Source organism: Eutrigla gurnardus, assembly GCF_963514095.1.
Source record: "Eutrigla gurnardus genome assembly, chromosome: 13".
NCBI lineage: Eukaryota > Metazoa > Chordata > Actinopteri > Perciformes > Triglidae > Eutrigla > Eutrigla gurnardus.
The window spans coordinates 27,046,202-27,185,259 of NC_139936.1; the positions used below are offsets into that span (position 1 = coordinate 27,046,202).

At 43.2% G+C, this 139,058-nt stretch overlaps 4 protein-coding genes and 1 long non-coding RNA gene across 6 annotated transcripts; 3 read left to right on the forward strand and 2 right to left on the reverse strand.

Moving 5' to 3' along the window:
- Positions 1-24,388: 24,388 nt before the first annotated feature.
- htr7c (5-hydroxytryptamine (serotonin) receptor 7c) lies at positions 24,389-95,008 on the reverse strand. The gene is made up of 2 exons (XM_084024156.1): positions 94,395-95,008; positions 24,389-25,520 (listed from the first exon to the last, which is right to left on the reverse strand). The coding sequence occupies exons 1-2, from the start codon at positions 94,862-94,864 to the stop codon at positions 24,782-24,784; spliced, it is 1,209 nt and encodes a 402-aa protein (XP_083880282.1). The 5' UTR covers positions 94,865-95,008; the 3' UTR covers positions 24,389-24,781.
- LOC311022689 lies at positions 33,271-35,214 on the forward strand. The gene is made up of 3 exons (XR_014598137.1): positions 33,271-33,381; positions 34,314-34,406; positions 34,529-35,214. It is a non-coding gene; the product is annotated as an uncharacterized lncRNA (long non-coding RNA).
- Positions 69,972-71,515, forward strand: LOC311022680 (uncharacterized protein). Of its 2 annotated transcripts, XM_084024168.1 has the most exons (4): positions 69,972-70,555; positions 70,817-70,903; positions 70,940-70,972; positions 71,191-71,515. In XM_084024168.1, exons 1-4 carry the CDS (start codon positions 70,183-70,185, stop codon positions 71,448-71,450), a joined length of 753 nt encoding a protein of 250 aa, XP_083880294.1. In that variant the 5' UTR covers positions 69,972-70,182; the 3' UTR covers positions 71,451-71,515. The 2 variants fall into 2 exon arrangements, with proteins under 2 accessions (XP_083880294.1, XP_083880293.1); XM_084024167.1 differs by having other exon boundaries at positions 70,817-70,972.
- LOC311022670 (uncharacterized protein) lies at positions 71,727-73,420 on the reverse strand. Its single transcript, XM_084024154.1, has 2 exons — positions 73,031-73,420; positions 71,727-72,920 (listed from the first exon to the last, which is right to left on the reverse strand). The coding sequence occupies exons 1-2, from the start codon at positions 73,229-73,231 to the stop codon at positions 71,832-71,834; spliced, it is 1,290 nt and encodes a 429-aa protein (XP_083880280.1). The 5' UTR covers positions 73,232-73,420; the 3' UTR covers positions 71,727-71,831.
- A 31,544-nt stretch (positions 95,009-126,552) lies between the features above and the next one.
- Positions 126,553-129,254, forward strand: LOC311023739 (piwi-like protein 2; the record flags this gene model as incomplete). Its single annotated transcript, XM_084025727.1, has 3 exons — positions 126,553-126,933; positions 129,044-129,145; positions 129,249-129,254. 3 exons carry the CDS (start codon positions 126,553-126,555, stop codon positions 129,252-129,254), a joined length of 489 nt encoding a protein of 162 aa, XP_083881853.1.
- Positions 129,255-139,058: the final 9,804 nt, after the last annotated feature.

The following is a 139,058-nucleotide window of genomic DNA, read 5'->3' on the forward strand; positions in this document are numbered from 1 at the left end:
ATAATACACAAAAACATTTTACATAACTTTTCGTACATTTCCATACGAAAATTCATGAGAATACGTTGCAATGAACATGAAATATGGATATTCTTTTGGGTAGTGTCCATGGGCATTTTTTTTTTTTGCCAGGAGTTGTCCTTTACTCTCCCTGCCCTAAATATGTGTGCATATAGTGTCTTCTGTGCCATTTGTGAATTAAACTTTCTCTTTCACTACAGTTCCTCCGTGTCTCCCGTTTGGGCAAACACATCAACTCATGGCCGAGCGTAAATTAGGCTTTCCGATTGGCTGTAAAAGCCGCTACGGGAGCCAATACGAGCGTCCGATGCATAAACGTAACTCTATAACTCTAACGCATGTTTCTAGCGCAAACCATTACGGAGTTATGATGCTCTCAAGACAACATGATCTTTTGTAGCGTATACGCTACAATGGGTCTCAGAGGATAATGTGCTGGTGCACCTAAATGAAAAAGTTAGGCGCACCAGTGCGGCCAATGTAAAAATAGTCTGGAACCCTGCACAGCCAAGCCTAAAGGCAGATGTGCGGTTGCATTTCAGATTCAAAAACTATAAGGACAGAGAAGAGCTGGACAAAAGCAAAGTCATATGTAAGCTGTGCAAAATGGAGGTGAAACATTGTGGAAATATCACAAATCTACAAAACCATCAAGACATCATCCAGATACGCAATCTGCAAAAACGTCTGAATAAACAAACCCAACTGGAGAAGGCATTTGGGTTGAAGTTATGTCATGTCATCTCATCGTCCACCGCTTATCCGGTGTCAGGTCGCGGGGGCAGCAGCTTTAACAGGGGACCCCAAACGTCCCTTTCCCGGGCCACATCGGCCAGCTCTGACTGGGGGATCCCGAGGCATTCCCAGGCCAGTGAGGTGATATAATCTCTCCATCTGGTCCTAGGTCTTCCCCGTGGCCTCCTCCCAGTTGGTCGCACCTGAAACACCTCCCTAGGGAGGCGCCCACTGGGCATCCTTACCAGATGCCCGAACAACCTCAGCTGTCTTCTTTCAACGCAAAGGAGCAGTGGCTCTACTCCTAGTCCCTCACGGACGACTGAGCTTCTCACCCTATCTCTAAGGGAGATGCCAGCCACCCTCCTGAGGAAACTCATTTAGTCCGCTTGTACTCGCTATCTAGTTCTTTCGGTCATGACCCATCCCTCATGACCATAGGTGAGAGTAGGAACGAAGATTGACCGGTAGATCAATAGCTTTGCCTTCCGGCTCAGCTCTCTTTTCATCACAACAGTGCAGTACAGCGAATGCAATTCTCCGGCCAATCTCACGTTCCATTGTCCCCTCACTCGCGAACAAGACCCCGAGGTACTCAACTCCTTCACTTGGGGTAAGGACTCTTTCCCTACCCGGAGCAGGCAATCCACCTGAGGTAGACTCCTTACCCCGTTCCCACGGTTGTAGTAGTATGCTTGCTTCTGCTTGGCTGCTGAGCTGGGTTTAAGTTAGCATTTATAAAAAGTTCATGTTACTGCTTTGGGGTCTATTCTTAATGTAAACATTAATATTTTTAAAAATGAAGGTAAGAGGGTTTCTTGTACTTACAGCATTAGTTCTCTGAGAATCTATTTCATATCCAAGCAAAATTGATATTGTAACTGAAATATCCCTAACCGAATCGATATTGAATCAAATCAGAGATTAAATCGAACCTGGACCTTGTGAATCGTAACTGAATCGATTCGGGAAATCAGTGGCGATACCCAGACAGATACTCAACAGACTGCTGTCCTCTTTCTTAAAAGATGGAGGAAAGCCATTCAAGGTAGTTGAGCAGGTAATAAGTAGTCGACCTATCTTGGTGACAGCGTGTGAGACGTATACCAGGCAATACCTCCTATCCTATAAAGTGAAGCCAATGCTGAAATGCCTTCTCTCTGCTTGCCATCGGTGGTGCCTTCTCTGGTTGCAAAACGAAGTCTGGTTGCATGGAAGTCATAGAAGCAGGGTAGGGCATGGCTACCTTTTGATTGACAGGTTACCAATTCAATCAGACTGAAGCTTGGTTTCTTTTACAGAAATCGCATGTGTTTCTCTCTGCGTGTGCGTAAATTGCTTGTGTCGTCAACTTTTCTACCGTTAGTTGACTATGGAGATGTGTTGTACATGTGTGCTTCGTCCAAAAGCCTAGCAGCTTTGGACACTGTATATCACAGTGCATTGAGGTTTTTCACTGGTTGTGGTTGCCTCACACATCACTGTCAGCTCTATTTAAAGTCCGGGTGGCCATCTCTGAGCACCCGAAGAGAAACTCACTGGCTGCTAATGGTCTACAAGGCTCTTCTCGGTATGGTTCCGTCGTATTTATGTTCACTCCTCCGTAGAGTAGAAAATCGGTACACCTTAAGGTCCAGTGATATTTACTGTTTGACAACTCCACGAGTGCGGACTGAACTAGGGAAAAAAGCATTTAGTTTCGCCGCCCCATCAACATGGAACAATTTCAGGCTGATCTGAAAATGTCTGAACTTGTATCTTTTGATGTTTTCCGTCACTTCCTAAAGGGCCGACAACACAAATCAATTGAGCGATGCCTCTGCTGACTATTCTTGCACTATTCTTGTTTTAACCTCTATTGTACTATGGCCCTATTTATTATAATGTAATACTGTAATGTATTTTATTTTATGGAAATGTTGACGACGTGTGCTGCTGTCCTCTTGGCCAGGTCGCCCTTGAAAATGAGATCTCGATCTCAACGGGTCTTTTTGCCTGGTTAAATAAAGGCTTAATAATTAGCTACTAAGATGACTTTAACAATTAGCTGTAAAATTAACTTTGTGTTTTGGAAGATATGGTATGTGCCAGATGCAGTGAGGTTGCTGCTTGCTTGTGTTTGTCAGATCCACCCGTTGCTCCTTGTTAAAGGTAGATGCAACCTTATGGTGTGAGAGAGTTGACACAGCACTCAGAGGACACGGAGGTTCGGTAGAGAAGAGGGATACTTTTTATTTTCTCCCAAAAAAGGCCAAAATGGCAATTCATTCAAAAAAAAAGGTAACATTTCAAACAACAAAACGAAAAAATGACACGATAGTCAAAAAAACAACAACAAATACTTAAGCTTCGTCACTTGTGTTTGAGATTCCCATGTGCTGAGAACCGAGCCTGGACAGTCACCTGTTTTCCACCAGCCCTCTTGTCTCCTTGAACACCTGGGGTGCAGTCGAATAGTCTTTTTTGCTTAGGAAGGTTCCTAACTGAAGAAGTGACCCGGAAGTAAACAAGTGGCCGCCATTATAAGAGCTGTTCGAATTCTCTAAATGCATAGGAAAGGAGCTCCAATGCTTCCTTTCAGAGCTCCTTTAGCATAGGATGCAACGGACCTTCCTATGCAACGGACCTTCCGTAATGAAAACAAACGATATCTGCATTTACATATTTAACAATGACTTTCAAGCAGACATATAGTAATTGGAATAGTGATAATAAATGTGTGTGGAGAGTGATAATAATTGAATGTTTTTTTTTTATTTATTTCAATCATGTTACAAATGTTTGACAAAAACGAAACTAAAACCACAAATGAAAAGTAAATAAAACAACGGTCAAACAGAAAGGAGGAGCTGCTGGACCTGAAGCCGGTCAGTGAACCAGCTGTTTATAAAACCAACATGTGGAGAAGTGGACGATGCGCTTTTTGTAGTCCATTATTGTAGTTTCTCCAGCGCAGACGCACGTCAATCGCCGGTGCCGATCATCAGCTGTCAATCATCAGCGGCCGCGTTATAATGACGTAGCTTAGTGAAAGTCCGGTCGGATTCTCTGAGCACCGCGGTGACTATTCCTAAGTCCTTTTGCGTTCTCCTATCGCCTTTCCTTAACCCCGTGACGTTTTCCCCAGAGGTCAAGGAATAGGAGTTAGGACCTTATTTTTTGACTATTCGACTTCACCCCTGGCCTTAAATAGGCCCTGCACTGATTACCCTAATTGGTAGAAACCAAACTGCCAGTTTGACAGGGGTGCTTCAGCACAACTAAATGAGGCAGTGAAATTACCCTTATGTATATTTATATATATTTATTTGTAAAGACTTGTAATCAGCCTAAAACTCATGGACAAATCAGATTTTATTTAATGCTAAACAATGACAGAGTCAAATCAAACCCAGCAGCCTAAACAATATTTACTTTTGCTCTTACTTTTACTCTATTTCAAACGTTCGGATCTCTATGAAAATAACAATACATGCGAAATGAAAACAAAGTGTAGCGTGGTTATTTGTTACATATGAAATGGAAAAGGAAATGTATTATTGACGATCGCCCCGGCAGTGTTGATATTTATCTGGTGCACACGCTCTAAACAGCTGCAGGAGTAACAGGTGAAATATGACTTGAACCGGTTAACGTAGAGGATGGTAACAGACTATAAACAGAGGAAAACTAAAAAATACAGCAACATAAACATAAACACACAGTCTTTTAATGAAGGCAGTGCATTGCTGCCGAGCCGGGCTGCTCGTCCCGTCACACTCCTCCACAGTCCGATATGCTTGCTTCCTTCATTGTTTGCAAAATTTACAAGATGACGACGGCCAAAATACAAGATGGCGAAGGCCAAAATGCCGAACTCGAGGCTTCAAAACTGTAGTCCACAAGCCAATGGGTGACGTCACTATGACTACGTCCACATCTCATATCCATATGTCTATGGTCTGGACAAAATGATGAACAACTCTTGTCCAATACATTGGTGGTATTTTACGTAAATGTTTGGTATTGGTATTTTTGTGGATTACAATTTTATTTTAGTCAAGTAATGTGCATGCATTATATTTTAAAGCAAAATGTCCAATGTTTTGAGCCGGGTGGCTCCATTAAGTGGGAGTTCTACTGTAACAATCTGGAAAATCTATCAGAAGGAGTTTGTTAGAGGTCTGTCTGAAAAAAATGGGTTTACAAGATGCTATGCACTCCACATTTCCTGACTGCTATTTTTAAAACACACGATATATACTTCTTTAAAGTTTGAATAAGTCCGATTTTATATCATTCAAGGGAAATATGGAAAACCAGAAGTGTGACAGTTACTTCCAACCTTGATTTACATTGGTTACAGTGTCTTTCATTCATGCACAATGAAAACAAGTAGTGACTTAAGTGCAACAATGATATACTAAACATATTATGTGAATATGGAGACAATTTGAGAACATATGAGTGGTGTTCTACTACTACTCTCACACATACACACACACACACACACACACACACATACACATTCACATACACACACTATTAAAGATCTGTATCACAGTTGCAGTGCATTACAATGAACACACTCATCCCATACTCTGTGTGTAGGAGGGCTGTGATTCTTGGCAGTCTGCATTGGGAACATGTGAAAATACAAGACAATGAGACAGCTCAAGTAAAACCCAACATACAGTTAAATCAATAAACGTGAGCAGGCAGGCAGAGATCTTCACTTTGAAGTGTAATGGGGCGGGTAGCCTCATGTACGGTCCCTTTGATGCTTGCACCCTTAAAAAGCATGCATTTACCTTCTAGCAGTATGACAGAAACTAATTACAGAAAGCTGCCTCCAGAAAATAAAATGAGGTGAAACAAACTATTTTGGCTGTCACTTTGACACTTTTCAAGTAACTTCAAAGCCCATCCACGCAGGAAGTGGCACAGACTAATAGCAGAGACTTGTGCTGTGATTGGCCCCTGGTGGTGGCTGTGGGAGGGAGTTGATATTTCAGGACACACCACGTTAATCGGATTAACACATAATTTACATGTTTCCTGGGGTATTTATAGCTTCCATTTGTTTAGAAAGTAGGGAACAATGCTAAATTCACGGTCCAGTTACATTTGAGGATATACCTGATGGTATGGCACATGTGTGCCCTTACAAATCTGATTTACATCGTTATGTGCTTAAAATGAATTGAAGCTGACATAATAAAGTGAAGTCAAGGTAAATATTTATTGCAGCTGTGGTTAAATGAATGTCTGCTTTCATGTTAAATTTAAAAGCTAGGAGAATATTAGATTTATTACAGATTATGTAAATGTATTTATAAGCATCTGATGTCACATGGGATGCAAGAGGAGATCATTGGCTGCATAGTTGACTCTGTAAGAGGCTAAATTACATTTTGAGTCTACAGGAAGTAACGATGATGACATCAAAATAAAATGTAAACTCAAACACCAGGTGAAACCTAGTAGTGAAACCGTGTGTGGTAAATGTCCTTATTTGCATATCACATGACATGGTTAAGCTACATTTCAGTAAATTCTAACAAATACACTCACAAGACTAAAACTTTGTACTTGTGTTGTCTTCTTTACATTCAAATATAGGTGGTAATGAACTCTTTCGTGGCGTTTATTACTTACATGCCCACAATATCAACATGTGTGAACATCCTCAGGTCTCCTAGTTAGCTCGCACTCCCATGCTTGTAACATCTCTCATGACGCATTCAAGGTAACCTACCACTGTAGGAATTTACATATATTACATCTCCCCCTTAAAGTGATGGTTCGGAGTAAAATGCACCCTAGGTAATTTCCATCATGACTTCCAGCCAGGGCTGCACGGTGGTGTAGTGGGTAGCACTCTCGCCTCACAGCAAGAAGGTCCCGGGTTCGATTCCCGGGTTGGCCCCGGGTTCCTTCTGTGTGGAGTTTGCATGTTCTCCCCGTGTAAGCGTGGGTTCTCTCCGGGTTCTCTGGCTTCCTCCCACAGTCCAAAGACATGCAGGATGGGGATAGGTTAATTGATGACTCTAAATTGCCCGTAGGTGTGAATGTGAGTGTGAATGGTTGTTTGTCTCTACATGTCGGCCCTGTGACAGACTGGCGTTCTGTCCAGGGTGTACCCTGCCTTCGCCCAATGACAGCTGGGATCGGCTCCAGCCCCCCCGCGACCCTGAATACAGGATAAGCGGTAGACAATGGATGGATGGATGGACTTCCAGCCAAATACCCCCTCAGAAGAATTTTCAGCGATGGTCAACATTGGTCAAGATAGGGCTATCAGCCGAATGGCTTAGTACTAGCGCGAATGGTACATTATATATATATCTCGTAAATTACCCCACTAATAATGCATGGAATGTTATCGAACTTCTGCAGTAGTACACATAGGGTCTGTACTCACAAAACAAGGCATTTGAAAGTTTGTAAGTATACCAGGAGTTTATTTAAAAGAACACTTGCCTGATAGCTTCTATCCTCGCTGCTAACGCTACCGCTGCACGGAAGTGAGTTTCACGCTTGACGTGAGTTTCACGTGAGAGTATTGTAGATATAAACATGTTTAGAAGGAATGATGACACCTGGAAATTGTATGTCTCATAAATGTATGTGTCTCATAAATGCATGTTTTTCATAATCATGCATGTTTTTCATAATCATGTATGTTTTTCATAATCATGTAGGGTGTTCCTAATCATGTATGTTTTATAATCATGTAATGTGTTTGATATTAATCTATCCTAACATCCTCAGAAAGCGGCAGAGCAAGAGAAGGTCACAGTTAGTAAAGGAAATGCATGAGACACTCAGTGTAGAGCATGAACTCAGCCGAATGGAACGTACACCCTCCATGAACTATCCATCCATCCATCCATTTTCTTCCGCTTTATCCGGGACCGGGTCGCGGGGGCAGCTGCCTGAGCAGGGACGCCCAGACTTCCCTCTCCCCGGACACTTCCCCCAGCTCCTCCGGGAGGACCCCAAGGCGTTCCCAGGCCAGCCGGGTGACATAGTCACTCCAGCGTGTCCTGGGTCTTCCTCTGGGTCTCCTCCCGGTGGGGCATGCCTGGAACACCTCCCGAGGGAGGCGTCCAGGGGGCATCCGATACAGATGCCCGAGCCACCTCAACTGGCTCCTCTCGATGTGGAGGAGCAGCGCCTCTACTCCGAGCTCCTCCCGTGTGACGGAGCTCCTCACCCTATCTCTAAGGGAGCGCCCCGCCACCCTGCAGAGGAAGCTAATTTCGGCCGCTTGTATCCGGGATCTTATTCTTTCGGTCATGACCCAAAGTTCATGACCATAGGTGAGGGTAGGAACGTAGATTGACCGGTAAATTGAGAGCTTCGCCTTTCGGCTCAGCTCTCTCTTTACCACGACGGACCGTTACAACGACCGCATTACTGCAGCCGCTGCACCGATCCGCCTGTCAATCTCACGTTCCATCCTTCCCTCACTCGTGAACAAGACCCCAAGATACTTAAACTCCTCCACTTGAGGCAGGAACTCCCCCCCGACCTGGAGGGAGCAAGCCACCTCCATGAACTAACTTAACGATAATAAAGGGAGTTCATGAACTTATACACTCCCCATGAACGTATTTTAGAGGAACAAAAACAGAAGAAGTTCACACACACACAGGTAGTCAGCAATTATAAGTTCGAGAGACAGCCAGACAGAGGAAGACAATGATGTATGTTAGACGAGCATAAGTGTTTTCTTTGCAGGACAGGAAAAGGGGGTCAGCAAGGGAGCAGAGACCCCAGCTCTCGGGATGGCGCCGGCGTCCACCGTCCATCACCTCAAGGACAGAGAGGAGGACTCCCCAGAGGGGGGAGGCAAGGAGAACTGCCCGCAGGAGAAGCGCAATTAAAACATACACATTTGCATGCATAAGCATGACACATAAGCCCTGCCTTTGTAACAAGTGTATATATTCTGGAGCAGATAGAATAGAGACCAGAACTTCTCGCCTCTGGTACAGAGCACTGTGTTGCACACAGCAGCTCTTAGCTAGAGAAGAGACTTTCTCCATACGTCTGTATCATCTGATGTCCATCTGCAAATAAATGCCTGCAGTAATGGCGCACTAAAGAACCAACGACTCCGCTGTCTTCGTGATCCTCCTGCAGAATCTGAACAACGCAATATAGACTCTGTGAGGTCCTTCTGATTGACTAACTTGTGAACAAAATTCCTACAGAGAGACTTGGTGACCCCGACGTGATTCTGATAAAGGAGGACAGATCAAAGGAGCAGCGGAGGTTGGACCGGTGACCACGCGGAGTCACCTGGGTGCCTCCCGACACGTCTGACAGTCTCCACCGGGTACCCACTATCTAAAAGGTAAGCAGTCACCTATTCTTTGTAAAAAAGTAAAGACTGTGATTCGGCCATAGATTCTAAATTTGGTGGAGAAAGTCGGCATGTTGTCTAGAGGCTAGGTTTAATTCGATTAAGCAGATGGACGGAGGATTTTTTTAGAAAAGGTCGACCGCCGATCCGGGATCGGTAAAACTCTCTAGATAAAGGCTCTGGGAGCCATGGGAGGAGTTTCTGGATCATAAGTCCAGAAAGGTCCTCGGCGCATTAACGGTGCTCATTAAGACGTTCTGGGAACGCAGAAAGGCCGGAGGCTAGAAAGACCCTCGAATATACATTGGACATAAGCAAAAGCGCCACAGGGGGATAGCCCCTAGGTGAGCCTAGAAAGCCACCTATAAGCTCTGGGAGCTAAAGGTTCTGGGAACCAGGTTCTGGGAACCAATAAAGGCTCAGGGAGCCAGGCTCAGGGAGCCAAGAGAGTAAAAGAGAGTAATAGGGAATAATATTGTGATCACTGTGTAATATTGTAATATATTGTATGGGACTGTTGTGTGGGAGGTTTCGAAGGTAACAGAGAACGCAGACAGATAAAGTGTTAGAAGGTTTCTGTGATGGTGGATACACCCAGTCTGTAGCCGCTGACAGTGAAACACTGCCAGTAGAAGCTTGTTGCAGACATCACAGAAAAGCCTTGAGTTTAAACTCACCACTGGTCTTCTCCTACCTGGGGGTACATAAATAACAGGGCTGTGACGCTTGGTGTTTGATCAGTAAAACTAGTGGCTTATGTTTTCACACCGCTCTATCAAGGTAGAGTAGAAGGTTGTGTGAAGAGATAGCCATTAGGGACACGATCCACTGATCAGGCTATAAGTGTGTGTAAATAAATAAAGGAAAACTGTGAATAGTACATTACAGCGAATAACCATGGCGGGTCCAGGGTTTGGTTGGGAAGAATATTGGAAGAAAGTAGTTGAACAGACTCTGTCTGGACAACCAGGTCATAAAAAGAAAAAGGAGAACTATGAGGAGAGACTAGAGGATGTGAAAACTCACCTGACCTTATGCAAGGGATGGGGCGAGGAGGAGCCAGAAAACATGGTAATAATGATTCAGGAAGAGGAGGTCAAGGTGCAGAAAGCAGCCAGGGAATATCAGAACAAGAATCTAAACAAGTTATGGCATCAAAGGAGGGAACAGAGAAAGGAGGGAGAACGGTTAGAGGAGTTTAGAGCAGACCTACATGCTGTAGGCATGGCAGCGGAGATAGTGCAGAGACAAAGAAAAGAGAGGAAAGAAGAGAAAAAGACAGACTTTCCCCCACCGTACATTGGCCCACCCCCATCAATCTCCTCAGCCCCGGCAGTAAGCCAACTGTACCCAGAGCTGCCGCCACCAGCTCCACCGACCCGACTAACTTGTGAACAAAATTCCTACAGTATGAAAAAGTTTTGCTGAATTTTTATAAATGCTTGTATTATCAGGTCAATGTGAGGGCATCGGCTGGGTAAACATGGAAGTGGTGTCTACGCTGCAGTAGTGTAAGCAACAGAGGATAGAAGCTATCAGGCAAGTGTTCATTTAAATAAACTCCTGGTGTACTTACAAACTTTCAAATGCCTCGTTTTGTGAGTACAGATACTGCAGAAGTTTGGTAACATTCCATGCATTATTAGTGGGGTAATTTACCAGATATACATAATGTACCGTTCGCGCTAGTACTAAGCCATTCGGCTGATAACCCTATCTTGACCAATATTGACCATCGCTAAAAATGCTTCTGAGGGGGTATTTGGAAATTACCTAGGGTGCTAATAATAATAATAATAACTTGGACTTATATAGCGCCTTTCATAGTACTCAAGGTCGCTTCACAAAAAGTGTGTGTGTGTGTGTGTGTGGGGGGGGGGGGGGGGGGGTTAGGGATCAAAGGACTTAGCGCAAAGAAATGTTTTGAGGTGCTTTTTGAACATGGGCAGGGATGGGGCAGAGCGCATGTGGAGTGGGAGACTATTCCAGTTTGTAGGGGCATGGGCAGAGAAAGCCCTGTCCCCAAATGTTCGTAACCTTGTGCGGGGTATTGCCAGCAGGTCCTTGTCAGAGGACCGCAGGGAGCGTGACTGAGTGTAGGGGTGCTACTCCGAACCATCGCTTTAAAAACATATGCATTCCTGAAATTGCAGTCCTTATTAGAACATGAACACAACATAGAAATAGGAAATACTTTATTTTCTAACTCTTGCAGTTTACTTCCTTTACTTCCATAAAATGTTCTGTCTCATACCACTGTAACATAACCCTTTAGAACTTTGTTCTTTTATTTCCAACATTATCTTACTATTAACATTTTATATAACAAATAACAAATAAAAAATACTTGTTGATCCGTGTCAACCAGATAAGATCAATGAGTGGAGCTGGTCTCACCGACAGTAACCGGTGTTGACAATTGTTTCTTGTTGTCCAGTTTCATGAGAACGCTGTCTCCTTGATTCAGCTGAGGTAGACTCCTTACCCCGTTCCCACGGTTGTAGTAGTATGCTTGCTTCTGCTTGGCTGCAGCATCTGACTGTCTAATTTTATCCTTGTTGGGACAATTTGGATCGAGGTTCTTGGACAGAGTTGGTAAAGTCGTCCTGATCTTGCGACCCATCAGCAACTCAGCTGGGCTGACCCCGGTGGAGGATGAAGGTGTGGCGCTGTAGACCTTCAGAGCCAGGAGAGGGTCATCCTGTCTAAGGATCCCATTTGTACCTGTACAGCCCTCTCTGCCTGTCCATTACTCTGGGGAGAATGTGGGCTAGATGTTACATGCATGAAATCATATTTTTCAATGAACTGTCTGAATTCCTCTGACACTAGTTGAGGTCCGTTATCGCTTACTAGCACCTCTGGAATTCCATACCTTGCAAATGTGGCTTTTAGCTTTCCTATGACCTGGCCACTGGTTATCATAGGTAAGTGTAGGATCTCTAGAGACCTACAATAGTAATCTGACACTACCAGGTAGAACTGTTTCTTGTACCTTCTGCCATGGTCTGGAAGGCAGCCCTGTTGGTTTTAATGGAAGAACCATTTGTGTGTTTCTATTCTCCCTGCAGAACTTGCACTGCGTTACTTTAGTAACTATGTCCTGAGAGAGAGCTGGGGGTCTGTGACTGTGCAGTTTCTGATTTCTTGCATCCTTTGTGATGAAGCAGGGATGTGGCTCAGGACTGAGTCTGTGTGCAGCCACGTCGTCACTAAGCCTCTTGTCCTCCATCCACTGTCCAGGACACCTGGAAAGAGCGTCAGTTACTGCTAATGTCTTTCCTGTTGCATACTCAGCTTCTGCGTTAAAGCGCATATGTCTCATCAACAGTCTCTGGCAACTTATGGGGTCTTTACCGTTAATTGAGGGTACTAGGGGTTTGTGGTTGGTGATCAGTTTAAAACTGTCCAAACAGATATTTCTCGAAGTGTTCACATGCCCAAACACTGGCTAAGCATTCTTTTTCAATTTGAGCATTCTTTTTTCAATTTGAGCAGATCTGGTCCTCTGCGTCCTTGAGTCTCCAGGAGCAGTAGACCACAGGTTTCCAGTCCCCACCATGCTGTTGTAGCACCACTGTGAGCCTGTTAGCATCATAGAAGGAGAGTAAAGGTGCTGATGCTAAGGCTGTCTTCAGTTTCTGAAAGGCTGTCTGCTGTGAGGGTCCCCACAACCATTCCACTTTCGTCTTAAGCAGCTCATAGAGTGGTTGTTTCCCAGAAACGGCTTGAGCTCCGTCATGTTTTGGGGTTGCTGGAACTCGTTGATCCCCGCCACTTTCTCTGGGTCAGGTTTTACACCATCTTCATTGAAGACATGTCCCAGTAAGTGGATCTGTCGCTGTCTGAACTTACATTTGTCTTTATTTAATATGAGGCTGACTGCTTCAGTGCGTTCCTCTATGGTGGGTAGCACATACTTTTCTCTCTTCACTGCACGGTTTAGTGCAGTCTGCGCAGTAGCGGACCTCTTTTCTGTTGGGCTTTAAACTGGAACCATAGCTGCACACCACTCTGTAGGCAGTGTCACTTTCTCAATGATGCCCTCCTTTTCTAGTCTGTACAGCTCCTTCTGTACTAGAGGCATAAGTGGTAGCGGTACATGACTAGCAGCATGCACTACATATGGCTGTGCATCTTCTCTGAGAATGATTTTAACAGGTTCAGTCTTTAGCAGGCCGCTGGTTCCGAATACAGTGCTGACATGCTCCACTCTTGTCACTAAACCCATTTTAACTGCTTCTGGTCTACTAAGCAAACTGCTGCTATTTCCTTTTAATCATTATTTTGTTTAGCTAGAGCACCATTCAAGCCTTTTTATCACTTTTTCAAACAGTGTGGAAACGGGCAGAGAGAGGGAGATGACATGTGGGAAATACGTCCCGGGCGGGAGTCGGACCCGGGACCACCACATCCAGGATGTTAAGCCTCTGTACATGGGGCGGCTGCCCTAACCACTGCGCCACCGACCGCCACCTCTGCTATTTTCTTTAATCACATACACTGGAAACTTGTTTTCTTGCCTTTGTTACGGCCCTTGTCAGTTGAGTGTTTTTATTTTATTTTTTTTGCCTGCTCTTCTGTTTGTTTCCGTTTGTTTTCTGTGTGAGTGTTTTGTTCCCTCAGAGTGAGTGTTCTGTTGTGTGGTGGATCTTTTCTTCCTTCTTTTTGTTAGGTGCCTATTGGCTGGTGAAGCGGGCCAGTGGCGACAGCTGATTGGCTGGGAAGTCAGCATCTACCAGTTTAAATCCAACACCACCAGAGCCTCGGGAGAAACGGTCCTCCGACTAACAAAACCATTGATATCGTTAAGAGTGTGTGAAGCCTTAGAGCTGTGCCCGTTTTGTCTTTTGTCTTAATGTTACGTGTAAAACTGTGTTTAGTAGGGGTGAGTTGTCACTTTTCTTTTGCTGCACATTTTCTCCTGTTTTTGTTTTACTATAGGGAGTCAGTGGTAGCATTTGTATTTTGATTTGTTAGGTGATCCTGGCAGTCAGCGTCTTTTGTTTGGGAAATAGGATTTTTTGTTTGTTGTTTTGGATATCTCACCCTGAAGTATGTAAGTTCTTGTTTTTGGTATAAATAAATTTGTATTTATACTTTAAGCCTTCTTGGAGTCGGGGAGTGTTTTCATCCTTATGTTATGTCCTTATAATTCCCCTAGACAGGGGCATAACATAAATTGGGGGCTCGTCCAGTCTTTGCATTGTACTTTTTGTGTGGGCACTTGCGTTCCAAATTGATTTGTTTGCTCATCCTTTGTTTGACAGATTTTTGTGGCAGCATAAACTGAAGGTATGTCTTTTGATATGGATGCTTTTGCACTTGAACCTACTCTAGACAAATTGGATCGGTGCACAAAAGCTGACTTGCTTTTGATAGCAAATTTCTTTAACATCTCTATACCATTAAATGTTAGGAAAGCGGAGGTCAAGGCCTTGTTGACGGAGACGCTGGTGGTAGGGGGTATTATCTCACAGGAAAAGCCTCAGCGAGGGAGTGCGGCTGAGGGAAGTAGAAGCGGAGGCTCCTACGGCCCCGAAGGTTTTCAGTGACGGGGCGGCGTTAGAAGCGGAGGTTTCTGCTACCACCCGGCGTATAGCACGGACCCAATCGTGCTGATACAGGCTGGGTTTGAGACGGAGGATCTCAAGTTGGCTCTCCGCCTAAGGGAGGTGGAGCTGGAGACAAAGAACAAAGAGGTCCAACTCATGCATTTGCGCATCAGAGCCATGGAGCTCCAGAGAGCTCCAGAACCGTCAGCCCCAGTGAGTATGCGCCCTCCCACTGCCTCCGTTGCTTTATATGCTTTATTAGATCTGAACCAGCCTATACAAGCCTATACTTGAACTCACCCCCTGGTCCAACAAAGGGTGACTCTGCAGGACTCTGTGAAGGCCTTGGAAGCCTGTGGAAAGTCTTTTCATTTATGACTGCCACCTCTGCCCACGTATCTATTTTGAATGTTAAGGATGTCTTTCCAATGGCCAGTGTAACCATCTATTCATCCGAGCTAACTGCCTCACTGAACTCGCCGATAAACTGATACTGTCCCTCACTCTCAGTGAGTTCATTCAGTGTTTTGGTACGACACACACGAGCCCAGTGTCCTTTCTTGTTGCACTTTTTACATGTGCTATTAAAAGCTGGACATTTCTTTCTGTCATAGTGCTGTGTGCCACACCTACCACATATCTGGACGTCTTTTAGGCTCTTTTAGTAGGTAGAGGAGGGCCATCAGGCTTTTGACATGCTTACTGAGATAATATATCAACTGAGAAGTAGGCTAATTTTCTCATAAGCTGTGTCCCATTCTGCGAGCCTGACTTCGGAGTACGTGTCCTTCACGGTCTACATCAGCCGGGTCCTTTGAAGACTGCAAAGGTCGAACATAGCGAAAATAAGACAGTCTGGTCTACCAAGGATTTTCTGTTTGTTTCACCTTTGCGGCTCCCATCACCTAGCAACCGGCTGTGGTTGACAAGAAAGAGCATAGAAGAGGTAACTGTTGTTATATGATTTAAATGCAGCAAGAGATCATATTTTAAACTTTTTATTTAGTATTATGATTGAGGATATGCTTCACTGTGATTGTATTTTGTCGCATCTCCCACTGCTGATCCGCTGGCAGTTGTCACATTGATTAAAATCCAGTGGTCACCAGCGTGCTTCTTATGATAGGTTGAGCCGTGAAGGACCCATCAGTTCTATCCTCTGAATCAGGGTAAAGAAGGCTGCATTTGAAGGAGTCTTTTAAATGGGACAGCTGTGACACATTCAGTCTTCAAATGCAGCCTCTGAAGGATGCACTTGCTGGATTGGGACACAACTACAGAATTCCATGTAATCAGCCCTTTTTTTTTGCAACCAGAGGAGTCGCCCCCTAAGGGCCTTAGGAGAGAATTAAAGTTTAAGGTACTTAACTTAACTTTGCTGCCTGATTGCTGCCTGATAAAGACATATTGTTACTCTACTCTAGAAGCAGTAGAGATTAGTGAAATGAATAGGAGTTATTTTGGTAAGTATTGATTTATTACAGCTGCAGGAACCATCAAACAAAGGCACTTTCCTCATCAGTGTTTACATATGGGGGTGTATGGAACACATTGCAAGACAGTAACATTTGCAAGACAGTTTCTCCATGCATAATCAGAGCTTCCCCACTTAATTACTGGGGCAGATTAAAATAGCAAAGTGAGAGTGAATGTTCCCCCGTCAGCCTCCACAGCCTGTCAAAGCTGGCAACTGAGCCTGTGGGCAGCATATGCAGAAGACTCATCTGCTACTATCCTTTCCCCCTTTGATGAATATACTACATCACACGTAAACATTTTGCCCTTTGCTCCATTCACTGATAGGGATGACACACATTGGATGCCAGTGGAGGAGACAAGCCAAGCTGACAGAGGCACAGCGGTGCTCATTTCCCAAAAGTAACGTCTGTTGACGTGGCTGTTGGGAGACTGGACGTTTTAGGAGATGGGTCCACAGGGACCTCGTCGCTATTTCATGTGCTAAAACAAAATGTCACATGTTGTCCAAGGCCATGTTCATGCTCTTTACTTCAGGGAATTTCAAACATGTGTATGCCCCAAGTAGACACACATTAGGCCACAAAGTCCCGTTTAAATTGATTTTGTCCCTGGGACACTGATATGGGTTTTTGTTAGTGAAGAATTAGTGCTGAATTTTGTAACAGTATTCAGTGGACTTGGAGAGATACTCATGATGACAATGGAAATTATAATCAGAAAAGTCCTTTTGGGAACAGTCCCACCAAATCGTTATAGACCGCAATATGCAGTAATTGGCCAAATGTAGCACCAACACAAATAAGCAAATGATTTTTGGATGTCATTACAGAATATTAAAACGGCTTTGAAAATGTCAACTAATATCAGCAATATATTGAGTCCCGGTCTGCACAGTGGTGTGTGGTGGTAGCACTGTCGCCTCACAGCAAGAGGGTCCCGGGTTCGATTCCCGGGTCGGCCCGGGTTCCTTCTGTGTGGAGTTTGCATGTTCTCCCCGTGAAAGCATGGGTTCTCTCCGGGTTCTCCAGCTTCCTCCCACAGTCCAAAGACATGCAGGATGGGGATAGGTTCATTGATGACTCTAAATTGCCTGTAGGTGTAAATGTGAGTGTGTCTGTCCCTATATGTTAGCCCTGTGATGGACTGGTGTCCTGTCCAGGGTGTACCCTGCCTTCGCCGGTCTGAGAACATTGGCAATAGTGTCTAAGTCTATGGCATTTAACCATACATTTAACATGTTGGACCTTTATCCTAACATTCAGCCTGACATCCAGGCCACCACGGTTTCAAAAAGAGTTCAAATGAGAGAGGGGAGTGAAAGTGCCTCGTGGTCCAGATTCAAATTTTAGATAGAAACACTGTTATTTAGCCCAACTGCCCGATGAATAAACACCCATAATATGACAAATTGGCCCATATAAAATTAACCAACAATAACCATCAACAGCCATCACCCTAAGGACCTTAGCAATGCGTTGTCACACGTTGTAAAGTGTGTGATGCAACCCAATTTCAAAATCGGTTAGGATTTTATAATCCTGTAGTTTGAGCCCAGCACTAAACTGTAAATTAATCATTTGAATTATGGAAATTAACTTTGTTAACAGTTTCACACCAGAAACCAGATGGAGCTCGATGTTGTAAGGTGGCTGCTCAGGGTGCAAAAAAAATCCATTATGGCGAGGGCCAAAATGCCAATCTCGAGGCTTCAAAGTCCACAAACCAAGACACCTTACTGCTTACTCCAACCTATTCCTTACTGGTTTGAGTAAACTACACGCCTTCTGATGATGACACATCACACAAATCAGACTCCACCTTGTCCATGTGTCTCTACAGGCCAACTTCAGTCATATAAGCTAGGGGAAATAGTAGAAGGCTGTCACCCAGACTCTGAATAAAATATTTACTCCAAGCAGATAGAGAATAAAGGCATCTTTTTGAGTCATCATCCCCATACAAGTCTCAAAGGCCCTTGCAGCAGGATGGTGGCCTTGGTGCTAATTCTTATTTCGAAGGCATCTTGCAGTCCTTAAGGTTTGTCTTTATTTCTCATGATAGACCTATCAGTCTCGTCAGGATAATAATGAGTTTTGTCGACAAACAGTGTTCATCAGGCTTTTTATGAGGATATGCTCTGTGGGGCTAGAGGAGACATTTGTGGATTGTCTCCTGTTTGAAAAAGAAAAAAGATCTTCTCTTTCTTAGTCTAAGACCACGTCTAATGTACATCATCTTAGGTTACCAATGTAGACAGTGAGATTTTAACCAAGTGTTTCTTTATTTACAAAGTGATGAAATGCGTTTCCGCTTCCCAGCTTGTGTTTCTAAAGGTAATGACAAAGCTGTTGAATACACTCTTAGAAATAAGGGTTCCAATAGGGTTCTTTCACAAGGGCTGAGGTTCTACCTGGAACCATTTGCTTCTGAAAAACCCTTTCCCGAAGAAAGGGTTTTTCAAGGGTTCTTGGTAACACTAATGGTTCCAGTAAGAACCATTTTGATCGAGAGAACCCTTTAAAACCCCTTTCCTGAATAAAAGGTTTTAAAAGGGTTCTTGGTAAGGCTAAGGGTTCCAGTAAGAACTACTTTGATCCAGAGAACCGTTTTTGTAAGAAAGAGTTCTTCAGGGATTGTTGAAAGCATGGGTATAAGATCCTGTGTCACCAGGGACATACTTCCTGATAACACTTACCAATTATGGTGCAAAATACAATTCCTTGTGACTACTGATTCAAATACTTTTCATATCCATTTTTTGTTTATTTGTTCTTCTCCAGATCCTGTTGATCAAACTGCAACATAATTGCCCATCTTGGGATTTGAACACCTGCCACCCAGTCTAAAGTCACTGGCAGTAGTGACTGAGCTAACCTGCTAGCTGGGTGGAGTCATCAGGTCCACCATACTAGTCTACCTTACATATTCTGATCAGACATACAAATAATGGCAGTCCTGAAACTGAAATGTTCTGTTACCAATTTATTTTCACAACCATTAATTATAAGAAAGCAAGACCTTCATCAGCCAATCTTGTTGACCCGGGCAAAGATTAGCTGTGACTGGGATATTAACCCCCACCCTCCAAATCTAAAGTCTGTACCATTACCCACTGAGCTATTCAGCAGAATGTGTAGATCAGGGCCTCCTCTGACTCGCCACACTCACTCACACAGCCAGGTTGACACTTCCTTCATGTCAGTGGTCAGACAGAGGGAGCTGAGGGGTATTCCACCAAACTCGCTAATTAAAGCGGCGCTTACCTGGTTAAGCTTGGTTAGAACTAACGCCAACTTCCACTTGCGGCTAAACCCATTCCATTAACGCATTTCAGCCGCGCCTTGTTGAGGCTTATTCAAGCCAGGTTAACGTTGTTGTGTGTTACGCCGTTCATGGGATATGAAGCCAGACCAGAACCGTGAATGTCGAATCATCGAGAAAATGGCAGAAAAGACCAGAGCAAAAATTATTGATGGAACAGTACGAGGAGTACAAACTCATCATAACCAAAAAAGGGAATACTGTAGTGATAAATAAAAATTGCGAGGCTGCTTGGGCAAGAATTACCGAGCGATTAAATACGGAAGTACCGTTAAGAGTAACATGTTCTAATATAACACTGACTACGAATTCTCCAACGTGAGGATAGTGTAGAGATAGGCCTAGTAAATTCATTGACCAATTCATTTATCTCAACAATTCAATGAACACATTCAATGAACTTATTAATGAACTCACCTGAAAGGAATTTATGTGGCTGGAAATTGCATGCAGCAATGCCTTTGTCATTGGGATCTATAACATGCTATTAATAATAACATCTTCATGCCTATCATGTTTTTGCAAGTTATATTTGGGTTCTGGGGAAATTGTGTGACATATTTATCATAGTTAAGGTAAAATGTTGGTCTAATTCTCTGATCTAAAGACAATTATACAGGCAAAAAAAACAACAAAAACACACATGAGATGTCCTCGACGGGATGTGAACCTTCGATACCCACGTCCGAGGGCCGGTGCATCACCACTCACCCAACTGGGGGATGTAGATAATAATATGGCCAGTCGGTCTTAAACAAAATAAACGATTTATTCATATTTTTTTAATTGCAAGCATGTATTTTTAGACACTTGATGAAAATATAGTCTGTTTGTACTTCATATATGTCATTTTGGTAATTTTTGGTCTTTCACGTGACGAAATCACGAGGACTAGGCTTGGCGGAACCTTCTGCTGGTACAGTTGTTTCCGACAGACGGACTTCTCTGAAACCCCCACTAAAGTAAGCCTGATGGTTAGCCTGCCCCGGAGCAGGCTAGTTTGGTCGGATAAATTCCCATGGTTACTTAGCGGAGAGTGCCTCAAGTCACGTTGATGGAACGCAACTCTCGCTAAAGGTAGCGGGGCTTATCGAAATTAGCCCGGCTTTGCGCTTAGCGAGTTTGATGGAATACCCCTCTGATCATGTGTCTGTTTAGCTCTGTCTGTACAAACTGTGACTTCTGCTTTTAGGTCACAGGTTCAATTCCCATGTTGACAGATATCATACCTTGCTGATTGCACATCCAGACAATTAGCTCAGTTGGCTAGGAGCTGGTTCTTGGTGCCAGACGATGTGGGTTCAAGCCCCAGCAAGGGTGATAATGGTAATACATCAAAATACCTTGTAGTCTTTGTGTAACAAATGTACAAAATTTTAGAGTCATGGTAGATGATGTTTGACAAAAACATATCAGAATTTTAATCCCAAAAACAGTTTTTTTTTTTTTTTTTTGTGTTTTCAAATCTGCCTGCGCGACAGTGAATGGCTTACTCAATTTGTGAAGCCACAGTTGAGTTGCCATTTGCCAATTAGCTCAGTGTGATAGACAATGGTCTTTGGTTCCAGAAATTGTGGATTTCAGCCTCAACTGGTGCAAAATGTGCAACATTACAATGTCAACTGTCTTGCCTTCCTATTCTCCTGTTTGTTGCTCAGAATTGCCTAAAATTGCCAAAAATAGTCCGGGCCCGACCCTTTGCTGCGCAGCAGCTATAATTGTGTTTATTTTTTAAAGTTTAGTTACACTACTCCCTTCTTCAGGAGGAAATTGACACACAGCAAAGAAGCAGCCAGGGGAATTGAACCCTGGGTCCCTACAGCAAGGATATAACCCCTCTTTCTGGGGCATCTAAGTGAGCTATACTACTCACTGGACAAAGGGTTTTTGAAAGTTTGTTACAAGTCACGTGATCTAGAGATACAGTTTGAAGTTGTGAGTTCAAGGCCTGGTTGATGAAGAGTGACCATGTTAATGCCTACTGAGATGATGTGTGGATTAGTGACAGACAATTAAACACTTATTTTACAGACAATTTTACTCATGTATTTGTCTGTATACTTTTTCATGATCGGCCTCATCCCATGGCGGCTGTACCCTGCTTACTGGCTAAGTCAAGTTGTGAAGCTGCACAAAAGTTCAGTGATAAAGAAAGGTCTTTGATGTCAGAGGCCAAGCCTTAACTGATGAAAAAATCATATTGTAACACTGACTTTGGGGCTACTGAATCAGGGTTTGTTGATGCCGGGAATTGAACCTTGATCTCCCAGGGGAAAAGGCAAGGTTTGGTGTGTTGGGCCTGTGAGCTGGCACAATGGCTGCTGTCATGTGTGAGTTAAGAGCTGGTTGCCCCATGGATTGCACCATATAGTCTGGTCTTCCCCCTCTACAAACCAGGTGTGACATACCAGAAGTGATTACTGCGAACAGAACAGAACAAAGAAGAACAGAAGATAGAGAACAGAAGAAACTTCAGAGAATCAAGGTGAGCTAAATATAATATCTTATTTCAGCATGCTTGACCCTAGCTGAGGACTTTTATGGTGAAAGGTGGACTAAGCATTTGTTTCTTGTTATGTTTTGTTCGTTTGTTTGTTTTCTTTTAGAAATGACTTACACAGCTTGGACGAAAGCCGAAGTGTGCCATTGGCTTGAAAAAGAGGGTTTTGCTGAGATTTCCATTATTGTTACAATATGTAACATTTTGAGTACTTGTAACATAACACTGAAAAGTATTTTAACATTATTTAAATCAATGTGAAAACGTTGTGGGGTTCCCTCACTTTCTCATGATTCTGTTCCACTGTCACGATAACTACATACAGTATGTACTCTTATTTTATTGTTTGTAGATAGCTTACAATAAGGCACGGTAAATGCACCTTGGATTGATGGAACTAAAACTCTTTTTTGTCTCCCCTTTCTGCCATGTCACCGTTGCTGGAGATTACACAAATCCACAACTGAGGACAGCATGATGTGTCTGGCCTGTCATGTTGCTGATTCCACTGGACCTATGCTGACTTTTGACCTGTTCTCCCCTGGGACCTACACAGCCTGTTCTGTTGGACTATCTTTAAATAAATGTTTTTCTCATTAAAATGTTTTGAATATTTGTTCAATGTCAACATGATAAATGACCACAATATAATATGAACTAAACTGATCTGTAGAATACAATATGGTTCTTTATAGAACCCTCAGAGGACAAGACAGTTATTTGAGAAAACCTTTGAAAATGGATGTTTTTAGATCCCCCTGTGTGAGGTCTAGAGGAAACCCTTGAAACATGAAAGGGTTCTTGGTGGAACTCCTTTTGTAGGTTCTAGATGAAACCCTTGAAAAACAAAAGGGTTCTTAGTGGAATTCCTTGTGTGGGTTCTAGATGAAACCCTTGAAATATGAAAGGGTTCTTAGTGGAACTCCTTGTGTGGGTTCTAGATAAAACCCTTGAAAAACAAAAAGGTTCTTAGTGGAACTCCCTGTGTAGGTTCTAGACATAACCCTTGAAAAACAAAAGGGTTCTCAGTGGAACTCCCTTTGTGGGTTCTAGATAAAACCCTTGAAAAATGAAAGGGTTCTTAGTGGAACTCCCTGTGTGGGTTCTAGACGTAACCCTTGAAAAATGAAAGGGTTCTTAGTGGAACTCCCTGTGCAGGTTCTAGATGAAACCCTTGAAATATGAAAGGGTTCTTAGTGGAACTCCCTGCGTGGGTTCTTTGTAGAACCTCTAATGAGGGGTTCTGGGTGGAACTCCCTGTTTGGGTTCAAGATGAAACCCTTGGAAAATGAAAGGGTTCTTGGTGGAACCCCCAGTATGGGTTCTTTGTAGAACCTCTTATGGGGGGTTCTGGGTTGAACCTTACACACACAGTTCGAGGTATAACCCTTTATGTGGGGTTCTTGGTAGAACCTTCCAAAAGGGTTCCAGCTGGAACCTTTATAAAAGGTTCTACCTGGAGCCAAAAAGGGTTCTCCTATGAGGACAAGCCGAAGAACTTATATGGTTCTACTTAGCACTATTATTTCTAAGAGCGTAGAGCAATGATGGTGCAGTTGTTGACAGATTGATCTTAAACAATCTAAAAGAGCAGTTCATAACAAAATGATGCAAGACAGCAGTATATCTGTTTGGAGGAAATGTACAGAATTCTCAAAAAATTGAGGTAGAAAAAGCACACATTGCTCAACTGATGACATTTGACACAGGTTCATTGTCACTAAAGAGTTCAAATGAGTGAGAGAGTGAGAGTGACCAGTGGTCCAGATTCCAATTTTAGATTGAAACACTGTTGACAACCAGTGAAGCAGGGGAGTCTCAAAAAACATTTTTTAAAGTGAAACTACAACAGGTTTAGTCAGCTGTATAAAACCAAATCAGAATGAAACCGCTGAGGCAAATGAAGACCAGTGAAAAAAGTCCACAGTATCATGATTCCTGACACATAAGTTGCACAGTATTGTGTTCATTTTGAATTAAAGTATGTGACGTTTGGGTGAAACATGGAAAAACAGCTGCCAAACTGTCTTTTACTAGTCCAAATCTCTTATAATGGATGTATACAGTGGCAGGTAAGACATCTGTTTCATGCAGAGACTAAACAAACTGCTTTATTTTTATAGCAACAAACCATGACATTTTTTCAATAGAAAATATTCCCTTTGTGTTGCATTTCAACACCATTTCCCGGTCCACCTCCATGTCACCACCATATTTTAAACATTTGTGAAACATTTAGTGCTCCTTTTAAATTTAGTGAGAGGACCAAATTGAAAAGTATAACTGGAGATGAAGTGAAATAAATCATATTTAATCCTGGCTCAAAGCACAATAAACCGTAAAGTATCCACTGTGTTTGAAATTAAGATATTTAGATGAAGCTGTTCAGAAGACACTGTGCCACAAAACATGATTTTCCTTATCAAACATCAATTTTGTCAATATACCGAAATCTGTTTGCTGTCTGTCCGCTATGACAGCCCAAGAATGATTGATTGTGTTTCCTTTTTTCACTAAATTATCCTTCCACGAATCCGAAGCCAGGACGGAATTGTGGCATATGCACTAAAGTAGCGTCGACTTGAATAGCCCTGTGATATTCTTTCCCAAAATAGAATGGTGGAGTCACACATACAATGAATGATCGTGCTTTCTCGCTGACAGACTGGGAGTCACTGACGGTGGCTCTCTGTAAGGCGGTCTTTGTCTTATCTCCGGGCCTGCTGTGTAGTCTCCACGTCGCCCTGTAAGCAGCACCTAGCACAGGGCCACAAACCCCACTTTGAGGGTACATGTGTTGTGTTTAAGTACCTTGCTTTAAACCTTGAGTGCCTCATGCACGCCCACAGCGGACAGTCGGCGATTGATGTTGCGATAACGGCAGCGGAGAAGGTCACGATACGTGGAGCGCAGGTCTCGGTTGAAGAAGGCATATATAAAGGGGTTCATTAAGGAGTTGGCGTAGCCTAACCAGAGCAGCGTGCGCTCCAACCAGATAGGAACACAACTACACTCCACTCCACAGATAAAGGGCCTGGCAGTGGACAGGATGAAGAACGGCAGCCAACACACAGCAAAGACCCCCACGATCACTCCCAGTGTTGTCGCTGCTTTCTGCTCCCTCTTGAAGATGGAGATGTTTCTGCGTTCGCGGTTCAGCAGGCGGGACAAGGCCACGCACTCCTCTGCCACACCGGGCGGCTTGAGGCCCTGCATCCGCAGCGCCTCATTAGTCACTGTATCAAGGCGCTCACGGCGCGAAATGTCAGTGAAGCGATGCTTGGCGCCACTCTTGCGAGCTGCCCTGAAGATCTTGTAGTACATGACCAGCATGACCAGCATTGGAATGTAGAAGGCTACAGCCGTGGAATAGATAGTATAGCCAAAATCTTGGCTAATGAGGCACACGCCGGCTGTGTGGACGTTTTTGGCCCAACCACAGAAAGGTGGCAGGGTAATGGATGCTGACACCAGCCACACTCCCAGGATCATCTTTGCCATCAGCTGACCGTTCTGTCGTGCTGGGTAGGTGAGGGGCCGTGTTATCCCCAGATATCTGTGAGGAAAGAGGACAAAAGAAGCATCAGTACTATCCTCCAAACATATTCTCAACATGTGAGCAGTTGAAGCTACCTTTCCTCTTAAGCCATTTGTCCAGTAAAGCTTTCTCAAAAACAAGGATAATTACTCACTTATCACATGTAATGTACCCAGACACTGCTAAAGCCCAGCAAGCTGCTGCCTGTCTTCATTGTGATGAAAGTACATATCCACTCATTTTAGAGATAGACATTTCAATGAGTTCTGTCACTGCCTGGAGGACCATTAGCTGTTTTTTTTGGCTTTGGAGGAGCTTAGCGTGTAGAGAGGGTGCTATCCATCAGAGGGCAGCTCATGGTTTTCAGATCGCAGCTGGAGGTGTCAGGAAAATAAAAGTTTGATGTGAAAGGCTTGATTTGTAAAAATGGGATAACAGCCACCATTCTCACAAAATGACTGATTAAACTTCATTAAATCCATTGCGGTGAGTTTTAAAACGTTTTCTGGGATTTTTGTGATGAATGCTGATTCTGATATTATGGAGTAAACAATTACAATACAATTACAATGCTGATATTCATCATTTGTATATACAGTATACATATTATTATTCTTCCATTCCTATCTGGACCAAATGTATAATTTGACAGGAACTTGAGGCATGCCACCTACATACCACTCATATTAGACTTTCAGTGTTGCCATGACAACAAGTGAAACGTCCATCATTCATCTGAGAAAGGCATCATTATTTTGTTGCCCGTGGCAGCTGGGGCTGAAGAGTGGTGGCATAGAGACACAAGAATTGTAAGCCATGCCAATGTCTCATTTCAGTCCAAACTAAACCCACAATGTTTAATTGCTGTAAATTAAATTTGGTATTGCATTTAAGTGACGTCACACTTCAGAAGCCTTGAGAGTAACTTTGTGGTTCCAATTTCAATAATTCTAAACAATATTGCAGAGTGCTTCTTACAGATCCCTTGGCTCAGGTTAGTTGTGCTCACTGAATATTACATAACAGCTAGGGCCCTAGTTTCGTGGCGCAGCGCAGGGCGGCGCAGGGTGGCGGAGCCGGCGCAATGCAAGTTTCGACCCGCGCAGCCTTGCGCACCGTCAGTTTGGCAGTTTGGTGGATCGCCTGCGCCAAGATGGGTGTGGCGGCGCAGCAGGGGGAGGCGTCACAGATTCAGCTTGGCGTAGCGGAAGTTTCGTGGCAAAAAGCCTCGCCGAGACTGCGCTGAAAGCTCGCCAGCTCCAACCTGGTCTACTTTCGGCGCAAGGCGCAAGGCGTAAATAAAGTCCATTCATTCAATGCGAATCACAGCTGGCGGAGTGGAAGTTTAGCTGACGGTGCGCAGTGCGTACATGTCACCGAGACCTCACAGGCAGGTTTCCACAGTTCCAGGCACATTTAAATGCAATAAATAATCACAACAAACACTATTTAATGCAACTAATTGAATCAACACGTGAATTTATATCTATATAGATTGTCCCGTCACATCTGACGTCAGATCAAAGGCGGATGGCACGCGTAACAGAAACTCAGCCTCTCGGACCAAAACATCTCCCTCTCTCTCTCCTGTTTTTTATAATATGGGCATTGTTATTATTATGATACGCGCGCACAGCGCGTGATGCGCGTGGTGGGAGCGGCGGCGAGAGGAGAGGAGCTCATTTGATTGGTGAAGATCTGAATCGGCTGTATTAATCCCAGTCCACGCCTGTCTCCTCCTCGTCTCCCACTCACGCCTTCTTCTCCTCCCTCTTTCCCACTTGTGCCGGTGGGCGAGACGGGAGGTGTGCCTGCGCCAGCCTGTGCCAGCCTGCGCAAGCCTGCGCGGTGCATGAAACTTGCAAAGTCCAGGCGGACACACCCCGTCGGCGCAGCGCAGGTGCGCTGAAAGCTGACTGCGCCTGGTCTACGAAACTAGGGCCCCTAGTGTTTATTCAACCCCCAATCCCTTTATCATTTCATTTCATTTTACGTTTATTTGATAGGGACAGATACAAGTCATGTGGATTGTGCAACAATCCAACAGAAAGCATCATAGCATTTATAGCCTTGGCTAATTTCCAATGCCCGTCCCTAGAGGGGCCTTTAAAATAACTTAAAAAGAACATGTTTAAGAAAAACATCCTATCAATTTGTCCGTCTCTCCAATCAACCATCCATCCATCTGTACATAAGCAATAGCATCCTATCCATTCATCCCTCCAGTCAGTCAGCCAGCCATCCATCCATCCATCCATATGCATGCATACATACATAGTCATCGTCGTCGTCCCCCCCCCCCCCCACACACACACACACACACACATCCATACATGCATGCATGCATACATTCATACATCCATAAATGATCCCCCCCCTCACACACATACACATACACACACACACACACACACACACACATACATGTAAACAGGGCCAACAGGGAACTATCATGCGCCACAAGCCAAGAGGGGACCCCTGTTTCTGGTCATTTTGAAGATACAAACATAGAATAGTATAGCTTATTTTAATGTCTTTTACCATAATATTACTTCAAATGTGTTCTTTTAATTTTTTTAAAGAAAAGACTAACAGTGGACTTGAATCCTTCAGCGACGTCTACCTATCACAAAGGGGACTTCCATAGCCTGCATTGGAGCCGTTAGCACCCACTCTTTCACCTATTGTTAGTTTGTTTACTGCGACGTCCACCTATCACAGAGGGGACTTCCATAGCCTGCATTGGAGCCGTTAGCACCCACTCTTTCACCTATTGTTAGTTTGTTTACTAAAGAGAATTTCATTGTTTCTTTCTGAAGTTGATCATTAACTTTGATGTTATCAACATTTAAACATTTCTCTGGAAAATAGAGAATACTTTTTACCTGTAAATCAGAAGTAATTTGCTAATTAGTATAAGCAACTTCATTTCTGAAAGTTACATTTTAGAGAGAAATTAAACCATGACACTACTTATAAGGGAATGGAAATTAATCTACTAAATAATGCTATATTGCTTTAAACCTGATTTGTCATTCTGTTTCAATAACAAAATGTTAATGCTTAGCTCTAGTGGATGGCCTAGCCATTTACCAGACCTTCTCTGTATTAAAATGAGGAGCCAAGCACAATGAAAAGAAGTAAAAAACTACATCCAATAAAGGATAAACACAATCAGGATAAAGTCAAGAGGAAAAGAATATAGTTTCATTTTTAATTAATTGCTTAGAATAGATCTATTATAAACATCCCCAGAAATCCCCTATTAGGGAGTATTTTATGGCACAAGTTCCCATTTGGATAGCATGGAGCGACACTCACACTCCAACATGGACTGTCTCAAACTCAACTGAATTGTCTCTTCAAATATAGTTTTCTTTTAAAACAATACTTTAAGCTCAACTTTAGTGGATTTCCCAGCTTAAAGCTTCAGTATTTTTGAAAGTGAAGGACTACAGGGAAGAGCATTGATTGATCTTGTTTTTACTCATCTATCACTGTGTATTAGTGTTGTTTCTGTCAGTCTTACCAGTACAAGTGGGGACCTCCTAATAAAATGTTACTTGTGTTTACATGCTCTAGGCTTTACAATGCCGACAAAATCTTGAATTGCAGGAATCTCTGCAAGAGAAATATCTATCCTATTAAGATGAGGCACAGATCACATAGTTGTCTTAGTTTAAATAGTTAGGCACTACATTCTCAGAATTGAGTTACCTGCAGCCTGACTTAGAACCAAAATAATCTTTTAAAGTTTATTAATCTTTTAAATGACCTTTAAATAGGGCCTTTTTGGCTTTCACTTAATCATTGAAAAAATAATGCAACACTTGAAGTGTGCTTACCACTTTAAACAAAGTCTCCGTTCCAGTCTGAATTATTAGACATAGATCAGATATCACCAGTCCTGGTTTTTTTTAATTGTAGGTTGTATTGAATGTATCAATAAATAATGCATGAGCTCTTATAAAGGAAAACACATTTTATTTTTGGTGGTCTTGTGGCAACGTTACAGGACATGGTCTTGAAGAACTTCACAATGTCACCTAAAAATATATTATTTCCCTTCGGGGTCAAATAAACATTGTCTCTAAAAAATAGCCCAGGCTCATCCAGTAGGCACCAAATACTCCTATGAAACTACTGTGAAGAACACATAATACAGAATCCTGAGCTGATATCAGGACAGTGATTGGTTCCCTTGGTCAGGACTACGATGCAAATGTTCACTTTTGGTTACAGGGGATAATGGAATGTGTCTCAGTCACTTATGATGTCATTGTATGAAAGACATTTGATCATAGCACTGTTGTTCTTACGGTATACAGCTACTACTTTACTAAGACGAGGACCTAACACTTGTTTCTATTTTTTCGCTCTTACTTTATCGGAAATGATATGTTGTGGTTTCTTCCTTTTGACAAATGTACTTATTTTAAGTCGCTTTGGACAAAAGCATCTGCTAAATGCCCTAAATTTAAATGTAAATACTACATGTGAATAAATGGCCAGACAACCATTGTTCCCTTCATAGACATTTAAATGTAACACATTTAACACCACTTGGCCTTCATTCAGATTCCAATGAGAGCTATGTGGCAATGGCAGACGGATGAAGCCAATGTTCAAATGTAGAAAATCTTGTCACATGATTGGTAGATGTGTCAGCAGACATTTGCATCCCAAACCTCGGGAACCAATCACTGTCCATGTAGCTGCTCGGATTCTGTATATATTCTGGGCTTTTTTCACAAATCAGCCTTTGGTAACTTTTGTGTTGAAGCCTGCAGTATTTTTGTAAGACGACTAAATATTCTTCCTTCTCTTCGAACATTCATCTATTTTTGCCTTCTACCAGCTTCATCGCCAAAGTGATAGGTAAGTTCAACATTTACATTTACATATACCCCTTGTATGGCTGAATCAGTTGAGTCTGTTACTATCAATATGCTTTAGAGTAGATGCAGTAGAGTAAAAGGTTGCTTTTTCCACTAGTCAAAGTCTCCATTTTGCATTTGGGTTAAATGTAATAATATAATAATAACATTGTGTTGAAACTTATTTGAAATGCATGAGACCTTGCAAAATCCTAGAGCTGTACTTCAAATACTTTTTCAGTAATGCATTTGTGAGGTTTAGGCCTCAGACCAAAATTAAGCATTTAGTGACATTTTGTTTCTATGATGGAATCCTTGTGGGTTTTGTCTCGTTTGCTCATTGTTCATTTCCCTCAGATGCTTGTCATTGGTGAAGACAGTGCATCATGTATAATATGATCTTAATTACTCCACAGAAAAATTACATCCTGAAAAGGAAGCCTTCATTCCTGCTGGCAAAGATAAAGCCATATACACAGGAGAAGAACTTGTGTATGACAATGAAGACCCTAACTGTCCATGGCGACATGTATGTATATATCTATTTCTATATTTTTTTTTTTTGACACAAACACACACACACACAAACACAATTTCATCATTTAACTAAGATATAAGGACTCTCATCCATACCAATATTGTGGATATCTGATTTGATTAGAAACTGGTTTAAATTCTTTTGAAGCTCATTGTTTTAAACTGAAACGTCGTGTTGCCATTACATTGTGCAGTAAAAAATATTGAGAAAGTAGGAGAAAAATTGTAAGGTATCTTAAAGCTATGGTCTACGATTTGAAAGGTTTGAAAAAAGCACCCCCCCCCCCCCCCCCACACACACACATACACACATCCCTCCCCTCTGTGCTCCTTAACCCCCCCGAGTTCATATCGTTCTCTCCTCGCAGCCTCCCACCTTCCTCTTATTTTACGAAAATAGTTCACCGAAATGTGTTTCTGAAAACATTTTAGGCGAGAAATAAGCTATGCAGTTCCTGAATCTGTCTTTATTTTAGATCGACAACGGTCAGTTTAAAACATTTTCAAGAGCTTGAGGGCGGCGGCCCGTCTCTCGAAACTCGCCACACCGCGATGGCATGCATGGCTTCTTACATAGACAATAAATGGGAACATTCCCTCCGGGTAAAGGATGAACTCAGGCAGGAAATTGTTTAGTTCCCGGTGTGTCCAGGACTTCCACAACATGAACAAAGCAATAATAGTGTTTATTACGGCCACGAATGATGAAACATTATCGGTGTAAATGCAGCGATTGCCGGTAAGATTTCTCTTTCACCCCGACTGCAGTACGTCCATGATCCCAAACTGTTTGCCACAATCCTGATCCAATAGTAAATTGACAAATCTTTCAAACCGTAGACCAGAGCTTTAATTGTCTGTCACTGATGTGAGCAATAACAGAGAGAAAATGGATTATAGAAATTGTGATGGGAATTTTTTTATTTAGTGGTTTATTTTAGGTTTATTAGAAGTTTGAATAGTTATAACCCTAACCCTTACAATATTCCATGTGTCATGAGGTTATCTGTCGCTACTGCTAGCCTGTTTTGGACTCCTTATTTATAAATTACTCAGAGCTCTGTTAGGAGTGGTATTATTTCTCACCAGGAAATCATAAACTGATTTCCACCACAGAAATGACAGTCTACACTCATATAGTTGTGATATCACTAACATAACCAACCTTCTTCTTCAATTCGACACTCTGTAGTCATTTCTAGATATATTTTGTATTGTTTCACCCTCACATTGCCATAATCTTATTGGGTTTTCTGCCCTTTCAAGGAATCTTGATGGAAGACTTCATTGGAAAATCTTGACTCCATGGCATGATGAAAATTGATAAAGTCCTTTTCAACACTGAAATGAAGATTGCAAATGGACGCAATGCTGCTGAAACATTCCCAGGACTCCTGCACAACTGCCCTGTGGCAGTGAAACGAGTTCCCAAACATATGTCCAAAAAAGAATTGGAGATGGCTTATTTTCTGTGTTCAAAAAATGTACTAGTGGAACATTTGTTGCCAACCCATTTCTGTGTTAGAAGATGCTTACTTTGCCTATTTTGTCTCCCCTCTCTGTAAATTCAGCCTGAGTGAACTGGTTGAAAACGAGAATCTTCCAGAGAGACAAAACCTTACCAAGCAGCGACGACAAGAAATCTGCCAGGAGTTATTGCTGGGACTTGGGGAGCTTCACTTTTTTGCACTTTTGAATTTTGAAACCTGAAGCCTAAAAAACATTTTGTTTTGTAAAAGTTTAAAGATGGAATAACCGGTATTATGCATTTTGATTATGTTTGGTTGTGATTTTGTAGATGGCCTTTAATGGGCATATGAATAAGGAGTATTTTTGCTTTTCTACAGACGTCAACAACAAACTGTATATCACAGACTGTGGAGCAAGCAGAATAAAGGATCTTGCACAGACCACTTGCTACAGTTACGAGGATGTTGGAGGCCCACAATACACGTACAAGAAGGAATCTGATATCCAAGTGAGTTGAGCTTGAAAATGTTAATTTAAACGTTATTCATGATGCCATTTCGAACCATGACCACTGAGTTTGGATTTCTCAAATGTAATAATGTAAAATATACCATATCAAGTTGTCCTGCATAGTCAGAAGAACTCATTATTTATTTTTATTTTTATTATTATTGTTCCTTATTTTTTACAGTTTGACTAGGTAAATGCAAATAGTTCAATGCAAAGAGCAGTTTTGGTGACTGTTAGATGACCTTTTTTCAATTTCTTCCAATACATTTTAGGTAGCGGGGTGCTTGGTGCATTACATCCTGACTGATGATCCCGATCAAACCAGAACACCCTACTCCAGTGATCCCCTTGGGCTGTCTCACAATGTCCAAACAGGCAACTTCACTCAGAAAAATGGATGAACCTAAAGGATATTATTACCAGAATGCTGAAAAGTTCATTTGAAGAATGTCCAACCATTGAGGAATGCCTTCAGATTTTCACATGTAAGTGCCACCCTAAATATTCTCTATTTTTTATTTGAAGTTCATTCCATGCCAACTCACTCAGAATTCAGAACCCCTCTTCGTTCATGTCATGAAGGGGTGGGGCTGGGATGCAGTGTCTGCTGCGGGGGTTGGTGTGGAGCTGTGGGACCTGTGTTAGTCTTGTCCTGGACTTGTTGCTCAAAGGAGCAGCACGGGGGTTGGGGAAGGTAGAGTCGTTTGCACATCGTTCATTTCAATGAGCTACCCCTCCAGTTACCATGGCGATCTACCCCGGTAAGAAGTGAACCAGCGTTGTAGGACAGAAAACCCAGAGTTAATGCTGAAGTTACCTCGCTAAGCCCAAATCCTGCTTCCTAGGACAGGCCTCCGGTGTCTCCAGTTTGTATTCAATGTACATAATCATATAGAATACACATATAATAATCACAAAACTGCTCATATTTAGCGTAGTGGGCCAAATCTCAAAAATTCATGACTTAAAAAGTATTTGGATTCCAGCTATAGTATTTTACGAGGTCCAATGAATTTAAGATACATTTTTACATACATTTTTCAAGAAATTCCATGACATGAACTGGGAGGGCCAAGGTGAGCTGGTATGGCATGACCCCATGTGTGTGTATGATTCTGTGCATTGGAAAAATGTTTTCCTTAGAACACTACGGTGGAAACAATGAACTGTTTTAATATATTTACAGGTTTCACACAACAGTCAGTACAGTGGAACCACAACCAACTCTGGCAGTGTGAATATAAATGAAGGAAGTTAATGTTTCTGTGAGTGAATTGGTGATTAGTGTTTACATAACCGGAGGTGGCAAAAAATGCATTTGGTAAATGTGTTTGAAGAAAGGTAGTGCCGTAAAAATGTATTCTTTTACTATTTTGAAAAAATGTTTGTTTATTTCAGAGCACTTTGTTTATTTCAGGTTACCCTGACCCTGGAAATGTCAGATGAAGAGGAACAGGAACAACCAGCAGAAGCAGAAACATCTTCCGACGACACCGAAGAGGAATTATCTGTGCGTGAAATAGTAATTAGGAAGACAATTGCAAAACCAATTCCTGAAAAGTAGACGAATGTATGAAAATAGTGTGGCTATTAAATTTTAATACTATTATTTTTTGCAAATTGTTTCTTCAGAAAGGGAAGTAATCCAAGGAAGACCACCTTCAAAAACCCCAACGCCAATGGACATTCAAGTGAAAACTTCGTCAAACAGTCGACATCAGCGGATCTATGACAAGAAAAATTACAAGACATCTGAAAAAGAAGCATCAGGTTAAACCTGAAGTGGCAAAGGCACTTGCACACAGGCAAGTTTCAGCCATGCACAATCATCTTTTGAGCAAAATTAGGAACCTTGGAAACTACAACCATAACTGATCAGTCGTGAAATCTGGGAAAGGACAAATTGTACCTTAAAGGCAAGCAACCTGTCAATCAACAGCAACAGACTACCTGCCTTGCAAGTTTTGCTTCGCTATGTACGTCACAACAGACCTCAGGAGACATTGAAAGTGGTGCAAACTACAAGTTAAAGAGGACAGCCATTTCCATTGTTAGGAGTACAGCAAAAGCAAGAGATATACTCTCAGTTTAAGAGTGTGTGTGGATTTAAAAGCACTTTAAATAAACTTTGGCTTAACACAGCTCTGTATTGTTTTTATGTTTTTTATTTGTAGTTATAACCTGAAAATTGTATAATACACTGAAAAAAATATATCGTATTTGCACACAAATGATTTAGTCAAATCAATGCTGCAATATCAATTAACACTCACTTGCCAGTATCAAGTAAATTTTACTTACCATAAAACATAACAGTTGTAAAGACATTAAGTAGCATTTACTTAATTACATTGAAGTTTTAAGTTATAGTTATTTAAAATTAATTTAAAATGAAGTAAAATCTACTTGTTTTTCATAGACAGGAACATAATTGTCCTCAAAATTTTAAATATATTTTATATATATATAGTATTTGCTGTTATGAAGTAGATTTAAATTATTTTCTTGTGCTTCACATTTTAATTTACTTGGTTGCATTCCGTTACATTACTCACTAAAATTAGGTAATCATTGCCAGTTTTCTTTTGATAAATGTTACCAAATTAATTTAACCAATACTCTATGCATTTAATATATATTTATCACATACCACACAACTAAATAATAATGCAATTAAACTGTTTATTTTTCATTTAAAACAGTTCAACAAACAAGAACCGTCAAAGTAAATCCACTACTGTGGATTGAATTGCCCAATACAGTATACATTATATTACAGTATTTTAAAAATCTTCAATGCAGTGAGGATTGTGCTTCCTTATTTATGTGAAGCAAAAGTTGAACATATATTCAACTGTAGTCATAATCTTTAAAAACACAATTAACAGTTTCGTGCTTTTTCAGATGAGTCTCGAGGTGTTCAAAATATTGCTTCTGTGTTAAAACTCCATGAATTACATACAAGACACAAAAATGAAACTATCTGCCATGCCTGTGTATGATTTCTAGACAAATGTGCATGAATGCCCCCCAACTTTTAAATAAACAAGGACAATCTGAGTACAAGCAGGGTAGTGACCAGCCTTGACCAGTGTGTAGATCCTTCAACCTATAATGTTTTATGAGCTCTAAACGTTTTGATGACCTAAAATTGCATCTTTTGCATGACCACCTCATATCATAAGAGGCCTACTTATCCCTGATGGATATCTCCTCCACCCTAGACCTCAACTCCAACTGTCTACAAAGTCCACTGGCTCCTCCAAAGGGCACCCTGAAAGTGAAGAGACACAATTTGCCGTATTAAAACAATGGTCTAAAATATTCAGCCACAATTTTAATATTTCGTTATGATGGATGAATAAGGGACAATAACAAAACAATATTATATCATTATTATTTTCTACTTGCCTGAATGATGAGAATAATTTTCTGTTCTGATTTGCTTCCTGTTGATAGATAGAAAAATATTTTAATAAGACTTAATAAGAAACAAACTGTATCATGATCAAACGTAAATGAACATTTTGTTTGTCTATGCTAAATCAAGCAATTAATACATAACATTTCAACAGATTTATTTGCGAGTAGAACTTGTAATGAACAATCGATTCTTTTATTGAATTACAAAAACATGAATGCTGAGTAAAATTGGTATCGAAAGTATCGGTCCGTACATCATAAGCTTGCTGTGGGCTTCACACCACACGGCACAGCCGTGCTACTAGCCGTGCTAACTAGCTTCTTGTCAAAATTTGCAAGCTGGGGCTCTCAAAGACCTCTGGCGCTTCTGTCAGTAAACGTGTTTTAAAAACCTATTCTCGGGCGTTTCTCCCAAAAATTCATCAGTAGCCGTTTTTAGACAGAGGCCGGCGAAATCTATCTCCCCCTCATTCTCAATGCACAATATTAATTCACTAACGTAATGTTACTTCAGTCAGTGTCACTGCCAAAAGTTTTACAGACAACAAAACCATGTTCTACTATGTTGATGTCAGTTGATTAACATTATACAGTTACGCTGGTGTTTTTTTTATATCCTAACTTTAGTTATTTTTATTAGGGGAAAAACTGCAGCCCTCCCACTTACAGGCCAGCACGGACCAATGTGACGTTATGCTAACTTTAAATTAACTTATGAACAGTAATATATCTTGCGTCAAACTATCAAAATACATGCAGACTTATATATTATCACAAATTTAAAACAGAACAGTAATAACTTACCTGCGAAATGACTGTTGTACTGTTACACCTTGCTCTGTGATCCTGTAACGCCCGGAGCAGAGCCAGTCCTGTTGTACTGTGCGCATGCGTCGTGCATCAATTCAAAACGCTACACTTTCAGAGTAAAGTTTAAATAGTATGAGGAAACCGAAGTAAAACTTACTCTTCCCCCATAATTCATGTATTGCATTAATAAAATGTTTAATTTTACTTAAGAAACTCTAGTTCTCACTGAATCTTTAAAATACGGTAGAAATTATGACAGTTACTCTAATAGAGTTTACTGCACCAAAAAGTCAAATTTTTCAGTGTACGAACATTGTTGGGCACTGAAAACACTGTAGAAATATACAGAAAAACAGACAGCCACAGGATAAGTGTCATTCAATACCATCCAACAGGGGACTTGTGTCATTTTGTACAGGCAAAGAGGGGACTAATACAACTCTATACAGTGGACCAACTTAACTGTTTTATAGCATTTCAGACAAAAGGCAACATATAAAGGCCTATTAGACAGTTTCAGTGTGAACCCTGATGCAGTATTGTTATGTGCATTCACATTTCTCAATCCCATTGTTATGATACCGCTCGGCTTGACCACCCTCAAATATACCTTCTGCATTTGCCAAACAAAAACATAACTTAATGTGACAGTATTTTTGTTATAACAATTTTGTATAACCACATGATTTTAGTGTTTTAATGACTTTAGTATTTCCACTGATGACCTAAACAGGGCCTAAAGCTATTCTGCAGAACAGCTAACCGTTATCAGGGGCCCTGTGCACATGATGTCTTGTATTACATGTTTTCAATGATGCATTATCTCCTGTGCCTTTAAAAGACTCAAGTCACAACAATGATTTGAGCACTTCCTCTGTAGCATCCTCACACGTTGTTGCATTGTAACTGCTCCTCTTGTACAAGATTAAAGAAAGACGTCGACTTTACTTATGTCTCCGATCTCCTCCTTGGGTGAATTTATTCGTTTACGGAAAAATTATTTTAACAATTTTGTATTGAGGTATTCAAATTAATAATTTTAATTTTATCCCAGTTGTTTTTCTTCCTCTAAATGACTTGATACTCTCCTGCCTTTCCGGTGGTTATTTATTTTAATAGTGTTTTTGCTTGAAACTTAAGACATCCACAAAAGGAGAACCACATTCTTCTTCGATAAGCTTAATAACAAACCTATTTAGCTTTTTAAAAAAAATCCTTCTCATAAATGTTATTGATGTTACTGTTTTCTTGTACCAAAAAAAGAAAACAAAATGATCTGCAGATAGCCACAGGATAAGTGTCATTCAATACCATCCAACAGGGGACTTGTGTCATTTTGTACAGGCAAAGAGGGGACTAATACAACTCTATACAGTGGACCAACTTAACTGTTTTATAGCATTTCAGACAAAAGGCGACATATAAAGGCATATTAGACAGTTTCAGTGTGAACCCTGATGCAGTATTGTTATGTGCATTCACATTTCTCAATCCCATTGTTATGATACCGCTCGGCTTAACCACCCTCAAATATACCTTCTGCATTTGCCAAAAAAAAACATATAACTTAATGTGACAGTATTTTGTATTCAAGTATTCAAATTAATAATTTGAATTTTATCCCAGTTGTTTTTCTTCCTCTAAATGACTTGATACTCTCCTGCCTTTCCAGTGGCTATTTATTTTAATAGTGTTTTTGCTTGAAATTTAAGACATCCACGAAAGCTGAACCTCATTCTTCTTCGATAAGCTTAATAACAAACCTATTCAGCTTCTTTTTTTAAAAAAAAAAAGCCTTCTCATGAATGTTATTGATGTTACTGTTTTCTTGTACCAAAAAAGAAAACAAAATGATCTGCTGATTTATTTTTTGTGATTTTATTTAATTTAATTATTATTTTATTTTTTTAATTATGAAAATCAATATTATTGTTCTACTCTGTGGGTACCCTTTTATTTTGATACAGTGTAGAGCTGGAATCATGTAAGCTTAGCTTTCTCTATTTTGTAGTATCTTTTAAGAGACTGGCTTCTCCAGTCCCCCTGCAGTCTGAACGACCCTCTGACGATGCAGGCCATTCGTATTCATGAGTGTTGAATACGACGTGTGTGAGTTAATCCTTAGAATTCCTGCTCCGGTCTGCCAGGAGACTGTTAATTATTATTTTAAACACTCACACACCTCCAGGTCCACTCTTCGCAAAAATGAAAAAAATTTGCCAGCAGGCTTTAGGCATGATTTTAGCAAGATTCAAGGCAAGTCCAACAGGGGACTTGAAAAATGTCCCCTGTTGCATTTCAAGTCCCCTGTTAGTGTGAGTGTTACGATCCATAGGTCCACTGTTAGATAGTTACACTAGAGCACACACACACACACACACACACACACACACACACACACACACACACATAAATAATCCCCCCCCCACACACACACACACAGACACACAATCACTCATAAAATACCCACTTTAACCATCACTCTGTCTGCTTTACAACCCTCACGTTAGATGTGCTTAAGCTCTACAGGAGGGCCAAACACATCCAAGCGGGCAATGTCAAATACAAGGCAGATCCTGAGATGGGTACACTACGTGCTGTGGGAATTCTTAGGAATACATAATAGAAACCCAGTAATGCAACACTCCTCTAAATGCATGATCCCATATTGAGGCAGGGAGGCAGTCCTATGACTCATCTTCAGAAGGCAGAGCTGTTTTCAGATGCACCCTCATGGGAATGGGATACAACATCCTCTCACCATCCTTTCGAGACACAAACAACTGGTTCAGACAGCACGCATTTCCACACTTCCTCACACAGCGCCCTCCTTGTATCTCTGTCGGTTGGTTCGTTTTAACACTCCAGTAACAGCATACTGCATACAGGAACGAATCATGCAAAATGTGGTTTATACAGCTGATAAAGACAACACTAAAATGTACCCAGTAAAAACATTAACATCAGGAGAGACTTCATCCAGAGTAAACAGTAAATGTATGTCATGCACAATAAAGCAAAAATGTTTTGGGAAAGTAGAGCCCATCTTGCACTGTAAACCTGGATGTTCAGAGTAATTAAATACATTAAGTAGTGTATACTCAAAGTTGTAGAAAAACTTCTTCGAACTTAATTATGTTAAGTTGGTGTAACCAACCTAACATAATTGTTCTTCCTATTGAGTAATATTAACTAATAAGTTTTGAGTAAATGGAACTATTTTGTGTATAAGTAAGCATCATTTAAAAGTAAAACCATATAATAATTAAATAATTACACAAAAATCATGCCTTTCTAACTTAAAGTCCTGTTATTTCTATTGTTTCAAACAGGGATGATTTAAAAATGAACTTAATGTATACAGTATAGGCTTAAATACGATAAAAGTTTTCCACCAAAGTAAAATCAAAGTAAAATCGATCATAGGTCTGAAATTAGACATTGGTGGAAGACCAATTATATTTATTTTATGTCTTTTTATTGTCATCAGTTTAATGTAGCCTCTATATTTTTTATTTTTACTTAAAGCTATGGTCTATGATTTGGAATAAAAAAAAATCAATTCAGTCTATCAGCCGTAGCCATTGCTCCAGAAGGCTCCTATTGGCTTGTACCCTCCATCCAATCCCCTCGTCTCCCCTGCTCCTCGTCATCCCGCCTCGTCCCCTCCCACTCCCGCTTGTCGAATCGTGGAACACTGAGGGGAGGGGTTTGGTTGAGGGGGCGGGATGCTTTTTCAAATCTGACTCAGAGGCTCAACTGATTTTCAGAATGTAGACCATAGCTTTAAGTGTTGAGCAGCTGCAGGGATCATTTTTTATTCAGAGTTAATCTCTGATTCACCCTCCGAATGCGCATAATACACTGGTTCCTTACCGTTTAAAAAAAAAACGACAACAGAAGAACAGTTTGAGCGCGCTTGCGGGTGGTGGGAAACAAGTAAGCAACAGAAGGTGAAAGTGAAAGTTTGACCTACGTGACAGCAGTCATCACCGCTGGACTTACTGTACATTTTGAATGTCAATATTTATTCACATGTGTTGGTCTCAAAGAGCGTAGACCTTCTCCAAGCCCCCGCCATTCACTGGCTTATTACAGGAGTCTTGTAGGGCATTGGAAACTTAGTGACGTAATGTCCGATATAGCAGCTAGGTTAGCTGCTAAAGGGCTAGCCACTAACGTAGCAACATATGGACTCACTGAAGAATTTGACGACGGATGAATCTAGCAATCACACGCTCATTCCCTGCTGAAAGGTGGTGTTAGAAAATGTGTCGTTAGTAGCAGCACTAACAGACACCTCGTATGCGATAGATTTTTGTTGATGGAAACTTTCAATAGTGCACCGCTAAGGTCCAATAGCATATTAAAGAGCATGAACAGGCATAATAGGGCCTCTATAAGCTCAAACGTGGTTCCTACACTGCAAGTCCGCATAAAATCTGTATGAGCACCGAAACACAAGGATTGCTGTTAACAGAACACGAGTCAACTGCCTGCTACTTCTGCTGCACCGGTTTAAAAACAAATTATCCTGCTTGCTTGAGGAGGCAAGCTGCTTTTCATGACAAAGAAAATAAATTACACTTCAGAGGACCATATAACATTAACTGCGTATGCACAATAACTAATGATTTCAGATAACAGATACAGTATGTTAGAGGGAAAACCCTTATCAGTAAGGCTTTAGTTGTAGAAATGACATTACTGTTGATTAACCATGCAGTAAAGTTCAAGCGCTGCAGCTTTTCTTTACAGTAATGTTAATTTTGCTTGATAGCTTTAGTAGCTTGGCACTTTGGGGATCAAATGAAAAGATTATTAACAGGGAACATTTATAAATGGAAGTATTTATGATTATATTGTATGTATGATTATGACTCTTTGAATGCTTTTAATTGTTCAGTTTCAGATCAGTTTATGCCTTGCATCTCTCTGTTCCAGTTTCGAGAAGTTAAAGTGATGGTTGAGAGTAAAATGCACCCTAGGTCATTTCCACCATGACATCCAGCCAAATACCCCCTCAGAAGCATTTTAGCGATGGTCAACATTGGTCAAGATAGGGCTATCAGCCGAATAGCTTAGTACTGGCGCGATGGTACAGTGTGTATATCTCGTAAATTACCCCACTAATAATGCATGGAATGTTACCAAACTTCTGCAGTAGTACACATAGGGTCTGTACTCACAAAACGAGGCATTTGAAAGTTTGTAAGTACACCAGGAGTTTATTTAAAAGAACACTTGCCTGATAGCTTCTATCCTCGGCTGCTAACGCTACCGCTGCGCCGACGCCACTTCCGTGTTTACCCAGCTGTTTCCATGATGCGAGTTTCACGCGAGAGTATGAAAAAGTTTCGCTGAATTTTTTTAAATGCTTGTATTATCAGATCAACAAGTGTTGACAAGTGTTGACCTGATAATACAAGCATTTATAAAAATGTGTCGTTTACCATCGCTAAAAATGCTTCTGAGGGGGTATTTGGCTGGATGTCATGGTGGAAATGACCTAGGGTGTATTTTACTCTGAACCATCACTCAAGACAGAGTTAAGGAAGATAACTGATGATGTGATAAAGATACCATGTAATCCAATGAATGTGAATTCTTATATCAACCCCCCATGCACACGCTCTCTCTCTGTCTGTCTGCATGTCTGTCTCTCTCTCTCTCTCTCACACACACACACACACAGACACACTTTCGCTCTCTTCTTTTTTTTTAAACAATGTTTTACCGGTAACCGCAAATCATACACACTCCCACATACACATATCGTTTATTCTACTTGCCTGTTTGATCGAAATAAAACGTTTTGCCGTATGCAATTCAATAATTCATGAATGTGTTCTGTTCATAAATACCATCTTCCTAATTGATATTTAACCTTTGGCACTGCACAGATCATATTTTACTTAACGTATTTGCTTGCAAAAAGGAAAGATGATTGGTCTAAAAATGAGTCAAAAATTTCATTCAAGATTTTTCTTAAAAACATGTTAAAAAATGATGTTTACGTATGCTATTTTCCATCTATAGATGTTTTAGAAAACAAATTATTTTGAGCAAAATATTTAAAGCTGTGATTTTAAAGCAGTGTTAGTTGAGCTAGATCATGTTTTGGTAAGCTAATAGTAGTTACCTTGTTATTCAGATACTACAGGCTGCAGCACAGCCACTATTCCAGAATCAGCCCTCTTCCATGCCTCTACAATGATTGCATTTGTACATTTCAGACATTTAATGCATGAGTACCCATTTGTCAAGATATAATACAGCACAACCTAGCAGTTGTACAGAACAGAGTCAGGGGCCTGTGTAGAAGACTGACAGCCAAGAAGACTGAGAATAACCTCATTAGAAAGACGATGGAGACCACATTTCCCCTACGCCGAGTAGAGTTGGGCGGTATCCAAATTTTGATACCGTCAAACCTCCTCCGTATTTTACCCCGGTATACGGCATTACCGTGACTAATTAAAAATTATGACGTAAGGCTCAGACGACGTCACCAAACTCATTGTTTAGCTTCTCTGCCCGAGCCCGTGCCCGACCCGACCCCGAAATTTCCCACCACTTCCCTCGGGCTGGATCGGCCAGGCCTTTAAACAAGCATTTGTGTTCGTTCGTTCTTTTTTTTTTTTTTTTCTATCATTGCATTTATGCCTAGCCTCCTCCCCTAATCTGAGGAGAAGGCTAGGCATAAACATTAATTATTGGTTATATGTTTAGCAGAGTAGGTCTACGTAAGAAATGTGTACAAAGTTACACAAAGTAAAAAAAAAAAGACGCTACACATAGTGCGCGCGCATCATTCATAATGGTTCCGCTCTGTGCAGCTAAATCAAAGAATAAAGGAGTTATGCTAAAGTGCAACATGGAACTTGGAGACATAAAGGATGAATTAAAAACAGGACAATTAACGTTGAGCAAGTCATCAGGAAAGTCCGAGGTACAGGATCATTTCAAGTGGCTAGTGGGAGAAGGCGATAACATACGTGTCGGCTTTGTCCAGTCATATCCAAATCGCGGCACTAACGTAGCCTATAAAATAATTTGTATATTTTTGTGACTGAGTAGCGGTGCAGCCGCACCCCCACTTCCCACGGATATGCACATACAACAGCCTCATGCATGAAAAATAATTGTTGGGTTGAAATTGGGCTCGGGCTCTTAATTACAGTTAATGTGTCGGGTCGGTCCGGGTTCGGACAGTACGCGCACAGGCTCGGGTAGGGTCGGGCTTGATGTTCTGGGCCCGAACTAAGCTCTACTTCTCATTAGGTCGGAACCAGAAATACTGCCAAACTGCAGAAGTCGTGTTCTTCTTTGAGACCAGGTCACTCGGTGCGCGACTCGCCATCTCTCTCTCTCTCTCGCTCTCGCTCTCGCTCTCTCTCGCCATCTCTCGCTCTCTCGCCATCTCTCGCCATCTCTCGCTCTCTCTCTCTCTCTCTCTCTCCTATATAAGTGCATTGCATTTTTTTAATGACGGTATTGAAACTGATACCGTTGCTATTTTTAAGACCCGTGGTATACCGTATTACCGTATTACCGCCCAAGCCTAACGCCGAGAGACCATAGTGATGTCCTGCCCAGCAGTGAACGAGCTCATGGACCTCCGGCCTGCTCTCAAAATAGAGACTGAGATAATATGGATTAGCTTTCTCTTTTAAAGTGAAAATTGTGATTCTTACCCATTTGGCCACTATTTTCTGCTTTATAAATGTGTGCTAGATTCTTCAAATTGAACTGTTTTTCTAAGTGTTGTTGCTGTATTCTCCTTCTACTGTTATTTCAATGTAGTTGTATGCAGAGTTCCAGCGGATTACGAATCAGACCCTGCCCAACAGTTTATTTGTGAATATATGTTCTGATTGGATTGTTTAAAATCAGCTTTGTTCAGTAACATTTTTAGAATTAACAATTCTGTTTATCTGAATAGGAAATGCATGACATCCACACCATGCGCACTACTGTTCTCCACGCCCTTCCTGTGTATCTGCGCGAGGACGTTTCTGGATTATTCAGAACCTGCACAGTGAGTCTCCTTAAGTCACTAACAGATTATACTGTGTACTATGTAAATGTGGCTGATTCATGTGTGCAGAACATGGATCTTGTGTTTTTCACCTCTGGCAATGAGGTATTGGATTTCAATGGGACTTGGTTAAAGAAAGCCATTTTGGGCCATTTTTGTTGTTTTAAATTATATGTCATCTGTTCTGCTCCATGTGTCAGTTTGTGATGAGTATCTCTTTTTCATTCATTCAGGACGAGTCTGATGAGCCAGAGCTTGACGGTGTTGCAGTGGGCCTTCTTACTGTCATCAGTGACTGTGACACAAGTCCAGTTCACTACCACCCTGTGAGAATCTCTGTCGCCATTGAAAGTGATGCCATGGTCAGCCTCCCCAGATTGGCGATGCCTTCCTGGTAATCTTTGGACTGATCTATGCACTACAGTGGTAAACTGTCACCCAGGTTGCAGACCCTCAAGAATGACTTGATGATGTAGAAACACATCTGAGAGAAGGCTGCAGGGTCAAGCATTATAAAAGGCTTGTTAATATCTCCTTTTGTCTAAATCAGTGATTTTCAACCAGTGTGCCGCGGCACACTAGTGTGCCGCAGGAGATCGTCAGGTGTGCCGTGGGAAATTTTCTAATATCACTTAACGGTTAACCCATTTACTCCTAAAGCGCCTGCTGAAAACGCCTGCTAAAATCCTATGATATTCTAGGAAAAAGAACCTCATGGCCTGAGGGTTTTCAGAGAAAATAGTAAGAATTGTCCAAAATGCTGCGCGACGCAGCATCCCGCGCGAAAAATTAACCATTAGGCGAATTCGACTTGATGTAGCCGCCTGCAGCGCGCTACCTAACGTGATGTATTGTGGGTTGAAAGCGATGCATGATGGCTACAATTGTGTCCGACTTAGCAGCCGACTGCAAAGACGTCACAGGGTCGCGACCATATCACGTGACCCAAAACATCGCGGGAACAAGTTTTTAAGAGCCGCTTCTTGCGGCGCTTGGCAGCGCGGTGAAGGTTGGCTGCAACCGGCTTGTCCACACCTCCGCTACAGCGGAATGGTTCTCATTGGTTAAAAGTTCAATGACGTGTGTTCAGGTCCGCACTCGGCGGCCACCTTGTGGTGAAATGATAGTTTTTATTTTGGTCGCTTTGATCTCATTGCTTGATCTTAAGTTCCGTGCATTGTGTTGTGAGTCGGCCTATTATATGTGAGGTCTGGTTAATACAAACATAGACTGATAATACAAATATACTGGGAAAAAAGAATGCCTTCCACATGTTGCCTTGCGTGCGTATGTGTGTATGTAATATATATATATATATATATATATATATATATTTATTTATTTATTTATATATATATATTTATATATTACACACACACACAACACATCCTCTTTGGTTTGCTGCTGTGTTCTATCGCTTGAGCACCATAGTCACGTTGACTTTGTTGTCCGACTTGACGGCGTTTGGCTGCCGTCTCTTTTAGAGCCAGCCCCCTCAGACACCTGCAGCTCTCGTCGGCGTGATAAGTCAAGTCAAGTCAAGCCAAGACCATCCTGAACAAGCCTATTGTCGGGTGTCTGTGGTGTAATAAAGAGTCGCAGATAATGTAATACTCTTCTAAGTTCAGTGGGTGGCAGCAGAGGGCTTTAAATGCCTGTAAAGACAATAGTTAGTGCGGCGCGACACCTGACAGTGACAGTTTGGGATCAAAGCAAGACGAGCAAGTGACAGTGACGAAGAAAAAAAAAGTGATGGAGAAGTTTTTGAGAAGGGAAAATGCAAATGCCGAACAGGGCCCTGGACAAAATTCTGACCCAGATGAAGGCCCAAGTATGAGTGGTCGACAAAAGAAAAAAGACAAGACGGTGAGCTCGAGGCAATACAGCGAAAGCTATCTTTCATTTGGATTTACTTTCACCGGGGATGCAACGGCACAGAGTCCGCTGTGCTTGGTGTGTGGTGAGAAGCTATCCAATAGCGCCATGGTGCCAAGCAAGCTTAAACGCCATCTCCAAACGAAACACCCTTCCGTTCAAAACAAGCCGATGGACTATTTTGTACGCTTACGTACAAACAATGAGAAACAGGCAACTCTTTTGAGAAAAACCACAAAGGTAAACGAGAGAGCCCTCAAAGCTAGCTACCTTGTTGCTGAACTCGTAGCTAAAACCAAAAAGTCCCACACTGTGGCAGAAACATTAATACTGCCAGCTTGTAAAGCCATTGTGAATGAGATGCTCGGCCCTGACGCGGCCAAAGAGATAGCTAAAGTGCCTCTCTCAGATAACACAATTGCGAGACGTATTGATGACATGTCTGCGGACATCGAAACTGTTGTTTTGGAAAAGATGCGCATCAGTAAGAAATTTGCCTTGCAACTTGATGAGTCGTGTGTGTCTTTCTACCACCGTGAAGCCCTCGTTGCAAAGACCTTACCAGCAGATCTAGCTCCTGTGTTGGATGATGTTGTGCGCATAGTGAACTTTGTGAAGACGCGACCTTTGAAATCTCGCTTATTTGCGTCTTTGTGTGAGGAAATGGGGGCGGAACATAAAGTCTTATTGCTCCACACGGAGGTCCGGTGGCTGTCGCGCGGCAAAGTGCTGGCCCGTGTGTATGAGCTGCGAGAGGAACTGAAAGTGTTTCTGACAGACGAGAGGTCCGATTTCTCAAAGCTGCTTTCAAGTGATGAGTGGTGTGCAAAGCTGGCATACCTGGCTGATATATTTCATCATCTGAATGAACTGAACACACGGATGCAAGGCCGAAATGAAAACCTGCTTACAAGCACTGATAAAATGAACGGATTCCGTTTAAAGGTGCAGCTCTGGCAACAACATGTGCAGCGTGGCAACCTTGAGATGTTCCCACTCACCGAGAAACTGCATGATGGCAACACTACTGCAATGTGCGAGGTGATTGGCAAACATTTGAAAACTCTGGAGGAGAAGTTGTCATTTTATTTCTCTTCAGCCTTCACAGAATGCCTTGACTGGGTTAGGGACCCATACAGCTCAGCATCCGTTGCTGGAAAGGACATGACTTTAAAGGAGCAAGAGGAACTCATTGAACTGAAACAAGATCGCGGTTTAAAGCTAAACTTTGCTGATCTTCCTTTGGACAGTTTTTGGTTGTCTGTTGCCAAGGAGTTCCCCCTTCTGGCCAACAAAGCTATTTTGACATTGCTCCCGTTTTCAACCACATATCTGTGTGAGCTGAGCTTCTCAAGCTTGACTGCGATAAAAACTAAAAACAGAGAGAGATTGAGAGCTGTTGAGGAAGAGCTTCGTGTGTGTCTTTCTACCATTCCTGCCAGGATATCCATTTTGTGTTCATCGAAACAGGCCCAGGTTTCACACTAAGTGAGAAGTATGGCAGAAGTGCGGCTCCGGAACATGGCGCCACGCCGCGGGGGGGATTCTGGGAATTGGGGTTGTCAGTTGACAAAAGGGGTTTTGTTAAGTTATTCTGTTGTTAGGGCTAAGTGGGGTTAATGGGTTCGGGATGTTATATGGTTGTGTGTGTGTTCTATTAACATGTTCATTTTCATTGTTGTTGACACCGTCACTGAGAGTGACGTGTCCGTTGGTCAGGTGTGCCGTGTTTCTGTCATGTGGTATGTGCGTTAAATAAAGGCAGCTCTCGTTGTCGTGCGGTGTATGGGGCACGAGAGTTGCGTCACTGCGTAATCTGGGCTCCCGTCTCGTCCGTCCCGTACTGCTCGCCAGGCCCACAATAAATTTAAAAACTATATTATTAACTATATGTATTATATGTACTGTGTTAGAGTGTCATTTTGTCTCATTTTGGTTGGTGGTGTGCCCCAGGATTTTGTAAAAAAGTGTGCAGCGGCTCAAAAAAGGTTGTAAATCACTGGTCTAAATAATGCCTCAAAGAGTTACTGCACTTCTCTGCAGGTGTTCAGCCAATAGGCCCAAACTACACTATATGATTTTGCATTTTGCATGAATATAATGCAAAAGCAATATTTGGAAGGCTAGAATCAGAGAATTTGTAGTATATTTGTAGTATATTTGATTTTAATTGCTCTATTTATTTTAATTATAAATGTTTATTATTTATTTTTCTATTTCATTTTAACATTGCAGTGTGCTAAAAGGTAGCGGGCAGGCAAATACTGTTCAATAGCAGATGTTCATGACACTTAGTTAAACTCAATTTAATTGAGTCAATCAAATGTTAAGTGTTGAATCACGTTTTAAGTAACCAAACTCAACATATTTGATATGTACTGTGTACGTGTGTACTTCAAACAATGACAACACAAACTAATAAACTTTGAGTTTGGTTAACATAAAATGGTGTGGTTGTGTACTTTATTTAGAGTTCTGTGAACTTATTCCAGTGGTTTGAAAACTGAATACTTTAAGTAATTATAACTGAAAATAATGAGTTGTCTGCAGCGAGTTTGGCATGAATTGGAGTTTTTCAGGAATTGGAGTTTGTCAGGAATTGGATCAACGTTGTAGGAGGAGTTCGTTTAAATACGAACCCTACAATTGGCCAAAAACAGCAAAAATGGCCCAAAATGGCTGATTTCCTGTAGCGCCCCCGAGTGGTCGATTTGATTAAAACTTTCATGATATATTCCAGGGAGATATGTCAACATCCTTCAAGTTGTTAATTAAAAAACACGTGAGTAGACTGGGAAAACCCTCAACAGTCAAGTGCACAGAGTAATAGACTCCTGTGTAGAAGCTTCTTGATCGGGTCCACACTCGGGCGCTGTACCATTCACCCTCTCTGAATAACACGTGTGATAGTGTTTAAAATGTTGCAGAAACTTGTGGATAAGTGAAGGGAGTGTAAATCCGGCTCATAAGGGGTTGGTCCTACTTGAAACAGTACTAAGATGGTAGAAGAAAGTTCCAAAAGGAAGGGATTAGAAAAGTTTGTAGACTAGACGAGGGAAATGCAGGAAAAGGGGGATGTTTTGGCAGATGGCCAATATTTTCCCAATTAAATTCTCCATACAATCACTGCCCTCTGTGCTACTGATACATCAGGGCATCAAGGCCAGTGAAGACCTTGGGCCCTAGTTTCGTGGCGCAGCGCAGGGTGGCGCAGGGTGGCGGAGCCGGCGCAATGCAAGTTTCGACCCACGCACAGCGCGTGATGCGCATGGTGGGAGCGGCGGCGCTCCTTCTGTCATCGGGTTGTCAAGTGACGGAACTTGCACTGAACCTCCCCTAACGCAGTAAAGGTGAGGAGTAGGGTTGGGCATCGAGATCCGGTTCCAAATAGGAACCAGTTCCTAACCTCCGGTTCCGGAACCGTTAAGAAGCTGTTGGAATTGCGATCCTTTTTTTCCGGTTCTTAAACGTCCGCACTAGTTTGTTTGTTTTACTCCGCTCGCACTAGTTTGTTTGTATTACTCCGCCCTGCGTGCGGAGACTCCGCGATAGAACGATCAGTAACGAGTAGTCTAACGCGCTACTATTGCCAAACCAGTAGTCAGATTAAAGTTACTTATCCAAATACACGGTGCGTTACTATTTTTGTCAGTAAAAAAAAAGATCTGCTTTCTTCGTGCGTCTCGGGGGTGACGTATGTTAGCCGACACCTTCACGGACGGTCGCGTGTAGTCGCTATACCGGCAGAAACGTAAACAATGGAGGGGGAGAGATACGCATTTTCCAGCTGGAAATACAAGCATTATTTTGCAGCGTGTGAATAAACAAGACGAGTTCTCGATTTCACGGAGCTCCTGCTAACTCAGTCTGTGCTGAGATGCGAGCGGAGTCTCTATTGAGTGTTTAGTGGAGAAATGTCTTGCTGCTTGCTGGCCCCGCCCCCTCCCTTTATCATCACGCCGCTCATACTTTAGGGGTGCAGTCGAATAGTCAAAAAATAAGGTCCTAACTCCTATTCCTAACTCCTATTCCTTGACCTCTGGGGAAAACGTCACAGGGTTAAGGAAAGGCGATAGGAGAACTCAAAAGGATTTAGGAAAAGTCGACCGCGGTGCTCAGAGAATCCGACCGGACTTTCACTAAACTACGTCATTAAAACGCGGCCGCTGATGATCGGCGCCGGCGATTGACGTGCGTCTGCGCTGGATAAACTACAATAATGGACTACAAAAAACGCGTCGTCCACTTCTCCCCATGTTGGTTTTATCAACAGCTGGTTCACTGACCGGCTTCAGGTCCAGCAGCTCCTCCTTTCTGTTTGACCGGTTGCTTTATTTACATTTCATTTGTGGTTTTAGTTTCGTTTTTGTCAAGTTTGTAACATGATTGAAATAAATAAAAATAAATACCATTAAATTATTATCACTGTCCACACACATTTATCAACACTATTCCAATTACTCTATGTCTGCATGAAAGTCATTGTTAAATATGTAAATAGGCATATCGTTTGTTTTCATGAACGGCCGAGGTGTGCGGCACTTTAAATGTTGCTCTCGCAAAGAATTGTGGGTAGGCGTGATCTCCTTTCCTTTGGCATAGGAAGGTCCGTTGCATCCTATGCTAAAGGAGCTCTGAAAGGAAGCATTGGAGCTCCTTTCCTTTGCATTTAGAGAATTCGAACAGCTCTTATCATGGCGGCCGCTTGTTTACTTCCGGGTCACTTCTTCAGTTAGGAACCTTCCTAAGCAAAAAAGACTATTCGACTGCACCCTAGGACTGTGCTCATCCTTGGTTTCATAAAACCAATCCTTGCTGCTCTAATGCCGGTTCAATATTCATAAAATGTTCATTCATGATGTTACTGCCAATATGCAAACAATTATTTAAGTTAAGTGAAGTCAAGAGTACTACTTTTCAAAGTAACTGTGGCAACACTGGACCTGTTGACCTGCACCTCAAAGAATCGGAATCGAGAATCGTTTAGAACAGGAATCGAAACAGAGGATCGGAATCGGAATCGGTAAAATCCAAATGATGCCCAACCCTAGTGAGGAGAGGAGCTCATTTGATTGGTGAAGATCTGAATTGGCTGTATTAATCCCAGTCCACGCCTCGTCTCCTCCTCGTCTCCCACTCACGCCTTCTTCTCCTCCCTCTTTCCCACTTGCGCGGGTGGGAGTGACGGGAGGTGTGCCTGCGCGAGCCTGCGCGGTGCACGAAACTTGCAAAGTCCAGGCGGACACACTCCGTCGGTGTGGCGCAGGTGCGCTGAGAGCTGACTGCGCCTGGTCTACAAAACTAGGGCCAGAAAAGTGTTAATATTGTATTCTAGTCCTGCTCAATGTGTTAGTGTCAATGAGATGACTTCGGTGATATGACACTATAAATAAAAGTGAATTGAATTAAATTTAAGTGAAATTAGACAATATAGAAACAAGAATATAGACAAGTGCACATAGTACATGACATGTATCACTGGAGAAGGAAAGGTTTTGTGACCTCATCTGGCACCTATTAAACATTTGAACCAACTATTCAACCTTTACTGCATTATTAGAGCCACAACAAGTAGCCACAGTCAAGTGCAGAGGACATCAAAAAGGAGATGGCAGAACAGAAAGAGGAAATAACAGAGCAGAACTGGCAGCAAAAGCAATAGCAGGATACACTGTAAATAGACAAATGACACAATAAGCAGTAAGTGATAAACCAAGAAGCCCACAGTAGAGGCCACTGTGTGAGCTCAAAAGTAACAGCTCTCATTTCTCAGCATTGTTGGCAACCCCACCTTAAAGACATCACTAAAATGTTGTGCAGTCATATGAAATCTGTAATCAGTTTAATCTAAAGGTTTCACTCAAGGCAGGACTAGGACGTCTTCCAGTTCATTCCATCCAGCATCTCAGGGACTATAGAAAGGGTTAATCTTACTATCAAAGAAGGCTAAAGATTGGCTAAAGTCTGCGTAGACACAAAACTAACTTAGATCGAAGCCCTCCCTATAGTGCTATTTAACCTGAGATCCACTCCAAATGTGACAATGAATGTCAGCCCACCTGAGATTTTGACTGGAAGAAAAATGCCCCGTCCATTTACTACTGCACCAACAGACCTGTATTATTACAGTTTGAAGATCTGAGTGAGTATGTTAAACAACTGAATAACACTGTGATAAGCATCTCTCAACAGGTCACGGAAATACTCATAGAACAGGACCACGACACATCTCCTGTTGAGGTGGGGAGCTGGGTCCTAAGGAAAGTCAACAAGCTCAATCGGTCCATTCCCAGGTGAAGGGACCATACAAAGTAGCAGAGGCTCCATCACATTGTGTGAAGTTTGGTTGTCTGATGACTGTGCTATGTTTTCCCAAGATTGTGTACATTCCTAACAACACAGCCCCAGATGGCTCCATAACTCGAGCCCTCTCTGGCCTCAAAACTATGTCAGAAGAGTCATCAGAACACTCAGGTATAGACAATCTGTTATCTGATTGGCTAAACAGAGCCTTTGGTAAGTGGAAAACATTAATTATGTCTGTATTAATTTCACTAGTTGTTGCAGTGACTGTGTTAACCTTATGTGGATGTTGCTGCATACCATGTATCAGGCACCTCTGTCTAAAGTGTACGGCCATTAATGATAAATTCCCCACACCACCTCCTTATCAATTATCACAGCATGCAGGTGAAACTGTCCCACTGACTGCTCTGAGCCAGGAGAGGATGGGTCTGAAGCTTACAAGGATGCCGACGACGACTGCTGTTTGTACTCCTGAATAGCCGTAGACACACAGATTTTGATAAAGTTACCACATACACACATATAGCATTACATACACGTAGAGGCGTGAGACTCATAGTTTTTCTCTTATGATTATTGTGCTCATAGCAGACATGTTATCACTAGAGTTATAGAAGGTTGTATTCTCCTGGGAAAGAGGTTCTGTTCCTGGTGCCATGATGGCTACTCCTGATATGAATTGTTTAGCTTATGTTTTTAATATTACGATTACGATATACGCTTTGTTTACTATTTCCACATGCATGTGCAATGAATAATTGCTTGCTGCAAGTAACTGCAACGAAGAACAGCTTACACATACTGGCATACATATAAGATGCTCAACGCAATGAAGACATGCTTACATACCGACTATACGATTATGAAATGTTTATTTGTGTTGTTAGAATAGAATCTAATAGAGATCCTGTGGGAGCTTTGCCATTCTGAGCCCAGCGCTGCCATACTTTACCTGTGACCTGAATAAATACAGTATATCTGTGAACTGAAGAGTTCTCCGGTTTGTTCTTGAGCTTCCAACAAAAGAACCTGAGGTTAATAATATAAAATAAATATATCAAAAAAAGATTAATCTAATTTAAGTTGTTTGAGAGTTTTAATACTTTTTTTAGAGTTCATCAATTTGAGAGATTTGAGATCATTCCAGACCAGAATTGACTAAATGAACATCATGCTGGATTGAATAAGACTTGAAACTAGAGATTGAGATGATCAATCTCATGTTTACTGAAATACTATATAATGCACTCCAGCATTGGCTTCACTTTTCAGAACTGAGGTTACTGATTTGGAGTATTGTTTCTATCCACCAGATGAATGTAAGTCCAATATTCACTCTCTTCTAGGTCAGTTTTGCCTTCTTCTAACTCCTGGGGTAAATAGCCGGCTTTTCAGCTGCTCAGTGCTATTATTGTTCACTAGCGAGTTGCTAACCTATCTACCTGCTGTGTGGAGTAGTGTCCGGGGGGGTTAGAGCTATTTAGCTGAACACAATGCTAATGAAAGCTGTCAGAGTGAATCACAACAGTAAAGTTACAGGCCATAACACTATACACTGAAACAACACGCTCAGCAGGGCTGAATGGAACGACAGAATGAATTATCGGTCACAACATATGTTCTTCTTTATTTTTCTTTATTATTATTAAATGATGTCTTCCAGGTCAGAAAGTTTGGCCCTTAAATCCTATATATATATATATATTCAAAGGCAGCAATCCGCATTCAACAGGGAGTATTCACAAGAGCATTCACTTAGTTTCCAGATGTTTCATCACCACAAGCGACTCTCAAATGGAAATATTTAATATAGCAGCTTTAAGGAACAGAATTTACATCATACCTGCAACATGCAACTAATTAGAGTCAAAAGCAAAAATTCTCATCAGGTCCCAGAAAACACCCAGCACAGCTCAGTAACAGTGACCAATTCAGGGAGTTAAGAGTGTGTTTCCTTTTTCGGGAGGATTTAGGACATATCCACTGTCGCAGCAGTCCTCTGGGATTACCCTGCCACTGACAAACAGTGAAAGCTAATGGAGAATTCCATTACTTCCGCTAGACTACCAGAGCACAGTAAAGTGAATTATTTTCTCCACTGAAAAGCTGCAAGCGGGCCTGTTGTGCAATAGTCATCTCCAGGAGCAACTCTCAAAGCTTGTATGTCTGAGAGGGGATACACAGTAAAATACCAAACTGGTGGCCCATGTTGGGCAGCATGTCGTTTTGTTACAGTCTAACTGCGAGTGAAGTGGGCACATAGATGTAGGCATTGACTGAAATCAATTAATCTTTGTTGAAGAATTCAGCAGTCAGTCATGTGTGTTCACTGCATTCGTGCTTGTTTGTTTTACTGTTTTGTTTCATTCATAAAATGAATAAAATTGGCATGAAAGTACCCAACATTAATCCACTATGTATTCAGTGCAAACTGAACTGAAACTGTTGCTGCAAAAATATTTGGAAGCTTGTTTTCTTATTGATTTCTGGCGTACAGTGTCCTAATTATACCAGCTTGGACAACCCTGAACCAATATTTTTCCTCTTTGGGTAAAAAATTAAACATCATTTACTTCAACAAAAGTATCATTGCAGAGTATTTATTCTGAGCTGCCCAAGACTGACGAGGATCAAGTGTGTCCAGAGAGAGTTGTGTGATTTCTCCAACATCAGAAAACAACCTCAGTCCTCCAAGAATGCTTCAGCGCTGCTGTTCTATTTAAGAAAGCTCCATAAGACGGACATTGAAACACACTGCACAATATGAGCAGAGCTGTACTCACAACAGGGAGGCATCTGTTTCATACTTTACACATGCTCCCTTTTTAGATCAAACCAGCGTGCACCTGTTTAGGTCAGGTTGTGTTTTGTTCTCTGACTCTAAGGTTGACGTTGAACGAAGAGTCAAATAGCAGCCATAGTGGGGTTTTAAATCTCATTTAGACGCTTACATAAACAGACATACTTCATCCCAGACGTTTGTTACCTCCAGTCACAGGTCACACTGGTGCTAACTGACCGTGTACAATTGTCGCCACTTCTTTTAGCTGACATGTAGAAGAATATGCTTGGGATGCTACCAGGATGAAAGAAATGTTTCACCAGAACACACACACACACACACACACACCAGTCTATCGCAGGGCCGACATGTGGAGACAGACAACCATTCACACAGGACATTTAGGGCCCTAGTTTTGTGGTGCAGCGCAGGGCGGCGCAGGGTGGCGGAGCCGGCATAATGCAAGTTTCGACCCGCGCAGCCTTGCGCACGGTCAGTTTGGCAGTTTGGTGGATCGCCTGCGCCAAGATGGGTGTGGCGGCGCAGCAGGGGGAGGCGTCATAGATTCAGCTTGGCGTAGCGGAAGTTTCGTGGCAAAAAGCCTCACCGAGACTTTGCCGAAAGCCCGCCAGCTCCAACCTAGTCTACTCTTGGCGTAAGGCGCAAGGCGCAAATAAAGTCCATTCATTCAAGGCGAATTACAGCTGGTGGAGTGGAAGTTTGGCTGACGGCACGCAGTGCGCACACGTCACCAAGACCTCACAGGCAGGTTTCCACAGTTCCAGGCACATTTAAATGCAATAAATAATCACAACAAACACTATTTAATGCAACTAATTGAATCAACACGTGAATTTATATCTATATAGATTGTCCCGTCACATCTGACGTCAGATCAAAGGCGGATGGCACGTGTAACGGAAACTCAGCCTCTCGGACCAAAACATCTCCCTCTCTCTCTCCTGTTTTTTATAATATCGGCATTGTTATTATTATGAGTATACGCACGCACAGCGCGTGATGCGCGTGGTGGGAGCGGCGGCGATGCTTCTGTCATCGGGTTGTCAAGTTACGAAACTTGCACTGAACCTCCCCTAACGCATTTAAGGTGGGGGGAGGGGCTCATTTGATTGGTGAAGATCTGAATCGGCTGTATTAATCCCAGTCCACGCCTCGTCTCCTCCTCGTCTCCCACTAACGCCTTCTTCTCCTCCCTCTATCCCACTTGCGCGGGTGGGAGTGACGGGAGGCGTGCCTGCGCTAGCCTGCGCGGTGCACGAAACTTGCAAAGTCCAGGCGAACACACCCCGTCGGCGTGGCGCACGTGCGCTGCGCGCTGACTACGCCTAGTCTACGAAACTAGGGCCCTTAGGGTCATCAATGACAGAACATGCAAACTCCACACAGAACCAGGAATCAAACCCTGGACCCTCTCGCTGTGAGGCAACAGTGCCACCCACTAAACCACCATGCAGCCCCAGTCAGAGTTGACTATGATATTAAACATAAAGGTCATGCACTTCACCCAAATTACAAAAACATATTCTCCCATTTATCTTTATGTTCCCACTTACCCTAAATATGTAGCCACTGAGATAGCTACTGATCACCTAATTACACTTTCATCATTCAATTAGTGTGAGGGCGATAGGGAGCCATGCTGTGTTGGCCATCTTTCATTTCTGTTTTTTGTAGAAACAGTCGAGGCAGGAGAACTGAAACGTCTCCATGGCTAATGAACACAAACGACACATTGTGCAGACGTCCATGTCCTCTCAGGATATGTAATGATTTGTACTCATATCCCTTTATATCTGGCCAGATTAAAGTTTTACTTGATTATATTCCCATCAATCAACACATCTTCAGGTGAATATGATGGGAAATGTTCCTTCAGGTCCAATGTGTAATGTTGTAAAGTTTTAAGTTTAGAGAAGTGTTTATAGTGCTACTGTTTGCATTCCCTCTGATGTTGGTTCAAAAAATGTACTACGGGAATCTACTACAATTTTTGTTTTGCTTTGTTGTCATGTTTTCCATAGAGCAAATGGGCTAAAACTGCATTTGCATCATTCCGTTATGCAACAAATACATGTGTGAATAATAAAGTAATAATTCAACTACAGATAGTTTTGTCTAAGCTCCATGGCAGTTATCTTTTATAATAATAATAATGGTCCAAAATGATCAGTCTAATTATTTTATTCAAATGATCCATCCACTATCTCCAAGTGTCTTTGTTACATGCCAATGCTCTTGGCCTGTGAGCCTTGAATGTATTTCTGTGGAGGGGACAAGGGAGGGGGTAAGTTTGGGTATCCATACGTTTTGCAACAGCCATCATGGGCAAATAAAAGTCTGTTTGCATGGAAGTCTATGAGAAAATGGTCCTACTTCTCTCTTGATGTATTATCTCATTAAACATTGTAAACATGAGTTTATGGTCTCAATCTCTTGTTTCAAGTCTTCTTCAATCCAGCATGATGTTCATTTAGTACATGATGGTCCATTTAGAGTCCACCAGACCAGAAAACAGGGGATGCTTTAGGGCGGGGCTACCTTGTGATTGACAGCTTGCTACCACGGCTCACAGCCTCACAACTAGTACAATACTAGTTAACTACTAATGATGACTTTAACACATTAAAGTGTAAGACCGGCGAAAATGGACCCCATAGTCTTTTTCGCCATGAAAAAACATAAAATAAGCCATCCAGACATTTTTTTCAGTGATCACCCATGTATCGAGAAAGCCTCGAAAGACGCTCACAGCCCCATAGCGCTAACACTGATTAGATTGGGGCGATGTGCCTAACGCATCCACAACGGCATATTTTAACCACTAATATTGCTCAAAATAGTACCAAACCTCTTCAGTAGCATGATAAGGGTCCTTACACATAAAACCAACACCAACAACGTAGTTAGCGAACCCGGAGTTTATTAAAAAGGACTGTTTTGAAAGACTTACTCACTGCCCAACTTCCAGGTACTCTCGTAGTATAGTCCGTACAAGTCGATTATCGAATGCAATGCAACAGGAGATGATTTGTTCCAGCAAAAACGTTGTGGTTTCATTTCCTTTCATTTCCGTGTCAACACTCGATAGACATCATCACAAACAGCCAAGTAATGCATTTTCCATGGAATTATAAATGCCAAGACTTTCCTCATTGAACTGACCTCCAGTGCATTCGGTAATCGACTCGTATGGACTACCTGTCAACATGGACCTACTGGTAAGGCACAGACTTGTAAACTAGTCTTTTTTAATAAAGTGGTTAGAATATGCCGTTGTGGAAGCGTTAGGCGCATCGCCCCAATCTAATCAGTGTTAGCGCTATGGGGCTGTTAGCGTCTTTCGAGGCTTTCTCGATACATGGGTGATCCCTGAAAAAAAATGTCTGGATGGCTTATTTTATGTTTTTTCATGGCGAAAAAGACTATGGGGTCCATTTTCGCCGGTCTTACACTTTAAAGGTGTATTCTACAATTTGAAAGGTTTGAAATGCCCCCCCACCCCCCCACACACAGACACACACACACCCCTCCCCTCTGTGCTCCTCCGAGCTCTATCGTTCTCCCCTCGCAGCCCCCCCACCTCCCTCTTAATTTACGAAAATAGTTCAGCGAAATGTGTTTCTGAAAACATTTTAGGCGAGAAATAAGCTATGCAGTTGCTGAATCTGTCTTTATTTTAGATCGACAATGCTCAATTTGAAAGATTTTCGAGAGTTTGCGGGTGGCGGCGCCGTCTCTGGAAACTCGCCACTCCGCGACGGCATTTACACGGCTTCTAACATAGACAATGAATGGGAACTTCCCCTCCGCTATGAACTCAGGCAGGACACCGTTTAGTTTCCCGATGTGTCCGGAACTTCCACAACATGTACAAAGCAGTAATAGGGTTTATTACGGCCAAGAATGATGAAACATTATCGGTGTAAATGCAGCGGGTGCCGGTCAGATTTCTCTCTCACCCCGACTGCAGTACGTCCCCGATCCCGGCGATCGCTCGCCACAATCCCCCCCTCCCCCTGCTCCATACCTGAACTGCTCAGGGTAACAAGCGTCTTGTCAGCTCGTAGTTTCAAACGCGGAAGTGAGTCGGGACGAGTCGTGAGCAGGAGCAGGAGAGTGAGCGAGGATTGGATCGGAACATTTAGCCAATAGTAGCCATGCGGACCGGATGGCTATATTGGCTAAAGTTTGGCTCAAGTGAAAAATCGTAGACTCCATCTTTAAGTTGACCTTGAATTATGAAGCTAACTTTGTTAGCACCTTCACACCAGAATCCAGATGGATCCTGGTGCCGCTCTGCTTGTGTTCATCAGATCCACCCGTCACTCCTCCGCAGTCCAAATATCTCAAACTCAACTCAAACTTTATTTATAGAGCACATTTTAAACGACCAATGGTCGACCAAAGTGCTGTACAGTTCAGTAAAACAGTACAATACAATACAATACAATGAGAATAAAAAAATAAATAAAATACATGAAATACAGTAGACGGGTGTCATGCTCAGTCTGAATTAAAAGCCATGGAAATATGGTCACTTCCTTCACTGGTTGCAAAGATTCCAATATGGCAAACACAAACTCGAAGCCTACGTCCATTTATTATATACAGTCTGTGCTTCCACCACAAACTGGACTACAAAACCATTGATAGGATGTGTGAATGTGACACTACCTTTTGATTCAACATGTCAGCAAAGTTTCGTTCAAGGGATAGTTTGACATTATGGAAATGCGCTGAATCTCTGTCTTGAAACCTTGTTCGTGCCTGTACATTAAATATGAAGCTGTATCAAGCAGCCATTTAGCTTCACTCCTTGTGACAACATTTGTCCCTTAATGTTCATTAAATACATTACAGGTTTAATTTCATATTACATTATATTAGGTTTTCCATGTGTTCTTTAATTTACCCTTGCTATTAGTATCAATGCTGCACTTACTATCCCGGGTTTGTTTGTGTTAACATTGTTAAAGGTTACATCAAAGCACTTTGGTAAATTAAAGCACACACAGCCATTTGGAGTTTCAGTTATTTTTATTATGTTGCAGGTTTCAACAGTCTTGAATTGTTTTTCCTTTGTCCATTTACAATTGTTAGTTCTTTTGTTCAAACCGGCCATGCAGGAAAGAGGGAGGGGCCGACCCAGCATTTCCTGCTTTTATGGACTTGGTGATGTCATTGCTGACATCAACGGGCCAAACCAAGGTGAGGGTTTTTACTTTGAAAGAATATGTTTCTTTTGTTTGTTTCTTGCATGTCGAAAGTAAGGGATGATTAGAACTGACCGTTAAGACAGCCATTTAGGTATTTGAATGCGCCTGTTAGTTCCAGGGAGGAAAGTGGATTTCTTTTGAGGTAGGTTACTGTGTAGTTCAACCTTCTTGTACTTTGGTTCGGACTGAATCGGGCTAGGATGAATTGAGGACCCAATATAAGGCAGAGGAATTTGGGCTCCGGCGGAGGAGGGAGGCCGTGCTGCCAGTGACACGTGCCTTTTGTTAATTTTCTATTTTTATTTGCTATAGTTCTTTTTCTGAGTTATTTTCCTTATAGTTTAGTTCTGAATGTTGAGTTACACGTGTAATGGAGGGCACTGTTAATAAAGTTACACCTTTGGGTAGTGATGGTGAGATGAAGCCTCATGAGGCATTGAACCACTTGAGCCAATTGGTTCGAAAAAGGGTTCATTTCTCCAAGCTTCATGGACACACGAAACCACCTACTGGCCAAGTGTATAATCACAGGCAGCTGTATCTGAACCACATCATGTGTGATGCATTTAATTTTTGTCTGTTATGTCTGTTGGGAATGACTATGAATTACAAAAAATGTATGACCAAATAATTTCTATACATAAATTATCACATGTGTATATTCGGGTTTTTTTATGTATTCTGTGTTTGTAAATTTTCCCCAAATGGTAATATCATCACTCTTCTAAATCTCTCTCTCTCTCCCTAAACTCTCCAAACTATCTCCAAACTATATAAACGCTATCCAAACTCTAGTATCCAAACTCTCCAAACTATCCAAACTCTATCCAAACTCTCAACTGACCGCAACTCTCCTTCAAAAACCCACATTTTGAATGGAGCCTGAGGGGTTTATATAGCTTTAAAACCTCGCAGCAAAATCTGAACCACTTCCCGAAGCAATCACATGGTACAGCCGGGCAGCAAGGCTTCGGACGTCATCATTTTTGGCTCCTCCCCTAAATGAAGCAAGCCTCGATACGCGCTTCGCGGAAACTTCATTACTCGACACACGCTTTGAAGCCTCGGCACATCTCGTAACATCACTACCTTTGGGAACTCTAAATTTCTGCTGAGTCTGCCTACCTATCACCTTCCTTGGACATTCAAGTCAGACTATTCTACAATCCTCTTTGGACTCCCTTTCCTGCTGCTCTGTCAACATCATCTGGCCCTGATCTTTCATGGGGGTTTTTCCACTTCTGCATTCTGATAACGGCAGCCTCAAAATGTCTACTTCACAAGCATTCACACATATCACAGCTCTATTTTCTTTAGTGCACAGCACATCACTACAAGAAGGTTTTGATTAAAGATGGGGGTTATGCTGTAAAATGTTTGATTTGACAACTAAGACAGAGGCTTTGGTTTCATCATGAATAATTTAAGCAAAATTTTAAGCTAAAACCAATCCCCTTTTTAATTTTATGTTTAAGTCACTACAGAGGTCTTCTGTACTAAATCAAGACCATGACCTCCCATATGTCTTACTGTTTCCCTGGAGAAAAATAAATATACTAAGTATATTACATTTTGTTATAGTATAATTACATTGAGTGTACTTTGTTACTCATTCATTCTTTATTAAACTTATTTTATTTAGTAAAACAAATATTGTACGAAATGTATTTTAAATTAATTAAAATTGCACAAAAGCGTCTTTAGTTAACTTTCATGTGCTGAAATTTCAATTACACACACACACACACACACACACACACACACAGTGAATCAAATTAAAGTTTGTGAAGAGTAAATTAAAAATGTACTCCCTCAAGCAAAAAACCTTTAATAGATTCTTGTAGGGGTTCTTGTTTTTAATCTTCTGGAGAAGTATTATGACGGTTATAAATGAACCATTATGTAAGCAAAATCATGAGGTTGAAACCAAATTAAAGTTTGCATAGAGAGATGAAAAGATGCTTCTTTTTTATGACGAGCACGGTTGGGAAGATCATCAGTCAACAAAAGTGCATTCAAAAAGGTCAAAGGTCAAAGTGCAAAACAAGGGGTAGCTATGAAAATGTAGTGTCTTTGGAATAACACCTTTTAGGTTTCAGTTTGCTCCTCTCTCTCCTCTATTTTTTTCTCATAAAAGTATTACTTGTATTATGATTTCACAATTTTACAACATTAATCTCAGAAACTCTTAGTTTTTTCTCAGAATATAACCCCCTCCTCAACACAATTTTTTACAGTATATATATATATATATATATAGGGATGCACGATATTGGATTTTTTGCATATATCCGATATGCCGATATTTTACAACCCATTTGGCCGATAACCGATATCGATACCGATACAAACTCGTAACGGATGATGGTTCTTTAAATGGACAATTAAAGTGCAGTCGGCAAGTCTGGCAGATTGAGTCACATTTTGAATGTTTACAACACTCACGCGCCTCCCCTCTACCACCAGCTCCTCCGCTCCCTCCCATCGAGTGGTCGTCAGTGCGCGTGCACCAGATTCTGTGAATGCACCCGTGTCTTCTCATCAATAATCGGCATGGAGTACACTAATACAATTCCTTAAACTACAAAAATCCCTCTTCCATGTTGTAAAATCGGAATGTCACGTTCAAGTGCTCTGTGTATTGGAAAAAAAATGGCGTCAGGTTATGTAATAACACTAGCAGACTAAAGTCCATTCGTTATGGCACCACAGCTAGCTCCACACCACAGCTAGCTCCGCACCACAGCTAGCTCCGCACCACAGCTCTCGCGGAGTTTAGCGGCACCACCGGCAGCCAGCCTCCACCCGGCCCAGGCCCCACCGGCAGCCAGCCTCCACCTGGCCCCACCGGCAGCCAGCCTCCACCTGGCCAAGGCTCTACCGGCAGCCAGCCACCACCAGGCCCTACCGGCAGCCAGCCACCACCAGGCCCTACCAGCAGCCAGCCGCCACCCGGCCCAGGCCCCACAAACTATGCCCAGTCAAGGAGATGATCTCACAACAGCAAATAAAAAAATCACTGACCTGAAGAAAGACATCAAAAGGCTCTCCGATGAACTGCGCAGCAAAGAGACAATGTTGTCCAGTTTCATGGATCTAGCCGCTGATCAGGCCCAGCATCTTGCCTACCTGAGCGCAGCCATCCATGACACCGCTGTTTGGGACCCGTCCACCTGCCCTCGGCCGTCTTCCTGCTCAACTCCAAACCGCTTTTCCTCGTGGTCGGAAGTGGTGGTCCGAGGACGAAGGAAGAACTCAGACGGGACTGCCTCACCGCCTCGCCTGTCGAACCACTACGCGGCTCTGTCGGTCGACACTCCTCCATCCCGGACTACCACCGCCTCCCGCCGCAGGATCCTTCAGGAGGCCGTGCTCAGACGCTCCGGAGGTCTTCCTCGCCCCGAACCAGGGAGCTCCTCTCCCAAACCCGGGGCCGACGGCGTGGCACGGCGTCCTCGCTCGGCCGTCCGGCCCCGCGGTGCGGACTCTGGCCGCGCTCTCTCCGGCCGAGAAAACCAGCGGCTGTCATCCCCCACACCACTCTTCTCTCCAACTACAGTAATAATTGGAGACTCCATAACACGGAAAACACGTTTCTTCAACGCCATCACTCACTGCCTACCGGGAGCTACAGTCCAAGTCCTCCTGAACAAACTCCCGGGGCTGCTACGCTCACTTCCGTCCTCTGTTCGGCGAATTATAGTCCACGTGGGGACGTGCGAAACAGCCCGCCAGCAGTCAGAACTGACCAAAATTGATTTTAACGTTCTTTTTAATTTTTTAAGTTCCTGTGGATTTTCTGTTTTTATCTCCAGTCCAATCCCTTCACTGGGAAAGGGGATAGGACATTTTAGCAGAATCCTCAGTTTTCACACCTGGCTCCAGCTCACCTCCACAGCTTTCAACTTTGGTTTTATTGACAATTTTAATCTGTTCTGGGACCGTCCTTCCCTCTTCCAACCGGACGGTATTCACCCCAACTTGCTAGGTAGTCACCTGCTAACAGCTAACATACAGCACACCGTTCAGGTTCAACCACACACTCCACTTGTCACCGCCATTATTTACCGCCCTCCCAAACCAAATCCCACCTTTCTCTCAGACTTCACAGATTTTCTCACCGAGCTCTGCGCCATCTCACCCTCTGTCCTCCTCCTCGGAGATTTTAATCTTCACATCAATGACACCAACTGCAAACCTGCCACTGAATTCCTGGAACTGTTACACTGCTTCAACTTCGCACAGCATATCAACTGCCCCACCCACTCCCATGGTCACATCCTCGATCTGGTCTGCTCCACTGGACTCACACTAAACCATCTCTCCAGCATCAACCTCCACATCTCCGACCATCTCGCCATCATCATCGACCTCAACATCCCCATCCCTATCCCAAAAGATAAACGCAAAATCTCATTCAGAAATATCAAGTCCATCAACCCCTCAGCCCTCTCAGCCTCTCTCACCGGTGCAATATCCATCTCTCCCCCCCCCCGTCTGACGATCCCAACAACCTTGTGGACTACTACAACAACACTCTCTCCTCCTGTCTCAATCTACTGGCTCCCACTAAAACCAAAACAGTCACCTTCACCCACTCAGCTCCCTGGTACACCCCTGAACTCCATCAAATGAAATCCCGCAAACGACAACTAGAAAGACTCTACAATAAAACCGGCCTAACAGTTCACCTCCACGCTTACACAGACTTTCTCCATATATACAAAACTGCTCTCAACACAGCCCGGTCCACTTACCACTCACACCTCATACACTCCGGCTCCAACAACCCCAAGACTCTTTTTTCCACGATCAACAAACTTCTCAACCCCCCCCGATAACATCTCTACAGCTTTCACAGTGGAAACATGTAACTCCTTTCTGTCATTTTTCCAAAATAAAATCAACAACATCTACAGCAACCTGACCACCTCCCCCGGCTCCCTCAACCCCACCACTGGATCCCACCCCTTCACAGTTCTCCCTGCTGTCTCCCATGGACCTACCTCAACTCACCAACGGCATGAAAACCTCCACCTGCACCCTAGATCCCATCCCATCAGCTCTCATCAAAACCTGTCTTCCATCCGTCACCCCACTCCTCGTCAAAATCATAAATTCCTCCCTCATCTCTGGCTCTGTCCCCACTCCACTCAAACTTGCTGCTGTCACCCCCATCCTCAAGAAACCAGGTCTCAGCCCCGACATCATGTCCAACTTCCGGCCCATCTCCAATCTTCCCTTACTGTCAAAAATTCTGGAGCGTGTCGTCGCTGCTCAACTCAAAACCCACCTCTCCTCTAATCACCTGTATGAACCATTTCAATCTGGATTCCGCCCACAACACAGCACCGAAACAGCCCTCCTAAAAGTCACCAACGACCTCCTCCTCTCCCTGACTCCGGCCACTTCACCATCCTCATCATGCTTGACCTCACTGCAGCCTTCGACACCATCAACCACTCCATTCTCCTCTCCCGTCTGGAAAACTACTACATCACTGGCACTGCACTCTCCTGGCTCCGCTCCTACCTCACCAACAGACAGCAATTCATCAGCATTAATAACTGCACTTCCTCCATTGTTCCTCTGTCCCAAGGCGTCCCCCAAGGTTCGGTGCTTGGTCCTCTTCTCTTCATCCTCTACATCCTCCCCCTCGGCAACATTATTCGCAAACATGGTCTCCACTTCCACTGCTACGCTGACGACGTCCAGATCTACATCTCCACCAAATCCATCACCACAGCCACCTGCTCCACTCTGACCACCTGCCTCACGGAATTAAAAACCTGGATGCAAAACAACTTCCTTCAACTCAACTATGACAAAACAGACATGATAATCATCGGCCCCAAATCCCTCATCAAAAACATCCACAACTTCACTCTCTCCGTCGACAACTCCACTCTGTCCCCGTCCCTACACATGCGCAACCTTGGAATCATTTTCGACAGCAACCTCACATTTCAACAACACATCAATCACACCACCAGGACTGCCTTTTTTCACCTCAAGAACATTGCCCGTCTCCGCCCATCACTCACCTTCTCTGCTGCTGAAACTTTGATTCATGCATTCATCACATCCAGAATAGACTACTGCAATAGCATCCTCTACGGTTCACCTGCCAAAATCCTCGACAAACTGCAATACATACAAAACTCTGCTGCCCGCCTCCTCACCCACACCCGCTCCCGTGACCACATCACCCCTGTTCTGCAAAATCTCCACTGGCTCCCTGTTCCCCAACGCATTGAATACAAAGTACTCCTCCTCACCCACAAAGCCCTCAACCAGGCCCCTTCCTACCTCACCGACCTGCTCCACCACCACTCTCCCCCCCGTAACCTTCGCTCCTCCGACACAAACCTCCTCTCCCCACCTGTCAGGACCAAGCACCGTACCTGGGGCGACAAAGCCTTCTCAATTGCTGCCCCCTCCCTCTGGAACTCACTACCCCCACACATCCGAACCTGCACCGACCAGACCACCTTCAAATCACTCATCAAAACCCACCTCTTCAGAATTGCCTTCAACCCCCCTTAATCCACTACTTCATCTGTATTGCATCACAAACTTGTTTTTAAATGTACCTGCTTTTAAACCGTTTTATAACTTTATATTACTTGTTTTTAACCATTTTGAGAACCTTTGAAAAGCGCTATACAAAATAAATGTATTATTATTATTTATTATTTACATGTTTTCACAGGTTTTACAGCACACAGCGTCACAGTTTTACTGATATCTGATAATACATTTTAACGTCAATATCGGCCGATACCGATACCTTGCTGATAATATCGTGCATCCCTAATATATATATATATATTGTGGCACCTCCGGGGTTACGAGAAGGCGCTACGTGACCAATTTCAGGGAAAAGAGGGCTGTCCACACCAAATTCACAATTAATGTTCTTTATTAAATCCAGTGACAGGGATGCTGTCGGTGCCGCGGAGTGCGGGGCTGACTTGAGGGGGCTGCGGCTGAGGCGGCGTCGTTGGGCGAGAGCGGGGTTCGGTACATGGGGACGGGCAGTCATACGGTCCGGGGCTCGGCGGGAGAGGCGGCGGTCAGGCAGGCGGGGGTCAAAGCAGAGGCGGGTAGTCAGACGGTCCAGGGGTCGATCAGAGCGCGGGGTTCTCCTACGGAAACGGGTCATACACAGGGCTTTTAGTTGTCTCTCTCTCTCTCTCTCAATCATCTCCTTACTCTCCACCCGGACGTGTTCTCCGCCGTCTCCTTTTATCCCCTCCTGTCATCTGGCGCTGATTTCCTCCCAGCCGTGTTCCTCCACGCCGGTGATGCTGATGGGCAATCGGAACTCCATACATGGTCCGCTGTCCGTTCACTGCGCTGTGCCTTGGAGGGATAGAGTGTGGTGGCAACAGCGCCGTGGCTGTCACACGGCGGTACATACACGTTATTTATTATGCACCCAGGTTCCCTCCTCCTTACCTCTGTCCCGCGGGCGCCACATACCCCCCCCCCCCTCAGCTCCGACCATGTGGGAGGGGCGATCCAGCCGCTCAGGGCGTCCCGCCGGGACAGGGCATCCGCGTTTCCATGGGCTGAGCCGGACCTGTGGGTGACATTGAACGAGTACGGCTGGAGAGCCAGGAACCATCGGGTTACTCGGGCATTGGTGTCCTTGTGTCGGGCCATCCACACCAATGGAGCATGATCGGTCACCAGGGTGAACTGTCTTCCCAGGAGATAATACCTCAACTTCTCCACGGCCCACTTGATCGCCAGACATTCCCGTTCCACGGTCGAATAATTCTTCTCGCTGGGCGTCAGCTTACGGCTGATGTATGTGATGGGATGTTCCTCACCTTCTTGTACTTGGGCCAGGACGGCACCCACCCCGGTTTCTGACACGTCGGTTTGGACCAGTAGGGGTAGGGAGAAGTCAGGGGTCACCAGCACGGGATCGGAGCAGAGGGCGTCCTTCAGTCCCTGAAACGCCTTCTCTGCCTCCTTGGTCCACTGTATCCGGTCTGGCTGTTGCTTTTTCGTATACTCCGTGAGGGGTCCTGCGAGAGAGGAGAAGTGAGGGACGAAGCGGCGGTAATAACTGGCTAGGCCCAGGAATGTTCTCACCTGGCGCTTGCTCTGGGGGCGGGGCCACTCGCGGATCGCCTCGACCTTCCCCACCTGGGGTTTCACACAGCCCCTGCCGATGACGAAGCCGAGGTAATTGGCTTCTTGTAGGCCGAGGCGACATTTCTTGGCGTTGGCGGTGAGCCCCGCCTCCCGCAGCGCCTGGAGTACCGCACTCAGTTGCTCCAGATGGGTTCCCCACTCCTCCCCATGGATCACGATGTCGTCCAGGTACGCCGCCACGTATTCCCGGTGTGGCCGGAGTACCTGGTCCATCAGGCGCTGGAATGTGGCGGGGGCCCCGTGTAATCCGAACGGCAGTCGGAGGTACTGGAACAGCCCGTCGGGGGTTGCGAAGGCGGTCTTTTCGCGGGCTTCGGGGGAGAGAGGCACCTGCCAGTACCCCTTATGGGGCTTTTCCATAGTCACGGCATGGCACGGCACTACACGGCACGGCACGCTTTTTTTGCATTTCCACTAGGGTTGGGCTTAGGATTAGGGTACTTTTTTTGTAACGCCTCGGCCCTGGTTCCAAGCGGGCCGAAGCGCCACTAAAACGTGACGTCAGCCGACTGCCTTACACGGATTGGCCAACGAGTGTCCACTGGAAGCGTCATAAGTGCGACGTCCGACCAGACTGTAAACACAACTCAACCCCGGCATTTTTAAAACCGGCTGCTCTGCGACAACACTTAACTCGAGAAAAATGGAATCACAGAGAAAGTCAACGCCATGGTCGGTCGACGAGGTCCACACGTTCCTCTCTTTAGTGGCCGAAGAAAGGATTCAAAGGGAGCTCGACGGCACAACACGAAATGAAAAAGTGTTCAAGGAGATCGCCCAGCTGTTGGCCGCACACGGGTACCACCGTACGCTTCAGCAATGTAGGGACAAGTTAAAAAAGCTCAAAAGCGATTACCGGGCCATAAAGGACCACAACGGCCGAAGTGGGGCCAATCGAAAGGCCTGGAGGTGGTATGGCGAAATGGACGCCATTTATGGACGTAGGCCATCAAACAATGGACGGGAGGGTGGTCTGGACTCGGCCGCGTCGTTGTTACAGACAATGATCGAGGATGGTAAGTGTTTTGTGACTTTTGTCTGTAGTAATCGTGAAAATAACTGGTTACGTAACCCGTTGGTGCACAGCTCAATGAAATGTATTTACTCGTGTAAAAGTTTGGTTGTTGTCTGTTAACAAGCTAGCTACTTTTAGCTATCGATAGCAAGCTAAGCTAAAACTTCCGTCCTGTGCTAGTGTGCTGTATCTTGCTCTTTCACGTGTTGCCATTCTGTTTTGTGCTTGTACTTAAGTCGTCGTGTGTATATTTTTGTTTTAGAATCCCTTCCCACAAGTGAGGAGATTTCCGACGACCCCCCACGTTCCCCTTCCTCTACCCCAGCACCACCAGCAGCAGCTTCGACGCCAGTTGAAGCTTCGACGTCAGCAGATTCTGGTCCTTCGACGTCGAGCAACACACAGCTTGTGGTCACAGGTAAGAGGCAGGGCAGACATAATACATAATATACGCTGGTCTGAAATGTAATAATACACTCTTACGAGACCGTTTGGTTTCATTTGTACAACCGACAGTGTCTTTTGATGTCTACATCATGTGCCTTTTTAGCCCTAAATGTATGTCCCCAGAAATATTTTTACAAGCTTGCTTTGGTTAATTACCCACTATTAATACTTTTCTTTATTGTTGTACAGGAAGGAGAAGAAGGGGCCTCTTCCAGCAGGATCAGGTAGCTGTGCTGAGGGAGATGCTGGCTCAGGATTTATCGCAGCAGGAGCAGAACCGGGCTCAGCGAGATACCCACATTCAGTTGCTCCTTGCTGACGCCCGAGATGCCAGACAGTTGGAAGCCACAATGAGGAGGGAGGAGAGTGCACAGACGGCTGCATTCAACCAGGCATTCCTTGGTCTCCTGGGCCAGCTCGTCCAAGCAATGAGTGACCGGTGTACATAAAACATTCCCCTCACCTGGACCTGGTCTCAAGAGACATTTGTACTTTGGACTTTGTAAATAGTTGGTTTTGCACTCTACTTTTGTTTTGAATAAATGTGTGATTGTATCAAGACTTTCTGTTTCATTCATTTGTCTCTACACATACAGAAAAGGGGTTAAAAAGCAAAAGTTAAGATTTCCTACCATATACTTTTACTTCTATTTACATTACATACATTATATTTGTCAGTAAATCCTTATAACCTTGGTAAATTTATGAACAAAAGTGGAGACATATTTGCAAAATACAAAAAGGTTTTATTTTTGGTCAAAACACACTATAAATGTATAGTGCACATCTCCCATTCTGTACATCAGTACACACAAGGGCAAAATAAATGTTTAGGCACTTGACAAAAAGTGACGCATCAGACCCTCCCTAACATCTCTGCCCTCCTCCTCTGCACCCTGTGCCACTGCTACCACAGGCTCAACTGCTGTTGCTGCAGGTGTGTCCCATTCTGTCACATAGGTCTCTCCATGATTTTCGCACAGATTGTGCAGAGCACAGCAAGTCTGCACCATTGACTTCACAAGTTCAGTGTCCGAGTCGTTCCTTTTCAGAAGGCATCGCCATCTTCCTTTGAGCCTGCCGAAAGCATTTTCAACAACCACTCGTGCTCTGCTGAATTTTCTATTAAATACTTGCTGTTCGTCTGTCAGTCGCCCGGTGTCCTGAAAAGGTTTTAGGAGCCAGTTCTGCAGGGGGTAAGCGGAGTCCCCTAGGAGGTAATAGCCAGCAGTCACCCCACCAATGTTTCTTGTGTGAGCTGGGAAGTGGTTTCCCCGGCTGGCTAACTCCCACAGTGAAGAGAGTCTCAGGACCCTGGCATCATGTAGGCTCCCTGGCAATCCAGCAAACACGTTCCAGAACAGCCCCTTTCCATCAACCACACCTTGGAGAATGATGGAGTGCCACCCTTTACGGTTAAAATAGTCACAATGATATTCCTGTGGTGCTATGATAGGGATGTGTGATCCATCGATGGCACCAACACAGTGTGGGACCCCCCATCTGTTCTCGTTGTAGGCAGCTATCTCTCTGAATTTCTCCTCATTAGGAAAACGGATCTGCTCTGGGACCAACACCGTCTGTGCTGCAACACAAAACTCCTGCACACACCGGCACACTGTTGTTATGCTGACTCCAAAAAGGTGTCCAATGCTTCTATACTCAGAGCCAGTAGCAAGCTTCCAGAGTGCGATAGCCACTCTCTTCTTCAGGGGCACACATTCACGGAAGCTGGTGTCTTGCCGCTCCATAATCGGGCGCAGTTTGTTGCACAGGAAATCCAACGTTTCTTCGGACATTCGGAAATTCTGCACCCACTGCGCGTTGGTGAAGCCAGGGACAACTATATCCCACCACTCGGAGGCTCGGTTAAATGCCCAGACCGACGGCTTGCGGCGGCGACGCAAGTCGACAACCATCTGAAACACACACATACAGCATACACATTTTAATGCTTTATAGTGATAGCCAGCAGCCATTATTGTGCACGACGACTGCTACCAAGCTAGCGATAGCAACATTAACTTACCCCCAAACGTCGTCTTTTTGCAGCTTGTATTCTCTCGTCCTCGGCTTCATACTCCTGTATGGCTTCCAAAACCTTTCTGTACTGTTTAATTGTATTTTGTCTCGCCGCCTGGATTCTTCTCTGGCTCTCTTTTTTAGCTCTGTGTGTGACAACAAGCCACAGAGCGAGCAGCAAATACACGATCGCCTCGGTGTCCTCCATTGTTGGTGATGGTGTTGTTTTCTTCCCGGTTTTGTGCGTGCATAGCGCGTCGCGCGTAAATGACGTCACGGCAGTTTCGCAGCCGTGGTATGACGACCCCACCCACGTCGAGGAGATACTATGGAGGTACTAGTTGTAATGGAAACACACCCAAAATCGGCCGTGCCGTGCTGTGCCGTGTAGTGCCGTGCCGTGACTGTGTAATGGAAAAACACCATTAGTCAGGTCGAGGGTGGAGATGTACCGGGCCTTTCCCAGGCGTTCGATCAGCTCATCTACCCGCGGCATGGGGTAGGCATCGAACTGTGATATGGCGTTGAGGTGCCGGAAGTCATTGCAGAACCGTAACGACCCATCGGGTTTGGGGACTAGGACGATGGGGCTACACCACTCACTCCGGGACTCTTCTATAATGCCAGCTTGTAGCATTTTCTGGACCTCTTCTCGAATGGCCTGTCTCCTGGCCTCGGGGACACGGTAGGGTCTTAGTTTTACCTTCCTGCCGGGGGTTGTGTGGATGGGGTGTTGGATGAGGGTGGTGTAGCCCGCCTCGGTGGAAAAAACCCGGTGGTGCCTCTGCACCAGCTCCCGGAGGTCCTGGGTCTGTCGGGGCGTGAGCTGCTCTCCCATGGGCACTGCCTCCAGCACTGTCTTGTGCGGCTTCTGTGGGGGAGAGAGAAACAGACACGCCTCGCGGGCCACCCATTTTTTCAGGAGGTTTACGTGATATATCTTGGTGGGGTGTCGTCTACCTGGCTGCCGTACCCTGTAGTTGACTTCGCCCGTCCTCTCGATCACCTCATATGGCCCCTGCCACCGCGCCAGGAACTTGCATTCCACCGTGGGAATCAACACTAGGACTTTATCCCCCACCTGGAACTCGCGGGGTTGTGCTCCCCGGTTGTAGACCCGTGACTGTGCCGTTTGGGCCTCGGCCATGTGCTCTCTCACGAGCGGCCACAGTGTCGTCATTCGCTTACGGAGGTCCTCCACATGCTCAATCATGGTTCGGTGGGGAGAGGGTAGCTGTTCCCACGCCTCCTTGGCCAGGTCCAGCAGGCCTCGGGGTCTCCGTCCATAGAGTAGTTCAAACGGGGAGAAACCAGTGGATGCCTGGGGAACTTCACGAATTGAAAACATTAGGAAAGGCAGTAGCTGATCCCAGTTTCTCCCGTCCAGTTCCATTACTTTCTTCAGCATTTTCTTTAGGGTCTGATTAAACCTTTCCACTAAGCCGTCAGTCTGTGGGTGGTATACGGATGTGCGTAACTGTTTAATGCGTAGCAGTTTGCACATCTCGCGCATCAGTCCAGACATAAAGGGGGTACCTTGATCGGTCAGGATCTCCTCAGGGATGCCGACCCGGGTGAACATCAGAACCAGCTCCTTGGCGATGCCCTTGGTAGCCATGGTGCGGAGAGGAATGGCCTCTGGGTAGCGGGTGGCGTAGTCCAACACGACGAGGATGTATTGGTACCCACTACTGCTCTTTGGGAGGGGTCCGACCAGGTCCATCCCTATTCGGCTGAAGGGGGTGGTTAGAATTGGGAGGGGAATTAAGGGGGCTCTTACGTGCGGCCAAGGCGCCACCATCTGGCAGTCGGGGCACTGTCGGCAGTGGTCCTCCACCTCCCTCTTCACCCCAACCCAGTAGAACCGGCCGACCACTCGTTCGAGGGTCTTTTCTGCCCCCAGGTGGGCGCCGAGGAGGTGGCTGTGGGCCATCTGTAGGACAGACGGGACAAAAGGGCGGGGCACTAGCAGCTGCTCGACCTGCTCCCCGTCCTTCATTATTACACGGTACAACAGCTTTCCTTTTATGGCAAAGAATGGGTGTGAGAGTGGCCTTACCCCTTGCACTGGGTGGCCATCCACCACGGCGACCTGGCTCAGCGCGCTGGCGAGGTTGCGGTCCTCTAGTTGGGCAGTCCCGAACCGGAGCGTCGGAGCCCAGGGGAAACAGTTCGAGGAGGTCCTCCTCCTCGTCGGCTGGGGAGAGGGGGCGTCGCCCCGGAGGCGCCGCTCGGATCGCCTCCTCTGCTCGCTCGGCTGCAGCGCTAGCAGCGCCCTCGGAGGGGGGCTCGGTGGAGTCCTCGGGGCCGACCTCATTTAGTCCACATAGCGGGTTATCACGGGGCACTCTTCTGGGAGGGGGCGGCTTCCTGGCTCCGTCGCGTTTTGCCAGAGAGCGCCAGAGGGGGTGAAACAGGGCCGCGTCCCGGCCAATGAGTACCTCTACTGGCAGGTCCGGGACGAGGCCCACTGCGCCCTGGAATGTGCCCTGCGTCGTCTGCACCTCGACGTGGGCGGTGGGGCAGCGGCGGGTCTCGCCGTGAATGCAGGTCACGGCCACCGTGTCTGGAAGCAGCGGGCCGGGGGCGAACTCGGGGCGGACTAGCGTCACCGCGCTCCCCGAGTCTAGGAGGGCCGAGGCGTCGCGTCCGTGGGGGTCACGGGGTTGGGTCCGTCTGCTTGGCCCCAGCAGGCGGAGAGGAGGCCACAGGGTTTCCGGGGGTTCGGATCGGAGGAAGCCAAGGGCATCGAGACATCCTGGCGAAGGGGACACCCCCAGGATAGGTGTCCCAGGCCACCGCAGGTGAAACACCTCCTCAGGTCAGCCGCTGGCGCCGGGCGCTCCATGGGGGTGTGGGGAGGAGGTTTCACTGGCTCAGAGCTCCGCGGACGTCCTGGGACCTCCACCTTTGTCGGACGGCTGGCGCGCAGTACCGCTTGTGCCGCGAGTTGTACCTCAACGAGCGCCACCACCTGTTCTGCGCTCTGGGGGGTTGCTCTGGCACGAGAGCCGCTTCGCCTCGTAGGGCAGGGCACGGAGGTATCGGTCCATGATCGCCCTCTCCACCGGACCTGGGACAGCAGGCTCGCTGGTCAGCCACCGATCTATTCGGCTCCCCTGGTCCCGCTCGAGGAGCCTTCGAGTCAGCGCGCCGGTCTGCTCCAGCTGCGCCCGCTGTAGCTCCAGCAGCTGTGCGCAGAGACCGGCGTAATCAGGATCGGGATTCATGGTGATCACTTGGTGTGGCTTTCCCCTGATATTGGTCAGATCCTCAGCTGTGCCCGCATCCTCCACCAGTGTGGCGCCTCCGGGGTTACGAGAAGGCGCTACGTGACCAATTTCAGGGAAAAGAGGGCTGTCCACACCAACTTCACAATTAATGTTCTTTATTAAATCCGGTGACAGGGATGCTGTCGGTGCCGCGGAGTGCGGGGCTGGCTTGAGGGGGCTGCGGCTGAGGCGGCGTCGTTGGGCGAGAGCGGGGTTCGGTACACGGGGACGGGCAGTCATACGGTCCGGGGCTCGACGGGAGAGGCGGCGGTCAGGCAGGCGGGGGTCAAAGCAGAGGCGGGTAGTCAGACGGTCCAGGGGTCGATCAGGGCGCGGGGTTCTCCTACGGAAACGGGTCATACACAGGGCTTTTAGTTGTCTCTCTCTCTCTCTCTCTCTCTCTCTCTCTCAATCATCTCCTTACTCTCCACCCGGACGTGTTCTCCGCCGTCTCCTTTTATCCCCTCCTGTCATCTGGCGCTGATTTCCTCCCAGCCGTGTTCCTCCACGCCGGTGATGCTGATGGGCAATCGGAACTCCATACATGGTCCGCCGTCCGTTCACTGCGCTGTGCCTTGGAGGGATAGAGTGTGGTGGCAACAGCGCCGTGGCTGTCACATGCCACGGCGGTACATACACGTTATTTATTATGCACCCAGGTTCCCTCCTCCTTACCTCTGTCCCGCGGGCGCCACAATATATAATATATACAGTATACAGGGCATGAAATTGGCACCCACCCACACGCCAAATCCGGGTGACTTTTGTGATTGGCGGGTGAAACTGTCAATCTACCTGCCACATTGGCGGGTAGCCAATAAGACAACACAACACTGAGCAAGTGTTGTGTTGTTGACCAATCAGGTAGCCAATGTGTGTTGTTAAGCACCCGACCCCCCACCTCCCCTCAGCTGGCGAGTTTGACAGTGCGTGCGCGTATAGCCCCGTTCACATACGCCGCTACTCGCCCCTTGCTTTCTCGCTGAATTCTACTCGCTGGCAAAAAAACATTCACTGCCACCAGCGGTTAGTTTCAAGCTGCAACTCTGTGGAACTCTCTGTTGCCGTCAACTGTCAATCATCTCTATTCTACATTCTGATTGGTACTCGCTTGGTACTCGCTTCACTCGCATCGCAGAAAGTTATTTTCTCTCCGTCCCCGCCCACATCGCATCGCCTGTCCTGGCCACATTCCGCTAGAACACATTCACATTCATTGACAGCTGTCGCTCAGAGATGGGCGAGTAGCGACGTATGTGAACGAGGTTTTAGTCAAACACAAAACACCAAGGAAGGCTGAGGAATAGTCACCCACTTATATTATTATTAATAATAATAAGAATAAGAATAATAATAAGAATAATAGTCATGATAAACTAACAGTATAGGCTCAGCACTGTGTTTTAGTCATTTTTGTTTTCATCTTTTCTTGCTTAAACTCCTCGACACCATTTAATATGTCAACATTTGTATCAGTACCAGCAGTTTGTAAGAAATTGGTCAGTAATTGATATGTCATCTTTTGGTTCTCAGAATTCACTAAATTGATGCATTACAATGAAATTATTCAAAATGTTCTCCCGGACCCCCCTAGAGGATCACAAGCCCCCCCACCATAGTTTCCAAAAATCCAGTGGGAAACACCGCAAACCCATTTGTAATCAGGACAAAAAACTTAAAGTTAGAGGCAAAAAAAAAACACTTGCACACACTTTAATGTGTATAAAATATTATTTATTTATTTAATTTTTACCTACAGTGGCCCTTTTATTTATTATTATCATTATTATTTTCTGAGACTTCCTCGTCATATCCTTTACTTTCATATAGATTTAGATTGTTGCCTGCTTGTTATGCATTTAGCCATATTTTGCTCCCTGTCATTTTTTAATGGACTTCATTATTGTGACAGCCATGGTGAACAGATCTGTGATGCAGTTACAAAACCTCTATGGACCTCTTTTTCTACCAGGAAAATGATATTTGTTCATGTGCATGCATGCCACTGCCTCAGCCGGATTTGTTCAGCAGGAATCTTTAATTTGCATGTAATGTGTGCAGTGCTATTATGAAGTGCTATTATTGCCCATCAAAATGTACATTTACTGAGGTCAGCATCCCTCTGCCCCAACTCTGCAAACTCATTTAGACAGATCCCAAAATGCTCACTCAAATATTAATGAGTGTGCTAACTCTCTCTCCATTAATATGCAATGACTGAGGTCTGTGGAAGGTGAATAATTATTTGCCAGCAAATCCATCTTCCTCTCCTTTTCCTGTCATGATGATGTGAGGACGATGAATGTGAAGAGACCCTCCATCTTCTTCACTCGCGCTCTCAAAGGACACCACAACAATTAAATAAGCTTAGAGGAGGTCTCAGATATGGGGAGAAATGTATTTCTTCACTTCCTCCCATTTTACTTCTGACCTTTCAGATACAAATGTTGAACAGTTTTAGTTACCAAGGATACCACAAGCAGCTCCTTTTTGAGTCAACTCACTTTCTTCCAATGTGGCATCAAGCCAGCAGTTAGAGCAGCTGAAGTAGCTGTACGGCCAATTATATTTTATCATTTTATGGCCCTGCAAATGGAAAAGGAGAGTGAGGAGTTGTATTCGACATGTTCCTGAGTCACTAGTCCCTAGAATTCTTCCTGTGTAGGATCCATTATGTAGTTCAGATACACTACAAGTTAAGGTTTAAATAAAAAGTGCATAAATGAAGTTTTTATGAAAAGGCAAAACCTGTACAATTCATGGATAGTACATAAAGTTACAATATATATAAATTCACATCCAATCCATAAATCAAAATGTTTGTCATTATTTCTGATTGCAGCATATTAAAAAAAAGAAAAAAGAAAGAAACTTATTTGAATGGTTGATATTCAAAGAGTTCACTCTTTTATAAAGGACTTTAGATTGCCTGGTTTTTAAGTGCTGCTATACACAAAAACCTGCCTTACTTTGCCTAAGGTCCTACGGATTTAAATTTAAAGGGCAAGTTGACTCTTCACTATTTAAATAGTCATCTAATTTTTAAGATTATTTTTTCGGCTAGAGCGCCATTCAAGCCTTTTATTATTTTATGCAGACAGTGTGGAAACAGGGAGAGAGAGAGGGAAAAAATATGCGGGAAACTGATCACGGGCCGGGAGTCGCATCCGGGTCCACCGCGTCGAGGACGTTGAGCCTCTGTACATGGGGCGGCTGCCCTAACCACTGCACCACCGGCCGCCCCATATTCATTTAACCAAAGATGCAAATGTGTATAGGCATGAAAAAATAAATACTGATCATTGTTGATGTATGGTATATTACACATAATGAGAGAGCTGTCTAATCTTCTTATTAATTTGATCTCCTGTATGCATTGAGTCTTCAGGAAAAGGTCGGTTGCGTTTTCATAAGTGGCAGATACACAACCTATTAATCAAAGTCATATTTTTTTTAGATAAAATGAACATGAAAAACTATAAGCTTAAGTGGAAAATGGAGGGCTGCACGATGGTGTAGTGGGTAGCACTGTCGCCTCACAGCGAGAGGGTCCTGGGTTTGATTCCCGGGTCGGGTTCCTTCTGTGTGGAGTTTGCATGTTCTCCCCGTGTATGAGTGGGTTCTCTCCGGGTTCTCCGTCTTCCTCCCACAGTCCAAAGACATGCAGGATGGGGATAGGTTCATTGATGACTCTAAATTGCCCGTAGGTGTGAATGTGAGCGTGAATGGTTGTCTGTCTCTACATGTTGGCCCTGTGATAGACTGGTTACCTGTCTGTGTCTACATGTCAGCCCTGTGATAGACTGGTTACCTGTCTGTGTCTACATGTCAGCCCTGTGATAGTCTGGTTACCTGTCTGTCTCTACATGTCAGCCCTGTGATAGACTGGTTACCTGTCTGTCTCTACATGTCGGCCCTGTGATAGACTGGTTACCTGTCTGTCTCTACATGTCAGCCCTGTGATAGACTGGTTACCTGTCTGTCTCTACATGTCAGCCTTATGATAGACTGGTTACCTGTCCAGGTGTACCCTGCCTTCGCCCAATGTCAGCTGGGATCGGCTCCAGCCCCCCCGCGACCCTGAATACAGGATAAGCGGTAGACGATGGATGGATGGATGGATGGAATATGGCGGTTTTATTGCTTACATCAGTAATACTGACATTAATGTTTTTCAGGAGAAAAGTAAATTGAATATAATTGGATTCTGGACCAGATGACATGCAACAGAACCACAGACTGTATATAAGAAGTGGAGGTAGTCATTTGGACTGTGGAGGAGCGACAGGTGGATCTGACAAATGCAAGCAGCAACTTTACTGGATCTATCTGGATTCTGGTGTTAACAAAGTTATCCTCATAATGCTAACTGCTTTGGAACGAAGTGACCTGTCAATCAGTGTGGCGCGTCTTCAAGCATCCCCTGCTTTCTCGTCCGTTGGACTCTAAATGGACCATATTGTACTAAATGAACATCACGCTGGATTGAAGAAGACTTGAAACTAGAGATTGAGACCATAAACTCATGTTTACAATGTTTACTGGGATAATACATCAAGAGAGAAGTAGGACCATTTTCTCATAGACTTCCATGTAATCCGACTTATTTTTCAATCAGAGGAGTCGCCCCCCATTGGCCCGAATATAGAATGCAAGAAGAAGGCACTATAATATACAATATATATATTTGGCTTCACTTTTCAGAACAGAAGGTTGCCGCCTGCTCGGAACATAACATGCTGGTGGACGGGCGATCTATGTGCCAACATGAGCACGGTGTGCGCTAAGTAGCCACATCCATGGCTGATGACAGGAATATTCATTACATGAGCAATTTTACTGCTGTTTATCTCACCTATGAGCAGTGAGAAAAAACACCTAACTCAAACTTATTAAGTCTCATGTTACTGGAACAGCACATTAGATGTTCAATATCACATTTGCACATTTCCAGGATTCATCTTCACCCAGGCTCATTTGACAGATCGACAAACAAAATACCACTATGGATGAGCAAGCACAGCTGTGACAACAAGGTAATAATACTGATAATACTGATCCAGTGTCATAAAGGTTTGTTTTGTCGAAGCACATAATGATGGGTTGGAAATGATGGTTTGAAATGCTAAACAGAGCAATGAGCTTAATATGAGCAAAATAAATCAAGGTTTATAATTCTTAAGAGCTACAGCAGGAACGGTTTAATCTGCTGTGAACTAAATGTAGCTATAGACTAGTGTCTTAAAATCACAAACACATTCATCTGAGAGACTGTTCACCATATTTTGGTGCAATTAAATAAATACTTAAATCAACTCTTTCTACATACTGGTCTGGTATGTACATTTACAGTTATCAGTTGAGCTCAAGAAAAGCGGTTCTCTTTAAGATATGTCTCAAATTTACACAAAGTTTTGGATGTTGTGGCATAGAGCATAATAAATATAGTATACTCTCCTGTCTCCCTGGGGCTACTCCTCTGTACATCCTCACAGACAGTCACACCCACACAATCCGCCAACACTTCTGACCGAGCAAGCTAATATTTTTAGCCATTCTGCCTGCTGGGCTCCACCACTTTGGGCCGGACCCCAATATCTCAACACCTGCTGGATGGATTGCTGTAACATTTTGTACAGGCAGTCATGGTGCCCAGATGATGAATCCTTACTGATGCTCGGCTGATTTTTTAACAGGTTCTCATGTGACACTTTGTCAGACCCATCGGCGTCACTTTCTTACCATGGACTGTATAGAAGCAATGGACGTAATCATTATGACGTCACCCTTTGGTTTGTGGACTGTGGTTTTGAACCTTCGAGTTCGCCATCTTCGAATATTAACCTATGAACAGAAGTGACCATAGGAAAACAATAGTCATCTAGCGATGCATCTCAGGGTGATCGGCTGAACTGGGGCCCTTTTTGCTGTGCAGGTGACAGCACACCACCATGCAGCCCCCATTAGGACCATCCATCCATCCATTATCAATCATCCAATCCTATTCAGGGTCACGGGGGGGCTTGGATAATGAATTCAGAATTAATTGACAACTACATTAGTTTGATATACAGCAGTGAACATATGTGACCAGCCACGGCAAAACCAGGAACAAATCGGCCTCGGGGCATTTTGAGTTATTTGATTCTGAAAGTGTAGTTTCTAAGCTTTCCAATGATGTCTAACACATGGAAATCCGATCATATTTGACGAAGTCGTGGCCATTTGAATGTGTGTTTCTCTGAAAACCGTTCACTGAGAAAACTGGCCTGAAAGATTTGCAAGTCACCTCACCTCACCTGGTGAGAAAGGAAACACAATGGTGCTCATTTGCATCTCATTCAGGTAAGCCCTCCCCCCTACAGATGTCACTCAGTGATATTTGGTATCTGTTAGCCTGCAGGCACCGTCTAAGTAGCTAGTGCTAATGATTTAGCAACTAGCCTATTGTCCTCAGGTAGGCTAGTTTCTAAACTATTAGCATCACAGTCAATTCTAGCAATGCCATTGCCAACAGGCTCCTTTGCACCTTACTGTTAAATCAGATGCCCACATTACGATTCAAAAACCTCACGTTACAGCTTAGTTTCGATGTGCATATAATTTTAAAACGACAGCACTGAGCTAGCTTAGCTAGCCAAGCAAAGTAGTTAACTTGGATGTTAACGGAAACTCACCCCATAAGAAACTGAAAAGTATTCCTGAAAAGTATTCCTGCAGACTTCGTTTGCTCCGATGTAATAAGAGGTCCGGGCGGACTTTATTTTCATCTGCGGCTTTTTGGTGGATGTAGTCATCTCCGACGTAACTACTGTATGTCCGTTTGCTCTCTTTCGGCAGCTAAAGAATCCATCCGTATGCTGTACATAAACTCTCGAGAAAGTTTGTCGCTACATGAATGTCTTCCAAGGAGAGAGTTGTCCTTTCTTCTTCCGTAGCATTTGCAGTCAAAGTTACGGATTTCCTCCATTTCGCTGTCTTTATCCTGTTGAAATGTAACCGTAGATATAGCGTCTGATATCTTCCGTAACCAGTCTATCATTTATGTATTTATTATTATGGATGATGATTATCGGGGTGGGCTCCAAGGGGGTGTAATGATTAGCACTGTCGCCTCACAGCAAGAGTTCAATTCCTGGCATAGGTTCCTTCTGTGCAGAATTTGCATGTCTTCCCCATTTGAGCGTGGGTTCTCTTCTGCTTCCTCCCACAGTCCAAAGACTTGTTTGTCTCTACATGTCGGCCCTGTGATAGACTGGTTACCTGTCTGTCTCTACATGTCAGCCCTGTGATAGACTGGTTACCTGTCTGTCTCTACATGTCGGCCCTGTGATAGACTGGCTACCTGTATGTCTCTACATGTCAGCCCTGTGATAGACTGGTTACCTGTCTGTCTCTACATGTCAGCCCTGTGATAGACTGGTTACCTGTCTGTCTCTACATGTCGGCCCTGTGATAGACTGGTTACCTGTCTGTCTCTACATGTCAGCCCTGTGATAGACTGGTTACCTGTCTGTCTCTACATGTCGGCCCTGGGATAGACTGGCGATCAGTCCAGGTCCTAGATCAGTTTCTTTGTGTTATTGTTTGACTTTGGTTAGTTCCATAGAATGTATATTAGACATGGAATTAGTCAACATGACGTCACACATTGGTTTGTGTTTGAATACAGCTTTGTAGCCTCAAGTTTGACATTTTGGCTGTCGCCACGTTGGATTTTGGCTGTTGGCTGTATCTTGAAAATTTTGCAAGCATAGAACAAGTGACCATATTTGGACTGTGGAGGAGCAGCAGGTGGATCAGATTAACACAAGCAGCAGAGCAGCACCCTGAGCAGCAACCTTACTGGATCTGGATTCCATCTGACTTCTGGTGTGAAGCTGTTGATGAAGTTAGCTTCAGAATTCAAGGTCAACTTTGCACTTTAAACTTTGCGTGGTAGAGTGGTAGCGACAGTCGCGGCACTGTGGTAGCAACCTGCCAATCACAAGATAGCCATGCCCTAATGCGTAGCCTGCTTTGTGGTCTATTTGAAACCCATAATTGACTAAATTAACATCATGCAATCAGACTTCTTTTTGCAATCAGAGGAGTCTTGAAAAAGCTACATTCCCAAGGTCACCTACACCCCACATGCACCACATGGTACTACTGGTTTAACCAGTTAACATGCTAACATTGGAATTATCATGAAATGCTTGGATGAAATTTGTACCTTCGAACCATTTGAACCTTGACCTGCGTGTGGCACTCAAGGGAAAATCAAGGGTTCACCAAAGTCAGTAGGATTCATCCTTATGGTCTATGTTACAAAATGTGTATGCATAAATGTCCAGCCAAAGTGCTGAAAATTAGCTGATGGCTTAAATGGTGATTGGCTGTCCTGCTGTTCCTGGAAAGCTGGGGATAGCCAACTTTCATACGTCAGCAGGACTATTGGTAGGTTGCCATTTCCTGTGCAATGAAAAAATGATGGATTAGAAAGCAGTCTCCAGATAGAGACCTTAGTTTTATTTTGCTATTCCCAGCTCGACACCCTATTTACCCAGCGATCTCTGGGGAAAGGAACAAGAAAGGGCAAAGGGCGCGCATGGGGTCGAGTGGTTAGAGCGCATGACATGTACCCATGTACGCGTATACGCAGCCGACCCCGGTTCCAATCCCGTCCGGAGGTCCTTTGCAGCATGTCATATCCCCTTCTCTCTCCCAGGTATCCTGTCTTTCCACTGCTAAATAAAAGGTGTCTATGGCAGAAGAAATCTTTGAACAAGAAAGGGAAAGTGCTGAGTGACTTTAGTACGGCATAAATCAAGTTTTGTGTTTGGCATAACAAAGGTGGCGTCCATTATTCATCAAGATAGAACAAAGGGCTAACAAGCATTTATCAAGCAGTGTGATAATGAGATTCCTGTTGATGGAGCAAAGAGGCTGCACACCATATTGTGGATTGCAGATATGTTTTGAACATTAAGTATATTGCTGCTGTTGCACAACTATACCACTCAAGTTGTGGTATGAAGATCATCCAAGACATGAAGTGAATCTTTATACGGTCCATCAATTCGGACATGAATGCGCCTGTACACAATTACTGAGAAATTAAAGGGATGGTTTGGAGGATTTGAAGTGTTGTTTTATACATATCAATAGTGAGTATATTACCTACAAGAGATGATGGTCGGCATGCCCCCAGCTTGGAGAAGCAGACAGGAGTTACCAAAGTGAGACAAAGTACTGCTGTAGATGGGGCGGCAGCTAGCTCAATTTAACCTAACCGAAAAGAAAGACCCACCTAAAAATGCTTTAGGGCGGGGCTACCTTGTGATTGACAAGTCACCACTCACTACTCGCTACTCTTACTGCCACACTAGCAATGCAGTTAGCTGCTGAGATGACTTTAACACTTAGTTTTAAAGTTTACCTTAAATTATGGAAGCTAACTTTGTAAACAGTTTCACACCATCCCCTGCTTTCTTGTTTATTTGAATTTGGACCATAATGTATTAAAGAAGACTTGGAACATATGAAACCATAAACTCATGTTTACAATGTTTACTTCAATGATAAATCAAGAGAGAAGTAGGCTGATTTTCTCATAGACATTCATGCAATCTGACTTATTTTTGCAACCCGTGGAGTCGCCCCCTCTTGGCCAGAAGAGAGAATGCAAATTTCTGATACTTCAGCATGGCTTCACATTGCAGAACGGGAGGTTGCTGCCTGAGTAGAAGTCAAACAGATAGTCAAACAGGACCCAGGCAGAGCTGCGGTTGATAGAACAAGCAGCACTTATCAATGATTAACTTGTCAAATGCCATCTCCCAGCATTTCTAGTTAATGCTGGTCTGACATGTCTTGTGGTGGATTATAAGTTTAAATATTGTTTCCTCTTTAAACATGAGAGTGGTTTGTCTTCTTTGTGTGAAACAGCTGTAGTGTTTCAAACATTAAATGTGTCGCTAAACCCTCTCAAATGTACTCTCTGTATGCTGGTTGTGATCTCAAGATTAAAGAATTCATTCAATTAATTTAGTATGTCTGTAAAGATTCTCAGTCATCCGAGTCATGGTCATCTTTGAAAGCTTGATCTTAGGCAATGAGGCTTGCTCTAGGTTTTGGAAGACTTTTCTCCTCTCATCCAAGAGGCTTCTTCAGTTCGGAGTGACTAGTGAGTTTAGGGGTTTAACTTCTTTTAGTACCTAAACACATTTTCTATCTTTGATGTGATCGCACTGGCCTAGTAGGAGATGTCCAATCCTCCACACTTCAGTGAGGTGGCCCGACGAGTGGGAAGTGAGTAGTGCCTGAGATGAGTGGAGCTCCAGCGTCATATCACATTACCTGAGGATGCGTCAGCGAGGTCAAGTCATCTGTGTCTGCTGCTGCTGGTGGATGTTCCCCAGTTGCACAAACCAAGCGCTGCCTCTCCCAGGACGAACTGAAGCGCAGACCTCACAAAAATACTGTCAGACATGGAGGGCGGGTCAGTGCGTTAGCTGTGTGTGAACTCGGCTCATCATTTACACACTAGTTGGCAGAAAGCATGTGAAGGCTGTGGCTAATCCTTCTGCCGTCTAAAGGCCCCAGCTAGCGTGATTTCCTCCCTCAAATCTCCTGCAGAAGCTTACAGGTGTGATCACTCCCACACTGTATTTTCTTCAGCCTGAACTTGGTGGATTACTGCTGTTATGTGATGTATTTTCTTGACCTACATCCCATCCATCTTCCACGAGTTCACTGATAGTTGAGCCTAGCCTGGGCTGTGGTCGAAAAGTCTTTTTCCCAGAGGAAGGTTCCAAACTGAGTGAAATGACCTGGAAGTATCAGCCAGCTGTTGGAATCCTCTAAATGCTAAGGAAAGGTGCTTCAATGCCTCATGTATTATCTCCTTTAGCAAATTAAACACTGGATCTTCCTTTACCAAAGGAAAGGAGAGAACGCTGCCCCACAATTCCTTTCGGCAGCAACATTTATATATATATATATATAAATAATGAACAGGTAAAAACAGCTTAATATATTGAAGAGTGTTGGTCTGTGTGTTGAAGTGTGACAGCAGCAGGGAGGAGGAGCTGCTGTAACTCTGACTGAAGGAGCTCTTTATAGTGCAGTTTGGCATGTTTATGTCACAGCCGTTGCTGTGACGTGGGCGTTGTGGTGGTAAAAACAATGGGAACTAGTTGAAACGTGATATCTTCGGAACTAAAAAAGGTTTTGTTGGGCCGTAGGATGTCCAAAATAAAGATAATGTTCATTTGTATAAAACACTGTCGTCAAAGAAGCCCATTGTAGCAAAACGCAGCTGTTAAACGAACTAAAAGGACTGATGACATCATATCGTCGCATCCACAATGGTATCTTTCATTTCATACAGAGAGTGAACTAAACTACAAACCAGAGACTGTGGTCCAAACAACAAGGTTGCTGCCGTATTTATGCAGACGATGTTATTATTTATGGAGCAGCTACAATGTTAGCATAGCCTAGCTCTGATTGATCTGAACACAATTCAGAAATCAAGCATTTTAAAAGTTGTTTGCTTATCGCAGACACACTTCACGAACCATGACTTTGGACTAATCATCGTCATTATGTCATTACTCCTGCATCATTTGTATCCGTTTTTTGGAATAAAATCACAACAAAGTTTTGGGCGCATATGTAGTAAACCAGGCAAGTGTATCCTGCTATTCACAGTGAATACAGCTTCCACCGAGCACCTCTGATGTTATGAACTCAGACAGGACGATGTTTGATTAGCCGGTGTGGGAACACAACTGATCCTGCAGCCAAACAAGCGCGAGTGATGTGACGCTTGTAAACGCCATAAGGGTCGATAGAACCAGCAACACGGGCCGAAGTAGAACATGAGCTTTTTGTAGTCCATCTTCAGATCATTGTAGTTTTGCCATGGCAGAACCACCAATCATCAGCTGTCAATCATCCGTGGTAGAATCATAATTACGTCGTTTTCCCTTTAGGTTGAGGGAAAGTATTTAGGAAAAGACATTAAGGTCATTTTTGGACTTTTGGAATGCAGCCAAGGCTGTATTTGATTTGCAAATGTAACTCTCTCGCAATAGCAAGCTCCTTCATTGCTTTAGCACTGTCTTTTCTTAGACATCTGACAAACCACAGAAAAAGACTACCCTCTCTTTCCCTTATTGTGAATAAATTATTCATATTTGACTTTTGAATTATTGAACATACAACACATTACTCTCAGTGAAGGTAAAAAAATGACTAGCCAGAACAGATCCTATTTTTTGGAGGAGTTGGGCACAAAAGTCTTTTACAGAATTGCATGCTGGGATATCTGGTTAAAGCGCAGAACCACTCATACATAACTTCTCTTTTATTCACTTCCTAACACTCAGACAGGACGCTGTGACGGGTCAATGCTGTGGTGTGTTAGGTTCAATTTGCAGTGTTGGATCTCCACTTAAAGAGGATGGAGGTGCTGAATGGCTACTCATCCATAAGCTTGGCTCTCACAGCCAGGAATCACATTTGCACATACAGTGAAAAATCAATACTACTGAAGAGCATCTGCAGTTATTTTGCCATGAACCAGGCCACAGGACGGTGACCTTTCTCTAAGTCGGTCAATAGCTCACTGTTTATGGGCGAGAAAGTAAAGTAAAGTGTTCTTTGTTGGAAGGTATCACTATAATCATAATACATATTAAGTATGATTTATGAAGTGTATATATGGTATGTATGTATTTAGGTGTATTATGTAGTTAGGATATCTGTGTAGTTACAAACTGAAGAGTAGTTAAAGGAGTCATAACCTGGTTTTATACGTATCCAGCCCCCCTTGGATCGCTTTGGATCAATTCGTAAAACTTATTAGAAAAAAAAAAAAAAAATTTAATCAAACATTGAGCTTGTTCTGACCCTTTTTCGTACCGCGATTTTATCACGCGAGATTACGCGCGAGGTTTTGACTGGTCCGGATGTGCATTGTATAATATGTAATGAGGCGCGCGTTGATTCGCCGCAGGAAGGACAGAGCCGGGGGGGCTTGCCTGCATGCAGACTCCAAAACATAAACAGCCCCCTGTCATGGCGCACACACTAAATGACGAACCTTACGGAATTCAGGCATTTATGTACGAACCAGAGTCGGAACCCGAACCGGAGAGTGAAGAGCCAGAGACGGTTGAAGAGACACGTTTACAGCAGGACGTCAGGTAGCGGACGGGGGGGGGGGTTGGGTGGTGAAAGAGGGGTGGGCTTATGCAAGTAGCCTCCACGGTGACGTCACCGTAGGCGCAGAATCAAAATCTCGTGCTTTAGGAATGCACACCCTTGTGTGCTATTCCTGTTCGGAAAAAACGGCGCCACTTTCAAACTCCAGCCTTTCAGGCAAGTTTCAACTGAGGTCAAACACAGATATGCATGTTTTAACAAGAGAAATTGCGATTTCCTGGTGATGACTCCTTTAAATAGGGGTGGGAAATTAAAAAAGTATTGTACTTCTTCCCACTCCTTTTTCGAACAATGTGCGGTATTTTGTTATGTCTTAGCTCTTTATTTTATTTTACTTTATTAATTTCCCTCTTTCTTTCTTTTGTATGTACAAATAGTTACATACATTTTTTTTTCTATACATGTTCGAAAATAAAATTCATTCATTCATTCATTCATTCATTCAAGTAAGGCTGGGTGCAAAGACGAAAGCAACAATAGAAATTTGTCAAACAATAGAAGTCTATCTTTGGGTGCAATAGGATCTTTCTTTGACTTTTGATGAATGTGATGAAGATATAGTTTCATTTGCTAACTAGATCAAAACATTTACAGCATGTTCCTCTCTGGTTATTTAATACATTCACTTGAGTTGGGAATGTTAGAACATTAAACCTGCGTAACCACAGTGAGAAAATAGTTTGCATGTTTGCTGTGAAAGGAAATACGTCTTTTGACTGCTCTCACCCATTTAGTAGGACTACACAGAATGTATCTGAGTCATTTCTTGAAATATTTAAAATATAATTTAAAGCTCTGGGTACGATTTGAAAGATTTGTCAATTGAGCCAAATTGATCCAATAGTGGCCATCCGGTCTGCATGGCTACTACTGTATACATTTTCCGATCCAATCCTCGCTCACTCTCCTGCTCCTGCTCACGTCTTGTCCCGACCCACTTCGGCATTTGAAACTACGAGCGGAAAAGATGCTTGTTGCCCTGAGCAGTTCAGGTATGGAGGGAAAGTAGAGCGGCGGTAGCAACCGGTCTCTGCTTTCCCTGGAACAGGTAATCTTTCGTTATTGCGGATGTTGTGACACCGATAACTTTCATGCCGACTGTAAAAACTGCCGTGAGTTTGTTTTTGTGTTATTAGACGTGTCGAGACTATTGCAGTCTCTGCAGTATTGTTGCGGTTGTTCGATGGAGACGTTAGCCTGGGGGGGGTGTGCTTCGTGGGAGGCTCCAACGGGAGGACGATACGAGCTCGGAGGGGAGGGGTGTGTGTGTGGGGGGGGATGCTTTTTCCAAACCTTTCAAATCGTAGACCAGGGCTTTAAAGGCCCCAAAAATAATTTGACAAATCTCTGTTTTTAAAGTAATACTCCGTAACATTTTCATCTATTTAAACGGAAATCGGTAACTTCTAACTGCTTAGTCAGGCTCCCTCTAGTCTAAAGTGTTTGACCAGGTACATTTCATTACTGCTGACTCACAATGGAGGATCAACAGCCAGAGAAAGAAGACCATTCAACTTCCAGTCCAAGAAAAAGAAACAACAAACTAATTGAAGTGAAGAAGGAAAGCCATCAAGAAGCAAAGTGACGCCAACGAGGGAAAAACCACGGACCTCCTTTCAGTGTGGAGCATTTGAAGGCATCATGCAGATGAGAGACAGTCCACACTGTTGGGTGAGGGAGATGAGTCCCAGACGCTCTCCTGCAGTTCCATCTACTGCCACAGAGGCCGCTAGAAGCAATGCATCTCAAATCTTACAGACACTTTAATGTCCTTGCATGACAGCATTTTTCTTTTGTACATCTTCAGCTGGAAAACCAATCAAATAGTCAAAGAGGGCGTCCAAATGACGGACATGTGACAGAGCTGCTACAGAACTGTCACTTATTGAATACCAGCCTATGGCTTGTGGTCATTTGGTACCTGCATCATTAAAGGGGGGGCTAATGTTCCTTCGGATACGCCCAACTGGACCACCCAGTTTGCAACACTGGCTCAGATGGAGAGGCGTGAGACAGGACCGGTATCTTACGCCGCAAGGGGAGACAGGTGTTTTATGGGCACAGCAACTTCCTGTACAAAATAAATGATCGACAGTTGTCTTCATTTTTGACGCTCAAGTCACTCCGCCAGATTACTTTTCCTCACAAACATTCAACGAAGAAGAGACCGGGGTCAGAGCCAATCAGAGACGAAGGCCCGCCCTTACTCGGCCTCTGATTGGCTCAGACCGTGGTGATTCATCTATGTATGCTGTGGGGAAAAAAACATGACGCTACACACATAAACAGACCCAATGAATGTTAGGAGCACCGGTGTGACCAAGGAACATATTTAGCCGCATTCACTGATTTTTGGTTGCATGTGTGCCCTAAATGGTCACTCTGGAGCCCTGACTTCCTCAGAAACGGTCCGTGTGGAACAATGATCCCTGCTGAGCAGCCACATAATGCAGAGATAGGAATTTGATGAAGTTTTGAGGCAGAGTTTTTGCCGCAAGCATTTTTTGGAATAGAGTTACTCAAATAACTCGAGTAATTGTTCAGCCCTAATTCATATTGGCAGACAGTGATGGTTGAGGGTATGCAGAATATTGATTTTGATAGTTACAACTGACAGAGGCATAACCAGATAAAGAACTAGGCAAAACACATATTTAAACCATAAATGTAGGAAGGTGGTCTTTTCAGAAAGGTAAAAGATCGAGAATCCCTGTTGTGTCTTGTTAATTTAGTTTAGAGGGAGCTACAACTAGGGATGGGACGATATAGGATGTTATCATGGATCGGGATAAAAACGTAATAAATTGATCATGGTGAATTTCCATTATCAGAATAATCATAATTTGAGTGAAAAATAGAGTGAAAAATAGAGCCTGATTTTAAAACACAGGACACAAAAATATATATATATATTTATCCTTTATTTGTGCAGGGACTAAAAAAGTTGTGTGTATTATCTCCATATATTTGTTTCTAATGTGAAGTGATTCTATATAGTTTCAGTGCCATTTTAGGAAATTTCAGCATATTTTGATGATTATAAGGATAATATCGTGAACTGCAAATATTTGGCCAGGATAATCGTGACATGAAGTTTCCATATTGTCCGAGCTACAACTCACATGCTTCCATCCAGCACTGATTAGACTGGAGTGAAAGTGGGTGGCGAATGACAGAGATGCTGTATTCCACCAGGATCACAGCAGTTTCTCTGCATTTGTTCAAGCCTGTCAAGTCCGTGCAAGATCATAAATCCATTGACCCCATACACTGTGGCCTACTTCTCTAGCACCACACTGTCCATAGTGGCATATACATAAATGCATCATGTCCCTTTGCGGACCTAAAGGAGCTTTGAGAGACAATCAATATCCCTCTGCAGCAGAGCACCTAGTCTCCAGAGATTGTATAACCCCTACAAACAGTCCTGTTCAATCCTGAGCCTGCAGCCCTCCCTGATGCTCTGCCTAATTTGACCATGTATGTCCTTGGAATCCTGAAAGGCAGCGAGAGAGCCATAATCATAGCTAATCATGTGTCTAATTGGCAAGTCTTTTCCTAATGAATTATCTCTACGATATCCATCGTGAATCATATGCCGAACACGCTCCGCATCGTTTCATTCAAATGAGCCTGTTTTCATGGACATCATCATTTACAGAACTGTCTGTAGCTTGTGTGCAAAAATAATCCCAAACTGACTTACCTTAATTATTTCAAGTGTTCTCAGTTAGTCTGGTGGTGGACAGGAAGCATGCTGACATGGATACGAATGGTTTCATCTTTCAGACAAGCTTGCCCACAGGTGGCTACATGTTTCCTCTCTGAGTATATATGCTATTATTATATTATATTATCATTCACTTTCCTTATCACAGTCATCAGCCATGAGAGAACCAAAGAGTGGCCCAGTTTAACACGTTGACATTGTGTATTTCTACTCAGGTTCATTCTATAGGAGTGGAGCAGAACGAGCTTGTGACCTGCAGCCACAGATGTACCAACCCCCCACATCCATCTTAGCATGACCTCTGTGACCTCTAACCTACACACATCCGTACTCCTGTCACACTGTTCCACAGAACAATATCTGTGATCCACTTCCTCCCATAAGATCGTTAGCTCCCTTGTTCTCAGCGCATCCACAAGCAGAAAACATGCATAATTCTGCTGGTAATGCCCTGAGGTAATAACGGCTGATTGGCAAGCAGGAGGAATAATCAGATCATAAATACTACAATGAGCCTTTCTTCATTATTAGTGAGCTTGACTTTGATTTCATTGTGGATTATAATGGAGCGGTGCACATGCCTCATCTGAGCCTGTATGAGCAGTCTACCTGAGATGGGATTGAGTGCTCACTTTCAACATTTTCAATGTGGAATTTAAAGCAGCATTTGACTCTTCATATGTGACACATATGTGTTGACCTAAAACACCAGGATGGCAAAGCTCATATTTATGTTTGAGACCAAAAAACAAACAGATTTACTCAGAAGTGAACTTTACCTTCAGCACTTAACGTTGCTGTGAAAGGATGAAGGTGTGATCTGAGCCCGGGTACGGCACGTATCAACAGGAAGTTACTCATGTTACAGTCAAGCACGTTAAGCATGCTATAATAATAATCTTAATGTTTAGTTCAATCCTAAAAAGAGGAACGACTTCGATGTATTCAGATGTCATTCTGTGGCGCAAGAATCAGTTCCTAACTTCAGGCGGCGTGTGTTCCCTGTCCTGCCGAGGCGAGGGGTCCTGGAGCGGGTTAGAGCAGCTGATACAGGTCGGTGCCCGGTGGTCTGCTCCGGGTAATTTTAAACAGCGCGGCGGAATGGACGGGCTTCGACATCAGAGCTATGTCCGCTGCTGACTCTGCCAACTTACCTGTCGACGCTGATCACACACAGGGTCATGATGGAGGCGGTGCAGCACATTACATCCATGCCGATGAAGATGTTGCAGAAGACCTCTCCGAAGAGCCACTTGCCCCCGGTGAGGTCTGTCACTATTACAAACGGCATCACGACTATGGCCACCGACAGGTCCGCCACCGCCAGAGACACCAGCAGGTAGTTGGACGGTTGTCTCAGTTTCTTCACCACGCACACCGCGATCACCACTAGCGTGTTCCCCATGACGGTGACCGCCGTGATGATCGCCAGCATCACCCCGATGATGACCTTCTCAGGGCGCCCGAAATCCTGCAGTTGCTCCCCGCACGACTCGTTCCACATGGCCGTGGGACTGACCGCGGCGCCGCGGACGTCGTACAGCAGCTGCAGAGTGCCATTGATAACTTCGGAAACATCCTCTTTCTTGTTGAAAGTGAGCTCAGTTCCCGAAGTATTGAACATCACGACAACGTTAACTCGGAGGGGGAGCAAGGAACGCCTCGCCAGTGCGCTCCAATTACGCGCATATTTGGGTACGTGTACGCTGCTGTCGACTCCTGTCCTGTGGTTTGGGATCGAGGCTGCTGCAGCTGAACCACATCACAACTGCCGCCAACGGCTGTCTGACTGATTCTGTTTAAGAAAAGTCCGTCTGGGCTGTTCTAGGTGCGTCCTCCATCCCCAGTGAGAAAACAACTTCTACTACCAAACTAAGAAACGGAGAGTTAGACATCGCCGCAGCCGACGCGCTTCTTTCCAGTCCATTAACAGGCAGATGCGGACTAGTCTATGTGGGCAGTTGCGCTGTTCAAACCGCACCTATCCATGCATGTGACGCATCACTTAAGGCGCAGGCAGTCAGCTGGACAGGAGACATGAGGAACAGCGGCTACAAAGCGCACGCAGATGAAGAGTGATTGGTTATTTGGGCACAGCGCTCCCTCTCCCACCTGTATGGAAGTAATTCTGTGCCATCAGAGTTTGAATATGAATTTCTAATATTGAATTTTTTTGGTATCAAAATCAGACTTTGAATTTTAAAAACCATCAAATTTCTAGCACTGATTTTTTTTGGTCTCTGAATTTGAAAGAAATTCAGTGTCAAAAAATTCAGTGTAAAAAAATTCAATGTAAAAAAATTCAGTGTCAAAAAATTCAACATCTCAAAAAATTAAACGTCAAAAACAATTCAGTGTAAAAAGAACCAGACTCAACATCCGGGTCACCAGTAATTGATCCCTGTCTCAATTCAGCCAACGTCCAGCCAATCATGTTACGCTCCATTGATCATGTGACACCCACCCAGGTTGGCCATGGCCACAAACGCAGGTGATGGTGCGTGTATGTTCGAAATGCCGTACTAACGTACTGCCTACTACACTCTTAGAAATAAAAGTGCTAAGTAGAACCATATAAGGTTCTTCGGCTTGTCCTCATAGGAGAACCCTTTTTGGCTCCAGGTAGAACCTCAGCCCTTGTAGAAGAACCCTATTGGAACCCTTATTTCTAAGAGTGTACATACTCAACGTGTATGTACTGCATACTAAATGAACGTTTGAGTATGCTGTTACCCTCAGACTGTTCACATGGAAGTATCCACATCTCATACTACATTTTTTTTAACTTTATTGACATCTCGTCCTCATCTTCTCTCACAGCGGTTCTGGCTCCCGTTTAATGGAAATTACTTATCAAAATATAACGCATGTTTACTATTACACTTAATAAATATTTCTAAATATTTATTAAGTCAAACTACCATTGTCAAATGTTTTCTAGTTTATTATATATGCACGCTCTCACGCTTTCCCTTTCTTCATCTTACCTGAGTACACTCTTAGAAATAAAAGTGCAAAGCAGAACCATATTAGGTTCTTTGGCTTGTCCTCATAGGAGAACCCTTTTTGGCTCCAGGTAGAACCTTTTATAAAGGTTCCACCTGGAACCCTTTTGGAGGGTTCTACCGAGAACCCCACATAAAGGGTTATACCTAGAACCTAGAACCACCCAGAACCCCCCATGAGAGGTTCTACAAAGAACCCATACTGGGGGTTCCACCAAGAAACCTTTCATTTTCCAAGGGTTTTCATCTAGAACCCAAACAGGGAGTTCCACCCGGAACCCCTCATTAGAAGTTCTACAAAGAACCCACGCAGGGAGTTCCACTAAGAACCCTTTCATTTTTCAAGGGTTACGTCTAGAACCCACACAGGGAGTTCCACTAAGAACCCTTTCGTTTTTCAAGGGTTTTATCTAGAACCCACACAGGGAGTTCCACTAAGAACCCTTTCGTATTTCAAGGATTTTATCTAGAACCCACACAAGGAGTTCCACTAAGAACCCTTTCGTTTTTCAAGGGTTTTATCTAGAACCCACACAGGGAGTTCCACTAAGAACCCTTTCGTATTTCAAGGGTTTCATCTAGAATCCACAGAGGGAGTTCCACTAAGAACTCTTTCGTATTTCAAGGGTTTCATCTAGAACCCACATAAGGAGTTGCACTCAGAACCCTTTCACATTTCAAGGGTTTCATCTAGAACCCACACAGGGAGTTCCACTAAGAACCCTTTCGTTTTTCAAGGGTTTCATCTAGAACCCAAAAAAGGAGTTCCACCAAGAACCCTTTCATGTTTCAAGGGTTTCATCTCGACCTCACACAGGGGGTTCTAAAAACATCCCTTTTCAAAGGCTTTCACAAATAACCATCTTGTCTGAGGGTTCTGTAAAGAACCATATTGTATTCTACAGATCAGTTTAGTTCATATTATATTGTGGTCATTTATCATGTTGACATTGAATAAACATTCAAAACATTTTAATGAGAAAAACATTTATTTAAAGATAGTCCAACAGAACAGGCTGTGTAGGTCCCAGGGGAGAACAGGTCAAAAGTCAGCATAGGTCCAGTGAATCAGCAACATGACAGGCCAGACACATCATGCTGTCCTCAGTAGGTGAATTTGTGTAATCTCCAGCAACGGTGACATGGCAGAAAGAGGAGACAAAAAAAGAGTTTTAGTTCCATCAATCCAAGGTGCACTTATTGCGCCTTATTGTAAGCTGTCTACAAACCATAAAATAATGCATGGTCCAACGAAAGGAATCAGAGTACATACTGTACGTACTAATTGTGACTGTGGAACAGAATCATGAGAAAGTGAGGGAACCCCACAAAGTTTTAACATTGATTTAAATAATGTTAAAATACATTTCAGTGTTATGTAACAAGTACTCAAAATGTTACGTATTGTAACAATAATGGAAATCTCGGCAAAACCCTCTTTTTCAAGCCAATGGCACACTTCGGCTTTCGTCCAAGCTAAGTAAGTCATTTCTACAAGAAAACAAACAAACGGGGGGAGGAGCGAGCAGCGATATGTGAGGACGTGTTTGTGCAGAGCTCCCGACCGGAGCGAACCTTTTTTTGAAAATAATATTTTTAAAAACAGCTTCAGACAGACCATGTTTGCCTCTTACGACTGGATAACACCAGCGTGTCACACAGATAACTCCATCCTTTAATAATATACGACTAAATGACAAAATGCCCAAAGGAAGACGCCACACCAATCAGGCCTCTGCTAAAGCCTCGGACTACACTGAAATCGCGTCTCTGAACGAGGAATCGTCGGATGAAGAGATTACAGACCTATCTGTTGTCATGGCTGCAATTGCAAAAAGTGAAAACAGGATTCTGGCACAGATAGACTCAAGTACTGCTGACTTGAACACTAAGATGGACGCGCTCCGAGACGACGTGGCGAAACAAGAGACCCGCCTGGGCGAGCTGGAGTCCGGCCTAAACACATACTCGGATAAGACGGCTAATGCTGAAAACGAGGTCGCCATGCTAAAAGCGGAAGTCACATCACTCCGCCAGAAAGTGGAAGAAATCGATGGGGCACATCGCCGGTTTTTATTAGGGGGGCCCTCCCAGAGTCATCGTGATCAGATTCCACTACCTACGGGAACGGGAAGAGGTCTTCCGTGCAGCGTCTCGCTCGGCGCCGCTGACCCTACACGACAACAGAGTGGGCATATTTCCAGACTACACAGTGGCGAAGAAGAGGGCGGCCTTTGCCGAGGCTAAGCATCTACTCCGGAGCTGCCAGAATGTTAAGTTTGGTGTGCGGTTCCCCGCGGTGCTCCGCATCACCGACTCGACTGGTCAGGAGAAGCGGTTTGAAGATCCAGCGGCAGCGGTGGAATATGTTAAAAAACACTTGAAGCCCAAGGACACTGTAAATTGATTCAACCAACTGGACAATGGAGACTAGATGTTGATAAAGAGCTGGTGAGTCCAAGTGTGTAAGGTCTGAACACCAGGCTTTTATTTTTCTTTCTCACTCATTTGTTTATTTTTTTATTTATCTTTTACCATGCCCACAATAATGAAACTCCCAGGTAACACTGGCATTTTATTTCATGGACACTTAATGCCTGGTGTTTCGGCCACAAAATACAGACTCTGTTCCTCTCGACTATTTTATTTCTTTTTGTGTACACATGCAGTCTATGCGGGTATGTCTGTATTCATAATGCATACCGTTTGAACATGATGCCCTCTTATGTAAAATGCAAACGCCATAAAAGTTATTGGTACTAGGATTAGCATCATACCAATACAATATAACCCTTTAGAGTTGTTCTTTGCTTATCTTTTATTTATTTTATTTTATTTTATTTTTTGCTAAATCTAAAATGTGCATCCCTCTGAGAGCCTTGCCACTCTAACCCACTATGATAATTTGAAACTCAACGTCTATTATATGGAGTGGCCATTTCTTTTCTTAAGCTCGCTAACTTAAGCTTGCACTTGGAATCTTTTAACTCTTATTAGACACACAGATATAGCAGAGGGATGTTTGTTAACATGAAGTACCTGGAAGTGACTTAAAGGAGAGGGACAGGATATACAGAGGCACCTTGGTCTGTTTTTCGTTGTTGACTATATGCAAACAATTTTCATTCTAAATTCAACCCAGTTTAAATACATTATGGTTCGCCCTCGTTGGGGCCTGTTATGAAGATAGGTTAGTTGGTTATCTGCAGCATAATGCTAGAAGAGGGGTGTGCGATCTCGACGGGTTCAGTAGATCAGCATAGGGATTTAAGGCTCAGTTTTAGTTTTAGTTTTGTATTTAGACAGGGACTCTTCCTAGCCTTCTTATATTACTTACTTATCTTAGAAGCACAATGTCTGATATACAGACGTCAGGCCAGATTCGTTTTTTGAGTTGGAACATAAAGGGAATTCATAACCTAGTGAAGCGAAGTAGGGTGTTTGCACATATAAAAATATCAAGAAGTGATATCATGTTCTTACAGGAGACTCACTTAAGATCAAGTGAATCCACAAAGTTAAAGAAAGCTTGGATAGGGCAAATATTCTGCTCAAAAAATGATGATAGAGCACGTGGTACAGTGATCCTGATCAGAAAAGGCATCCCATTCATCCCATCACAGACCGTGTGTGATTCCAGGGGTAGATATGTCATAGTGTCTGGCAAATTGTATGGTACCCAAGTAACATTAGCTAATGTATACGGACCTAACTGGGACGACCCACTTTTTTTTACTAACTTTATAGCAATGTTACCAGATCTTAATAACAACCAATTGATACTGGGGGGGGGATTTTAACTGTGTTTTACACCCAGGACTAGATAGATCAAACCCTAGACCAAATAGTAAGATCTCAAACGCTGGTGCGGTTATCCAATCATTCATAGACACATACACACTTTTTGACCCTTGGCGGAGACATAACCCAACTACTAGGCAATACTCTTTCTTCTCCCCTGTTCACCACTCTTTTTCCAGGATCGACTTCTTTCTTGTAGATAACAAAACTCTCCCTATGGTCAAGGATTGCCAGTATAATAGCATTGTTATTTCTGACCATGGTCCAGTACAGCTGGATATATGTTTTCCAGAGTGCATCAGACCACGCCGCACATGGCGGTTTGATCCTCTGTTATTGTCTAGGGACTCTTTTAAGAAATTAATCTCCCAACAAATTGATAGTTTTTTGGAATTTAATCGCACACCGGGTATGCCATTAACCACCGTGTGGGAGGCTCTTAAGGCCTACCTCAGGGGCCAAATAATATCTTATACAGCTTACGAGAGAAAGAACCGCAAACAACGCTTGAGCGACCTGTCTCACAGCATAGCAGAGGTGGACCGTAAATATGCTGATGCCCCAACGCCCGAGCTATACAGAGAAAAATTATTATTGAAAACTGAATTCGATAACCTCTCCATTAAACAAACCAAACAGTTATTTTTTAAATCAAAACAAAAATTTTATGAACACGGGGAGAAGGCTGGAAAGCTTTTAGCCCATCAAATTAGGCAGTCCGCAGCTGTAAGCACTATTCCTGAAATCCAAACGGAGCCGGGAGAGAAAACCACTAACCCTAATACAATAAACGATGAGTTTAAACAGTTTTATATGAATCTCTACAGGTCAGAGCCACCAGATGACCCATCAGTTATTACTACATTCTTGGAGGGGCTGACCATTCCAACTATCACCCTAGAGGACAGTTTACAGATAGATAGACTGATTACGACAAACGAAGTAATACAGGCAATTAAATCAATGCAGAGCGGCAAGGCCGGGGGGCCTGATGGGTTCTCAATTGAGATATACAAGGAATTTGCCGACAAGCTAGCACCTATACTTAGCCAGTTATTTCAGGAAATTTTTGAGCAACAGAAATTGCCACAAACCATGACTCAGGCCATAATTTCAGTACTGCTCAAAAAAGACAAAGACCCTCTACTATGCGGCTCATACCGCCCTATAAGCCTTCTGAACTGTGACTATAAAATTCTCACGAAAATATTAGCCACCCGTATAGACAGTGTAATTCCAACAGTCATTGATTCAGATCAAACGGGTTTCATTCCAGGTAGACAGTCGTTTTACAATATGCGTAGATTATTCAACATCCTGTACACCCCCCACTCGGCGTCCGAGGAGACCACAGAAGTGGTGATCTCCTTGGACGCCGAAAAAGCATTTGATCGCGTTGAATGGCAGTACCTGTTTGCGGTCTTGGAAAAGTTTGGCTTTGGATCAGCATTTTTAACATGGATTAAGATAATATATGACGCACCTACTGCGGCTGTACGGACCAATAACATTATCTCTGACTATTTCCCCCTTCATGGGTCTTGCAGACAGGGCTGCGGCCTCTCCCCATATCTGTTCGATCTGGCGGTCGAACCCCTTGCTATAGCCCTTAGAACAGAAGAGGGTATTACTGGTATCTCCCTTGGCGGCAAGGTCCATAAGGTGGCGCTATACGCGGATGACCTACTTTTGTATATATCCAACCCGGCAGTATCGGTACCAAAACTACTGTCGATACTAGAAAACTTCAGACATCTCTCAGGCTATAAATTGAACTACTCCAAGAGCCTGCTTTTTCCAATTGATGGCACAGACGAAGATTATTCAAGATTTCCATTCAAAATAGAACGCAACATGTTCACATATCTAGGAATTAAAGTTACACGCAAGGTGGAGAATTTGGAAAAACACAACTTTAACTCATTATTAGAACAAACAAAGCAAGATCTTAGGAAATGGTCAGCTTTGCCAATTTCGTTGGCAGGTCGCATTAACATAGTTAAAATGACGGTCCTACCTAGATTTCTTTATGTGTTTCAGATGGTCCCCATATATATCCCTATGAAAACATTTAAACAGCTAGATAGACTGATCTCTTCATTTATATGGAACAACTCTAACCCTAGGATGAAAAAAAAACTATCTGGAGGTTCCTAAAGATGCTGGTGGGCTGGGATTACCCAATTTGCTTTGGTATTACTGGGCTGCTAACATAGTAAAATGAATTCATTGGATTGATACATATGAGAATAAGCAGGGTCCAGACTGGGTTCATATGGAATTATTATCCGACCCTTTACCAACACTTACATCATTGTTACCACACAACTGTAGTACAAAGTTCACGAACCCAGTTGTGAAAGCCTCACTTAGGATATGGTTACAATTAAGGAGGCATTTTGATTTAAAGCAGTATAGCAGGTATTTCCCAGTAGCAGATAACTACCTCTTTGTTCCATCTGGTTTCGATAATGCATTTCAATATTGGCATAGAAATGGGCTGATGTTCTTCTGTGATTTGTACCCTGATGATGTGTTTATTTCATTTGAAACACTTGAAAATGACCACAATATACCCAGATCGCATTATTTTAGATTTCTTCAGATTCGTAGCTTCACCAGAGAACGGTTTCCCTCATTTCCTTTCCCACCACCTAAGAATCATTTAGATGCAATTCTAGGACTGGATCCTTATGAGAAGAAACGTGTATCTGTGATTTACAATATGATAGGAGACTTGAAGCCAATACTATGGGATAAAACTAAAATGGCATGGGAGAAAGATTTGGGGGTTGAGCTTTCTGAAGATATGTGGCAGCACAGTCTAAAGCGTATTCATACCTCATCATTGTGTATACAATACAGTGTACTCCATCGCCTGCACTATTCAAGAGATAAATTGTCGAAACTTTTTCCCACTGCAGATCCTAGTTGTCCGACGTGCAGCCATGTACCTGCCACGATAGGACACATGTTCTGGTCTTGCACATCCCTCAATGACTATTGGAGACAGATATTCGATGTATTTTCCAAAATTTGTGGTCAGACTATAACGCCTGACTATCACACAGCCATTTTCGGTGTAACACCTCCAGCCTGCAAAGTCTCGAATTTGCAGGCCAAAGAAAATTGGGTAATCCCAGCCCACCACCTACTTGCACGCAGAATCATACTTTTTAATTGGAAATCAAACTTACCCCCTTAATTTCTACAATGGTTGAGGGATGTTCTATCTTTTCTACCTTTAGAGAAACTGAGATACAAAATAAGTAAAGCCCACAGAAACTTCACTCTTACCTGGAGTCCCTTTATAGAATTTGTAGAAGGTTTTTCCTTTCAATGATACAAGTTGTATTGGATAGTTAGAACCACTTTATAACATGCTCAAAACATTAATTGATTGAAGTTAAGATAAGAGGTCACTGTCTGACTATTTTTGTATGTATTTGTTTTTTTTGTTTTTGTTTTTTTTGTATTTTTAATTTTTGTTTAAGAGCCTTGGGGGAGGGAGGGGGTCTATGTTTGGAGGTTGTATGTTTGTTAATGGAAAACTGCAAAATAAAGTTTGAAAAAAAAAAAAAAAAAAAAAAACAAACAAGCAAACGAACAAAACATAACAAGAAACAAATGCTTAGTCCACCTTTCACCATAAAAGTCCTCAGCTAGGGTCAAGCATGCTGAAATAAGATTGTATATTTAGTTCACCTTGATTCTCTGAAGTTTCTTCTGTTCTTCTTTGTTCTTCTTTGTTCTGTTCACAGTAATCACTATTTGTATGTCACACCTGGTTTGGAGAGGGGGAAGACCAGACCATACGGTGCAATCCATGGGACAACCAGATCTTTACTCTCACATGAAGCCACCATGGGGCCAGCTCCCAGGTCCAACACACCAAACCTTGCCCTTTCCCCTGGGAGATCAAGGTTCAATTCCCGGCATCAACAAACCCTGATGCAGTAGCCCCAAAGTCAGCATTACAATATGATTTTTGCATCAGTTAAGGCTTAGCCTCTGACATCAAAGACCTTCCTCTATCACTGAACTTATCTGCAGCTTCACAACTTGACTAAGCCAGTCAGCAGGGTACAGCAGCCATGGGATGAGGCCGATCATGGAAAAGTATGAGGAGCAGACAAATACATGAGTAAAATTGTATGTAAAATAAGTGTTTAATATTTTTCAAATTGTCTGTCACCAATCCACACATCACCTCAGTAGGCATTAACATGGTCACTCTGCATCAACCAGGCCTTGAACTCACAACCTCAAACTGTATCTCTAGATCACGTGACTTGTAACAAACTTTCAAAAGCCTTTGTCCAGTGAGTAGTATAGCTCACTTAGATGCCCCAGAAAGAGGGGTTATATCCTTGCTGTAGGGTCCCAGGGTTCAATTCCCCTAGCTATGTCTTTGCTGTGTGTCATTTCCTCCTGAAGAAGGGAGTAGTGTAACTAAACCTTAAAAAATAAACACAATTATAGCTGCTGCGAGCGATGTGTCGGGTTCGGGCTATTTGAGCAACAAACAGGAGAATAGGAAGGCAAGACAGTTGACATTATAATGTTCATTTTGCACCAGTTGAGGCTGAAATCCACAATTTCTGGAACCAAAGACCATTGTCAATCGCACTGAGCTAATTGACAAGTGGCAACACAACTGTGGCTTCACAAATTGAGTAAGCCATTCACTGTTGCGCAGGGAGATTTGAAACCACTGTAAAAAAAAAACATTTTGTACATTTGTTTCAGAAAGACTACCAGGTATTTTGATGTATTACCATTATCACCCTTGCTGGGGCTTGAACCCACATCATCTGGCACCAAGAACCAGCTCCTAGTCAAGTGAGCTAGTTGTCTGGAAGTACAATCAGCAAGGTATGATATCTGTCAACATGGGAATTGAACCTGTGACCTAAAAGCAGAAGTCACACATTGTACAGACAGAGCTAAACAGACACATGATCAGCTCTGTGTCTGACCACTGACATGAAGGAGCTGTCAACCTGGCTGTGTGAGTGAGTGTGGCGAGTCAGAGGAGTCCCTGATCTATACATTCCGCTGGATAGCTCAGTGGGTAATGGTACAGACTTTAGATTTGGAAGGTGGGGGTTAAAATCCCAGTCACAGCTAATCTTTGCCTGGGTCAACAAGATTTGCTGATGAAGGTCTTGCTTTCTTATAATTAATGGTTGTGAAAATAAATTGGTAACAGAACATTTCAGTTATAGGACTGCCATTATTTGTATGTCTGATCAGATCGTGTAAGGTTATCGACTAGTATGGTGGACCTGATGACTCAACGCAGCTAGCTGGTTAGCTCAGTCACTAGTGCCAGTGACTTTAGACTGGGTGGCAGGGAGTTCAAATCCCAAGATGGGCAATTATGTTACACTTTGATCAACAGGATCTGGAGAAGAAGAAAAAAACAAATAAACAAAAAAATGGATATGAAAAGTATTTGTATCAGTACTCACAAGGAATTGTATTTTGCACCATTATTGGTAAGTGTTATCAGGAAGTTCCCTGGTGACACAGGATCCATGCTTTTAACAATCCCTGAAGAACTCTTTCTTCCAAAAACGGTTCTCTGGATCAAAATAGTTCCTACTGGAACCCTTAGTGTTACCAAGAACCCTTTTAACCCTTTATTCAGGAAAGGGGTTTTAAAGTGTTCTCTCGATCAAAATGGTTCTTACTGGAACTATTAGTGTTTGTGGTGTAGGTGAGTAGAAAAGAGGAGCCAGACGTACAGTTGATTAACTTTACTAAACTCTCAGTAGCAGGGTACATGTGCATCTCGTCAAACATCGGGTGCAGTCGAATAGTCAAAAAATAAGGTCCTAACTCCTTTTCCTAACTCCTATTCCTTGACCTCTGGGGAAAACGTCACAGGGTTAAGGAAAGGCAAGGCAAGGCAACTTTATTTGTATAGCACATTTCATACACAAGGCAGACTCAAAGTGCTTCACATCATAAAACAAAGTGAGAAGAAAAAAAAATAGAAGAATTAAAAGAAAATAATAAAAAAAATTAAAAATGCATTACAGAAAGAAAAGAGAATAAAAACATATTTGCAATAATTAAAAAAAGTGCAGACATTAAAAGATTTAGCAGAAAGCTATGGTGAACATAAAAGTTTTCAGTCTAGTTTTAAAAGTGGTCAGAGTTGGGGCAAGTCTTACATCTTCAGGAAGTTTATTCCAGCCATTTGTTGCATAGTGACTAAATGATGCTCTCCCGTGATTGTTGTTTACTCTGGGAATCACTAACAGATTGGTCTCAGAAGATCTTAGTGGTCTAGAAGTCTTATGTAGTGGGAGCATATCAGTGATATACTTCGGTCCTAGACCATGTAGTGATTTATATGTGAGCAGGAGGATTTTGAAATCAATCCTCTGACATACAGGGAGCCAATGTAAGGATTTAAGAATTGGTGTAATGTGCTCACATTTTTTGGTCGTTGTAAGAACTCTAGCAGCAGCGTTCTGAACAAGCTGTAGCTGCCTGACAGTTTTTTTCGGAAGACCTGCAAGGAGACCATTACAGTAGTCTAGCCTACTAGTAATAAAGGCATGTTGGGGTTGTAGCAGGAGCAGATTTGGTTATCAACAGTTAACTATCAATATCAATATGATTATCGGTATTAATAATTATATTTAATATATTATCATGATATAATCATGAATAAACGGGGCACCACCCTGGGATAAGGGAAAAGATAACCTAAAACTGTATTCAGTCTCAATATAAAGGTTTTATACTCACATGCCAATCATCGTGATCATTGGCATGGAAGCATAAAACAATCTAACAATTAAGAAGGGCGTGAAATTCAAGCACTAGCCTTCACAACCTGCTGTTATCCAGTGACATATACACAACAAGCACAAGAGACCGCTAGTTATAATATAATAAGATTTATTAAAATCAGTAATAATGATCACAATCAATAACACTGCAATTAACAAAGCCTTATTACCTAACTACCTAACACACAAAGCTAAGCTAAACAAAGGGAGAGACACACGTGGAGTGTGTGTGTGTGTGTGCGTATGTGTGTGCGTGTGTGTGCTGCGTGCGTGTCGAGAGAGAGAGAGCGAGAGAGAGAGATGGCTATGTGCGGCCACCAGATGGAGCTATTCCTCGCAGCGTTCAGGGGCGGAGCCACTGATGTCCGATGGAGTAGCGAGAGAGAGAGAGAGGTGGAGCTATTCCTCGCAGCGTTCAGGGGCGGAGCCACTGACGTCCGATGGAGTAGCGAGAGAGAGAGAGAGAGAGAGAGAGAGAGCCGTATGTAGCCACCAGATGTAGCTATGTCCCTAGCGTCCGCCGGGAACAGCTGGCTTAGGACACGTGTGTGCGGCGTGTATGTGTATGTGTGTGTTAGCGGGACACAAACAAAGAGCGAGAGAATGCGCAAGCGATATTCTGAGGCTCAGAAGCCGTGCCGCTATCACACGGGCTCGCGTGAATGATAGTAGAGGCTTTCTGAGCTCGCGAATATGGCGGAGGTTAGTCGAAAACACTGTTACAGAAATCAACCCAGCTGCGTGGGTACACGATCAGCATTCACATACAGCAGCACATGAACAAACGGACTCGGCGGTCCGCGATCAGAACTTAAAACACATTAACAAGAATTACAAGCATGTCCTACACTATCGAATCTCTGCTTCTGCCCAGACAAATAGCCTCTTACTTTTGTCGATGTGAGATGCGTCGATGTGAGGGTTTCGTCCCGTGCGGTGATGGCGTTCCTTGACGCCGGCAACGGACGGTAGTTCGTGGGCGCTCGTTCAGCGCCAGATCCAATTGGTTGAAGAAAACCGTTAGTTATTCTTCCTTCTGCAGGGAAATGAGGGACAATCGCGGGGCTCGGCGATTTAGTCAGCTGACAGTTGTGTGACGTCAGATCTCGCGACCAGGTGGAGGTGACACTAAAATGGTGGTTGTAGTTTTTTATCTCCTTTGTCCCTTTGTCCGGCCGCATTGTGTAGGCTTTGTAGGCCGCATTGTGTAGTCCTAACGGTTAGGTCCCAACAGGCATGTACAAGTTTTTCTAAGTCTTGAGCTGACATGAGCCCTCTAAGTCTTGCTACATTTTTGAGGTGATAGTAGGCTGATTTTGTTACTGATTTAATGTGACTGTCGAAATGTAAATGAGAATCCATAATAACCCCAAGATTTCTGGCTTTGTTTGTGGTTTTCAGGGACAGAGAGTGAAGGTGTTGAATTACTTTAAACCTTTCTTTTTTAGCACCAAAAACAATTATCTCAGTTTTGTCCTCATTTAGTTGTAGGAAGTTTTGGCACATCCAGTCTTTGACTTGCTCAATGCACTGGCACAGAAGATCTATGGGGCGATAGTCGTTTGGTGATAGTGCTACATAGATTTGGGTGTCATCGGCATAGCAATGGTGATCAATGTTATTATTTTGCATGATTTGTCCTAGTGGGAGCATGTAGATGTTGAATAAAGTTGGCCCCAAGATTGAACCTTGGGGGACTCCACACGTTACATTGGTAGGTTCTGATACAAAGTCGCCAATGGAAACAAAATAGTTCCTATCTTGTAGATATGACTTGAACCAGTTTAAGACTGTGCCTGAGAGCCCCACCCAGTTTTCCAACCTGTCCAAGAGTATTGAGTGGTCGACAGTGTCAAATGCAGCACTGAGGTCTAATAGCATTAATATTGAAGTTTTGCCAGAGTCTGTGTTAAGACGGATGTCATTTACAACTTTAATAAGGGCCGTCTCGGTGCTATGAAAAGGTCGAAATCCTGACTGGAAGTTGTTGTGGCAGCCAGTTGAAGCCAGGAAGTGATTTAGTTGTTGGAGGACAACTTTCTCAATTATTTTACTTATGAAGGGTAGATTTGAAATTGGTCTGTAGTTGTTGATAATAGAGGCATCTAGGCTCCGCTTTTTTAGAAGAGGTTTAATGACTGCAGTTTTGAAGACCTTTGGGAAATTGCCTGATTGAATGGAGTTATTAACTATTTGCAATACGTCTATTGATAGGCAGTCAAAAACATTCTTAAAAAAGTTGGTAGGTAAAGCATCAAGGCAGCAGGTGGATGATTTTAGATTTGTCACCGTTTCCACTAGAGTTTTAGAGTCTATGGCATTAAAGCTTGCCATGATTGCTGTGTTACTTTTGCCTGAACAGGGTGGTGATCCAATTTTTTTGTTTGAGATATTGATGGCGCGTCTGATGCCTTCAATTTTATTAGTATAAAAGAATGCAAACTCATTGCATTTCTGCGTGGAGTGGAGTTTAGCTGGTATTTGTGTTGGGGGGTTGGTCAGTCTGTCAACAGTTGCAAATAGGGTTTTCGCCTTATTAGTGTTGTTGTTTATGATATTGGAGAAGTATGTTTCTCTCGCACTTTTTAAGACTAAATTGTAGGCCCGGAGGCTCTCTTTATAGATGTCATGGTGAATATGAAGTTTAGTACTCCGCCAGATTCGTTCAGCCTTCCTGCACTCTCTTCTCTGGGCTGTCACAACAGCAGCTATTCTCCAGGGTGCCTTTTGCTTACCAGAAATTGTTTTAACCGTAGTAGGTGCAATGACATCTATGACATTCAGAATTTTGGAATTAAAGATGTTTACAAGATCATCAGCATGACATGGGTTTAGAGGTGGTAACGAGGAAATGGCATTTTTAAAGAGTACATTGGCATGTTCATTGATGTACCGCTTTTTGACCTTCTTTGATTCTGTTTGTGTGTCAGGAATGAAAGAAATATTAGAGAAAACACAGAAGTGATCAGACAATGAAGGATCAGTCACAAAAACATCAGAAACATGGAGACCTTTTGTGATAATCAGGTCCAGGGTGTGTCCCTTACAATGAGTAGCCTCTTTCACATGTTGAGAAAGGTCAAATGTGTCTAGAATATTAAAAAGTTCTTTTGCACCATTGTCATTCAAATCATCAATATGAAAATTAAAGTCACCGGTTATAACTAGGCAGTCGAAATCAGTGGAGATGCTAGACAATAATTCAGTAAAATCATCGAAAAAATTTGACGAATATTTAGGTGGCCTGTAAATAATTAACAGGAGAACTCTGGGAGAGCATTTCAACACAGCACAAAGATATTCGAATGATGGAAAAACACCAAGTGACATCTGTTTCCCCTGAAATGTATTTTTAAATATAGCAGCAACCCCTCCACCTCTTTTCCCAGATCTACAAACATCAATAAAATTATAGTTGGGGGGTGCTGTCTCAATCAGAATGCTTGCACTGTTATTTTGTTCATCTAATTTTCCATCTGTCCAAAACCACACAGTGAAGCTAACACTCTCAAAGCTGCCACATACTGTGATGCCGTCTCATCCGCTCGTTGAGCGCGTTGTCTGAATGTGTGTCTGCAGGCCACGACATTAACTTTAGGTACAAAGTGTTTCTCGAGGGTGGACATGGCCTCGTCATATGTCGTACCTTGGTCTTGCAAAGTGTAGAAAAGCCGTTGCCCTTACGGACCCAGGCAATGGAGTAACACTGCACGTCGCTTGGTAAGTGTTATCAGGAAGTTCCCTGGTGACACAGGATCCATGCTTTTAACAATCCCTGAAGAACTCTTTCTTCCAAAAACGGTTCTCTGGATCAAAATAGTTCCTACTGGAACCCTTAGTGTTACCAAGAACCCTTTTAACCCTTTATTCAGGAAAGGGGTTTTAAAGTGTTCTCTCGATCAAAATGGTTCTTACTGGAACTATTAGTGTTTGTGGTGTAGGTGAGTAGAAAAGAGGAGCCAGACGTACAGTTGATTAACTTTACTAAACTCTCAGTAGCAGGGTACATGTGCATCTCGTCAAACATCGGGTGCAGTCGAATAGTCAAAAAATAAGGTCCTAACTCCTATTCCTAACTCCTATTCCTTGATCTCTGGGGAAAACGTCACAGGGTTAAGGAAAGGCAAGGCAAGGCAACTTTATTTTTATAGCACATTTCATACACAAGGCAGACTCAAAGAGCTTCACATCATAAAACAAAGTGAGAAGAAAAAAAAATAGAAGAATTAAAAGAAAATAATAAAAAAATTTAAAAATGCATTACAGAAAGAAAAGAGAATAAAAACATATTTGCAATAATTTAAAAAAGTGCAGACATTAAAAGATTTAGCAGAAAGCTATGGTGAACATAAAAGTTTTCAGTCTAGATTTCAGTCGAAATCAGTGGAGATGCTAGACAATAATTCAGTAAAATCATCGAAAAAATTTGACGAATATTTAGGTGGCCTGTAAATAATTAACAGGAGAACTCTGGGAGAGCATTTCAACACAGCACAAAGATATTCGAATGATGGAAAAACACCAAGTGACATCTGTTTCCCCTGAAATGTATTTTTAAATATAGCAGCAACCCCTCCACCTCTTTTCCCAGATCTACAAACATCAATAAAATTATAGTTGGGGGGTGCTGTCTCAATCAGAATGCTTGCACTGTTATTTTGTTCATCTAATTTTCCATCTGTCCAAAACCACACAGTGAAGCTAACACTCTCAAAGCTGCCACATACTGTGATGCCGTCTCATCCGCTCGTTGAGCGCGTTGTCTGAATGTGTGTCTGCAGGCCACGACATTAACTTTAGGTACAAAGTGTTTCTCGAGGGTGGACATGGCCTCGTCATATGTCGTACCTTGGTCTTGCAAAGTGTAGAAAAGCCGTTGTCCTTCCGGACCCAGGCAATGGAGTAACACTGCACGTCGCCTTGCCTCCGGCCATGCGTCTCCGCTAGCATGAATGACTAGCATGTAGTTGTCGAAAATCTTCCGCCACGTCTCAAACGGTATCGGCGGCTCACCCACATGAGGAAGGAAGGGCGGTGGACTCGGTACTGAAGCGCTCATCCTCGTCGCCAATTTGTGGTGTAGGTGAGTAGAAAAGAGGAGCCAGACGTACAGTTGATTAACTTTACTAAACTCTCAGTAGCAGGGTACATGTGCATCTCGTCAAACATCCTTTCTCAACTCTCTGTCTTCTTCTTTACTCGTACACAGTCTTAATTCACTATCACACTCCTACAGCGCCCTCACTGGCCATACAGTGTATTGTCTCATTTACAGTTCCTGTCTGCATCTGTAAACACAACAGTGTTACCAAGAACCATCGAAAAACCCTTTCTTCGGGAAAGGGTTTTTCAGAAGCAAATGGTTCCAGGTAGAACCTAAGCCCTTGTAGAAGAACCCTATTGGAACCCTTATTTCTTAGAGTGTAGCTGCTTTCACTCACCATCAATTGCGACTATTAAGCAGCTTTTATCGATCATTAATCGTCCGTTCATAGATCGTATTATACCTCTGACCTCGGAACACCAGCACCTTCACCGCAGAGATGACGGAGGCAATCGGCCCGCCGGAGGAGGTACACTACATCCCTCTGAAGTAAGTAATACAACTTATCTGGTTTAAATGAGTTCCTTTATTATTTGATTATCAATAGATGTGCATATGCATGCATAAACAAAATCAACAGACATGTAGGCTAATATAAGTCATTTAATAATATCATGTATGAGTTTGGTGGGATAAAAAAAACAAGTAGTAGCCTATTAGTGAATCATTTATTAGACAAATAATCCATGTTATATATACAGGTTGCAATACGTGTATGATAAGAAGGAATAAGTAATGTTTATCAACAAATGTATATGAAAACATTCAGAATAAATGTAATATCTGATGTTTTCTGTTACAGGTTGGTGCCAGAGGGCCGTACTGCAGGTCAATCCTCATGTTCCCCCGCTGGGGCTCTACTTTGGGGAACAGGATTTAAGGAAGGACCTCCATCTTTCAAGGCATTCCATGGAGAACCTCGTCCACTGCTTACTAACAGATTGGTTCCATGTCCATACTTCCACAGTGGTGATGGAGGTGACAGCGATGAAGCCAACCAGCCACTCCAGCCTGTCCTGGGATATCCTCAGAGACTCCAGCAGTCCTGGGACATCCTCAGAGGCTTGTAGCTGCAGTGTCTGCTCCAAATGTCCAGATCCCTGTGTTGCAAGAACATGATTATTATTGAGGATTATTTTTGTTTATCAGTATTGCAGTTTATAAGTAATAGAGTATAACTTGTTACAGTCAAATGTTTCCTGTTAAATGTTTTACGATTATATCTGATGCTCTGTACAAATCGAAATAATAAATATCTGAATATATATTAGTTTCTTTTATGCTGTAGAGTTCAACAGTTTAACCTGCTTAAAACTCACCTTGTATTTCTGCATCAGGGTCTCCAACGTCTTTGACCATCCGAGGTCAATCTTCCCTCCATCCCATGTTCTTTAATAAACATCCTATATGAAGATCAGCACGTAGAAATGTGTTACAGCCGGACTAAAATAACTGTTCAACAGAACGTTTCAGGTAGACATCTCAGGAGAGCAGTACGTCTCCCATACACTGGTGTTCAACCTTATATCATTGAGTAGCTAAATATGCAACAGCAGAACTTAAACGGAGCCCTGCATATGAGAATTACAACATTAAAATACATGTTCTTATGTGAAGCCTCTCATAGCAGCATTCCTCCTGCCGGTGAACGTCTCCTCATCGTTCCCTCCACCCTTTAACGAACAACGATGCGCCGCGTTATTAATCACCGTTAGTAAATATATAACCACATTTCAAGATAAGCACTATATTCTTAGTTAACGTCGGTAAAAACGGCACATTTGCCGCTTCGCTTACGCTCGCTAACCTCTATGGTAAATTACCGTCTGTAGGCTAGCCGGCAAGCAGGACCTTCGATTCGTAACGTTAACGTACAATTCCAACAACAATGAAGTAACGTTCATTAACAATACGATTTAAAAGTCAGCTAAAAACATAAAAATCGTGTTACAGTATACTTACATGTGTACGCGGTTTGTTGCTGGCTGTCGCCAGAATCACCGCATTCGTCTGCCATTATCCAAAAAGTTTCAGAAGTCAGACGACCAATGGAGCGTAACATGATTGGCTGGACGTTGGCTGAATTGAGACAGGGATCGATTGCTTCTCCCTGGTGACCCGGATGTTGATTCTGGTTCTTTTTACACTGGATTTTTTTACGTTTAATTTTTTGAGATGTTGAATTTTTTGAGACTGAATTTTTTGACATTGAATTTTTTTACACTCAATTTCTTTCAAATTCAGAGACAAAAAAAATTCAGTGCTAGAAATTTGATGGTTTTTAAGATTCAAAGTCTGATTTTGATACTAAAAAATGTCAATCTTAGAAATTCATATTCAAACTCTGATGGCACAGAATTACTTCCATACACCTGCAGCCGTGTTAGTGAACGTCCTACTCATCACAGCAGGGCGTTTAGTCCAGGCCCCTGTAGGGGGGTCCTCCCCCGGGAAAGAAATGCAATAACAAAAACACTCTATTTTGATGCTTTTTATGCTCTCTGGTACTTTATTAACATTAAAATACACACGTTAATAACTGAAAACATGAAGTGTGTACCACAAAAACTGTTATGAATTATGAACTGTGATGAAAATATGACAAGGCCTAGTTGTTAGAAATTATTATTACCACTTCAACAACGTCACATTTATTGACTGGAGTTGAGTTTTTTTAAATGTATGTTATGGTACATTGTACTTCCTATTTCACTACATCTCAGATGGGAATATCATACTTTTTTAACTGCACTACAATGATCTGACAGCTTTAGTTACATCCCAGTCACACACATCCCACCCAAACTCTTCTCCTCGGCACACATCTGTATTGTAATACAGTCACAATGACCTGCATTTATTTGAAAGCAAACCCATTTTTACAGTGCCTCCAAAAGCAAAAACCCCTCATAAATAGCATCTCCCTCAAACTCAACTCCCTTGTAGTTTACAATATGCTTTTCTATGGTGCTGATGCCTTTCTCGGTTGCCTTGGTAGCACTGACGACAAACCAAAGGAAGCCCAGCACTGCCGAGGAGGCTGAGACACTGAGGACATAGGAAAGCTTCCCAGGATTTGAGCAGCTTGCATCATCGTCCATCAGCAACAGCTGTGGTTGTGGTGTGTTTGTCCCCCCCGGCTCTGAAGGGGCCAGTGCTGTTTCCCATCATTCCCATTGGCATAAATGCTCCTCCTCCACCTCGGATGCGAGCCACCACAGCCTTGGCCTTTTAGTCTACTACTTGGTCTGACAGCCAGGTCAGTAATGATTGTCACATCACATTAATGCCACTTACCATTTGCAGTTTGGTCTGGACCTCCAATGTGGAAAATCTCTCAGGCAAGTTCTCAGGGCTTATGCAAAGCAGCCTGTCAGCATGTCAGCATCACTTCCTGCCCATCCGAGGGTCTCCTGATGCGAGGGTTAAATAGGTATGGATTACTCCTGCTTTGGGAGCAGTAAGCAGATCGTTAGAGGAAAGCAGGGATTCAAATGAAACTGCTGGAAATTATTAACAGTTAATGGAGCTGTTTCATCTTTGTGGAATCAACCACATATTCAGCCATCGTCATCTTCATCCCTGTGTTCTACCAGGTCTCTTTATGGTCATTCAGCTCTTTGTGTGTGTGTTTTTAATCTCTTTGTGTCACGCCGGCGGTGAGGTTTGTCTCGTCTTGGTTTTTGTCTTGTCATTTCCTGTTTTATTTTGAAAATAACTCCTCTCTCGTTTCAGGTCACTTGCCCTTCCTCATGTGTTTCCTGGTCTGATGTCATCCCAGATCCCTGATTGTTTTCACCCGTTGCTCGTTATCCCTGTGTATTTAACTCTGCGTCTTGTCTTGTGCCAGTTCCTTTCGTCTTTCGTCATATCAAGATCCTTCAGCCATTCACAGCCGTCAAAGAGAATCTAAGTTAAGTTGGTATTTTGTAGTTTATGTTTGTAGTCTCGTTTTTTCCTCCTGTGGAGTGATTTTTTGTTTGTAGTTTAAGTTTTTAGCGTTAGCCTGTTTTGTCCTTGATCTTTTGTTTTGTACTTTTGACACCTTATGATTTTTGAATAAAAACCTGTTCATACTGCCTCTGCATCTGGGTCCTCCCTCCTTGTCCGAGCCTGACACTTTGTTCTTTTTTCCTTGTGGTTATTCTCTGTTATTTGTGTTTGTGTTGTGTCTCTCTGTAGTAATTTGGAACCTTTCTAATTGGGCAGTAGAACCTTAATGAAACCAAAATATTGAATGAGCCTGTTGATGCAGGCTGCCATCAAGTTTTGATGAAATTTGATGTGTAATTATACAGGCACAAACGCATCCCTCCAGGTCTTATCCAAACAAGCATTAGACATGACACGTATGCTAATGAATATGTTGGCTTGGACCCCGTCTGTGCCTCTGACATGAACTTGCATGACGTTATCAGTCAGTCAGTTGAAGTCAAATGCCTGTTGTTTAGATGTAGATTCCAGCTGAGGGCAGACAGGTAGAGACTGTCCCTCTTCACAGGCCAGGAGGGGAGATGAGATGAACAGTATCTCATTTTCTTGGCAGCCAATGAGGATTTGTGAACATGACCTTAATAAAGTGACACAATCAGGCGGGGATGACAATGCAATGTAAGAGAGGAGCAGAACAGAAAAACAAGTTTCTTTCAGTATGCACCAAAATGAATAATGAACAACACAAAGATGATGTACATGTTTCTGATGGACGAATTCAGTGCCACATACAGTAAGTAGTGAACAACATAACTATATTGATACGCATATTGACACATTGCATTTACTGTAAAATAAGCATTACAGATTCTGATGTTGATGCCTTATGGAGAAAGTGTTTCGGGGGGGGGGGGGTGTTTAAGATCATCCTGAAGGTCAATTTGATTCTCATATCTATGGCAGTTACATCTAAATATCAATAGATGGCATTAAAACCCTTTCAACTAAAATCAAACACCATCAGGTTTATATGATTTTGTCCTCTAAGGATGAAATGGAATCTGAAGACTGACTCGAAATGTACGAATGCTTAGAACTCTTTTCCCTTTACTTCTTAAAATCCATCCCCAGGACAGTTTATCCTAAAGTAGTGAAACTCCCCAAAAACAGTCTAAATAAAATAAAAGAGGAATGGTTGATTTAAGGAACAGTGATTAATTTATTCATGCAGAGACCTGGTGGAGCACACAGTCATCACCTCAATTCCTCCGGGAGCATTCATTTGATTATTTCAAAAGAGTGGAAGGCTAATTGCCAATATGCCTGACCGGTGACCTGAAAACCTGGGCTATTGGACTTTTAAGAATGTTAGTCCACCTCCTTGTGCATTCTTATTCAAATTTATTTTTTTCCTAATATCAAAGAGACAGCTGCTGGCCTCAAGTGTGGTGACACATCTTTTCATCATGATTATCTGTTTAGTTGTTCCTTTTTGTATCCAAAATAAATTCTACTCATGAGAGGCAGGGAAGGGAGGCAGGGAGGGAGGCAGGGAGGGAGGGAGGGAGGCAGGCATGGACAGAGGGAGGGAGTCAGGCAGACAGACAGGCAGGCAGGCAGGGAGGCAGGGAGGCAGGGAGGGAGGCAGGCAGGGAGGGAGGCAGGCATGGACAGAGGGAGGGAGTCAGGCAGGCAGACAGGCAGGCAGGCAGGCAGGCAGGGAGGGAGGCAGGCAGGGAGGCAGGGAGGCAGGCAGGGAGGCAGGCATGGACGGAGGGAGGGAGTCAGGCAGGCAGACAGGCAGGCAGGCAGGCAGGCAGGCAGGGAGGCAGGGAGGCAAGGAGGCAGGGAGGGAGGGAGGCAGGGAGGGAGGCAGGCATGGAGGGAGGGAGTCAGGCAGGGAGGCAGGCAGGCAGGCATGCAGGGAGGGAGGGAGGCAGGCAGGGAGGGAGGGAGGCAGGCAGGGAGGCAGGCAGAAGGGAGGGAGGCAGGCAGGGAGGGAGGCAGGGAGGGAGGCAGGCAGGCAGGGAGGCAGGCAGGAAAGAAGGCAGAGAGGGAGGCAGGCAGACAGGGAGGCAGGCAGGGAGGGAGGCAGGCAGGCAGGCAGGGAGGGAGGGAGGCAGGCAGGCAGGGAGGGAGGCAGGGAGGGAGGCAGGCAGGGAGGCAGGGAGGCAGGCAGGGAGGGAGGGAGGCAGGCAGGGAGGCAGGCAGGGATGGAGGCAGGGAAGAAGGCAGGGAGGCAGGCAGGGGTCCTACAGCACAAGAGGAACAGGGTTAGTGTCTGAAAATACAAAAGAGAAAATGCATAAAAGCAATGACAATCTTGAATTGCTTGATTCTACTAAATCGATCTGCTAAAATAAATAAATAGAATGAATCGTTTTGGCTTCACCAATAATCGATATAAATGCATTTAATCAGATTAATTGTGATTCTTACTTATAAAGATTTTTTTTTTTGGCTAGAGTGCCATGCAAGCCTTTTTATTGTTTTTTTGTAGAGAGAGACAGTGTGGAAAGGGGAGATAGAGGGGGAAGACATGCGCGAAAGAGATCGCCGGGCCGGGAGTCGAACCCTCATCTCCGCTGAGGCCGAGCCTCCATACATGGGGCGGCTGCCTTATCCACTGCGCCACTAATCTCGCGAGATTAAAGTCGACGATATTTCCCGTCGCGTTAAAAATCCGTCTCGCGAGATTTGTGAGCTATACATAGCTGAGGTTTTACAGACAGCTGTTACTGACTGGGAACTTAAAAAACCCAACCACGGCATCGCTTACTGTTACCGACAATGCACGTAATATGGACGGGCGGGCGGGTGAAACGTGTGAAGGTGCGTGTCCACAGGCAGCGGTGTTTCCCCGCGTCCCATTCATTGTCTATGTGAAAAGCTGTGCAATGCATTTTGGTAGCGTCGCGGCAAATGTCGAGAGACGGCGCGCGAGTTGGCCGCTCCTGTTCAAGTTGGATCAATTGGATAGACGTCCTGCGAAGTGGGCGGGACTTGAGTTTCGCTCTGCCGTTTCCAACATGGCGGCCGGGCCACAAACGATCTCATTTTACAGTTAAACTACACGCTAAAGCATGTTTCTGAAAACATTTGAGGCGGGAAATGTGTAGTGCAGTAACAGAATCTGGATTCATATTTGATCAACACTGCCTAGTTTGATAGTTTGAACGAAGTTTCTGGAGCCGGCGGCACTGCGTTGGACGGACGTCATTTGCATAAAGTTCAATCCATCGAACTTTATGCAAATTCATGTACGGCGACAGGGCAGTCAATTCGACGTGCCGTATCCATCATGCGGAGCTCCTTGACTGCTTTTTTTCATCGTAGTTCAGCGGCTACCGCGGTGAAAATGTCCAAGCAGAAACGGCTACAATTACCATCACACAAGTTAATGACGGGCACGTTGGATATGCTGGCTCGTTACCTTGAGCAGCAAGCTGCCATAGCAGCAGCTCTCACCAGCCCAGAGATAAGACAAAACTCCCGAAGCATTGATACACTTGACAGCTGCGATGTCAGAGATGCTGAAGATGCTGTAGTTGTATGGAGTTAGATTTGTGTCTTTATTAAATGCGAGAAAATAAATGATCTGAGAGAAAAAAAAATGTTTGAGAGAAAAAATTATCACACTGATAGCAAAAAAGCATTTGATGAGAGAAAAAAAAATATTTGAGAGAAAAAGTTTTCATACCAATAGCAAAAGATAATAATATTTGAGACTAAAAAAAGTTTTGAGAGAAAGTATTTTCTCATAGAACATAAAAAAATATAATTTTTTAAAATTATTTCTGAGAAAAAAAAATCTCTCTCAAAATATTTTTTTTTACTATCAGTGTGAACACATTTTCTCTCAAAACGTTTTTCTTCTCGCTCTCAAAACCTTTACTCTCGAAGCAATTTCTTGCTCTCGAAGCAATTTCTTACTCTCGTGTCAGGATTTTGCTCTCACCGTGAAAATGATGTCAGGGGCGGGGCCACGTTCCTATTGGCCGGTCGGGTGAGCCCGACGAGCCTCCTATTGGCCAGTCGGGTGAGCCTGACCGGCCAATAGGAGGCTCGTCTGACTTCTGAAAAGTTTTGGATAATGGCGGACGATTGCGGTGATTCTGGCGACAGCCCGACACAAACCGCGTACACATGTAAGTATACTGTAACATGATTTTTATGTTTCCAGCTGACTTTTAAATCGTATTGATAATGAACGTTACTTTATTGTTGTTGGAATTGTACGTTAACGTTACGAATCGAAGGTCCTGCCAGCCGGCTAGCCTACTGACGGTAATTTACCATAGAGGTTAGCGAGCGTAACCGAAGTGGCAAATGTGCCGTTTTTACCGACGTTAACTAAGAATATAGTGCTTATGTTAAACCGTGGTTATATATTTACTAACGGCGGTAAATAACGCGGTTCACCGTTGTTCGTTAAAGGGACGGATGCAGACACCGAGCGTCCATCCGGTCGAGGGAACGATGAGGAGACGTTCACCGGCAGGAGGGATGCTGCTCTGAGAGGCTTCACTTAAAAAATGTGGTGTTAAATGTTATAATTCTCATATGCAGGGCTTAAGTACTACTGTTGCATATTAAGCTACTCAATGATATAAGGTTGAACACCAGCGTATATAGATGGGAGATGTCCTGCTCTCCTGAGATGTCTACCTGAAACGTTCTGTTGAACATGAATGAAGTTGTCTTTCTTATTAATAATCAGGTAAAGTCAGTGCTGGGTAATATATACAATGTGTTAAAACATCAGAGTCCATTAAGTTGGTCCCATGTGGAACAGTATTACAGTACATATTATAATATATGACTAGTGGTGAATAGTTGATCTAAACAATGATTACGATAAGTGTTTGTATGTATGTATATGTTGTTTATAGGAACTGACGGTGTCAGCACTGAGGGAGGAGAGGTCACTGCTGCACACTGGAAGTGTTTATGGTCATGGATGAGGTGATGGAGCAAAGACCTGCTATTACTCCACTACACCCCATCTCCTCAGCCATGATGCCAACCACTGCAGCAGGGTCTCTCCTCCAGAGCAGGAGGGAAATAGACCTGCAGGCCAAAACACGAGTCAACAATCATATTCAGATATTTATTATTTAGATTTGTACACAACCTAATAATCGTAAAACATTTAACAGGAAACATTTGACTGTAAGAACTTATACCGTGTGGTATTACTTATAAACTGCACTACTGATAAACACAAATAAAACCTCAACAATAATCATGTTCTTGCAACACAGGGATCTGGACATTTGGAGCAGACACTGCAGCTACTAGCCTCTGAGGATGTCCCAGGACTGCTGGAGTGGCTCGTTGACTTCGTCGCTGTCACCCCCATCACCACCGTGGAACTATGGACATGGAACCCATCTGTTCTGTTAGTAAGCAGTGGACGAGGTTCTCCGTGGAACACCTTGAAAGACAGAAGTCCTTCCTTAAATCCCCTTCCCGAAGTAGAGGCACATATATGTGCCTCTACTCTCATGTAGGGGAACATGAGGATTGACCTGCAGTACGGCCGTCTGGCACCAACCTGTAACAGAAAACATCAGATATTACATTTATTCTGAATGCTTTCCTATTCATTTGTTGATAAACTACTTATTTCTTCTTATCATACACGTATTGCAACCTGTATATATAACATGGATTATTTGTCTAATAAATTATTCACTAATATCCCACTTGCTTGTACTTGTTTATTTTTATCACACCAAACTCATACATGATATTATTAAAACCACTTATATTAGCCTACATGTAGCCTACATTTGTTTATGCATGCATATGCACATCTATTGAAAATCAAATAATAAAGGAACGTATTTAAACCAGATAAGTCATATTACTTACTTCAGAGGGAAATCCAAATTCCATGTATGTGAATAATGTAGCTCCTCCGACGGGCAGATTGCCTCCGTCGTCTCCGCGGTGAAGGTGCTGGTGTTCCGTGGTCAGAGGTATAATACGATCTATGAACGGACGATTAATGATCGATAAAAGCTGCTTAATAGTTGCGATCGATGGCGAGTGAAGAAGCTACTCAGGTAAGAGGGAGAAAGAGGGAAAGCGTGGGAGCGCGCATATAAACTGTAGAAAACATTTGACAATTGTAATTTGACTTTAAAATATTTAGAAATATTTAATTAAGTGTAATAATAATCATGCTTTATATTTTGATAAGTAATTTCCATTCAACGGGAGCTAGAACCGCTAATGTAATCGATTCAGTTACGTGAGAGAAGATGAGGACGAGATGTCAATAAAGTTAAAAAACAAAAAAAATGTAGTATGATATGTGTCAACTTCCATGTGAACAGCAGCATACTCAAACGGTCATTTAGTAGGCAGTATGCAGTACATACACGTTGAGTATGTAGTAGGCAGTACGTTAGTATGGCATTTCAAACACAGCCCATGCCTGTGAATCGACAATGGTGTAATGATTCAGTTCGACTTCCAAGACGGGGCTCACCCGACCGGCCAATAGGAGGCTCGTCGGGCTCACCCGACCGGCCAATAGGAACGTGGCCCCGCCCCTGACATAATTTTCACGGCGTGAGCAAAATCCTGACACGAGAGAAAAATCCTGACACGAGAAGAAATTGCTTCGAGAGCAAAGGTTTTGAGAGCGAGAAGAAAAACGTTTTGAGAGAAAATGTGTTCACACTGATAGCAAAAAATCTATATTGGAGAGTTAAAAAAAAATATTTTGAGAGAGATTTTTTTTTTCTCATAAATAATTTAAAAAATGTATATTTTTTTTATGTTCTATGAAAAAATACTTTCTCTCAAAACTTTTTTTAGTCTCAAATATTATTATCTTTTGCTATCAGTGTGATAATTTTTTCTCTCAAATATTTTTTTTTCTCTCAGATCCTTTATTTTCTCGCATGTCATAAAGACACAAATCTAACTCCATATAGTTGCAGCATGTTGTTCATGACATACTTGGTCAGGCTCCGTTTGCACTATTTGCACTCTGTATTGACAAAGTAGAACTTTGATTTGGTTTTGCACATATTTACACTTGGGAAAAATAAATATTTTATTTTATTTTAACTTTTATAAATTTTAGTTTCAGTTTAAATTTGTGAAAGAAGAAGTTTATTAAAAGATCATTCTTACATCATGCATGTATGCTTACATCATGCATGTAAAGAGTTATAATAAAATATTTCAAAATGCATGTGCAACTCTGTTAAATTAAAGTCTGTTGGTCCAGTCATATATTTTGTCATTGTAGTTTTCTTAAAATCTCGTCTCGTCTCGTTCTCGTGAACCCAATATCGTGTCTCGTCTCGTCTCGTGAGCGGAGTGTATCGTCACACCCCTACAAGTTACTGAATCGAATCGTGGTTTACAGAATCAAATCGAATCGAATCGTTACAACAACAAAAAAATCGTCCTTGAGTCGCCAACTACTGTATCGTTAATCGAATCGAATCGCTGTGAAGCCAAAGATTCACACCCCTAGAGCAGGTGAGTCGAATCAGTGTACTCGGTGGTCGTCACAACACAGGCAGGGGAGGACTGGGGACACGAAGGTTTCTAACTGAAGAAGTGACCCAGAAGTAAACAAGTGGCCGCCATGATAAGAGCTGTTCGAATTCTCTAAATGCAAAGGAAAGGAGCACCAATGCTTCCTTTCAGAGCTCCTTTAGCATATGATACAACGGACCTTCCTATATGAAAGGAAAGGAGATCATGCCGACCCACAATTCTTTGCGAGAGCAACATTAAAGTGCCACACACCTCAGCCGTTCATGAAAACAAACGATATGCCTATTTGCATATTTAACAATTACTTTCATGCAGACATATAGTAATTGGAATTGTGTTGATAAATGTGTGTAGACAGTGATAATGCTTGTTTTTTATTCATTTATGTTACAAATGTTTTAAAGAAAAAAAACTAAAACCACAAATGAAATGTAAATATACAGCAAATGGTCAAACAGGAAGGAGGAGCTGCTGGACCTGAAGCTGGTCAGTGAACCAGCTGTTTATAAAACCAACTCTGTTCATTCATAATAATACAGTCCTCAAGCCCCTTAGCCTATTATGTTTATCTGTTCACTGCACCTGATTTTTTCACTTTTCAATTTGCACTTTAATTAACTGCTATTTATACATTTTATATTGCTCTTTTTTATGTAGTTGTTTTACCTATTGTGTTCTTTATCTTTAGTTACTGTGTTGTCACTGTGTGTAATGCTGCTGCTACACTAATTTCCCAGCTTGGGATCAATAGAGTCTATCTATCTATCTATCTATCTATCTATCTATCTATCTATCTATCTATCTATCTATCTATCTATCTATCTATCTATCTATCTATCTATCTATCCATCCATCCATCCATCCATCCATCTATCCATCTATCTATCTATCTTTGTCCCCACGCTGACTTCTGTGGACAAAACTTAGAAAACTCGATTGGTATAAGCTATAGACTTCTACATTGAGTGTTCTGTCTGACCGACACAATGCATCAAGTGCTTGAGACAAAACAGAAAAACAAATGAACTGGAGGATTCTGCTGTGTTTTTACATGTTGTGAAGCTTGCCTTTCTCTTAGTCTCATCTCATGAGTAGAATAGGAGTTAGGACCTAATTTTTTGACTATTCGACTGCAACCACGGTCTGTTTCATTAGTGTTCTACTTCTTACTTGAATTTTATAGAATCTGTTAACTGATTTTGCACATAACTTCACACTGACCTCTTGACTACTTATTGAGATGTATTCATTTTATATTAATATCCTTTGGAGCCTAACTGTGCTGCATCTCATGAGAGCACATTATCAATTGATTGAGAATTACTATAAAAATGACATCTGCAAAGTCATCTTAAGCTGTAATATGAATGTAGTGGAGTAAAATACAGGCTATAATAGTAACCTCTGATATCTAATGGAGTTCATATATAAGTCAAGTACTGCAGAATTGTACTTCAGTATAGTAGGCTACAATACTTGAGTAAGCGCTTCACCTGAGGTGCCAGGTTGTAACCGCCAGAGGGAGACAAAACGATATTACCCAATGTCATGTAAACGAACAATAGGCCTACAAGATCGACAGTTCAGTACACCAATGACTTGAGACTGAATCAACGGTCAACCAAAAAGGGCGTGGCCGGGTGTGAAGACGCCGTCTATTAACCGGCAGACTCTGGTAACGACTCGGTGTCAGGTAAGAGATGTATCCTTCTGCTCGTCGTGTAATATGAATAGCAGTGTATTCTTGTTTGCTAAAAACTTAGAGTATTTCGGTTGTATGTAGTTACTAGTTGTTGAAATGGCGTCTGTGTATTTTTTCTGAACACGTGTTTCAATTAGCCAACGTCTGCTACTCAATGTAGCTAACTGTGGTAGCATGCTAACGATACGATACATCTAGTGTTCAACAGCCACGTTTACTGCCATCAGTTAATCAATGGGTTAATTTAGTATTTGTATGAAGATAAGGATGACTTGTAGAGTAAGGCGCCACTGAGTCTAGCTGGTGTTAACTCGTTAAATAGCCGCTACTTATTACTTAAAGGTCGGTTAGCTAGCTTGACGTTATTTGGCATGCGGACTCGAACTGTCCCTCCCCAACACGTTTCCGCTTAATGACCTTTGTAGAAGCGTTTTGTATATCAGTTAACATATATAAGAATATAACATAACGTTCCTGAAGTTACTTTTTCTGTGTTGATTATTTGGCAGAATTCAGCATTTAATTAGTATAGTAAAGTATTAAAGTATAGTTTCATCTGTTGCTGCCTTCATGCGCCAGCTGGAAGATCCTAATCCCCACTTGTGAAATCGTTATGAGGTTATATTGTTATGAGAATGTCATGTTCAAGTGCTTTGTTGTCGGGACAATTGAAAAATGGCGTCGCCTACATGAGGTTTGCTGTCGCTGCGTATTGGAGGGAAATCCTCTTTTGATTCGATAAAAAAAGCATTGCTCTATATCATCAAGTGTTCATCAATTACAGATTAAAAGTATGTGCAACAGCTACCACTTGTGCCACTGTCACAAATAAATAATTCCTACCATCAGTACTGAATCGGAACTCTTCTCCGCTATGTTGAAAGGTTCTTGTTGCCAACTCGGGAACTTGGGTCTCAAAAGGATCTTGAGTTACGTATTTACATGATACCACGTGAAGGCAGCATATGTATGTACAGAACACATGACTGAGCTAAACTGCGCAGCCTCTTGATGAACTCAATCAAGTAAATATGTATTTGATAAGGTAGATTTGCGTTGAGCTTCACTAAAGTAATTTCTAACCATTTTGCTTTTACGTTTGGTAACATTTGAATGCACTTCATCCTTACTGCTAATGTTCATGCTCTCCCTTGTAAGGGATGGACGATGTTGTATTTTATTGTGGATCGCAATAAAAAACACAGTTGATTTTGGTGAATTTCCAAAACTCATAAATATCAAGTGACTTGAAAAAGCTGTCTAGCTTGCTCTCATGGTAGTCATTTTTTGTCATTATTTTTATTTTTGTGGGCATAATTTCCTTTTCGTAGTATGCCATCGATGAGACATACTGCTAACTTATATCCTGTGGTTGTTTTCCTGCAGTTAACTGTTGTGTTGTGTGAACTGGTTCTAGCAGAAGTTGTCCAAATGGATCCAAAGGAGCCTCCTGAGCTAAGAGGTATGACAGGAATCCCCTGGCTGGCACGCCCAGGAGGACTACAGCCTCAGGAGATGGCTTTAGGACGTAGTAGAGGGCTCCTGCTCTCTGCAGAAGGGCCTGTTGTAGGACGAGCCAGAGGTTTCCCAACTCCTGGCGATAACCCACAAGGACGAGGACTAACTCTAGCCATTACTGAACCTATTGTTGGCCGAGCCAGGGGGCTGCTCTTCCCAGTCACTGAACCAAAGGTAGGGATGGCAAGAGGTGCAATCCTGCCCAGTCTGGAGCCACAGCAAGGGCAGACGCCTCCACCTGAAACTACGAAGCGAGACCTAAGAGAGGAGGCTTCTGCTTTGACAACAAAAGAGGTTTGTTTTGATTTTCTACATTAAATATATTGTTCAGGTGATTTTAAGTGGGGTTGTACTTCTACCTTTAACTTTAAAACTAAGCACAGCGATGCCTTGGTGAGGGCAGCAACAAAACAGACTTTAGCTATGTAAAAAGATGGTTGACTTTAATGTCCAGCTGAAATGAAAATAAAGTTGTTTTTTTGGACTTTTTGCCTTTATTCAGATAGGACAGTGTTGGAGTGAAAAGGGAGAGAGAAGGGGGGGCGACATGCAAATCCAATGTTTTATTTTTCCTTGAAAAAATAAAGTTGAGCCATTTTAGCTCAACTTTAAAAAGGCAATGTCTGTACACTTCACAAATATTTTCACTGCTCTGTGTTGCTGACAGATGGATGGGGTACTAAAGTGAACGTTATTTACACTCTTCAAAGCCACAGTATAGATATGTTACACTTCTCTGTCTGAAAATATTCTAAATATAGGCTGTCTCCGAAATCCTTCCCTACTCCCTATATAGGGGAGTTCTATGGAGGGCACTATATAGTGGACTCAAAGGCAAAATGAAAAAAACACTTTCGGACACTACTCAGGGGATTTCTTTCGGCGCCGTTGATGACGTTGTTCCTGACGCATAATTAATACGTGTCAGATTCCGCCGACGGCTCTTAAGTCTCACACACTCACACGCAGAGAAATTACCAGGATAATTCATTTTTGAATACATATTCGTTGCAAAAATTTACAAAACCAAAAAAACGAGTCCTCCAGCAGGAGGGGAATTCTGTGGCCGTCTCATTTCTTGAGGGAAAAAAAAATGTTTTTCTATATTTTTCAATAATGAGACGATCACTACATCGTCCTCGCTGCTATTTTTATTTTCAACGATCCCGATCGGGTCCAGGTGGACTTCAGGACCAGGTTGCAGCACTACCAGCACCTCACATCTCCGCGTTCCACCTGACCTGAACAGGCTGCAGCCCTCCCCGATCCTAAACTCCTCGGCGATCGCTCGCCACAATCTGTCCCTCATCTCCGCATCTTTATAGTTTTCAGACTGTCATACGGCGCTTTGCTTTGAGTGGCGAGTGACGGTTTTTGACGGATGAAGACCCCACCGCCGCCGCCTGTCGCCAATATATATCGCGTTTTTTTTAAGTAAATAAAGAAAAACATCACTCTTTGGCCGTTTGTGTGGTCTTGTTCTGCTCTGCAATACATATATTAAATATTAACATTTACTATTATACGATTATTCATATTTCTGCCGCTTTTTCCTGCTCTCTCTCCTCGTATCTTCGCGATTTGTCTTTCAGCGCAATGCATGATGGTAAAATTTGCTCGGCTAGTGACCATCGGCTCTACACTACTTTTCACGATGCATTGTGGGAAACTTTGAGTGCACTATATAGGGAATAGTAATGCTCACTACACATTCGGACACCCCTACAAAATGGCGATTTTATATAGGGAGTAGGGAGTGATTTCGGACACAGCCATAGTGTACACTGAAGCCCCCGCCCAAGCAGCAGGTTACTTGTCCTCCATGCTGGTACTCTTGTGTTCCTCCAAACTGGGGGTGCCCCTACAACCTGCATCGACTGCATTACCAGGAACAATCTTAGACTACAGCTTTAAGTACAGTAATTGAGTACATGTGCTTAGTTCACACATGAATACATTTAACTCTTTCTCCAACTTTAGTCAATAAATGTGAACACATTTGTGAAATGTAGTTCCTACTTAATATATGAATAATTACCACAATCACAATTTGTAATTGTTCTGTCAAGTAAACAAACCTTTTTATGAACACATTTAAACATTAATAGGATGTCAGAGTGTATAAAAAGCATCAACATAGATTGTTTATCAAAACCATGTGGATGATGGTGGATAATAGCGGTGTAATGATTTAGATAAATAAAATAGTGTATCAAAAGCAGAATCGGTGATTCTCACATAATTTTTTTTGTTTTTCCTCTCCAAGCTAATGGCCAAATTGGTGAACTTGGGGCTTCAAAACCAGCGACATGACTACGTTTACCTCCTAATATACAGTATGCATACAACTCCACATGAAACACTTTACCCTTTTAAGAGCTGCTGTTTTTTTGTCTACGTACAGGTTGACATGCCTACCCAAGGTCCAAGATCAGCACTGGTCTCAATGTTCAGAGGAATGGGCATCGAGCCCTTAATGACCTCATGGGGAAGAGGAACACCACCAGTGGGTCTGTATTTAAAAACTTAAAAAAAATATATTTTATTTTTATTTTTAGGGGTAACGTTTTTTGTTTATTATAGGCAGTGTTTCCCCTACCATTGTACAGGCCTGACAGGGACGCCAGGCCAAGGAGACCTGCCGCCAGGCCAAAAAAAAATCAATACGCCAAAAATAAGCCACCTATCAATTCATTCATAAATCGATAATCATTTACATTAGGAGCGCCTCCGCGCAGCACAGTAGACTTGCTCCGCAAGACGCGCGGCCGCAACAATCCTCGCCGCGCGCTCCTGCTACGTTCTTTTTCGTGTACTTTACGCGCTTGATGTTGTTCTGATGCCGCTCTGCCTCGTTAAACCACCATGATGTCGCTTTCTACTTTGAAAACACGGAAAGTTGACACTGTATTTTGACAAGCTGTTGCACTCTTCAGACTCGTGGTGTGAGCGGAACTGGACCGGAACCGGACCGGTACCGGAAAAATGCCGCTGTGTGTCTCCGTCCAAAATCCGCTTTCCTCGCGCTGCCTGCTCGTACAGATCCGCTCGTGCGCACATTCACTGATGCAGGTCGAGTGTTGTCGAGAAATATATGCAGAGACGGCGCTCCTTAAAAACAACATCAAGCCATGCGTGGTAAGTATTAGGACGTGATGACGTATGTACAACCGGCTAACGGGCAAAAGCGCGTTTGGGCTGGAGCAGTGTGAATGCAAAGCCGCGGGGGACCCGCCTGGGGCAATCATGCCGAGGCACGCTACTGATCGCGCCCTTAGGCAGCCTATATTAATAAAATAAGGATTGTTTTTTGATAAGCTGTGGAACTCTGAGTTAACCTATTTCTACCTGAATTTCTATGAACTATCAGGCTGTTGAGTAAACCCATCCATCCATCCATTTTCTACCGCTTATCCTGTATTTAGGGTCACGGGGGGGCTGGAGCCGATCCCAGCTGTCATTGGGCGAAGGCAGGGTTCACCCTGGACAGGTTGCCAGTCTATCACAGGGCTGACATGTAGAGACAGACAATCATTCACACTCACATTCACACCTACGGGCAATTTTAAGAGTAATCAATTAACCTATCCCCATCCTGCATGTCTTTGGACTGTGGGAGGAAGCCGGAGAACCCACGCTTACACGGGGAGAACATGCAAACTCCACACAGAAGGAACCCGGGGCCGACCCGGGAATCGAACCCGAAGCTTTAAAATGTCATTGTTGCATACTATCAAAGCGCTGGAGGCCAAAAAAGTAGTATTCCGGATAACCCTATCAGTGTTTCCCCTAGAATTTTGCATAAATTTGCCTCTTGCTGTGAGGCGAGAGTGCTACCCACTACACCACCGTGCAGCCGCTGTTGAGTAAACCTATAACTTATATTTTACTTGATAAAATAAGATATGCACTCATATGTCGTTATAGTGTTTTACAGTATCTGTAGCTATTAGGGGTGTGAATCTTTGGCTTCACTTCGATTCGATTAACGATACAGTAGTTGGCGATTCGATTCAAGGACGATTTTTTTTGTTGTTGTAACGATTCGATTCTGTAAACCACGATTCGATTCAGTAACTTGTAACCAAAATTCTATATCCATGAAATAAACATGTGATAATGCGAGTGAGACTATCTGTATTCTTCTGATAACATATTTGTTCTAGAAAAAAGTAGTCCTGCATAATATTTTATGCTGAATACAAAAATGTAATTAAACATTGCTCAGTTATTTTGAACATTTTTCAATAGACTACATGCTGGCAGGGGAGAGTGTGTCTTAAACGTATTAAAACATTAATCATAAGTAAGAATCACGATTCATCCGATTAAATGCATTTATATCGATTATTGGCGAAGCCAAAACGATTCATTCTATTTATTTATTTTAGCAGATCGATTTAGTAGAATCTATAGGACTGACAATCGATTCATCGATTAATCGAATGAATCGTTACACCTCTAATAGCTATTAATGTGATGCTCCTAATTTTCCAGCCATATTTTTCCGGCCCCTAATTTTGGATCATTTCCATCAACTGGCACCTTAATAAGTCACTCTCTCCTTGAATCCTTGAAAACCTTGAATTCACTCCGGTTGAACAAAAATGTTGAATGCAAATATAATTGCAGAATTGCAGACTGCTTGCTGTGCCACCTGACTTAATCCAACTGCACCAATACACCACCGGGTCTGAAAAAAATTCTAGGGGAAACACTGATAGGGTTATCCGGAATACTACTTTTTTGGCCTCCAGCGCTTTGATAGTATGCAACAATGACATTTTAAAGCTTCGGCTTTTTATTTTTTTGGGGGGGGGGGGGGTGTTCCACGCATAGACTTTACCTCGCCGTATGTTAAGTGTATTTGGCCACGTATTTTAGCTCTGCCTCGTGACCGGGCTGGGCCCACATGGGACTGCAGTGGCCTGAAGGACTGCTGCACTCTTCTCTCCCCTTGTTTGATTGACGGCCCTCTTCTGCCACGTGCCTAGGAATGCTAATTTCAATGTTTTTCCCAATAGATAGCTGACTCTCATTGACCGTTAACCGACAAGATTAGTGTTTTGCATGCTTTGAAGTAGCTTACAATACAAGTAGTATTTACATACATCATTTATCTCCAGCTGCAGTGTATGTGCAAAACAGGCAGTACCCAGACACATGCAGCCACTTTCCCAGTAAGTCTCCCCTGCATCAGTTGTAGCAGCTATGAGGCTGCCAGCTCTGTCAGCCTGGCATACTCTTGTCAAGGTTTTCACTAGAGTTGTTCCGATTCCGATACCAAATGCTTCCGATACCGAAATGCTTCCGATACTGCCGAAAATGCTGGCATAGGTATCGGCGAGTATTGGAGTCCAGGCACCAATCCAATACCATGTAATTTATTTTTCCGTTAGCTTTGACACAGTTTTTCTTTGCCGCTCATAAAACAGTTGCACTGTGCTAACAGTGGCAGCTGCTGTTTTTTCGAGGTGCGAAGAAGAATTGGTCACCTGACACCTGTTAAAAGGAGCTAATGTTAGTGCATCATGTTCGAGGGGTGGCACGAGTGTTGCAAATTGGCACTACTGTTTTATACTGTTCTATTTAAAATAGGGATGCAAATTATCGAGTAATTCATTCATCGATAGTTGTTTCGTCTTATCGATCGATGATCGATTAATTGATAAGCGGCCATTCTTCTGAGAAGCTGAATTTCCCTCTGAATAGGTTCTATCTACTGTATACATAATACATAAAATGCTATCTTCCTTATGATATAAAGAAAAATGCAACTTATAATTTGAATAATTTCATTTCAATGCATCAATTCGGTGAATTTTGAGAACCAAAAAGTGACATATCGTTTCCTGACCAATTTCTTACAAACTGCTGGTTCTGATACAAATGTTGACATACTAAATGGGGTTGAGGAGTTTAAGCATTCAAGAAAAGATGAAAACAAATATGACTAAAACAGTGTTGAGCCTTTAAACTATTAGTTTATTATGACTATTATTATTATTATTATTATTATTATTATTATTATTAATAATATAAGTGGGTGAATATTCCTCAGACTTCCTTGGTGTTTTGGTTTTGACCTCGGTCACAAACGTCTCCACTCGCCCATCTCTGAGTGACAACTGTCAATGAATGTGAATGTGTTATATGAATGTGGACAGGACAGGCGATGCGATGTGGGCGGGAATGGAGAGAAAATAACTTTAACTTTCTGCGATGCGAGAGAAGCGAGTACCAATCGGGATGTAGAATAGAGATGATTGATGGATGACGTCAACAGAGAGTTCCACACAGAGTTGTCGCTTGAACTCTCCGCTGACAGCAGGGAATTTTTTTTGCCTGCGAGTAGATTTCAGCGAGAAAGCGAGTGACGGGCGAGTATGTGAACGGGGCTATAGGCGCACGCACTGTCAAACTCGCCAGCTGAGGGGGGGTCGGCGCGGGGGACGCCTTGCCATGGCGACGGGGGAAACAGAACGTTGATGAGCCAAACCAGCCGCGAGGATTTCCCCTTGTAATACGCGCTGCTGCCCTCCTGTTTAGGCCTATCATTAGAGCCGCTAGTTAAGTCCATTTGCCTTGATGAAATAATTTTGGGCGAACATTAGTGCGCCATAGTCTCGTCAATGTGTGGGAAACGCCACTTCTCGTTTGTCTTGTTGTTCTTGTGTTCGCGCATGTGCGTCAAGTACGTCTCGCGTCAAGAGCGCCCTCACGTGGACTGGCGGGGAATTACGGGTTCAAAACGCAATTAATTGCAATTAATTTATTTTAATCGAGTAATTTCTTATCGACAATTAATCAATAATCGATTAATTGTTTGCATCCCTACTTTGAACATAGTGGAGTGTGTGTACAGTTTAGGCTATTTGTTAGTGAATAAAATGCTACAACTTTTCAAGACCCAAGCAAGTTCACTTGCTTTCTACCTGCCGATGAAAGTGAAGGGGATGAAACACAACACTGTTAAATCTACTGTTTTAAGATGTGGTCTGTGACAGGTAGTGGTCCTCAATGGACAACTTCTTTTGTGTGATATGATCCTTTTTAGAATAATTAGGGAGTCATTCTGAGTCCAGGCCTAATGCAACAAGGTGGGAAAGATTATTAGTTGCAATGCAAAAAGCTTTGGCATCCTCTTGTGGCATAGCAACTGCATGCTGTGAGAGGGACTTGGTCGTTATTAGAAATTATTAAAAATTGATACTTAAAATAAGTATCAAATTAGATACTCATTTGCAAAAGTATCAATACCAAAATTGCCTTCTTCACCTCCTCCGGTTGACAAACCATTTCAATCAGCAGCTGAACGCTAGTTCACGTTCACAACACTGAGCTGGCTGAACATCATGATCTGGCAAGTGCTGCTGCTGGAGGGCCTTCAAGACCAGTTTCAGTAGAAAATGAAAAAAACAAAAGTGCTCTTTCCATTTTGTTTTCACGTTCCCATCCTTGTATTTCTCTCTGAATTGGCTATGTCGGAGGCACTTGAACGCAGCATAGCGTCCGCTATATGTCGGAGATTAAGAGCAGTACTCCAAACCGTCCCCTGTTTGAACGTCATACAAACACTCACTTGCCAGAGAAACCGACCAATGCAGTCCGGAGTGGAAGTTGGAGAGGCCAAACATAACACTTATTTAGTTTATTATACAATACCCTTGAATTTGTCTGAATGTTAAAAAATGTCTTAACCTATAAGCAAAATAAAGAAATAATAAGAACTGCTCAAAATAATTGCTCAAAATAATAATGGGAACACTAAAATAACATCCTAGATCTGAATGAATGAAATATTCTTATTAAATACTTTTTATTAAATGTATTAACCCATGGAGGTCTGGATTTGGAGTCACACTCAAAATTAAAGTGGAAAAACATACTACAGGCTGATCCAACTTTGATGTAATGTCCTTAAAACAAGTGTGTGTGGCCTCCACGTGCCTGTATGACCTCCCTACAACGCCTTGGCATGCTCCTGATGAGGTGGCGGATGGTCTCCCAGACTTGGACTAAAGCATCCGCCAACTCCTGGACAGTCTGTGGTGCGACATGGAGTTGGTGGATGGAACGAGACATGATGTCCCAGATGTGTTCAATTGGATTCAGGTCTGGGGAACAGGCAGGCCAGTCCATAACATCAATGCCTTCGTCTTGCAGGAACTGCTGACACACTCCAGCCACATGAGGTCTAGCATTGTCTTGCATTAGGAGGAACCCAGGGCCAACCGCACCAGCATATGGTCTCACAATGGGTCTGAGGATCTCATCTCGGTACCTAATGGCAGTCAGGCTACCTCTGGCAAGCACATGGAGGGCTGTGCGGCCCCCCAAAGAAATGCCATCCCACGCCATTACTGACCCACCGCCAAATCGGTCCTGCTGGAGGATGTTGCAGGCAGCAGAACGTTCTCCACGGCGTCTCCAGACTCTGTCACGTCTGTCACATGTGCTCAGGGGGAATCTGCTCTCATCTGTGAAGAGCACAGGGCGCCAGTGGCGAATATGTCGATCTTTGTGTTCTCTGGCAAATGCCAAACATCCTGCATGGTGTTGGGCTGTAAGCACAACCCCCACCTGTGGATGTCGGGCCCTCATACCACCCTCATGGAGTCTGTTTCTGACCGTTTGAGCAGACACATGCACATTTGTGGCCTGCTGGAGGTCATTTTGCAGGGCTCTGGCAGTGCTCCTCCTGTCCTCCTTGCACAAAGTCGGAGGTAGTGGTCCTGCTGCTTGGTTGTTGCCCTCCTACGGCCTCCTCCACGTCTCCTGATGTACTGGCCTGTCTCCTGGTAGCACCTCCATGCTCTGGACACTACGCTGACATACACGGCAAACCTTGCCACAGCTCGCATTGATGTGCCATCCTGGATGAGCTGCACTACCTGAGCCACTTGTGTGGGTTGTAGACTCCGTCTCATGCTACCACTAGAGTGAAAGCACCGCCAGCATTCAAAAGTGACCAAAAACATCAGCCAGAAAGCATAGGAACTGAGAAGTGGTCTGTGGTCACCACCGGCAGAACCATTCCTTTATTGGGGGTGTCTTGCTAATTGCCTATAATTTCCACTTGTTGTCTATCCCATTTGCATAACAGCATGTGAAATTGATTGTCAATCAGTGTTGCTTCTTAAGTGGACGGTTTGATTTCACAGAAGTGTGATCGACTTGGAGTTACATTGTGTTGTTTAAGTGTTTATTTTTTTGAGCAATTTATATATAAAAAGAGATGTTCCGATACCATTTTTCCCCTCCCGATACCGATTCCGATACTCGGGCTGTGGGTATCGGCCGATACCGAGTACCAATACCAGTGCGTTTTTAAAAAAAAGAAAAAGATCATACTACGCCTGCATGATTGTGATATGATTATCATTGTGGTAAGGCCTGGCTCAGGTTAAACCCTATGTAAAACATGAATGAATACAGCAAATGGAAGCCATTTATTTTAAAATGTATTTTTAAATATAACAGTATAAAACAGTAGTGCAAATTTGCAACACACGTGCCACCCCTCGAAATTGAGTCTTTGCATATGTTGCACAGGGCTCTCAAGTTTTTAACTTAGTTGTGTGAGATTTTGGCTGAAGGTACGTGTCCACAGGTAGGGTTATTTCCACGCTTCCCATGCATTGTCTACAGTGTTTCCCCTACCATTGTACAGGCCTGGCGGGCCGCCAGGCCAAGGAGACCTGCCGCCAGGCCCAAAAAAAAAATCAATACGCCAAAAATAAGCTACCTATCAATTAATTTATAAATCAATAATCATTTACATTAGGAGCGCCTCCGTGCAGCACAGTAGACTAGCTCCGCAAGACGCGCGGCCGCAACAATCCTCGCCGCGCGCTCCCGCTACGTTCTTCTTCGTGTAGCCTACTTTACACGCTTGATGTTGTTCTGATGCCGTTCCGCCTCGTCAAACCACCACGATGTCGCTTTCTACTTTGAAAACACGGAAAGTTGACACTGTATTTTGATAAGCTGTTGCACTCTTTAGACTCGTGGTGTGAGCGGAACCGGACCGGTACCGGAACCGGACCGGTGCATTTATAAGAAAAATGCCGCTGTGTGTCTCCGTCCAAAATCCGCTTTCCTCGCGCTGCCTGCTCGCACAGATCCGCTCGTGCGCACATTCGCTGATGCAGGTCGAGTGTTTAATATAAATATATGCAGAGACGGCGCTCCTTCAAAACAACATCAAGCCATGCGTATGTAGTATTAGGACGTGATGAAGTATGTACAACCGAGCAGGCTGGAGCAGTGTGAATGCAAAGCCGCGGGGGACCCCCCTGGCGCAATCGTGCCGAGGCACGCTACTGATCGCACCCTTAGGCAGCCTATGTTAATAAAATAAGGATTGTGTTTGATAAGCTGTGGAACTCTGAGTTAACCTATTTCTACCTGAATTTCTATGAACTATCAGGCTGTTGAGTAAACCTATAACTTATATTTTACTTGATAAAATAAGACAATATATGCACTCATATGTCGTTATAGTGTTTTACAGTATCTGTAGCTATTAATGTAATGCTCATCATTTTCCAGCCATATTTTTCCGGCCCCTAATTTTGGATCATTTCCATCAACCGGCACCTTAATAAGTCACTCTCCCCTTGAATCCTTGAAAACCTTGAATACACTCTGGTTGAACAAAAATGTTGAATGCAAATGTAATAATTGCAGACTGCTTGCTGTGCCACCTGACTTAATCCAACTGCACCAATACACCATCCCACGCGTCTCGTCTGTATAGGGTTTTTTCGGTGGGTACCACCGGGCCTGAAAAAAATTCTAGGGGAAACACTGGTCTATGTAAGAAGCCGTGCAATGCCGTTACAGCGAGTTTCGAGAGACGGCGCCATTGCTGCAAGCTCTCAAAAATCGTATAAACTGACCGTGGTCGATCTAAAATAAAGACAGATTCAGCAACTGCATAGAACTATTTTCATAAAATAAGAGAACGTTTTTTAATTATCCCGGTAATTTGTCTGCGTGAGAAATACTAGATGTGGCGTGTGAGCGTGTGAACAGGTTGAAATGTGTGTGCGTGAGACTTGAGAGCCCTGTGTTGCATGTCGCCGTCTTACTGGTGGGAACATCCACTGTGTAGTACTGCCAAACCGCCAACATGATGCGCTAACATTAGCTCCTTTTAACAGGTGTCATGTGATCAATTATTCTTCGCCTCTCGAAAAAACAGCAGCTGCCACCGTCAGCACAGCGCAACTGTTTTAAGAGCGGCGAAGAAGAACTGTGTCAAAGCTAACGGAAAATTAAATTACGTGATATCGGATGGACTCCAGTACTCGCCGATACCGATGCCAGCATTTTCGGCAGTATCGGAGGCATTTCCGATACTGGTATCGGAATCGGAACAACTCTAATATATAAGCATTTTGATTAGGTAACGGAAGGCCGCATCTCTAACTACGGAAAATGGCTGCAAATCTTTTGCAATAAATGTCCCACTGCACATAGCGATTTGGTGGAGGCATTTCAGAATGCAGCGCGTGAGCAAATGCTGCGTTCAAGTGCTCCTCTAAAGCTCCGACAGACCCAATTCAGAGAGAAATACAAAGAAATGATATTGCAAAACCAAAAATATCTCAATTCAAGTCCGTATTGAACCGTGCATGACGTACCGTACGGTTGAATGTTATATTGAGAACAGTGGCATCCCGAGTACTCACCGTATGCTTTGTTTTCTCTCTTTCTTGCTTTGTTTGGGGGGTTGCTTAAAGTGTTTACATCATTATCTTTGAATTAAGTTTATTTCTCAAATAGACACCTGTAATCACAGGCAGCCACTGAGTAACCCCTGTTCAGTCAAGGTCAAGACAACGCTAGCAGACCTCAATGGGCCGACACATGTTGATCATTCAACTCATGTTGCTGTATATTGAGTTGTTGCATTTTGTTGTAGGAAGAGGAGCAGCTGGGGATCTGGGCGATGTGAAGCTGCATGGTGCCCCAGTCGGTGTCAGCCCAGAAAGCATCAGCCAATTTGAAGAGGTGATGGGCAGAGGCAGCAGGTAGGTAGAAGAGGAGTTCACATCCACTAAATATCTCTTATTAGTAGGGATGCAACAATCCAGTGAGCCCATGGTTTAATACGTACCTCAGTTTTTGAGTTAGGGTTTCGGTACACAGTTTGTGCGCAAGGAGAAAAACATTTTTTATTTATATATTCCAAAATTATTTATTTATTTTGCTTATGAGCTAAGGTTTTTTTTACATTCAGACACATTCAAATATATTGTATAATTAAAAAAATATGTAAAAAAAATGTTAACACTTTCAAATGCAGTGCTTCTTAGCCTTGAAGACTTGTATAGGATAAAAGGGGGTAAATCAAAAGTTAATGTACATATTTCAAATATGTACATATTTAAAACATTAAGTCATTGTTT

Coding starts and splice junctions, on each gene's coding strand:
- LOC311022680 (XM_084024167.1), top strand. CDS start 70,183: ATGGAATCACAGAGAAAGTCAACGCCATGGTCGGTCGACGAGGTCCAC. Junction 70,556..70,816: donor ACAGACAATGATCGAGGATG/GTAAGTGTTTTG, acceptor TTTTTGTTTTAG/AATCCCTTCCCACAAGTGAG. Junction 70,973..71,190: donor CACACAGCTTGTGGTCACAG/GTAAGAGGCAGG, acceptor ATTGTTGTACAG/GAAGGAGAAGAAGGGGCCTC.
- LOC311022670 (XM_084024154.1), bottom strand. CDS start 73,231: ATGGAGGACACCGAGGCGATCGTGTATTTGCTGCTCGCTCTGTGGCTT. Junction 72,921..73,030: donor CAAAAAGACGACGTTTGGGG/GTAAGTTAATGT, acceptor TGTGTGTTTCAG/ATGGTTGTCGACTTGCGTCG.
- htr7c (XM_084024156.1), bottom strand. CDS start 94,864: ATGTTCAATACTTCGGGAACTGAGCTCACTTTCAACAAGAAAGAGGAT. Junction 25,521..94,394: donor TGTGTGATCAGCGTCGACAG/GTAAGTTGGCAG, acceptor CTTTCCTCACAG/ATATCTGGGGATAACACGGC.